At 43.0% G+C, this 142,789-nt stretch overlaps 6 protein-coding genes, 2 long non-coding RNA genes and 2 pseudogenes across 14 annotated transcripts in view; 6 read left to right on the top strand and 4 right to left on the bottom strand.

Annotated features, from left to right (window-relative positions):
- Window positions 1-887: 887 nt before the first annotated feature.
- On the bottom strand, window positions 888-11,719 carry ADAM11 (ADAM metallopeptidase domain 11). Its single transcript, XM_077164142.1, has 21 exons — window positions 11,650-11,719; window positions 11,173-11,239; window positions 11,041-11,104; window positions 10,644-10,718; window positions 10,478-10,549; window positions 10,156-10,322; window positions 9,528-9,612; window positions 9,316-9,406; window positions 9,131-9,182; window positions 8,508-8,607; window positions 8,354-8,425; window positions 8,142-8,234; window positions 7,718-7,798; window positions 7,198-7,248; window positions 7,022-7,085; window positions 6,701-6,800; window positions 6,407-6,526; window positions 6,133-6,301; window positions 5,931-6,045; window positions 5,753-5,843; window positions 888-5,351 (listed from the first exon to the last, which is right to left on the bottom strand). The coding sequence occupies exons 2-21, from the start codon at window positions 11,184-11,186 to the stop codon at window positions 5,303-5,305; spliced, it is 1,725 nt and encodes a 574-aa protein (XP_077020257.1). The 5' UTR covers window positions 11,187-11,239; window positions 11,650-11,719; the 3' UTR covers window positions 888-5,302.
- On the bottom strand, window positions 11,437-14,256 carry LOC143687297 (disintegrin and metalloproteinase domain-containing protein 11-like). Its single transcript, XM_077164143.1, has 5 exons — window positions 13,644-14,256; window positions 13,156-13,232; window positions 12,901-12,967; window positions 11,811-11,896; window positions 11,437-11,725 (listed from the first exon to the last, which is right to left on the bottom strand). Exons 1-5 carry the CDS (start codon window positions 13,743-13,745, stop codon window positions 11,557-11,559), a joined length of 501 nt encoding a protein of 166 aa, XP_077020258.1. The 5' UTR covers window positions 13,746-14,256; the 3' UTR covers window positions 11,437-11,556.
- LOC143687298 (uncharacterized) lies at window positions 13,691-16,691 on the top strand. The gene is made up of 3 exons (XR_013177487.1): window positions 13,691-14,297; window positions 15,769-15,990; window positions 16,505-16,691. It is a non-coding gene; the product is annotated as an uncharacterized LOC143687298 (long non-coding RNA).
- Window positions 16,692-28,591: 11,900 nt separating this feature from the next.
- DBF4B (DBF4B-CDC7 kinase regulatory subunit) lies at window positions 28,592-60,448 on the bottom strand. 7 transcript variants are annotated; one of them, XM_077164150.1, is made up of 14 exons: window positions 60,023-60,448; window positions 59,439-59,501; window positions 55,953-56,058; window positions 54,207-54,260; window positions 45,367-45,552; window positions 44,392-44,442; window positions 43,436-43,523; window positions 42,125-42,198; window positions 40,832-40,868; window positions 39,282-39,327; window positions 34,795-34,911; window positions 32,634-32,742; window positions 32,333-32,457; window positions 28,592-31,527 (listed from the first exon to the last, which is right to left on the bottom strand). In XM_077164150.1, the coding sequence occupies exons 6-14, from the start codon at window positions 44,434-44,436 to the stop codon at window positions 30,573-30,575; spliced, it is 1,596 nt and encodes a 531-aa protein (XP_077020265.1). In that variant the 5' UTR covers window positions 44,437-44,442; window positions 45,367-45,552; window positions 54,207-54,260; window positions 55,953-56,058; window positions 59,439-59,501; window positions 60,023-60,448; the 3' UTR covers window positions 28,592-30,572. The 7 variants fall into 7 exon arrangements, with proteins under 7 accessions (XP_077020265.1, XP_077020262.1, XP_077020263.1 ...); XM_077164147.1 differs by having other exon boundaries at window positions 54,106-54,260; window positions 60,023-60,447; XM_077164148.1 differs by lacking the exon at window positions 60,023-60,448 and adding an exon at window positions 59,875-60,000 and having other exon boundaries at window positions 54,106-54,260.
- On the top strand, window positions 52,376-53,164 carry LOC143685608 (serine/threonine-protein phosphatase 2A catalytic subunit beta isoform pseudogene; annotated as a pseudogene).
- Window positions 60,449-66,517: 6,069 nt separating the features above from the next.
- LOC143685854 (large ribosomal subunit protein uL11 pseudogene) lies at window positions 66,518-67,017 on the top strand (annotated as a pseudogene).
- Window positions 67,018-72,117: 5,100 nt separating this feature from the next.
- Window positions 72,118-83,351, top strand: CCDC43 (coiled-coil domain containing 43). The gene is made up of 5 exons (XM_077164152.1): window positions 72,118-72,496; window positions 77,720-77,807; window positions 78,954-79,089; window positions 80,355-80,413; window positions 81,707-83,351. The coding sequence occupies exons 1-5, from the start codon at window positions 72,293-72,295 to the stop codon at window positions 81,892-81,894; spliced, it is 675 nt and encodes a 224-aa protein (XP_077020267.1). The 5' UTR covers window positions 72,118-72,292; the 3' UTR covers window positions 81,895-83,351.
- Window positions 83,352-84,852: 1,501 nt separating this feature from the next.
- MEIOC (meiosis specific with coiled-coil domain) lies at window positions 84,853-98,609 on the bottom strand. The gene is made up of 8 exons (XM_077164151.1): window positions 98,494-98,609; window positions 97,750-97,884; window positions 94,875-95,026; window positions 92,756-92,860; window positions 89,743-91,612; window positions 89,089-89,223; window positions 86,824-87,004; window positions 84,853-86,409 (listed from the first exon to the last, which is right to left on the bottom strand). Exons 1-8 carry the CDS (start codon window positions 98,497-98,499, stop codon window positions 86,180-86,182), a joined length of 2,814 nt encoding a protein of 937 aa, XP_077020266.1. The 5' UTR covers window positions 98,500-98,609; the 3' UTR covers window positions 84,853-86,179.
- A 172-nt stretch (window positions 98,610-98,781) lies between these two features.
- On the top strand, window positions 98,782-108,801 carry LOC143685855 (uncharacterized). Its single transcript, XR_013176777.1, has 3 exons — window positions 98,782-98,924; window positions 101,149-101,229; window positions 108,414-108,801. It is a non-coding gene; the product is annotated as an uncharacterized LOC143685855 (long non-coding RNA).
- A 32,341-nt stretch (window positions 108,802-141,142) lies between these two features.
- LOC143685856 (RNA-binding motif protein, X chromosome-like) overlaps window positions 141,143-142,789 on the top strand; it is a 1,653-nt gene continuing 6 nt past the window's right edge. Inside the window, exon 1 of the mRNA XM_077163001.1 lies at window positions 141,143-142,789. This exon is cut by the window's right edge and continues 6 nt beyond it. Within this exon, the coding sequence (XP_077019116.1) occupies window positions 141,280-142,467 (1,188 nt within the window). The 5' untranslated portion in view covers window positions 141,143-141,279 and the 3' untranslated portion in view covers window positions 142,468-142,789.

A 142,789-nucleotide genomic window follows, 5' to 3' on the forward strand; every position in this document is an offset into this window, starting at 1 on the left:
CACTCAAAGGCCCTAAATTGCAGCACAGGTGTTACTGACAGCCTTTGCCCGCGAAGTCCGCTTTGCAGCCAGAGGCTTCCTCAGCAGCAAGCCTCAGGCCTGGGCTGCTTCTCTCTCCTGCTGGCCTTCTGAAAAGGTTGACAGAAATCTGATTGTACCTACAGCACACTCCCCAGGGCCACAGCCCCTTTCAGGGCGGGACAAATCCAGGTCACTCACTCTAGCAAGGACTCTACACAAACCCTCTGCTGGTCCAAATCTCTCCTGCTGCAGTTGAGTGTTCCCTCTCTTCCCTCCTTATTTCAAAGCTCCCTGGGTTTAAATATTGCTGCTTACTAGCATCAGCTTTTGTCTAGACCTGTGCTGTCCAATAACGGTAGTCCTTGGGCACTTACCATGTGGTGAGTCTAAACTAAGATGTGCATTAAATGAAAAACATACCTCTGATTTCAAAGCCTTCATGGGAGAAAAAAGTAACGTATTTCATTAATAATCACTTTGTATCAATTATGTGTTGAAATGAGAATATTTTGGATATATTGGATTAAAGAAACTATTATTGCTTTTCATTTTTTCAATGGGAGCTCCTAGAAAGTTTAAAAATACATTTGTGGGGGTGGGCACCAGTGGCTCAGTGGCAGAGTTCTCGCCTGCCATGCCTGAGACCCAGATTCGATTCCCGGAGCCTACCCATGCAAAAACAAACAAACAAATGGGTGCACGGGTGGGCCAGTGGTAGAATGCGTGCCTTCCATGTGGGAGGCCTGGGTCCAACTCCTGGACCATGCACCCTGTTCTAGTTTGCTAGCTGCTGGAATGCAACACACCAGAGACGGATTGGCTTTTAATAAAAGGGGATTTATTTTGTTAGTTCTTCAGAGGAAAGGCAGCTAACTTTCCACTGAGGCTCTTTCTTACGTGGAAGGCACAGGATGGTCTCTGCTGGTCTTCTCTCCAGGCCCCTGGGTTCCAACAACTTTCCTTGGGGTGACTTCTTTCTGCATCTCCAAAGGCCTGGGCTGAGCTGCAAGTGCTGAGATGAGGAATGCTGAGCTGCTTAGCAGTGCTACGTTGCAGTCTCTCAATTTAAGCACCAGCCAGTTAAGTCAAACGTCACTCATTGCAGCAGACACGCCTCCTAGCCCACCGCAGGTGTAATTAGCAACAGACAAGGTTCAGGAACCATTGGCTTGTGTCCACAGCAACAGAACTAGGTATGCTCATCTGGCCAAGTTGACAACTGAATTTAACTAACACACACCCAAAAGGAAAAAATATATACATTTATAGCCTGCATCCTTTTTCTATTGGACAGCACTGGTCTAGACCCTGGAATGAGCCATAATAAATGTATAATCTTTCCTTCAACTCAGCAAGTAGACTTTTAGTGCCTGCTAGGTGCAGAGTGGGCTAAACGCCACCCACCCTCTGCTTCCTATCCTATCACCTTCCACTGTGAGGATACCAAGGGGGCCCAATACATTAGCCTGAACAAATATAATTGGAAATCTGAATCTGCACCCTTGCCCTACCCAGAAATCCACCTGGCCAGCGAGCCCTGGTTTGAGGAGGGTGACTCAGAGACAGCCTGGGGTAATGACTTTTTTCCTAGGGTAGTGATCTTAAAAAAGGATTTTCTGCACTTGAAAAAATCTACATGGAGAAGGTGTTATTGATCAGGATGGAATAGCTGAGAGGCAGGAGCAGTGAGGAAAAGCAAAATGAGGGCAAACTGGACTTCGGTTCAAGACTGACTCCTGCGAGCTTCCTTGCCCTGGAAGCCGAGTGGGAAGGGGCCGGCCAGCTGCCACTGGGAAACTGGAATTAGATGTTACCGGTGTCCTGGAGAAACTGAGATGCCCCAACAGCACTGGGATCTGGGGTGTAAGTTGGGCATAGCCCTGCGACCTGCTTTCTACGCCAGGCTTCCTGAGGTACCCAGTGGTCTCTCCTTTGGGGATGCCTGCGGGCTCCCGGGAGTCCTGCTGTTCGGGGATGAAACCTGTGGCTCCCAGCTGCCCACTCTCCCCAGCCCCTGCCTGGTCTGCCATTTCCTGCCCCGATTATCTCCTCTCTACCTTCCATCCTCTCACTTTGCCACCCCTACCTCTTTCATCTGTTCTTTCCCCGGACCCCTGGAGCCAGAGGGACTCTCAAACTGTCTCTCCTCAGCCTCCTATGCTGTGAATAACTCCAGGCCCAAAGGGTTCAGAGGAAGCTGGAACCATAACGGATTCCGGACTCCGACTTGACCCTGGCCCTGCCGGGTCCCTTCCTGCCCCAGTCACAGCGGAGGGAGCAGAGGCAGGAAAGGGGCAAATCTCTGCTAGCCTCTGAGTATGTGGCCCTGGACCAGACAGGTGAGCATTTTTTCCAGCTTTCTGGAATCTCTTGGGCGTGAGGAGAGGCTTCTCGGGCTTCAACCAGGAAGGGGAAGTTAGGTCTCCCACCTCTTGTTAAAATGCCTTACCTTCTGCTTTGCCTCTTAAATTATTGTAGAAACATTCTGCTTTGCCTCTTGCCAGATGAGCACACATGCCCTCAGCCAGAGGGGGCACAACTGTCCGTGTTGGGAGAGCCGAGGAAGCGGAAGCGCAGCCCTCCACCCAGTCAGTGACTGTTTCTGCACCATGAATGGGAAACTGCACCCCTTCCTCCCAGCCTCCCCCACTCTGCATTAGATGCTCACTTCCCTCCTTCATGGAGCTGTCATCATGCTCCCTCTGGGCCAGAGAGAGGTCCCCATCATAGTACCATCATCCACAGAAAGACACAAGGGTGGTGTGAGCTCCATGGAAGCCCCAAGATGTGATCTTTAATTGACGCTCATGTCCCTGCCTCCCCCTGAGCCCCAGACATATTTACAGGACAGGATGCTGTATGGAGCCAGTTCCAGGCCCAGGGAGATGCAGCCTCCACTCCTCCCTGAGCACAGGAGGCGGCGGACAACTGGGAGCAGGGCAGGCTGGTCAGTCTCACAATCCCTGTGCTCCACCCCATCCCGCATGGGCACACAGAGGCATTCACACTTGTGCAGAGATGTGGATCCAAATGCTTGTGTCTGGATACATTGCCACCTGTGTGTACCTGCGCACCTCCAGGGAAAGGGGCTCCATAAGGAATTACAGTGATAGCACAAACCCCAGCCCTCCCCGTTCTGCCCCGACCCCAGCTTGTGGGGCTACTAGAGCAGGACCTGCCAAGGGACATCTCCCAAACCTCTCACTTGGGCAGTGCCAACTCTGTCTCAGTTCTGAGGATCCTACTAAGCCCGATGCCATCCAGCCACCCAGAGGGTGTGAGAGGGACCCAGTCCCCAGTGCGCCCCTGAGGGGTGGTGCAGATGAAGTACTTTCCCCCATGATTCCTCTTCAGACATGCCCCAGAAATAGGAGGAGTGAAGCAGGCTGTTCCCAGGCCCTGAGAGGGTGGGGGACAGTCAGAATCCCCTCTGAGTCTGGTTGGGGTATCCCCCAGGAAAGGGCTCCCATTTGTGGCTTTCATCCCTAAGGCAGCTCACCCCATCCTGCCCCTGAGGCTGGCTTTCAGCTGCCCAGGAGCCAGGGCTCCTCTGTCCCAGGCGGGCCTCGTGAGAATGGCCCCGGGCAGAGCTGGGTTTGTGAAGGACCAGGGATTCTGCCCAGCCTAGGCTTCGCCTCTCAGGGCCAGCCACAGCAGGCAGAAGACAGAACAGAAAATATCTGTCAACTTGCTACTCAGCCTAGAATGGGGGTAAGGAGCCAAAAGGGTCTCACAGGACCATGAGGACTTTTCTAGAAGCAGAGGCTCATCCATGAGACCTGCCCTTCCCCTCCTCCTGCACGTCACGTCATGGGCAGAGCCCCATCCCTCCAGGCACTGGGCCACCTCAGGCCTACCTTACCTGGGGGAGTCCTCCTGAGAAAAGGGCCCAGTCCAGGACATCTAGGCCACACCAGGGGGCAACCAAACCCTGAGTCAGTCCCGAAATCACCCTTCTTGAAAGGGAGAAGGTGCCATTTTGTTTCAGGGATTATTTTCTAAACCTCCAAAAATATGTGCTGTGGTAGGGACAGCAAGGCAGTCATTTTGGAATGGAGAGTCTTGGCTTTGTGGCCACGGTACCCAGAATCCAGGCCTTGGGCACAGAACAGGCAGCTCTGGTTTGAATCCAGCACTTGTACTTCTCTTCAAACTGGGGCACAGGGGGGACCAGTGATCTGCCCCTGCCTGCCTGGGGATGTCTGTGTTCAGTGAGAGGATTTCTGGAGTAATCTTCCATGGCAGGGCCTGAGGGATCGCCATGGCTCAGTTCCTCCAAGACCTCCAGCAAATGTCAAAACTTCCCCACAAGTGCCCTGACCCCAGCACCCCCAGGTTACATTTGTCATTTGATCCAGTAAAAAAAAAAAAAAAAAAAAAAGATGTCAACCCCCTTCCTCTAGGTCTCAGCCGCCTGGTCTTAAGGAGGGGCCACCTCAGGCCATGTCTGCTGGTGGCTCCTTGTCCCCTCCCAGGCATCCTTCCAAGCCCCTGACTTGAGCTGTGGCAGTCTGTGACAGAAGCTACACTCATACGGGGAGAGTTGGTGTGCAAAGCCAGTCGCATGAGGTGGGGTGGGGGACCATGAGGGAAATGCCCTCCAGGCCTGGGCCACCCTGGTGGTACGAAGGGCAGGGCCTTAGCCCCCCAAACCCCAGTGGGGCCAGGAGTTGAAGGGCTTGGGCTCGGAAGACATTTGCATGGTGCCTCCCTCCGTGGCTGGGTGGGGCCGCCTCGTGGTTCAGGGCCCAGATGGTGGGTGCCAGGCTTGGAGGGAGGGGGGTGGCACTTAGGCCCCTCCGGACCTGGAATGGGAGATGGGGCATCAGTGGGGGATATGAGGCAGGGCCCAGAAAGACACTCTGCCAGCTGGGCCCCAAGAAGTCTTGGGCCCTGGAAGAGGCAAATCACAAGCTGGCCAGGAAAGGGGGCTGGTGGGAGGTCAGACAGCGGAGGCATGGAAGACAAAACAGATGGACGCAGACGAAGGCCCCCTTCCCAGAAGCTGGGGGCTGTGGGTGGCACAGCCCCCAGGGCCCCCAGGCCAGAGGTGGGTTGGCCATACAAGGGTCAGTAGTAAATGGACCAAGGACTGAGAGGACGGGTGGGAAGAAAAAGGGGCCAAGGCAGGCTGGGGATTTCTTCCCAGAGCGGGCTTTTCCCACCCCTACAGTGGTGGGGCTGACTGCAGGGCTGGAGAATCTGCTTCCCAACAACAGAATGCAAGGTGACCAATGAGATGGAGAAGACAAGGACAGCGGGAAGGAAGACGTGGCCGGCGTCACACCGCCCCCTGCTGGGTCGGGTCGTACCTTCCTCGACGGATGTTTCTTTTGGAGCCAAGGAGAAAACAGGCAGAGAGAGAAAGGAAAAGGAGCCATTTATGACCTTCCCCTTCTCTCTGGGAGGGGCCTGCTGGCTCCCACAAGACCCCATGCCCCAGCAATGGACTGGGGGCCCTGGAGCCTGGTCGCTACTGAGAGGGCCTAGGAAAGATACCGAGGAGACCAAAAATGGGTCCTAGATTTGTGTCCCGCCTCTGCCACTACCTCACCATGTGACCCAGGGACAGTCTTATTTCCTCCCTGGGCCTCAGGTTCTTCCTTTGCACATTGAAGGGATTGGGCCAACTGAGAGAGAGGCCCTCTCTGCTCTGATAGTCTGGGGTTCTGATAAGGAACCCCAGAGAAAGCCAGAGGTTGTAGGGGTGAGGGGAGTGGGGAGCTCTTACTTAAATCCCCAGCCTGTGCCGCCCAAGACGATGGCTGCGACCAGGACTGCCCCAGCGATGGAGCCAATGATGATGTTCGTGCCGCTGGGGCCTGGGGAGGAGGGCAGAACTCAGCTGGCAGGAACAGGGAGGGAAAATGGGAAACACAGAGCCCTGGCCCAGCCAGCTCCAGCCTCACCCTTATATCTCTCTGTCTCCCCTGTGGGCGGGGGCGTGGGCAGGGGGTTGTGGATGCTGCAGTCTTTGCCCGTCCAATCTGGCTGACAGATGCACTTCCCTTCATTGCTGCAGACCTGAAGGCAGGTGGGTGGGTGGAGGTGAGCAGGGCCCTGTCTCCTCCTGTAAGCCTCCTCTGCCATCCCTGGCCTCCAAGCACCCACCCCATGGTGGGAGCAGATCCGGCGCTCCCCGCTACCAGGACAGGTGCTGAAGTTGAAGGCAGAGGCCGGCAAGCAGCGATGGTCCAGGCACAGCATGTTAGGCCCACAGGCTGTGCCGTCCTCCACGTAGCTCAAGTCCGAGCCATCAGCCAGCTGCACGTGGCCTCCCCTGGGGAGAGGACGCAGCCAGCATCAGCCTCTGCCCAACACTACCCCCCCGCCCCCCCCATCAGAGCTGGAACCTCCCTTCTCCAGCCATGGTTCCAACCAACACCTGCAGTCCAGCTCCTTGCCCTGGTGGTAGAACGTGACACTGCTGATGTCACCCCCTAGGTCCCCAAGTCGAGGAGACCCAGAGATGTTGATGCAGAGGAGGAAGCCACAGAGGACGTCCCTGTTGGGGCAGGGTAGAGACAGTGAGCCCCAAGTCTGACTTCAGATTCAACTGCCGACTCTAATCTGCCCTCACCCCCACCACCTGAGCTTACAGCCTCCTCTTAGGGAGACTCTCCTGCCCCATCTCTAGAATCCCCTCCGGAGGCCCAGAGATGGAGCCTTGGCTACTCACTGCTTATTGCACTGGACCCAGCCTGACCCCTTGCGCCCACAGTTCCCACGCTCCGTCCCCTCCACGTTCAGCTTCTCGTAGCAGAAGCGATCAGCAGCCGCTGAAGGAAGATGATGCCAGGTGTCACCCTACACACCCCTTGACTCACCCAGTGGCCTATACCTCCAACCCTCTGACTTGGCCCATGATCTGGCTGGGTCCCTGAGATTCTAGGGTAGCCACACATTTGGGGGGGCATGTTCAACCAAAACCTGTTCCCTCTCTAGCCTCTCAGTTCTGTATCCTCCAGAGTCCTCTATCCCACCCCAGCCAAAGACTCACCATGGCCCCAGAGGGCTTGGCACTGCCGGTCCCGGGTTTTGCAGCGACCTCCGTAGCAGCGGCCCTGAGGGGCCAACAGGAGACAACGGACATAAACATTAAGTGGTCAGAGTGGACAGAAGATGAGGCCATAGTGAGCCACAGGCTGGGCTCAAGAGTGGCCCACCCCATCATACCTGTTCATGATCACAGTAGTAGCCATCCAGCTTGTGCAGGTTAGGGGGGCACTGCAGAGAGAGGGCCGGACTGAGCAGTACAGCCCCAGGAGTGAGAGCTAACTTAGGCCTGCTCCAGGGAGGACAGAAGGGCTTCCCAATGCCTCCCAAGTGGGGGACTCTTGGTACAGAGCCCTTCCACGTCAAGGACAAGGATTTAGCCCTGAATTCAGACCACTCGGATTCGGAAGTCCAGCAGTTTCTCAGCGCCTCCCTCAAGTTTTCTGCACGAACCTCACAGGGCAGGGAGGACTACATGCCTGGCGCGGAATAAGGACTTCGATTTAGGGTAATTGTCCACTCCCATCGCCCGCATTCGCCAGGCACTGAGAACACAGCCAGACTATAAATACTGGTCTAATGATCGAAGGATCGAGTGAAGAACCCCTTTTTCAGCTGAGGAAACGAGTTGATCTGCCCCCGGCAGAGCCTAACGATGAGGATACCGACTGCCTCTCATTCGCAGGGTGGCGGGGCGCACCTGGCTTGAGTCCCCGGTGCAGGTCTCCGCGATGTCGCACTCGTTCACGGCCTCCCGACAGGACACACCCCGCGGCTCGTACTAAGGAAAGGAGGCGCTCCTGGGCTCTCGGAAAAGGCCGCGGCCACCGCCAGCCCTCCGGGCCCCGCCCCTGGCGGCTTCTTTCCCTCTGGCCAGCTCCTGGCCCCGCCCCCGCCCCTCGCAGCCCCGCCTTCAACGCGCCCAAGTGGCCGCACACCCCGCCCTCCTCCATCTTTATTGGCTCTTTCCTCGCCTTAGGTCCTGCCCCCAACATGCTCCTCCTCCCATGGCTCGTCCCTCTAAGCCCCGCCCCTCACCTGTTGCTCTCCAATCGTCTCTCCTTTGCCTCGAGCCCCGCCCCTCTCCCCGCCCCTTATCCGTCCCTGCGGCCCTTCGTCCTCACTTTGCAGCGGCGACAGCAGAGTCCGTCGCTGCACATGGCGTCGTGAGTCAGGGTGCATTTCTTGCAGCAGCTTCCGCCCGCGCGGCTGCACTCCTGAGAGACGCAGGGAGAAGGGCTGGGAGGTGGGCGAGTCCTAAACTTCCCTTTCGCACACTCTCTCGGGCCCACCCCCGCGCCCCGCCCCCGACCTGGCGCCAGGTCTAGTCGCTTACCTGCACCGAGCCGCAGTCGCACTCCTCCCCCGCCTCCACGAAGCCATTCCCGCACTCAGGGGGGTCCAGGAGCTGGGGAGGGAAAGGGTGTCGGGCACCTGGCTGGGACCTTTCCCAAGCCTGGCTCCCGCGTTTCCCGCCCTGGGGCTGGTACTTTGAGCGGCTTGTTGAAGAGGCAGCTTCCGCCGCCCTCCTGCAGAAACTGATTGTACTCGTCGATGCTGCAGCGCGAGAATTTGCGGGGCAGGTAGAACCTGGGAAGGGGTGAGGGGTCGGTGTCGCTGGGCCCCACCCGCCATCGTCCCCACCCCAGTCCGACCCCTCCCCTCGTCTCAAGATTGGGAACCGGGCGCGTCATGGCCCCGAGTCACCCTGGAGAACAGTCTGAGGATCTGTCCGGGACTGCACGAGAATCCTCCCGCCTGCCCTTCAAGAGGGAGCGGGTGGGGGGCGTCCCTCCATTCTCCTCCCTGCAAACCTTACGGACCCTGAGTCGGAGCTTGGGGGGGCCAAGCATGGAGGTGTCTCCAAACGAGCCTGTGGCGGCGCCCAGTGGCGACAGGGTGCACTACAGTCTAGCCAATTCTCGTGTCCCAGCAGGGGAATCGAAGTCTCTTGGGCGGTGTCAGCAGAAAATTAGGCTTCTTGGAATCCTAGTGGTCCCGAGAGCTGGGTCTCTTGAGAAAACCGGGTCCAGACTCCCACCCAGTGCTCATGGAAGTGGTCCCCTTCCCCAAGACCCTGCCCCCCCGCCCCCGTTTGTTCCCAAGGACTCACCCAGTGTCCTCCATGATGCAACCCAGCCAGATGTCCGGACACTTGCAGTCTCCTGAGGGGTGAGCGAGGTGAGACGTGAGGGTCGAGAACCTCTCCCCTCCCACGAATAGCCCCCTCCCTTCTCGACATGCGGGATGCTGGGCTGGGCTAGCTGGGGGCTGTGTGGGCCCTCCCACGGTGGGTACCTGCAGAGCTCCGGTGTTTGTTCCACATCATGCCCAGGTTCTGCCCCAGCGTCTGGGCCAGGGTCACCGCCATGGCCCCCACATTGCCATACTGGGGATGGGGAAGATGGAGTACAGAAGTGTCTACAGACCTCCACAGGCACAGGGCTCGTGCCCTTCGCAGCCCCTCTCCCTCCTACCCCCCACCCCAGCTGTGCCCCCACACTGCTCACCTCGTTCACACCCCCACCCCGGGCCAGCGAGCAGATCCCCCCCACGTAGGCAGCCCCGCTGCTGGTGCTCTGGAATGTCCTGCCCCTGGAAGGGAGGGGGTCGTCAGGAGAACCTCCTGCCCTCCCCAAGGTGGCTCCCCTAGACTGAGGAGGAGACTGGGGAAGCAGCCTGCATGGGAGTCCTTTCTTGGGGAGGTAAACATTGTTCTCCATGTCAGCTTGTGTGGCCCCGGCAAGCCCCTTTCCCTCTTTGGGTTCATTTCCCCATAAATTAAATTAGAGGTTCCCATTAGATAATCCCTAACATCCCTAAATGCAAAGACCATTATCAGTTTTTTGCCCCTACCAGGCCACTGCTTCTCTAAAAGATGCTGGGATGGTTTGAAAGTGGGGAAAAGGGAAGGAAAAGGAGGTGGTGGCAGAGAAGGCTAGCAGGAAAGACAGAGGCATCAGCGTGGCAGGTGGGGGACCTGTCCAGAGTGTGGCTTGTGGCTGGGAGGCAGGCAGCAGGTGTAAGGTGGACCCAGTCCCCAGACCCTCAGGAGAGCACCTGCCTTGGGAAATGACTGCCTGAGGAGGGGCCACCAGCAGAGGCTGGCAGGACATATCAGGATGGGGAGGAACTCACGAGAAGAGGTGGGTGGCATCGCTGAGCTCAGGCAGGCCCTCCCGCCGGTAGACCATGAGCCGGGCCAGGGTCTCTAGGAGGTCATCCTGCACCTGGATCTTGTCTCCATCTGCCCAAGTTTCCATGGCAACCAATACGATTCGGGTGTTGAGCTGCTCCTTGTATATCTAGGCCCAGAGGGGAGAGGGATGGGGCGGGGTCTGGATGGTGGGTGTGGGGTCAGGCCTCGAAAGGAGCCTGAATCTGTCCCTCTAGAAAGTGACCCCCCCCCAGCTCACCCCAAGGATTTGTGTATGGTAGGTGGGGGGTGGGTGCTGCTCACCACATCTGCCAGGTTCACCACAGACTTGGCAAAATTGCTGGTGAGGACCACCGACTGTCGCATCTGCTCAAACTGGGAAGGAGAAGAGTGGGAGGAGGAGGCCGGGTTCCTTCTGGGCCTCTTCCCCCACCAGCTGTCAGCCCTTTACCCCAGCCTGGGAACTTACCAGCTGGTGGTCGTTGATCACAATCAGCTCCACGTACTTGGTCTCACTGTGCACTGTAGGGTGGCCCCGGCGGACCTGGGGGTGGGCGGGCACTTGGAATCAGTCCCCTCCAGGCCTGGTCTCCTAGCCACACCATGGACAGACTCGGGCGGCTGAGCTCCAGGGGACGGTGCCAGCCCCCACTGGGGGAGGGTCCCAGCCTCAAGTTGCCCACATGGGAGCATGCATACACACCAACCTCAGAGAATGGTATTTCCCAGAGGTAGATATTTCCCTGGCCCGCAATCAGAATGGTCTAAGCCCTCCTCTTCCCCACCATGGCTGGGAGTATCCTCCAGCTCTGGGCCACAGCCTGAGGTCTCTGCAGCCTGAGGTCTGTGTGGGCCCCCGTACCTGCCTTTTCCTTCTCAGTCTCGGCCGGTTCAGGGGAGCAAGACGAACAGGGGCCACAAACAGGCAGCCTGTGATGAGGTGGCAGATGAGGGGGGCACAGCCAGCCCCCTCCCCAAACCCCATTTCCCTCCATTACCTGGCTCCCTGCATCCAAAGGGGGCTGGGAGAAGAGGGGTCCGGTAAATGAGGTGGGGAAGGGGTCCCTGCAATGAGGGAGGATTAGTTCTTGAGGGGCTGGCCAGGCAGTTCTGGACCCAGTAGGGAACACAGCTCCAGTCCTCCCCCCGCCGCCCCACCCTGGGGTGACCCAGAACTGGCCAGAGCTCCCATGTCGGATCTGATCTCCCAGCTGCTCAGATTCCGGGGTCAAGACCTGGGGGTGCCCTGAGAGACAGGGGCAAAGGACACTGGAGCCTGATGGGAGGTTACTTGGGGGGCAGAGGGGACACTGGAGCTGTGCAGGGGGTACATGGGAAGGGAACCAGAGCTGGGGTCATGGAAAAGGGCAGTGAGGCTGAGGTTACCAAGGGAGGAGGTGGGAGGAGACAATGGCCAGTGGGACAAGCACGGCAGGACCATCAAAAGAGACCACCATGGGCTGTGCAGGGCTTACCAGGGGGGCCTCCTGAGGCCCAGCCATCTCCTGGGGCTCCACAATGTAAGTGAAGTTCCCGTCCGAAAAGACCCCACTGTAGAGAGAGAGGTGCAGGTCCCCACCATCCCAAGGCCAGGGACTGGAGGCTTTTCCCTGCTGCCCACCCTCCCCATACTCACTGCAGCCCCTGGCAGGTGGAGAGGGCGGCAAAGGAGTGAGGGTTGCCCCGGAGCTTCCCCTGGTAGTAGCAGTAGTCGTCAGCCCCCTGGAGGAGCCACAGAAGAGTGATCAGAGCATGCCCCACTTCTGGCCTGAAGGCAGGATGGGTGGGGGGGTTGCAGAAATCTTTGCAGGGACCACTGAAGCTGCCATGTCGGCAGGTCGCCTGGGAACTTCTGGGGATCTGGAGCTCGGCTCCACTTTGGGTGTGTTCCCACTCCACTGTGTGACCTCAGGCAAGTGCCTGCCCCTCTCTGGGCCCCCTTCAGCTTGCCCATAAAATGAGAAGTCACACTAGATTTGTGGTTCTTAGCCATTTGTTGGGGGGAGCACAGACTCCTTTGAGAACAACTTGTAAAACACCTACTGTGTGCCAGTCACTGGCCTGACCTCCAAACACACACACAAGACTTCACACATGGTGTGTTCCTAGCCACCAGCGCCTCCTGTGGATCAGGCTAATAACTCAGCCTGTGGCCAAGGACGTGTGAGTGGCGGGTGTCCTCCCATCCAGGTCTGCGTGTCGGAGGGAACCAGCAGCACCTCTTCCCCACTCTGCGTCCTGCAGAATTACTTGTGCTCCAATTACAGAACTGGCTGGGGGCGGGGTGAGTGTATTTATAGACACTCATTCATCTCTGCTCAGGGCTGGGACCCTGGTGTTCCAGCAGCAGGGAATTCCTGTGGCCTTGGTGCTGGGCAAAAGGGGGCATTTCCCCCTCCCCTCTCCCAGATAAGTTGGAGGGGGCGTCCAGACAGAGGTGAGCATGAGGCAGTGAGAATCGTGGTAAGTCAGAGAAGGCAGGGAGGCTGTCTGGGAATCAGACCTCTGGAACTGGGTGAGGGGAGCCTGGCACCCCACATCATTTGACTTGCCCACCCCTACTGCTGATCCCTAAGGTGGTCAGAGAATGGGGGGTCCTGAGTGGCTGTGCCCATTCCAAGTGCACTACTGCCCCCATCTCTACTGGCCACCTGTCCCTATGCCTTTGGCCACACAAGGATGGCGCCTCTATTCTACCTCCCCTGTCCTCTTCCAAAGGCACTCACAGTGTTGTGCTGGGTTGTCCCCTCCCGGCTGAAATGGCGCTCCACATACTGCGAGGAGAGGAGGTGACTGGGACAGACAGGGTGAGCGGGGGGAAGGATGGTCACTGGTGAGCAAGGCCAGGATCCAGGTCCCCCACTGCCCCGGTCCAGCTCCCAGCCCGCCCTCTGGCAAACCCCCAACAATCAGCCAAGTCCAGGCCATGCTTTGCCCACCCGACCCGCATTCCTTCCCCCCAGGCTCAAGGCCACACTCACTGGTTCAGCTCCAAGTCCAGGGTGAAGTTCTCATTGAAGGCTGGGATGACGAAACTCACCTGGGCCAGATGGACAGGCTGGGGGGCAGTGGAAGGGGGGGGCAGAGGGGAATTCAACCTGGGGAGACTGAAGGTGGGAAGCGGGGAGGCAATGGCCAGCCCCAGCAGCTGAGGGGAGATGCTTTGCACAAGCTCATCATCCTCCAAGATCCTGTTCAACAGGGAACAGGGAACGCATGGGGGCAGGCCCCAGCCCACCCTCTGTGGGATAGGCCCCGTCCACCAGAGCAGGTGGGGTGGGGAGGGGCAGCTCGGCCTGCCCACAGCCTCAAGCCCGGTCCTGCTGCTATTCCTCAGGAGGAATCACGGGAAATGGAGAAGGGACCCAGTACCGGGACAAACAGGAGACATGGTGCAATGTGATCCCCAGGCCCTACCGAAGCAGACCCTTCCTTTCCAATCCCCCTACCCTGCCCCAGCCTCAGTTACACATAGGCGGCCTCCAGCCCTGCACACGGGGGTGGGTGGTTGGAACTGTCTGCTGCCCACCCCACCCCCACCACCGATGCTGGAGCGACAGGCAGGTCCCATTCTGCCAAGACGAAAGACCTTGGCTTCTCTACCCCCAAATCCACTGCCCTCTGGCTTGCGCAAAGCGGCGCATCTTTAATATTTCAACCCTGTGGTTAATTTTTAAACACGGAAGTTTCCCTGATACAGTTTTCAGAGGGGCCTATGCAGTGGGGCTGGGAGGCTCCTGGTTGTCATGGTGATGGACCAGGCCTGCAGCGCAAGATGGCGGCCGCCCGCGCCCGGGCGCAGCGCCTTGGGGAGCTGAGCCTGGAGCTAGCGTGCCTGGAGGGAATGTGAGAGGGGAAGGGGCAGGACAGTGAGGACGGAGGGGAGTTAGCCTTCTCAGGTCCTCAACCACAGCACCCCAGCAGCACCTGGCGGCTCCTGCGGGTCCCACTCCGAGCTGAGGTGTCTAGCCTCGGGCTATGGAAGATCTCCAAGCTCGGGGAAGGCCCGGGAGGATTCTGGGGCTGGGGTCGTCGTACCATCCCCATTCCTCTTAAGGCTGAAGTCCAGACACCCCAGTAAAGGCCACACCTTTGGACGTGGCCGCATCACTCCACCGTGCAGGTGTGGGGCTTTTGCTTGCTGCCTTCCTTTCGATGGGGTGGGAGCAGCTTGCAGGTTGGAGGGGAGTCTGGATGTTATGAAATCCCATTGTCGGCTGCTTGTGGCTTCCTTAGCATACCTAATCTTTTACTAAGCTTTTCTGAAGACTTCTTATCCGCCAGACTCTGCCCTAAGCACTTAACAAGGATTAACATATTTGATCCTTACAGCAACCTATGGGTTAGAAGCTGCTGTTATCCTCATCTGACAGATGGGGAAACTGAGGCACAGAGAGGCTAACTAACTAGCCCAGAGTCACGCACCTAAGAACCTAGGGAATCAGCTTCTAGGGCCTTCTCATCCCAAACGTGGGGTAAAACAGAGACAGGCCCAGTGTAGATAAGGGGCCCTGGGAGAAGGGGTGGGGTGGGCATAATGGGCCAGACCTCTGAGCCCCAAGGACACTGACTCGCTCATTCCCAGGCTGGCTGGGGCCCCAGGCTCCAACCTGAGTCCCCAGAGCATTGATCAGACTTGAAATAGAAAGTCAAGGATGGGGAGTCACTGCTTCCCTCCCCTCCCCTGGGTCCATCTCAGCTTTCACCCTCCACCTGGGCCTGGACTCTCTCCCCACTCCTGGGCTTGGACCATCTCTGCCCTCCTCCCTGCTCCTTCTGTCTGTCCCCCACTGACAAGCCCCTACCCGGCCGCCACTATGGCCGCCCAGAGGAGTGGCCTATCCAGGCCCCTTGCCCTGATTCCACCCTCCCAACCTGGGTAGCCTCAGGTTTTCCCACTGAAAATGGTAAGATGTACCCAGATGCGAGGCTATGGGGTTGGCAGCTCTAGTGGAGACTCATTCCAGGCCTAAAGGATGCTGGCAGCGTCTGGGCACATATAGAATCTAACCCACTCGAGGAAGTCAGAGCTAAGCCACCTGGCCTTCCCTCTCACTGTGGGGGAAGTCTGAACTGATGGGGGAGCAGCGCCGGACACCCCAGAGTCCTCTCTGCTCCCTAATCCCTGCAGCCTGCTGAGGTCTCATCCCCTTCCCCACCTGGTGAGGCGGGACCGTAAGGATGGGTTGCCCCCTTCCCCAGCAGGACCCAGGGCTCAAGCCAGATAGGACCCTGCAGGCAGGGCAAGGGCAGCTGCTGGGGCTGGGGGCTGGGCCTGCAGGAGGCAGACTCAGGGTGGGCACACTAGGAGGAAACCATCAAAAGGCGGTGGAAAAAAACAAAAAAGGAGGAGAAAAAAACAAAACCTGGGCATGTTGGCCTAGCCTGCTCTGATGGAGAGGGAAGTGATACATCAGAGAAACCCACCTCAGTCCCCAGGGCCACTGCACCCCACGAGCCTGGGACGTGGGTTCCTGCTGGCACCTGAGTCCCAAGATTTCAGGCCAATATCTTATTAAAGCCAAACTGCTCTCCTAGCCAGGCCCTACCTCCGGACCCTGACCTACACCTGACCTCTTCCCATTATCCCTCAGTCCTTCGGCAATCCTTCAGCCTTGAGGTCACACCCGGTCCTTCAGCTCGCCCTCACCTCTGCACTGTGCATGACCCCGTGGGCCGTGACCCTGCGCTTGCCTCCTGCTTCCCTGGCTGCCCTGGATCTCACGTGCTCCGGCTCATTTGATCTCAACCCACCCAGGCCTTCTGGTCCTCGTTTTGCAAATGCGAGGCTGAGGCTCAGGGGCGGACACTTGGAGGTGACTGGCCCAGGGTCACAGCTGGGCGGGGGAGGTGCAGGGCTTCCTGGCAGGGTTGTCCACCCCTCCACCCCAAGATTTTCTTGTTATCCATCCCCTGCCTCCCCCACAGGGGAAGAACAGTGCCTCCTCTCTGTACCCAGTGTTTCTGACATGATGTGGGGTACAGGGAGGATGCAAAAGTTCATTCCCCTGAAACCCCAGAATACCCTGAGCCGTGTAACAAATACAGATGCCCAGGCTCAGCCCAACCCTCCAGCACTGTATGAGGAAGGGCAAGACTGAATATGTTTAGGATTCCCAAATGCCCCCCAGAAAATCCTAACACTGGAGTTTGAGAAGCACCATGCACAATCTCCACTCACCCTGAATCACTCTACCCAGACCTCCCCCTCTCCCCCCACTCCTCCCCAGAGCTGCACCCAGCAACCCACCCAGGGCTCTGAACTCCTTGGGCATGTAAGCACAGTTCTTGACACAGATTTTGGTAATTGCTGTTTCAACTTTCATGCAGGTCCCCAGGCCCACGCCTGCTTCTCCCGACTCCCCGCTGGGCGCCACTCATTTGTGTTGAATGGAATGGCATCAGAAGGCCTATGTGAACGGCTTAAACTGTCTAAGCCTCAGTTTCCTCACTGGGAAAATAGAGTTGTTGTGTGGCTTAAATGAAAGCTCTTTTCAATGTGTTATCATAAAGGATAGTCATAATAACAAATGGTGTGTAAATGTGCCAGACAAACAGGACTTTGAGGGCCTAGATGAAAGACCCCACTGGGACATCACTTCTTGTGCCAGGTACTTTAGGCTCCAGCTCTGGATGAATTGGAGTGATTTACCTGTGATGCACCTCACCTGAGGACCTTTTTCTCTGGACTCCCCTCCTGCCTGCTATGCACAGAGATGCCACCGCCTGGACTGGGGCAGACGGGGGAGGGCCAGAGCAGCAGGGGCCCCACCTGGGCGTGTGCCCTGATGGGGGGAATCCACCCCCACTCCCCTCACCCACTAGCCAACTGCATCTGCCCAGCCTCTCCCAAGGATACACTGATGTCCCATTTATCAACAGGACAGTGGGATTTCCCAGACAATGAGAACAGTTGGGCGAATATCTGATGACGAGATTTGACCTAAATTTCCGAGGACAGTGTCACCTCTCTTCAGGGTCACCACTTGCTATGGGAACAGACTGGGCAGTCAGGTCCCTTGAAGTGGCTAGGAGTAGGGTTTGGGGAAGACCCCAACCCCTCAGAGAGTTTGACAGGTGACCCCCGCATGCCCTGGCTCCCTTTACAGAAACCCAGCCCATGTGCCAACATCTGGTTCCCAGCACCCTGCCCCAATGCTCAGGAGGGAGGGCAGGTCAACAGACGTTGAGCATCTGCTTTTGCCACATCCCAGGCTGGGCACCTGACACACACCATCTCCTGGGATCCTTGCAGCAGCGGCAGGTGCGCCAACTATTGTATCCCCAGCTTGTAGATGGGAAACGTGAAGTTCAGGAAGCTGCAGTGACTGGCCCGGTCAGGCAGTGGATTGAGCTGTCCCACCCCAAAGCCACATTTCAAAGCCTTTCAGTTAGAAATTTAGCATCCTGTATGAACTCTTCTCTTTTCCACCTCTGAACAGGGCTCTGTTCCCAGTGCCCCCTAAATCTTGGACCAGGGGCTCCCAGTCACCATTCCCCTCCCAGGAACCCTTCCTGCCCGACCCCAGGACAGACCAGTGACTTTGGCTGCACAGACCAGAGTATGGCATTGGCCCTAGTAGGGTTCCAGGGTCTCAGACACAGGCCTTGTGACTCCCTGTCCAAGGATCTCATCTCTCAACAGCTGGGAGCTGACCCTTGCCCAATTGTCCCCCACCCCTCTGCAGCAAGAACACACAAGGACTGCAGCACACCCTCAGCGGAGGGCTTCAAGGGCTCCAGTAAATGCAGGTGTGGGCTGTGCTCATAAGCTCAGCTCAGTGACGAGGGTGCCCCTGTCCCCTGCCCCCAGCCCTCCACCTCAGCCTGCTCAGATGAGTGTCTGTTTCCCCCGCCTGGGAGGCCCCTACCCAGTTCACTTCCCCATAGCTTGCCCCCTTCCTTAGTTCCCAAGGATCTGGATTTTCTCTAGGGGCAGGCATAACCCATACCACAGCTTTGGGTGACTTAGAGGAAGATGTCCCCTCAGAACACATGCAGCCTCATAAGCCCGTGGATTTCACTGACTTGCTCCTTGCCTAGGTGCCCTTATGCAGTTTACAACCAGTCCAACTACACTGCAGCCCTGCGTTGTTCGCCTCCTCAGCCCTCAGCAGCGGACTCCCTGTGGTCACTGGTTTCTGCATTTTAAGAAACTCTCCCACTCCTCTGGGCCTCAGGCCTGACCCACTTCCAAACTGGATAGAAGTCCCCTGTGCCCTCCTTTAATATGTCCCTGAGAGAGAGGCAGGGTAGTGCACTGAATAAGAGTGCTGCACTGGAGCTTGGCTCTGCTACTTAAGTGCTGTGTAAACTTGAGTGGATTACTTCACCTCTCTGTGCTTGTTTTCCCACCTGTGAAATGGGGATAATAATGGCCCCACCTCCTGAGGTTGTGGGATGAAGAGTAAACAAATCAATGTAAAGGAAGAACAGTAAATGGCCCAGTTAGAACCCAGTAAATGCTAGCAACTGTAATTTCTCTGGGTTCCAATTCCTTCTTAGCCATCTTCCCTCTCCCCTGACTAGAATACCCCACCCCCACCCCAGCCAGGGTCCTTGGTACACAAAATCTTTCCCCATCACCAGCTCCTGGCAGTGGGAGGGGCCGAGATTAATGTTATTATCATCTCAATTTTAGGAGTCAGGAAGGTAGGACTTGAAAGATGAAGTAACCAGCCTAAGGTCAGAGCAGGTCAGATCTGAGGCCCCACCCACCAGCAGGGTCCCCCAACTCATCCTATGACTCAACTCATCATATGGTCATCTTGCTGCTGACCCAACTCATGGCTGCACCTGAAGTCCCAACCTGGTGCAATAACTTGGGGCAAAACCCAAGCAGCGTCAGGTCAGAGGGCTTCCTGCCAGAACACTTGGACTCAATGCCGCACTGCCTCCACCATCAGACCTTAGAGTTCCCAGGCCAGGAGTGCTTTTAGCCATGGGGAGAAATGCCAGGTCAGAGGCAGAGGGTTGGGATACTTCCTTCCAGTCAGACAAACATCTTTTAGATATGTCTTTTTGTCTCCCTAGCCCTCTTCCATCCTCGTTTGCTCTGGGTGGGGGTGGGGGAGTGCCCCTTGTGCCAGAATCCTGGAAGCAGAGTGGTACAGTGGGAAGTGCCCTGGACTTGGGGAAAAGATTTTTTTCCCCAACTTCTACTGCTTAAGAGCTGATTGACTTTTGGCAAAATACTTAACCTCTCTGGGTCTGTTTGGTAACCTGCGAAATGGGGCAGACAAAAGTTATCTGCCTTATAGAGTTGTGAGGATGTGATATGCTTAAAAATTTAGCAGAGCACCTGGCCTAGAGAAGTCCATAGCCTTGGCAGCCTTTCTTCGTCACCACTGGAGCGGATCTCCCACCTCAGGGAAACTGAGGCACAGATAAGGCATGGACATGAGCAAGGCCCCTGGGAGGTAACAGAAGATGACGACACCCACCCACCCCTGCACTCTCAGATACTCCCTTAGGGGTATTCAGACTCAGTCACTCATTCACAAGAGCCACCCGCTGGCCCAGCAGAACAACACCCAAAGAATTGCCCTCCCTCCTGTGCACACCTTCCCATCCAATCCAACTGCACCCATTCTGATCTCCCCACCCAGAGTCTTGGGCACCACCAGAACCCAGACCCTCTCTCCCCCAGCACATCCACACATATACCTCTCTCTTCTCAGTAAGGACAAGGCCAAAGCAGAAATCTACCTACCTGTTGGGACACCCCACTTTTGACCCTACCCAACCCCCATGCTTTCCCTCATCTCTGGCATCTCCCTGTCCTCTAGAACAGAAGCCAGGAGTCCCAGTAGCCAGGCTGGGCCATCATTTTCCAGTCAGTGCAACCCCGGGGTGCACAGTGCACAGGTGGGAGCCACACCAGGGAAGAAAGCCAGACTAAGGGCCAGGCTACGGCCTGTCCATCCGCCTCCCAGGGAGCCTGGGTAGGCACTCAAGTCTCCTTCCACCCCCCACCCCCAGGCCCCTGCCTGCCAGCTCAGGACCATTAGCCCCTCCCCCTTCATCCCCACCCTCCCTGCTGTCCAGAGTGATGGTCCATCTATTATGCATGCTCCTTCCTGCCCCATTCCATTTTATGAGCATTCCCTACCCCCACCCCACCCCACATCCCCCTCCACTCCCCCCCCCAACTTAAGAGCTTTTAACCAAGTACATTAGGCAGGGCCAGATGCCAATCTGACAGATGTCCGTAATGTTAGCCTCCGTTTCCCTCCTTCCTCCCTCTGCCCATCCCAATTTACCTCCCACCATTCCCAGCTGCCCAAACTTTCCAGACCTCCACTGCACCCCTCTTCTGGGCTGCTCCTCTATACCTCGTATTTCTGCCAGACCTTTACCACCCAGCCCTCTGCCACCCCACTGGCCTGGCTAACTTTCAGTTTTGAGCTCCTAGAAGAGCCAAGGCATGCTGAATGAATATTCCATCTGGGTGATTATTATTCACATGATATTAATTAATTATTAATTGCAATTAATCTCCTTCATTCCTAACCTTCCTCTGGGAGGCGGGAGGGACACAGCAGCTGATAGGGACAGGGGGCTGGTAGAGATGGCATCTGTGGGTGAGCTCCACCCTCAGGGAGGGCAGGAAGGAGAACAGCAAGCCTACCTGAGAACAGTGGGAAACTGAGGCAGAAGCAAGCACTAAGCTATTCGAAGAAAGCCTCAGAGGTAGCTACAGTGAAAAACCAGGAGCTCTAATCATTGACTGGGCTCTTAACCGCTTTTCCTCTGTCCCCCACCCCCCACTTCCCCACCCTAGCCCCATCGTTGAGCAGAACCACTGGGTTCCTCGATGCTGAGAATAGGGGATCCCCACAATGGCAGAAGGGGAGCCTGGAGCCGACAGGCCCCAGACTCCCCTCTGCTGAGCTCCAGCACCCACCTAATAGCCCGCTATACAGTGAGGAAGCTGCAGGAGCTAGCTTCAGAGGGGGCACCCAAACCCCAGCTACCAGGTGGCCCCAGTTGCCCTTGGGCTCTCAGGCTTGCTTCTGCCCCTGCGCCCCATCACCCAGCCCTGCTCACCGGGCCCCCGGGGGGTTCCTGGCGGACCCTGGTGTCCAGCTGCTGCTTGCGGACTTCTCCCCCGGAACTCTCCCCTACCAGGCGGCAGGGCTCAGTGACCTCCGGGGCTTCCAGACCCCACACTTGGGGTGAGCTCCTCCAGCGCAAAGCTCCAGCAGGACCCCCAGCCCCAAGACCTGAGGAGGCAAGGCCACGGCTGCAGGTAGTTGCCCACCTTGGGGCAGAAGCATTGGGAATGGGGTAGACAGACTCATTCCCCACTCTGGTGAGGCCCTTGGAGCCCTAGGGGGTCCTGGGGTGGGGGTTCTGGCTGCCCTGATGAGGGAAGAGCTCAGCGGGGAGGGGACCAGGAGCTTCTCTTCTGTCCAACAGTCACGACTGCCCCCCCACCTCCCCCCCAAAAAAACACCAACCCGCAGAGACCTGCAGAGTCCACGAGCTGGCGGCAGGAGGATGGCCGTGGTGGGGCTGGCCAAATGGGGACAGGTGGGTGGACGCACTCGTCTTCCCCCAGCTCCCACCCCCCACCCGCCGTGCTCTGGACCGGCTGTCACCTGAAGCACTGCAGGAAAATGTGGTCGCAGCAGAAACGACCGCAAAAACCGGGGCGGGGGCAGGGAAGGGGTGCCCGGGAAGGGGCCGGGCAAGGCGGGGGTCACTCACCGGGCGGGGGGAGCAGCAGCAGCAGAGCCGCGAATGCCCAGCGCGGCAGCCGCCTCATGGTTCGCTCATAATCCTCCGGTCCGGGGGCTGCGGCTGCTAGCGGCGGCGGTGGAGGAGGGCGGGAGGAGGGAGGGGAGCCGGGAGGCGCCGGCTGCGGGGGCCCGGGGTGGGGGTGGGGGCGCCGAGCCCAGGCGCGAGTCGAGGTGCGGTGGGGGCTCCGGGGAGGGCACCGATGTTCAGCGCGCTCGGGCCGTAGCCATCCCGGCGGGGCGGACTCGCAGGGTTAAAAGCAGAGCCGCGAGCACGTGAGCCGAGGGCCCGCCCCCTGCGCCCCCCGCCCCCCACCCCCCGCGGGGCCCCCAGCCCGGAAGGCCCGGGCTGCCGCGAAGGGAGGACAAAAGAGGCGCCGCCCTAGGGCTGGCCTTCCCAGCGCCTCCTTGGCCTCGTTCGACAGGTGCAGGGCAGGGGTGCATCCCCGTCCGGGTCTCCCAGTCCCCTCCCCGGCTACTTCTTGACTGCGGATCCCTGAGGACCCGAAGATGTGTAGGGAGAGGGAAGCAAGGCACAGAGGTATCCCCGGGCTCGGATCCTTTGACTGCCCGTCCGAGGCCCAGCGTGGTCGAGGTGTGGAGGCGTGGTTGTCCGGCCCACTTCACCCCTGGGGCGTTGTGTTCCCGGAGGAAGCGCCCCGGCTGTTGGAGCTTGGGAATTTGGGCAAGCAGGGGCAGTACGCGCGCCCGAGGGGCAAGTGGGTCGTTCGGTGGATGCCCCACTCCATGCCTCGATCGGGGCCCCTAAAGATTTCTTGCGCCTTCGCGTCAGGGCGGGTCACTACGTGGTCCTCCCTAACCTCGGTTCAGACACTTCCCCATCCCTCAGGTTCTTTCCTCTGTGATTCAGAAATACCCCCGCCTCTAGGAAGGCTTCAGGGATTGCTGTCACCAGAGCAAGCAAGAGAGGCTAGCCTTCCCATGAGCTTCTGAGTCCCAAGTCCTTCTTCCCATTGCATATAATATAAACTACCCAGGTCGTTTACATGCTATTTGCAACCCACCTCTTCTGCTCCTCGCTTGTCAGTACAGATCTTTTAGAAGACACGTCTGGAGCCCTCCAGACCCTCCTCTCTAGACAGACTAGATTGCCCTGTCTGCAGAACACCTGACCCCCACACCACCTCTCCTGAAGCAATTTCCCAGAGTCCCTCAGGTCTTCTGCCCAGCCCTCCTTAGGGTACAGGGGCTACGCAGCCACCCCCTCCTTTTCTGAAATAAGTCCCCACCCCCAACACACACAACTTAGCTCCCCAGTCCTGGCCCTCCCCCAAGCCCAGCTGACCCAGCTGTGGCCTCCAGTCCAGCTTCTGAGCTTCTGGGCAAGATGGACCCCAATACCGGGGACTGGGGTCTCTAGAGCCAGAGACCCTGATAAGGGGTGTGAGTGTGGTGGGACATAGGCATCGCTGGTGCATCCTCACATCCACACTGGGGTCCTCAGATCACTAAGGAATGGGAGTAGAGACAGGGAACACCTTCCCGGGTTCTCTGCTAGGGATGGGGAGCTGCTTCTGGCTCGTGACAGGCACCCCCCCACCCCCAGCTCTATTTTAGGCCCAGGAGAGGTGAGAAGGCGATTTCCCGGGAGGAGCTGACATCAATGCTGGAAAGGAGGTGACTCCCCTCCCCCCTCCAACCACCTGCGACTCCAGACCCAGATGCTCAGCAGGACTAAGCCAATTGTTCTGTCATTCTAGAGCCATCTTGAAAACCTCCTCCAGGGTGTAGGGGTGAGGGGGGGTCCCGGAAATGAGAGCCTACTATGTGAAATTCTCTAAATTCACAATTACCCTGGAGGGAGAGACTGTTTTCCCCATTTTACAAATGGGAAAACAGGGTCCAAGAGGCTTCTGTGAGCCTCATTGAGTACAGTTGGTCAAAACGAGGTCACGTTCCAAGGCCCCACTCTTCTCTGGCCACCCCTACTCCATGCCCACCTACTTGGGACTTGGAGGGCACTGGTCCATCTGGCTCTCTGTCCCTCCCCCCATGTGGCATCTCAGACTTACCAGGGCAATACAGTCCTGTTTCACCTGCGCCATATTCCAGGCCCACATCAGTGAGCCCTGATCAGTCAAGGATAGGACTTGGGACAAATCCCACCTTTTGTGGGATTTGTCATTTCACAGAGGAGGGCCCTGGGCTGGGGGAGTTTGGATACCCCCTACCCTGTCACTTGTCCAAGACCACAAAGTCAACTTGTGGTTCAGGCTGAAGCACAATTCTACCATATCTGTGGCCCTGATTTCCTGGCCTTTCTGCTGGGGAGACCCTCATAGTCACCAGAGTGACTCCTCCCTGCTGGCATCCTGGACCAGCCCCAGTGGGGAATCAATCCTACGGCCCCTCAGGCTCTGAAAGCCCTTCATTCATGGTTCCTGAGCCCTTAGCAGTCCAGGCTGGGCAATCCTGATCTACCTCCACTATATTCTCTCTCAGTTCTGCTACAAACTGCAGCCCCCATATCCCCCCACCTTGCTTAGTTCCCCCCCTCCCCATTTTCCCTCCTTCCTAATGTCAGGGGCCAGCTGTCCTCAAACCATGTCTTCCCCATCAGCCTGGGAACCTAAAAAGAGCAGGGACTAAATCTTCCCCATTGGGCTTGATATAGCTTGAAAAGCTTCCCAGACTTGGCCCCTGAAAACAAGGGTTTTCTCCTGAGATTGGTGCTCCTGAGGGCAGGTCTTGTATCTCCCCTTCAAGCAGGTGGTACCCTCAAGGCAATTCCCACCCCAACCCCACAGCTATAGCCAGCAGCCACGGTTTCTGTTGTCTTGGGGTCACACCGGCAGAGCTTAGCCCTCCCTCAGAAACCCCTACCACCAGACCTGGGCAGCCTCAGACCTAGCCCTGGGGCCTCCTTCCTCCTGCAGCTCTTTCTGCCTACTAGCCAATTCTTTCCTCAGTTTTTCCGGCACCAGGGCCAAGACCCACTCCCAGCAACTGCAGGTGAGGGAGAAGTATCAGCTGCCGTAGAAAGTGTTTTCTGCTAGTGGAACCCATCCAGGCCCAGCCTGCAAGGTCTGCAACAGGGCTCAGTTAAGAGGACAGAGTAGGGACAACCAAATCAATAGGCTGACCCCTCGATCTTGGGGGTTGCCCCTATGAAACTTATTCCTATAAAGGATAGGCTAAGCCTGCTTATAATTACGCCTAAGAGTTACCCTCAGAGAACCTCTTGTTCCTCAGATATGGCCTCTCTCTTTAAGCCAACTGGCAGGTGAACTCACTGCCCTACCCCCTACATGGGACATGACTCCCAGGGGTGTAAATCTCCCGGGCAACATGGGACAGAATTCCTGGGATTTGCTGGGACCTGGCATCATGGGATTGAGGAAGCCTTGTTGACCAAAAGGGGGGAGACAGAAATGAGACAATGTTTCAGTGGCTGAGAGATTTCAAACAGAGCTGAGAGGTTATCCTGGAGGTTATTTTTTTTTTTTGAGATTATTCTTCTGGATTATATAGATATCCCTTTTTAGTTTATGGTGTATTAGAGGGTCTAGAGGAAGTACCTGAAACTAGTTGAGCTGTGTTTCATAGCCTCAACTCTTGAAGACGACTGTATAACGATATAACTTTTACAACGTGACTGTGAAAACCTTGTGTCTGAAGCTCCTGTTATCCTGGGTATGGACAGATGAGTAAAAAAGTATGGATAAAAAATAGATAATAGGGGGAATAAGGGATAAAATAAATTGAGTAGATTGAAGTACTAATGGTCAGTGTGAAGGAGGGGTAAGGGGTATGGGGTATATGAGTTTCTTTTTTCATATTTCTTTTTCTAGAGTGATAAAAATTTTCTAAAACTGATCACGGTGATGAATATACAACTATATGATGACATTGTGTGCCATTAATTGAATACCACGTATGGACTATATGTATGTGAACATTTCTCATTAAAAATATTTTTTAAAAAGAGGACAGTGCGGGACTTAAGAGCCCCAGGCAACCAGGCTGGGTTCCAATCCTGGCTCCCTCACTTATCAGATGTATGACCTTGAACAAGTCTAAGGCAACCTCTCTAAGCCTCGAATTCCTTATCTGAACCAGGGGTTAGAAAGTCCTCCCGCATCGTGTTGCTGCAAAGGATGTATGAGTGGATGAGGGTAAAATGCTTAGGAAGGGCTCGACTGTTCTGAGTAAGATGCAGAAGAGAAAGCCAGGGTCCAAGGGACTCCTTTATGGCTCAGGGGTTTCAGGACCCTTTGACCCAGCCACATAGAGAGACTATACTGCTGGTGACAAGGAGTTGAGGGCTGGGAAGCAGGAGAAATGACCATAGCACCAAGGCAGGAAGTGCACTCTGCTTCTTCCCAGGCCCCAGCAGGGTCCTTCCCTATCCTGCAGAACTGCTCTTTTCATCAGAATTCCCTCTGAGGGAAACCTCATGCTTCTCCCTCTCATTTGGCTCAAGCAACCCCCTCCCTCCATTCATCTGCGAAGTTGAGGTATAGCCCCAGAGAAGAGTTGGTAGTACCTAGGGTACCAGGACTTAGGCACATTTGTCCTTTGAGAGGCTCCTGGGGCATGATATAGGAATTAGTCACACTGCAGGGTCCCAAAATGCTATGGGGGGTGCAATACTCGCCCCCATACCCACTGTCTCCCATGCAGAGGCTTCTCTTGGAGCACTAGAGAGATGGCCTTCAGAATGGTTAAGGATGTCTCCTAGCACCCTTTAGTAGCTTCATCCAACATTTACACTGGAAGTGGCAGCTCAAGCCATCACAGGGTGGGAAATTAGTGAAAATAAGCTTTACAAGGTCTAGGAGGAAAACTTCATAGGTATGTGATAAGTTACTGTTTGCCTCTTCTGTGCCTTGCACCTCACAAGGTACAGTATCGATGTAATTCTTGAGACATCCTAGTGAGGTAGCAACTACTATTACTTCCGTTTTTCAGATTAAGGAAATTGAATTTCAGGAGTTTGCCAAAGGTCACAGAGCTTAGTGGCAGGCCTTGCATTTGAATCCAGGCCTGTGGGGCTCTGAAGCTCTAAAGCCTAAAGGCTTCCACAACAGGTTCACGGAGAATATGGAGCCTGTGCCTTGAAGAATGGGGCAACCTTGTGGCTGTTGATGAGGAACATTCCAGGGAAGGGAACACCAAGAGCAGACTTGGAGGCTGTGTTGCCTTTGGTGATTTATAGATCAGTGGATTAGTCTGGCTAGAACAGAGACAATGGGAAAAGATGGGTGAGTAAAGGGGAAGCACTTTTGGGAGGGAGAACAAACAGAACTTGAGACTGGCTGGATTTGGCTCAGAGAGTGGCTGAGAGAGGAGAGAGCTGGAGACTGCTGGAGAAGTGTAATTACAAAATGGGAAGGGGGAGCCAAAGACTCTCTTAGATATGTTGTCGCTATGGTGGTAGCAAAATGGGGAATGATAAAATAGATTTGCTGGAGGTCATGGTATTTTATTATTGGAAGGAAAAACATTTGAAATCATCTCATCCAAGCCCTTCATTTAAATTTGAGGAAACCAAGGCCCAGGGTAGCTAAGGGACTTGAATGAAATCACAATATGAGTTAGGGAATATGGCTAGATCTCTGCTTTTCCACCTAGCACAAGTTCCCTGCCCCACCTCCTCCTGGGAGGTCAGAATTCATAAGGGAGTCAGGGGTCAGGTCCAGTTTGGGTCACATCTGCAGAGAAGTGAAAGAAGAGACAGCAGAGGAGGTGAGGACAAAGGTCCCAGGCCTGAGTGTCAGCTCAGAAAAATCAGTTAGGGCTGGAGATTCTTCAGAGACTGGGAGCTGATGCAGGGCAGACATTTCAGGCCTATGCTGAGTGAATGAATGAGACAGTGAGTAGGTCGGAATAAAGGAAAGGAAAGGCCAGGAAGGAGGGAGGCAAACCAGGCTAACATGGGGATCAAGGAAGCCAAGCTTCAAGATGTATCAATTGCTTCAGCCAGAAGGGAAGTGGGAAAGAAGAGGAACCTGAATTTGGCAATTAGCAGGTTATCTGGTGACCTTGGAATGGACAATTTCAATGTAGTGCTGTTTCAGGTGGCAGCCGCCACAAGAGGTTCAGAAGGGGAAGGAGGTGAAGACATGAGGTGGTGGGTATAGACCACAGGAAGTAGCTGGAAGACAGGAGGGAACCTTCTTCAAGCTGTAGAATCAATGCAAGTGTTTTCCAGGATGGAGTAGCATTGAATTTTCAGACAGAGGGAAGGAGAGGAGAAGAATCAGAGAACAGAAAATTGATAAGGCTGGCAGAGGTGGATTGTGGAGGACAGGGACAGTGTGACTTGGGGAGAAAGAACACCACTTCCTTTGGAAGAGGCCAAAAAGCAAGATATTGAAGGGGGACTGACAGCAAGACAAGGCAATGGCTGTTGAATCTGCAAATTAGGTCATCTATTGAGAGGGAGGGAGATGGATGGAACAGGGACTTGAGGAATGGAAAGTTTGAACAGCCCCCATATCAAGGAGCCATTGTGAGAGCAAGCACCTCTCAGTACTAGGTCAGATCATAGGTATTCTGAATTCCCCTCTAACCCTCTAACCTACAGCCTGGAAGCCAGAATGGAGAACCGGCTGCAGAGTGATATAGCCTCTGGGTTTGGCCTGGCAGAGATGTCCAAGGTCACAGACATTGAGGTGGGCGGGGGGGGGGGGGGGGGGGACATGCAGCTGGACTTAAGTGGAGGGGTAACCAATGCCTGGGAAGGGGGAAGAGGCCCGCTGTGATGGTTTTGTAGTTGGAGAGGGAAAGGCCAAACAATGATGTGGGGGTCACCTGGGGGCTGGTGCTGTGGGGCGAAAGAAGCCTAGAGAAGTCTAGAGATTGCATTGCAGAGACAAGAAGTCCAGTTGGGCAGCTACTGAAGTTGCTAAGGATGATAGCAATGTGGGTAGAAGGGGAATGTGTGAAGGGGTGGGGGACAGAAAACGGATCAGCAGATGGTGATGAGGGCATCAGAAGCTTCTGCAAAAGGCTTCAAGTGAACAGCACACAAAGGTAGCTGGAACAAGAGAGGAGTGGGGCAATTTCTCCTTACCCAGAGGGGCAGCATCATGAGAAAGACAATGGGATATCATTACAGAAGGAAAGAGTCACACCCTCAGAGCCCATAGCAAGGCCATTATCTGGGCCCCCAGAGATGGGGAGGGGCCCCTGGAAGGAATACACTTTAGGACAAAGGATTTTTCTTGGGGCTGGGCAGCGAGCACGCCCTCTGCAGGCAATCACTGACTGGGCAGCAGAGCTAAGTGAGCGACCTGAGGAGACTGAGAACAAGAGGCTGGATGAGGACAGGCCCTTCCGAGCCCTCTCCAACTTGCAGGCGGCTCCCATCCTGTTAACTCTGGGTCATCGGAGGGCAGAAGAAGGACCACACCGACACTGCACTCCAGCCCTATCTCTCTGTTATTTGTTATGAACAAGTTTATTTACATTTCCTGAATCAAGATTAACTATGAAATTTAACAGAAATGACCTTAAAATGCCAAACATGACCTCTAAGAAGGGTTGTCCATACAGTTGCTCTATTTCCAAACTAACAATTCAGGTCCTCACCTGCAGGTAGGGGCCCTCACCCCCCTTTCTTCCACTGAAATGAGACATAGATAGCTCCAGGCTTCTGGTTGCTTCAACATTTAAAGAGACAAACACAGCGGCAGAGAAGGGTGAGAAGAACCACAGTACAGATTGTAATAAAAAAAAAGTGGCCAAAGAATCGATAGCAAACCCATTTCTGTCTCCAGATTAATGGCTTGGCGGAAAGAAATGGGGGGAGGTCCTTGGGGAGGGAGAGAGAATGGGAGAGGGAAGGAGATGCAGAAGTTGGCAGGTGAGACACTGACCCAGGAACAGCAGAAATCCGGGGTGGGCAGCCTGTGCTGAGGCAGAGAAGAGCTGAGATAAGTCCCCAGAGGAGGCTCTGGCTGCATTCTTGGCTCAGGGGAAAGGTCAGTGCTGGGACCCAACTAAGTGCATGGGGAAGAGAGGTCTGTAAGTGTTGCAGCCCGAGCCCCTCCTCTGCTTCATATGTTCCTGAGGATCTGTGTGTGTGCACGTGGGGGGTTGGGGGCGGGGACATAACGCAGGCATTTCAGAGAACAGGAAAGCACCACATGTTTGTGGGAAAAGAGGCTGAGGTGGAGGTGGAGGGTGGGAGGCAACAACTAACCCTTGGTTCTCCAAAGATGCAAGTGCCTGTGGAGGGCCAGGAAGCAAGGCCAGGGCTCCTCCTGCTCAGCTTCTTTGTGGCCCCTGCCTAGGCCAGCCTGGCCTCTACCTCCTGGCATGGGCAGCTGACTACAGGTCTGCAAGCCTCTCATTGATTGCTACGTGGCTGATAATACAACCAGAGGGAGGGGTTGGAGGAGGGCAGCCTCCAGCCCAGGCTCTCTTTGTCCTCTCCAAAGCCCTAGTGGGCAGGTAGACTGGCTCTGTGAGTGCCATAGAGCTTGGCCATGACAGCCATTTACCTGGCCCTCAAAGGCTAGGCCCCAGGCTTCTTTTGCTCTTCTGGGAGCTTCCTGGGGTTCTGCGACTCCTGAGTTCTGGTTGAGCCCTGGCTGGGGTTGCAGTAACAAGCAGAGGTATATATGTTTCTGTGACCCTTGATTCTGGAGCCTGTCTGGCCTGATAATGAGACGAGCACCCTAGGGAGCTCAGAGGGACAATTCTCTGCCAGTATTGGGCTGGGGCTGAGGTTGGCCCATATGGGAGACAGGGAGGCAGGGAACCTGAAGAGGTTGGGAAGCCCAGAACCATCGGGAGCAGCTGGCTCCCTCACTAGCTGGTAGAGGGTGGGGAGGAGAGGCAGACTGGCTCTCTACAGGACCTTCTGGGAGCTGCATGTAGGCAGCTGAGTGCAGGGGTGGGGATAGCATGCCTGGAGCCTCACGGCAGCTGGGGAACTGGTCAGCCTGCTGTGAGTCAGGGCAAGATCCCCATTCAGGATCCTCAGATCCTGGGGACCATCTTCCCCCAGGCCAGGAGGGCTGTGTGGCCCAGAATTCTGCTGACCTATGTGGTGACTGTGAGGGAAAGGGGTCTTGGAGGGGGAGACAGGTTAGTGGTTGGCACACGGGTAGGAGGGCAGCAAAGGGCCTGGGCTCATGGCCTTGAAGAGAGAAGAGGTGTCTGCCACCAGCTGTCCTGGTACTACAGGGGCTAGGAGCTTTTGGGTCAGATAATGGGGCCTGTGGCCAGGAACCCCCTGGCTTCTTCTCAGCATTGCCAGTAGGGGATATAACCCTCCTCTTATGGCCAACAAAAACCAGATCTGAGCCAGAGGAGAGGTCTGCAAAACCAGAGGTCGTTAGGAGGCACTGGCAAGCAGGGCTCCTGGACACTGGTGTCCCTACGGGGTCTCCCAAGGCATCAACTGACAACACCAACTCCTGAAAACTTGCTGCTGATCCAGGTACCTTGCTAGTCCCTGCAGGTTCCACTGGTGCCTTCGTACTGCCCAATGTCCCAACTTGTTCAGAGGCATCTGGGGCCTGGAGGTCCTCCTCTCTCCTCATCCCGGGAGATGCTGCCCTAGGTTGGGAGGGCTGGCTGGGGGGCGGAGTCTCAGGACCAAGAGGGTCATAATCAGAAGCTGGGAAGCTTGGCCTTCTGTGGGGACAGAAACACACTGTGAGCTGCCAGCTCAACTCTAGAGCAAGCAGAAAGCTGGGGTGAAGAGAAAATTGCTTAACCTGGGGTCCTGAGAAAGGCTTGATCTTTGGGGCTGACCCTGTAGCAGCAACCAGTGTTGGCTCTACCTCTCTTGGCTCTGCAGCCTGTAGTCAGGGCTGGCCAGAGGAACAGGTTAGAGACTGTTCCATTTAATGACTTCACAGAGGAGGTCATGCCCTTTGGTGGCTGAAGAAAGCCTGGCTGCTCAAGCTGAGCCCAGAGTTGGAGATTTTGGGTAAGAGGTGAAGCCACAGCCGGAGGAAAGACAGAATCTGCCCTCGCAGGAAGCAGGGGGAATCAGGACTCAGAAGCCCGTGGAATTCCCATTAAACTCCATATAATCCTCTTTTTGGGGATAACTTTTAGAACAAGAGAAAGACATGCTCTTCACCCACCTCCATCTTTCCAAACAGCCAGACAGGCACATGATCAGGGATATGTGCCTGGGAACTACAAAACCTGAACTGCTTACCCTTCCTGCCCACTTTGGGCTGGGTGTGGTCCTGATCAAGCCAAAGCTAAAAATGGATGTCTTCTTTTTTTTTTTTTTTTTTTGACCACTCCCAAAACAAACAGGACAAAGGATGGTGGTAAAGAATGGTAAGAAAAGAGTAAAATGCCATAGCCTGGTCCCTACTGTTGCAAACCTGAAGGTTCCTTCTCATCTAGAGACGGCCACAGGAGGAGAGTAAGAACATCTTTGTGTCCACCACTGGGGCAGGGCCAGCAGCATGGTGCTCACCTGGGTAGGCTAGCCTGGAAGGGGATGTCTGCGAAGCTGTGGCTGAGCTGGGCGATGATCCGATCAACTTCTGCATACGGGTGGGCTTCTACAGCAAAGCTCTGGTGCTGGGCACTCTGAATATGCTTCCCAGGGTGAGAGGAGGCACAGGGCATTAGATAAGGTTGATGTCCCAGCCCAGCCTCTGGCAAGGGGAGACATGCCCAGCCAGGATGGAGAGACCGAGCAGGAAAAGCTATGGTGGCTGGGGCCCTACCCTTGTTCTTGGTGGGCCAGGCTATTCTGAGGGGAAGGTGCTTACCACATGGAGCTCCTCAAAGGCCTCCTGGCAGCACTCACAGTAACCTTTCTTCCTCCTGGGGATAGTATGGGCAGCCGATTGCAGGCTTGGCTCCTGGTCCTTGGGTTCTCTGGAGAGGGTACAGGTTGACAAGATGTGGTCACTGCTGGGGCCCTCAGAGGTTGGCAGTGGAAGCCTCTATACCAGGGCCTAGAGCACTCTGACTGGGGAAGGGAAGGACCAAGAAGAGGTTGCAGAAGGGACAATTTGAGGAAGGCACCAACTCTCTGTGGGTACCCTGTCCTAGCTCTGTCTTTTCCTTGCCCACCTATCTCAAAGTACACATGAGGGCAGGGATAGTGCTGATGAAAATAAGAATTCCTAGCAGGAATTCCAACTCTGGGCTCATTTTCAAATCCATACCCTCTACGTTGTGGGTGCCCTTTCCTTTGGTATCATTCCAAGGAGCAGTCTTTGTATCTTCCCTCATGTTGACTCATACCTCACACAGCTGCCATCTTTCACTGAGGACTTTCGAATCTTTTTCTCAAACTTGACTTCTCATCTGAATTTCAGTTCCATTATTTCTAGTAGCCTGAAGGGCATTGCTATGTAGCCGTCCTAGCAAACCCACAAGTCCACAACCAGAAAGTGACCAATACCCTATTAAAAAAATGGTCAAAAGTTTTGAAGATTCATACACTGGAATTACCTCTATGAAGAGCAATTTGGCTGCATTTATCAAAATTATAAATGCAGGTCTCACTTGACCCAGCGTTTCTACCTTTAGGAATTTATTCCACAATTGCAAAATTACTCAGAACAAGGTTATTCACTGCAGGACTGTTTATAATAGCAAAAGATTGGAAATAATCTAAGTATCCACCAGTAACCATAGACTGGTAAATAAAATATGTTAAGTCCATATAATGGAATACCATACTGGCATAGAAAGAAATGAAGATATTTTTTAGGTACTAAAAGATACAGTAAGTGGAAAAAGCATGATGTACCACAGAAAATATTATGCTACTATCCTTTATGTAAAAAAGGGAACAAAGGATAGATAATCTATCTCGTGTACACAAAAGATCACTCTGGAAATAGACGCCAGAACTGGAGGCTAGTGAATAGGTGTTGCATAAAGACTTTTCACTTAGGCCCATTGTTTGTAACTCTTTTGAGTCATGTACTGTACTACTATACAAAATATATAATTATATAAAATATAATTAATAAAACAAAACAAAACATTTCACCCCATACAGATTATCCACCTCTCTCAACCCTGAAGTCCTACCTGGGCCAATCCCTTCCCTAGGTTCCTCCACATGCAAATATCAAAGCTTTGTTGCTTCATCAACTTCCTTTTGCAGCTTCTTGCCTCCTCTGCGATTCCAAGACCACCCCAGGCCCAGCACCTTCTATGAAAAGTAAGAAGGGGGCTGTGACTTCACCTCAGCTCATTCTTCCCCTTTGTCCAGTGCTGCATTTTTTCCTTCTTCCCATTTCACAACTTCCTGACCTGTGGCCTTCATCTGTTGGTGGAATTATTGGGCCCTCCTTGGCTCTAGGGACACTCAGGCTGAAAGCCTGCCCTGTGGACTTACTCTGCAGCCCAGAAGTTAGAAAAGGTCTGAGAGGGCACCTAGTCCATTACCTGAGCCACATTCCACCTTAAAGGTGAACATTCGAATTCTCAAACATCTCCAGAGTAGGTACAACAAGCCTGCAAGCCATCTTGGGCCATAAATATTGCATGTCCTCCCAACCCTTCACCACTTTATTCTTCCTAATGTTTTTTAGGACAACAAGTCTCAAACTCTAGTGTGCATCAGAATTACCCAGACGCTTATGAGGATGCAGAATGCTATTGTCAGGGATTCTGATTCCACAGGAGGTGTTGAGTTCAGACCCCAGAGGGCCTCTGATGATGGTGGTCTATGATCTGAATTTGAGATACTGCCCTTCTGGACACTTAAACCAGAATCTTCACTAGGAATGAAGAACACCAAATAAAATGGATGAATACTTCCAGTGTCTTCTCTGGGCTAAGTTCCCAGAATAGATTTTGCCTAAGGAGCAAATACACGTCCATTCCCAAATTTGACAGGCAAGCCCCTGAGGGAGAGGACTTTGGCTGGTCACCAGCTCTTGGTGCTCAGGAACCAGAAAAACCCACCTGATATGTTGTAAGCTGTCCAGGGGCGTCGGGGTCTCAAAGGGACTTGCATCTTTGGGTCCCAGAAAAGAAATTTCAGGAAAGGATTTAAACTGATGGTGGAAAGGACGAAACTTCCTGCAACACACAAAACTTCCACTCTGACTACAGTAGGGAAGGGGAAGGGAAGGAGACTAGCCCTACTCCCTAGAATTCCAATCCTGATAAAGTGGACTTGCACCTTCTCAACTTCTAAATTTTTAAAACAAAACTCTTATTAGCCTTATCAAGTTAAATTCATACTTATACTCTCCCTGTCTACTTTTCAAAGCCCTTTTTATACCCACTGTCTTATTTGAATCTTATAATCACCCACTGAGATGAGTGGAACAAGTGGTGTTATCCTTTTTACATAGAAAATAGAGGCCAAAAAGTTCCTGACTTGCTCAAGGTTCATGACTAGTAAGCAGCCAAGACCAGACAAGGAGTTCTATCTCCTGACTCCAGATCTAGTTCTTCCCACCTTCCTATTTTGTTTTTTTGATGCTAAAACAACTTTTGAGGACTCTACCTTGACAGAAGCTAAGTGGAAGAGCATTTTAAACCAGAGCAGTGATTTTCCTATTTTGTCAGGAGGAACATTTTTCTCTAAGCTGGAGCTTTGTATCTGAAGGGTGATGTTCTGAACAGAAACAAGGCATGACACAGTGGAGGTTTTGGTGGCTTGTCTCAACTTGCTAATAATCAAGAGATTTCCAGAGTCAGATCTGGTGATTTGTGTACACTGAGGCAACCCTGCTAACATAAGTGCTAGGCACACAGTGTCTGGGGGTGTGCGTGGGGGCAGGCCATGGGTTCCTGGGTGGCAGTGTAAGAGCATGCGGCCTCAGCAGTGAATTAGCAACTGAGTCTTCTTGGACCCTGAAGGAGAAGGAGGTACCCTTCACAGCACTGGCATCCTCTTTCTTCCTCCCAAATTTTATTTTGTTTGTGCTTACGAGGCTTAAAAGTTGAGGTTTGTTTTACAAATATAAGAATGTTTTTGCATGAGGGAGAACAGATGAATGCCAACATTACGAGGTGCTGAAAATGGGCTAGTTTACAGGAAAAAATACAACCAATGCAAACTAGGGTCTATAGTTAACAGTAACATTGTCACATGCTTCCATTGAATGTAACAAAGGCAATATGCCAAAACTAAATGCCAATAAGCTGCGGATATGGGGTTGAGGATGGGATTCTTTGTGGAAGAAAAGGAAATGTTCTCATATAAATTGTAGTGGCAAAAGCATGGCTATGCGATTATACCAGGAACCACTGATTTTTTTTACTTAGGTTGGATTGTATCATGTGCGAATAAAACTGTTTAAAAATGAACAGAGAGATACAAGTGTTAGAGAAAATGTGGAGAAAGAGATGTACCTATTCATTGTTGGTAGGGAAGCAAGAGTGGTGCAGTTCCCATGGAGGGCAGTGTGGTAGTTCCATAGGAAGCTAGGAAGCTAGGAGTGGGGTTGCCATATGATTCTGCAACCTCGTTGCTAGTTATATACTTGGAGCAACTGAGAGTAGGGACACAAATGGACATTTGCACACTGGTGTTTATGGCTGAAGTGTTTGAAATGTGCAATGGATGGAAGTGGCCCTAAGGGTACATCAACTAAGGAATGGAAGGAAGAATTCAGGTATATACATACAACTGACTACTGAGCGGCTGTAAGAAGGAATGAAGTCGTGTGGCATGCAACTAGCGAATGAATCTTGAGGACAGTATGTTGAATGAAATGTCAGAAACAAAGAGACAAATATTATCATGCCTTACTCATACGGACTAACTATAATATATAAACTCGGAGAATTGAAGTTGAGAACATGTGTTATCAGGCTGGGGCTTATTGGAGAGGTTCCTAGATTGTAAGCTCTTACAGCAGTCACATCTATTCAGGAGTTATAACTGTTATTTCTAAATTCTGAGACGCTGAGCTGTTTGTATATAACCTGGTCGTCCCCTGGAAATTCTGGTATTTGTGTGACACCTGAGACTCAGAGTTAGAGCTCTAAAGCTAAGAAAGTCAGCATTACCCCATACAGCAACTATTAAAAAAGTGATTAGACTTCAACTAGAGATAGAATGAACTGATCTGGATAGGGCTAAGGTAAATCAGAATATACAGTAAAGGATGGTAGGGTCTATACTTTAAATTTTCAACTTCTATGTGAGACCAAAGGAAGAGCTATTTGGTGCAAAATTTATATTTTTGGTAGTGCACTATCTAATTTAACTTGTATGGTCAGTTTATTCGAAAACCATAATTATAATTTCATGGTATCTTGAATAGGAAGTGAGATCTTGTTGCTTTGTACAGGTTAGCGTGATGCCTGATACATCCCAGAGTAATCTGGACAAGAGAAGAAAAAAAAACATTTTTGCAAAGTCTTTTTAGGGAACTGAGGGAAAAGGAGGAAATATTAAACTTCCCTACCTGGGGAATTCCTGATATTCTCACAAGCAGTGGGGACAACAAATTCAATAGGCTGAGCCCTTGATCTCGGGACTCACCCTTATGAAACTTATTCCTGCAAAGGAGAACCTAACCTTACTTACAACTGTGCCTGAGTCACCCCCAGAGAACCTCTTTTCTCAGATGTGGCCTCTCTCCCTAAACCAACTCAGCAAATGAACTCACTGCCTTTCCCCACTACATTGGGACATGACTCCCAAGGGTATAAATCTCCCTAGCAATATGGGCCATGACTCGGAAGAGGAGCTCACATCATGGGATTGAGAAAGCCTTCTTGACCAAAAGGGAGAAGAGAGAAATAAGACAAAATAAAGTTTCAGTGACTGAGAGATTTCAAATAGACTCGGAGGATATTCTTACGTATTATATAGATGCCCCTTTTTAGTTCATGGTATATTGGAGTGGCTAGAGGGAAGTATACTGAAACTATTGAACTGTATTCCAGTAGCCTTGATTCTTGAAGATGATTGTATAACTATAATAATTTTATAATATGACCGTGTGACTGTGAAAATCTTGTAGCAACTGAAGACCCCTTTATCTAGGGTATGGACAGATGGGTAAAAAAATAAGGACAAAATATAATTAAACAATGGGAGGGTAAGGAGTAAAAAAAAATTGGGTAGACTGCAATACTAGTGGTCAATGAGAGGGAGGGGTATGTGGTATGGGATGTATGGGTTTTTTTCTTTTTATTTCTTCTTCCGGCGTAATGCAAATGTTCTCAAAATGATCATGGTGATGAATACACAATTTGTGATGATAAAAAAAATTGAATGTGGTGATGAACTGTGATGATAAATTGATTGTATACTTTGGATGGATTGTATGTCATGCGACTATATCTCAAAATTGCATTAAAAAAAAAGTTGATGTTTATAAGGTTTGTGGGCTGTAAAGAGCACCTGCTTCAAAACAGCATATAAAAAGAATCACAGGAAGCCTTATCTCTGTTTGACTTTCCTTTCTTGCCTATGATGCCAACAGCAAACAAACAAGTGTTTTTCCCTCTGGTGACAATGACAGTGCCTGTGCCTGCCGCATTCAGTGCAGATACTGGGGCACTGAGGTGTTTTTCAGCCATAGTACATAAGTGACAGTGACCCATCTTTAACTGGTCATGAAGGGGCTTGGGCTGAAGGACGATGTGCCTGTCTGATTGGAACTGAACAACGGAGTGCCTCATCCTCACCCCTATGTTCTCTGCACTCACTTGTGGGTGACCAAAGCCAACTCTGTACTGACAGCAGGCACTGGGAAGGGAACCTTCTCCATCTGGAGAAGGGACAGGCATGCCAGGTTCCTGGAGCTTGGTCTTCAGCTGCCTGGCCTGAGGCTAAAGGACACAGAGAATTCTGGTCCCAGTAATCTCTGGTGGGTACACATGGATTTTTTTCTTTTAACTTTCTTTGACTTCAGTTTCCCCACTAGGAAGTGGATGAACTCTCATGCTATTTTTCAATCAGAGCATTTGTGAGATAACATGCAACAAAAAAGAGCTTTGTACAGCAAAAGAGAAACTGCCTCAAGTTAAAATGGTCTGTCAAGGGAATCCCTGAGACCACCCAAAGCACCCTCATTTCAGCCACAATGAAGTCTCTGTCTGTATAAGCACTGTGCTGGGAGCAGTAATGATTCACTATTAAGTGTCAACACATACCCTGGGAGACATGAGGAGCAATAATGAGCCTGGAGGGGACATCAAGAGCTCATCAGAGTAGAGTATTAAGAGGAGATAATTCACACCCAGGATTATTAACCTCTGACTCATCTCCAAGAGGACTGTCAACTGTGTCATGCCACTACCTCAGAGGCTCCTCCTAGTGTAAGACATCTACCTGAGAACAGGAGAAAGTGGTTTCTGGGGAAGAGGAAGGTACAGGGTGGAGGGGGTCCATGTCCCCATGTCAACTCAGGACCCCTGAACACTTCTCTTTTTCCTTAGGGGAGCTGGCAGGAGTGAGGGGAGAGAGAAATTCCAGTTACCTGCTCTCATCTTCAATTTTGAGGAATGGTGCTTTCAGTCTGGCCACTGGAGGGGAAGAATTCACATGTTAGCTACATATCTGCTCAGAACAGGGTCCATGCTACACACACAGGAAATGCTAAGAGAGGGGAGCTCTGCCAAAGCCTAAGAGCCTCTCAAGTGCTGGAAAATATGCCACCCCAAGCTTGCCTTTCCAATTTACAGAAGTGAGGCACCCACTCCCAGCTCCTCTGGCCCCTACCCCTAGGGACAGAAAGGAGTTCTGTGTGTAGGATGCCTGAGACCCTATGTGGGCCCTCCTTCAACAGAATATAGGACCCTCCTGTGTGTGGGATCTGGAGGTTGTCAACTGGTCAAGGACACCATCATCATTAGAAATCTGGCCGGGCGGGAGAAACCCAACCCTGTTGGTTTCTACTAAAAAAGCAGGGTTGGGGTGATGAATTCCACAAAGCCCCAGGTCCTTCCTAGACCTTTGCTCTCCAGGAAGAATTCTCAATGAGAAGTCTGGTGTTTTGTAGGGAAGCAGAGAGAAAGAGTATTAAAGAGGTGCAAAGATCACAGTAGCATGACGGGAAAAAAATTTCAAAGGTAAAATCTGATTCCTGAACAGAATAGGACAAAGTGGTGCTGGGAAGACAAATTTGGAGCCAATTAATCAAAAGATTCACCCCCTACTACCTAGTTATTTGTATAAATTTCAAAACCTTTGTAGGAATTAAGAACCACTTCTCCCTTCCCACGCTGACAAGGGGTCCTGTTAAAAGGGTCAGTCAAGGCAGGTTGGAAGCCAGGACAGACTTAGCAGCTACCAAATGCCCAAAGGACTGGTACCTTATGGTTCCAGGCCCCCCTGTAGCCTGCCACTAGTTCCTAATAAAAAGACAGCTTTTTATCATTGAGCAGGAGCAGCTTCTATTAATTACTTTTTTTGGGTGATTTCTTGTCTTTCTAATTAACTGAGACAGTGATTAAAATCAATTCTTCCACAGACTTCCTAGCATTTCAAGCATGAGAAAGGTGCCAAGTGACTTTTCTTAGCTCCTGCTTATGCTCAAGTAAATGCCACTTAAAGAGCATCTTTAGGAGAAACATCCAGGGGGAGCAACTTTCCTGATGTCCAAGAGAGCTGATGAGATGGAGCCCACCAATCTGCCTGTTTTGTCAGTTTCAGGGAGTTTGGCATTTATGAAAACGGTAGGCAGCTGTCAAACTGCCCACCTCAAACTGTTACTGAATCAGAAGGAAAGGAATGCTTAACTTCAATTGATGCCCAGGAACAGCCAGAGGACACAGGAACCAAAGTGACTGTATGGGGTCTTGGCTCTAAAGGAGAAGTCCTGGCCCAGCTGCTCCAGACCTGCTCTTGCATGCACCTGTCCTGCCCCAGAAATCTGAGGCTCAAGCCCTAGAAACACGAGGGGGCAATACAACCTGGCCTTGCTTCCTGCCGCAGAAAAGTGAGCAGATGCTACCACAGAGGGAGTCGTGGGGAAGTGTTTAGGAAGGGAGGGATTGTAATTAGATGAGAAAAAGCTACCACACTGACCTTTCCGCGTTCTTGACTCTGTTGCTGGACATGTTCCCTAAATGGAAAAAGAAAATAGGTTAAGGGTGTGAGGGAGCCATGGGGGTCAAGGAACCAGGCTTGGTAAGGTCAAGTATCTTCAAGTCTGCCCTACTTTGCTTCCTGCTATTGGGAGAACTGCAGAACCAGATTGTACTGCCCTAAGCTAAAGCAGATCTGAGCACAATGGACCTCTCTACCTCTCCAGGGATGTAATGAATGGTGAGCATTCTGGACCAACTTGGCCTTCTGCATGTGACTCTCAAGGACAGCTGACTGTTGGTAGAGGGGATGCTGTATGCTGCAAACAGTAAGAGCTTAGGAATCCCACAGGCTTGGTGGGAACTAGAGCTCTGCCACCTGCAATATGAGGAGTGTCTACCCATCTCATTGGATGTGGTAAGAATTAAATTTAAATATGTAAGAGACCTGACACAGCATAGGTGCTCCCTAAATACCATCTCATTTTCTAGGCACTTTTGGCCAATCAGGTCAGCTTACAGGCCAGGGATGAAGACAATGGCCATTTTCTGTCTTGTGCCCTCACCCTGTTGGTCAAAACCAATGTTTAAACCAAGGACAAACAAGGGTAATGTTTGTTAAAAACTAAATTTAAAAAAAAATTTTTTTAATCAATTAAATGTTGGGGGGACAAGAGATCCAATGGATTCATGCTTGTTTGTACCACTGGGCCCAAGGAGGTTCCAGGTTCTCTCCTGGAGGCCAGACCCTAGGCAGATCTATAGGCTCAAATCTTCCTCAGATTTGGGCCTGGATGAAGACATAGTGGCTTTAAATCAGCTTGGCACTTCTTGATATGGTACATAAAATTCTAACCCCAACAAAGAAAGGAAAAGCCAAACAAGAATTTGGAAGACGGTCACTATTTCAAACTATAACACTCCCTGGCCTGGCCCATGTAATTTACAGGCTTATTCCCAGGTCCCGAGCAGTCCCCAGAACAGAAGCCTGGTCCAGAGTTCACCGGTTTTCACAAGTTTTATCCAGGTCAGGACTAGCCGCAGGCAGTCAATGGCCCAGACCTCAGTGGGGTGAATGTACCATGGGAGGTTCCAAGTAGCACAGGAAGAAATAAGAGAGGACAACGTAAACCTGTAAGCACTAGGGATGAGATAACTGCAAGGTTGCCCTCTTTTTGCTTTTTTGTGATGGTCAGAAAGAGGTAGCTTGGGTGGGTCGTGAAATTTAACAAGGTTTTCACAGCTTCACTGCTTGGAAAGCATCATTTCCCTTCAGTTTAGCAGGAAAACCTACCTCTGGCTTCTTTGGCTCTTGTTTCTTCATGATTAAAGCACCAAGAGACAGTTGCTGTACATGCATCATCATTTCTGTGAGGAAGACAGAGGGCTGCGGCCAAAGACTTCCATTCTCATTTACCCAGCACAGCCCCTTCCCCTTCCCCAGACTGAAGGACTACACTTCTCACCCAGACCAGCCCTTTGGATCCTACCATCTCTGCCTGCCACCTTCTGGCTACACATCAATTCTGCACCTCTTGAGAACAGAGGAAAGGGCTGGGTATTCTATCCTGGAAAAAGCTCCTAAGCTGGCTTCATGCTCTTTTGTAACATTGAACACTATTCATATTTTAGCAGGAAGTGCTCTGTGGCTCACAAAGGGTTTTATGTCTAATGAAGAGCTGCTTCTGTGGTGGAGAACAAGATATATGAGTTATTCAGATGTATCCTTTGGTGGAAGACTCAGTCAGCACTAAGCAAACTGGAGCTTCTCCAACATAGGAAGGCAGGAAATTAGATCAAGTCAGATATGTCTGATTTTTCAGCAAGATGGACTCCCCCACACCCCAGAGCAGGAATTTCTACTGTCCAGCTGTACCAGGTCCCCCAGCAGATCTCAGTAGTAACGGGTGGGGCAGTATACTGGTCAGCACCTAGGGCTGACCCACTTAGACCAGCACCCAGAACAGATCAGAGAATACTCCAGTAGAAAAGAGCTGGGTATGCAACAGGTCACTGCCAGCTCCTTCAGAACCGCTATTCCATAATGGTTATAAATAGATTTACTACAACTCACAAACAGATTATTGTACTGTGAGGCTACACTACAAAAAAGAAAGAACATGCAATTTAGAGTCAGGCTAAGCGGGGTTGGAATGTAGGCTACTCCATTCACTCCCAGTGGGACCTCAGACAATTCACTTAAACTCTCTGAGGCTCAATTTCCTCATCTGTGCAGTGGGAATAAGACTGCTGTGACAATTATACAAGGTCATTCCTAGCACAGAGCAAATACCTCATAAATGGTCATGTATGTTAGGATTATTTCCTTATTTGTAAAATGGGATCATACCAGCTGAGGAAAGTTGTTGCATGGATTAAATGAAACAGCATGTACCAGGTACTGCACAACGCCAGGGCCATAGCCCACACTCTGCTGTTGTTAGTACTTTTCCCTACACCCTCCCACCTTTGTGGACCAACACGTTCACTGAATATTTCTGGCTTCCAGCTACCAGAAGCTAACACAACTATGATCCCTATGAAAGCTGACATTCTCAAAGTTACCAATTCTGCCCCCTACAGGAGCCCAGGGCAGAAACTGTACCATCCACATGCAGAATCCTCACTCCCCAGGAGCGGGCATTGCTCAGGAGGCTGCTGCTTCCCCCACTGCCTCCTCTGTTGCTGTTGCCCTGAAATGATGAAGCAGAGTCAGGCAGGAGCACAAGACTCCCCAAGGCCTGAGAGCCATGGGGACAAGTCATCCTGCCTTCTGTAAGTCCTGGGTCATCCACATGTGAGAGTGAGGAAGGAGGTTAGGGGAGGCAGGCAAAGGACAGAACACAGTGCCTGGAGAGTCTATCCCAAGCCCCAGCAAGACACCCTATCCTCCACAGTGCTGGGCTAGCCACCCATATATTCGGCTCTGGCTACCTTGCGACCAAGAACACATGCTTATAGGAGAACTGTTTGTTGGGAGGGCCTCTGTGTGGAAAGTTCTCAGCTCACAGTAAGCATATGATAAATACCAGGGACAGTCGCCATCACTGGGTAAGAAACTATGCTGGCGAGATCTTTCCCACCCTACTGCCCGGCCTGGCAATACTCTCATCCAGCCCATGCTCTCATCTTGATGTCACTTTAACAGTCTCTCTCATTAGATCAGTTTAACTTTCCCTTCTGCCACTTAACTTCTGGGTTCTCCAAAGGGGATAAACAGCTACTTGTAAAGAGGTACTAAGTCTAGCTGATGTGCAGAGCAGACATGACCCTCAGCGTACCTCTGAGGTTCTCTTGGTAGGCTCTGAAGTTGGAAAGATCAAGGAATCAAATCCTGGCTCTACCATCTACTCCCTGGGTAACTCTAGACAAGTTTCCTAACTTCTCCGAGTCTCAACTTCCTCATTGGTAAGAAAGGAAAGATATAATACTACACATCTCACCGGATGTGTCATCCTTGTTAACACTTTGGAAGAACCTTGGAGGAAAGGCTAAATCCCCAACCTGTGTTGAATACAGGAGAGTAAAGCGTCCACCTCCATCCTGTCTCCCCCTGCTCACCTGGTTTCTGATGGCCTTCTGCAGCAGTTCCTTTCCTCTACTCATAGGCACCTGTCAGGAAGAAGAGAGGATTGAAGAAGTATGCTGCATAAATAAAGAGATGTTTATGAATGTGAGGCAAGGATGTCTTGAGGTCATTCCCTCGGAAAGCCAGAAACAGTGACAGATGAGGAGTGGCAGAATTGAGAGACTAAAGAACCTTTAGGAGGTAAAGGTACAGCAACCAAGTTCAGGTCACCCATAGGTGAGCCTGCTGGTAGATAGGGCATTTCAAATTCATCCAAGGTCAAACTGATATGAAACCCTGTGATGACATTGTGAGCCATGGATTGTATACTTTGGACTATATGGTGCATGACGGTATCTCAATGAAAAAAAATTGGTATGAACGTTCTAAGCCCCTCTTTAAGAGGTTTGCTCTCTGACAGATGACACCAAGAGAATGTTTCACTTTAGAAAAACTTTTCTTTGCTCCATGGAAGTCCTTATCCACAATTCCTCATCACAATGCCAACAGTAGATGTTTGTGGACATTTTAATATTAGCCTAAGTCGAGCAAAAATAAGAATAAAAGCCTAGGGAAAAAAGTCTATTGCATATTGCACTCTAAGTCAGACAAGGCATGTGTATAGCCAAACTATTGATCTTTCATACATGAGAGCTAGGGATAAGGGAACTGCTGCCTCCCAAAGGTCCTTCTGCCCAAGATGAGGCCAAGTCCAACTAATTTACAGAGGACTCTATTGTTTCTCAACCTCTGACTCTAGAGTCCAATAAAAAATGAACATCTATCATAGAAGAGAAAACACAGAAGGGATTGCTGAGGTATTTAGATCAGAATTGTGACAAAATATCCTCAGTCCCTGAATTCAAATGAGAGATTAAATTAAATCAGATGAAATTAGAGCCCTAGGTTCATTAAGGCCTACTTCCTTTTTTCTAGAATGCAACTTTCCTACTCCATGAGGTTCTTACCAAGTCTGCAGGTTTCTGTGAAGTTCTGGTACAGCTGCATTTTGGATCAGCCAGGGATGGTGTGTCCACTCTGACCTCGCTGGGTGTGGGGCAGCCTCTGTGGCCTGTCCCAGGGATCTCTGCCTTCGCATCTCTGCGGCTGGACACGATGTAACTCACTTCTTTGCTCAGAAAACCCTCAATTACCTGAAACCAGATCATAGATGTGGCTGAAAATCAAAAGGCAGATGTAGAACTGCTGATATCAAGTGGATGGGGAAGGAAATACCGGCTGCTGGGAGCCCCAGAATCACTGTCTTTAAATAAACCAAGTGTAGTTCTGTATCAAGCCCCCAAGAAGACATTACCCCGAAATGTAATAGGGAAAATACAGGCTTTTCTCTCCAGAGTTACTGCTCCTGATCTAACAGTAGGAGGCCACAGGGTTAGAACTGTCTGGCCAGTTTGAATTTGCATGCAGCAAGAGCACACTGAAGGGGCCAGACAGGACCAAGGTAGTCTGGTTAAGCCAGGATTTTTCCGTGTCAGATCCACTGGGCCATCTGGATACTATATCTGTAATCGTAACCACACTACAAAAAGGAACCTAAAAATAATGAAACAAAAGAGAAATTTTGGCTACCACAGCACTCAGCTGTGTATGTATCTGCTCAGTCTAGCAGACTATAAGTCCCTCAAGGTTACCAAGAGGCTCTTGCTCATCTTTGTATCTCAAGAACACCCAGCACAGTGCCTTAAACACACTGACACTTAACTTGTGTTTGCAGAAAGAAGAAAAGATGGAAACAGGAGTGATATGGCAAATTCTTTTTTTTTTTTAACTTTTTTTATTAATTAAAAAAATTAACAAAACATTAAGATATTCCATTTTATATATACAATCAGTAATTCTTAATATCATCACATACTTGCATATTCATCATTTCTTAGAACATTTGCATCGATTTAGAAAAAGAAATAAAAAGACAACAGAAAAAGAAATAAAACGATAACAGAGAAAAAAAAAGATTATACATACCATACCCCTTACCCCTCGCTTTCACTTACCACTGGCATTTCAAACTAAATTTATTTTAACATTTGTTCCCCCTATTATTTATTTTTATTCCATGTGTTCTACTCTTCTGTTGATATAGTAGCTAAAAGGAGCATCAGACACAAGGTTTTCACATTCACAGAGTCTCATTGTAAAAGCTCTATCATTGTTCAATCATCATCAAGAAACATGGCTACTAGAACACAGCTCTACATTTTCAGGCAGTTCCCTCCAGCCTCTCTGCTACATTTTGAACAAGGTGATATCTACTTAACGCGTAAGAATAACCTCCAGGATAACATCTCAACTCTGTTTGGAATCTCTCAGCCATTGACACAGTCTCATTTCACTCTTCCCCGTTTTGGTTGAGAAGGTTCTCTCAATCACTTGATGTTAATTCTCAGCTCATTCCAGGGTTTTTCTCAACCCCTTGATGCTGAGTCTCAGCTCATTCCAGGATCTCTGTCCCATGTTGCAAGGTCCACACCCCTGGGAGTCATGTCCCACGCAGAGAGGGGGAGGGTGGTGAGACTGCTCGTCATGTTGGCTGGAGAGAGAGGCCACATCTGAGCAACAAAAGAGGCTCTCTTGGGGGTGACTCTTAGGCCTAAATTTTAAGTAGACCTGACCTATCCTTTGTGGGGTTAAGTTTCATATGAACAAACCCCAAGACGGGGTCAGCCTATAGCTTTGGTTGTCCACACTGCTTGTGAGAATATCAAGAATTCAACTTGGGGAAGTTGAATTTCTCCCCACTCTCACCATTCCCCGAAGGAGGCTTGCAAATACCTTTCCAGTCACTGATCAAATCACTCTGGGATTCATCGGGGCATCACTCTGGACAAACCAACAAAATCTCATGTCCTACCTGAGATTCCAAGTACTTATGACATTCAATCAAACTATTTACATGACTTATATTAGGAAATGCTCTAGTCAAAATATAAATTTTGTAACAAATAAACATTTTTTGCTTTAGTCTCACACATAATGTGACATTTTAAAGTATTAATTATCATCTATTTTCAGCACCCTGCAATAATGACATTCCCTTGTTCTTCCTCATGCAAAAACATTTTTAAAATTTGTACACTGTACATTTCACTATTATTATACACTGTAGGCATTCCTAGATTATACCATCTCGATCTTTACCATCTATCTTTCTTTCTGATTTCATTTATGTCCCCAGCCCTCCTCCCTCTATCATTCTCACATGAAGCTTCATTCAGTGTTTTAACATAATTACATTATAGTTAGGTAGTATTGTGCTGTTCATTTCTGAGTTTTTATATTCAGTCCTGTTGCACAATCTGTATCCCTTCAGCTCCAATTACCCAATATCTTACCCTATTTCTATGTCCTGATGGTCTCTGTTACCAACAAAATACTCCAAGTTTATTCACTAATGTCAGTTCATATCAGTGAGACCATACAGTATTTGTCCTTTTGTTTCTGGCTAATCTCACTCAGCATAATGTCCTTAAGGTCCATCCATGTTGTTACATACTTCATAACTTTATTCTGTCTTACAGCTGCATAATATTCCATCTTATGTAAATGTCACAGTTTGTTTAGTCAACTGTCTATTGATGGACATTTTGGCTGTTTCCATCTCTTGGTAATTGTTAATAATGCTGCTATAAACATGGGCATGTAAATGTCCATTTGTGTCCTTGGCCTCGTGTCCTTTGAATAGAGACAGCATATAGATGGGTCCTGTTTTTTAATCCATTCTGCCAGACTATGTCTTTTGATTGGAGAGTTTAATCCATTAACATTCAGAGTTATTACTGCATGGATAGTACTTTCTTCTACTATTTTGCCTTCTGGATTTTATATGTCATATCTAATCTTCCTTCTTTTTACCTTTACTCATAGTCTTCCTTTCTACACTCTTCTCCACACCTCTCTCTTCTGTCTTCGTATCTGTCTCTAGTGTTCCCTTTAGTATTTCTTGCAGAGCTGGTCTCTTGGTCACAAATTCTCTCAGTGATTTTTTGTCTGAAAATGTTTTAATTTCTCCCTCATTTTTGAAGGACAATTTTGCTGGATATAGAATTCTTGGTTGGTAGTTTTTCTTTTAATAATTTAAATATATCATCCCACTGTCTTCGCGCCTCCATGGTTTCTGCTGAGAGATCTGCGCATAGTCTTATTGGGCTTCCCTTGTATGTGATGGATTGCTTTTCTCTTGCTGCTTTCAAGATTCTCTCTTTCTCTTTGACCTCTGACATTCTGATTATTAAATGTCTTGGAGTATGTCTATTTGGATCTATTCTCTTTGGGGTACGCTGCACTTCTTGGATCTGTAATTTTAAGTCTTTCATAAGAGTTGGGAAATTTTCAGTGATAATTTCCTCCATTAGTTTTTCTCCTCCTTTTCCCTTCTCTTCTCCTTCTGGGACACCCACAACACGTATATTCGTGCGCTTCATATTGTCTTTCAATTCCCTGAGTCCCTGCTCATATTTTTCCTTTTTTTTTTCCCTATAGTTTCTGTTTCTTGTCGGATTTCAGATGTTCTGTCCTCCAGTTTAGAAATCCTATGTTCTGTCTCTCGAAATCTACCATTGTAGGTTTCCATTGTTTTTTTCATCTCTTCTAGTGTGTCTTTCATTCCCATAAGTTCTGTGATTTGTTTTTTCAGACTTTCAGTTTCTTCTTTTTGTTCTTTCCTTGCCTTCTTTATATCCTCCCTCAATTCATTGATTTGGTTTTTGATGAGGTTTTCCATGTCTGTTCATACATTCTGAATTAATTGTTTCAGCTCCTGTATGCCATTAGAATTGTTGGTTTTTTCCTTTGACTGGGACATAACTTCAATTTTCCTAGTGTGATTTGTTATTTTTTGCTGGCATCTAGGCATTTAATTACCTTAATTAGTTTATTCTGGAGATTGCTTTCACTTCTTTTATCTAGGGTTTTCTTGCTGGATGAATTTGTTGTCTATCTGTTCTTTGACATTCCGTTCAGCTTTATCTGGACCTTTAGCTTAAGTTTTGTTTAACAGAGGAGAATTTTTCAGTTCTTGTTTTCATGTTTCTTGCCCTGCTTGTGTGGTGCCTCCCCCGCCCCACACTTAGGAGGGTCTACTTAGATATTCTAGACCCCCGCCAGATTTTCCCAGACCAAACTGGCCTCCTATCAGGAGGAAAGAGTCACCTGCATTGGTTTTCCCTGAGGGTGAGACCCAGCAGGTTGAAAGGCTTTCCTGTGAAGTCTCTGGACTCTGTTTTTCTTATCTTGCCCAGTATGTGGCGTTTGTCTGACTGCAGGTCCCATCAGCATAAGATGATGCGGTACCTTTAACTTTGGCAGACTCTCCCTGCTGGGGGCCTGGTAGAGACAGAGGAGAGGTTGTAGGCTGGTTTTAATGGCTTCAAATTACCAAGCCCTGGTGTCTGAATTCCTTGATGGAGGGATTCCACCTGGGTGGGGCTTCACCCCTTCCCTGGGGAAGGCACAGGCTCCAGATAAGCCCCCCAAAGAGCTCACTTCTGCCTATGCCTGGGGCAGTTGCAGCCTAAAAAGTCCTGTGATATGGCAAATTCTTAATGACCTATTCTCTAGAAAAATATACCTGTTCTGTAGCATTTGCCAATTTCTGAGGGACAAATACTCCCACTATGGCTTGATTTAAAGCTACCAACATGTTACGAAATATGGAGTTGAGAAGAGGTGCTTACAATTGGTTCTCACAGGCCAGTACCAGCCAGCTCCAGCACAACACTGGTAATACAGATGGATGATGTCTCAGAAGTGTGACTGGATGAGAAACCTGGCACTTAGATTAAAAAAAAAATCTTCGATGTTATAGCTTCAAGGCGTACATCTAGCTGCTGCTTTTTTTTTTTTTTTTTGCATAGGCAGGCACAGGGAAACAAACCCAGGTCTTCATCATGGCAGGCGAGAACTGTGCCTGCTGAGCCACCGTGGCCCTCCGTATCTTCTTTAACAAGACAAAAACAAATGCTGAAGGTGGGAACAGGGCAATTATTACCCTATATAAATGTGGTAGATTATTTAATGGTCACAAACTCTTCCCATTTCATTACATACATTTCTTTGCAATATGACTTTGCTGCTCCTCCCATCAAGAATTAGAGCCTATTTTTCCATTCCCTTTGAATCTGATTCATTTTGATCAAGAGAATGTGGTCAAAGAAATATGCATGAGTTCAGGAGCCTAGGCTACAAGAGGCCTTGCAGCTTCCCCTTCACCTTGTAGGAAGGCTGTCCTGAGACTGCTACAATAGTTACCTAGTCTAGTTTACTAGAGGATGAGAGGCCACACAGCAGGAAATCAAGGTAGTCCAGCCAACCCCCAGCCAAATGCACCTGCATGAGTGAGCCCTGTTAAAATCAGTGCCCAACCAGCTCATAAGATACTAGGGAGTAATAAATTGTTGTTTTAAGCCTAAGTTCTGAAGTTGGCTTTTGATACAGCAAAGACTAAAAGTTCAAAATGTAATTATGATATATCCCAGAGTAATTTGGGCAGAGAATAAAAAACTTTTTGCAAAGTCCCTTTGGGGGACTGGAGAGAAAGGAAGAAACATTAAACTTCCACATCTGGGGAACTCCTGATATGCATACAAGCAGTGGGAACAACCAATTCAATAGGCTGAGCTCTTGATCTTGGGGTTTGCCCCTATGAAACTTATTTCTGCACAGGAGAAGTTAAGCCGACTTATAATTATGCCTAAGAGTCACCCCAGAGAACCTCTTTCGTTGCTTAGATGTGGCCTTTATCTCTCACTAAGCAACTCGGTAGGTGAACTCACTGCCCTCCCCCCTATGCAGAACATGACTCCCAGGGATATAAATCTCCCTGGCAACACAGGCTAGGACTCCTGGGGATGAGCCAGGACCAAGTGTCATGGGATTGAGAAAAGCTTCTTGACCAAAAGGGGGAAGAGAGAAATGAGACAAAATGAAGTTTCAGTGGTTGAGAGATTTCAAACAGACTTGAGAGGTTATCCTGGAAGCTTTTCTTATGCATTACATAGATATTGCTTTTTAGTTTGTGGTGCATTGGAGTGGCTAGAGGGAAGTACCTGAAACTGTTGAACTATATTCCAGTAGCCTTGATTCTTGAAGACAATTCTATAACTATATAACTTTTATAATGTGACCATGTGATTTCTTTCCCTGGAGTGATGCAAATGTTTTAAAAATGATCATCATGACGAATACATCACTATGTGATGATACTATGAGTCACTGATTGTATACTTTCAATCAATTGTATGTGTGTGAAGATTTCTCAACAAATATATATATATATTTAAATATAATTATGGGCTAGTTTGGATGCATAATCCTCATAATCCCTGCCTCTGAGTTTCTGCCTCCTTGAGTTTCTGTTAGATTGACAGTACACCAAACATATTCATGGAAAGTTTCCCTAAATACCAGTCTCTTCTGGGCCAAGTGCTATTATCCTACGTTCTAAACATCAGAGATATTTATGTTGACCCCTTACCAAAAGTACCATATAGTATTTGCTTTAAAAATAGTTTCATGGATTGAAATACAGCAAATGTTTTTACCCAAGGTGTTTGTTTACCACATGGTACTTCTAAGAGCTAAAATTTAGATATAATCCAAATGTCCACAGGGTTAACAGTTAAGTAAATCATTACCTCACTCAAAAAATATTATGTTTCCATTACACGAGGGGCAATAATAAGAAGAAGGTGCTAATGCTTTAAGGTTATGTTCAAAAAAGAGGTAAACAAAAGTGTACTCTATGTATATCATAGCTATACAGAGAATATGCATTAAAAAATATATAGGGGGCTTGAGCAGGACACATGGGCCAGGGCTGCCCTTCCCTGGCTCCTTCCTCTCTCCTTTCCCACTAGGAACTGCTGGCTGTGGCAGCAGTTCCACATCTTAGGAGGGAACACGGAGTGAGTGGGTGTAGGGAAGGGGGAGGGAAGCAGTGGGGAAGGGGATCAGGAAACCATGGATGATAAGGCATTCACCAAGGAGTGTATCAAACAGTTGAATGTAAACAGCTTAATGAAACCCAAGTGCAGACTCTGTGCAAAAAAGACTAAGAGGTCTATTGTCCTGTTACTGTCTGGAGCTGTTCATGATCAATTCCAAGACCTTATAGAACTCTTAAGAATTGGTGGGAAATCACTAGATACCAACTATCTATTCACAGGTGACTATGTTGACAGAGGTAGAGACCGTGACTCTTCTTGTGGCATTAGAGGTGTTATCTAGAATGTATTACAATATTGAAAGGAAACTACCAACAAATTACCCAAGTATATGGCTTTTATGATGAATGTGTATGAAAATATAAAAATCCTAATGTTTGGAAATATTTTACACATCTATTTGATTGCCTTCTATCTACAGCTTAATAGATGGACAAATATTCTCTCTCCACAGTGACCCCTCTCCATCCACAGACACACTGGATCATATAGGAGCCTGGATCATTTACAGGAAATTCCATATGAGGGCCCAATGTGTGATCTATTATATTCAGATCCAGATGATTGTGGTGAGTGGGGTATTTCTCCACATGGAGCTGGCTACACATCTGGACAAGACCTTTCTCAAACATTTAACCATGCCAATGGCCTCACAGTGGTTTCATGTGCTTACCATGTATGAGGCATACAACTGGTGTCACGACTGGAATGTGGTTACCATTTCAGAACACTCAACTATTGTTATCGTTGTAGGAACCAGGCCGCTATAATGGAATTAGATACTACTTCAAAAAAGCAACAGTAATCTATGCGTTTCTGTAACTGATTGGGATCTAACTTGGCATTAAACCACAACATGGATCAAAATGTGCCATACTAATAATGTACATTTAGCACAATTTCAGAATGAAATTCAGTCCTATACCATATTCTAGATCAGTCAATCTAACAGTCTGCCTGCTGTATTTGTAGTAAATATTTTTCCTTGGGCTGTTCAAACTAACAAGGTAACTAATTCTTTTCTCTCCTTCAGCACATATTTGAAAATTTTAGTTATAGTGCTTAATTGGCATGGATTAATAGAATCAAAGTTTTATTTTTAGGTTATTTATAGGGAAAATACACATAAGCAAACTTCTACTTAATCCATTACCACCATGTTTAATTAACTTAACTGAAGGAAAGATTATTCTTGGAAATATGTTATCATAACATTTAAAGAGATTTCCCTTCATTGAAACTAAATTATCATGTTATGTTGACCTGCATAGTTCTGTATATTTGTCATGACAGGGCTTGCATCCTATTTGGTGTACTGAGCAAATAACTTTCCATTTTAAACAACAACAACAAAACCATAGGATAGAGACAGAAAGTCCATTAGTGGTCACTCAGGGTTGGGGGAAATTGAGCGAAATAGGGAGTAACTACTAATGGGATATGGAGTTTCTTTGCAAGGTAATGAAAATATTCTAAATTTGTGGTGATGGTTGAACAAGTCCGTGGATATGCTAAAAACCACTGAATTGTAAACCTTAAATGGGTGATTTGTAAGATATGTGAATTACATCTCAATAAAGCTGTTACAGAAAAAGAAAATTTAAAAATTTAACTTTAAAATATGTTTTATACTTAAAATAGTGATATCGTAGAAAATACCTGGAAATCATAGATATAATCTCTCTCCAACTCCTGTCCTACAACCCAAGAAGGCACATGATATTACTGGAGAAGCAGATTACATACCCCACCCAGTTGCTGGATGGCCCCTGTCAATAACTGGAGATTCTTGCCAGCAGGGAGATCCAAGTAAAAGGACTTTCCAGAAAAAGGTTGCCTCCCAGTACCTGGTAAGCTCTTCCGGCATTTCCTCAGCCAACTAGAAACTCCTAGCTGAATCCCTAAAAATCAATAACAAAGAGAGGAAAAGTCAGAAGCCTGAGGTAGGAGAGAGTCCTGCAAGTCATCAATAGCCTCATTGACAGCCTCTGTGTGTTAGACCCCCTGCCAGGCCCAGGCACACAAAGACGACTGCAAGACGAGCCGCCCTAACCTCACAGAGTTCAGTAGTAGAGAAAGATTTTGTTGGTGGGAACGTATAATAGTGTAGCCACTTTGGAAACAGTTTGGCAGTTCCTCAAAATGCTAACCATACAGTTAACTTATGACCCAGTAGTTCTACTCCTAGGTTATATACCCAAGAGAACTGAAAACATATGTCCAGAGAAAAACTTGTACAACAATGTTCATAGCAGCACTATTCATAATAGCCCCAAAGCGGAAACAACCCAAATGTAAAAAAAATAAAATTTGGTATTCCGTTGTATGGAGTTCCATTTGGCAATAAAAAGGAATGAGGTACTGATACATGCTATAACATGTATGAACCTCAAAAACATGCTGAGTGAAAGCAGCCTGACACAAAAGACCACATATTACATAACTCCATTTACATGAGATGTTCAGAAAAGGCAAATACATTGAGAGAGACAGAAATTTGATAAGTGGTGGCCAGGGTTGTGGTAGGAAAGAGGAATGATTAGAAATGTGCCTGAGGATTTTTTGGGAGTGATGAAAATGTCCAGTAATTGCAGTGATCATTACAAAACTCTGTAAATTAATTACAAATCACTGAAGCATATACCTAAAACAAATAAATTTTATGAATATAATCATGCCTCAATAAAGTTGAAGAAAAATCCTTGTTGAATGTACCTTTAAGAACTATGTGATTTGTTGTGAACAAATTTACAAAAGGAAAAAACTAAACAAATATGGAATTCTAGTCAATGATATGCATGCTGAATTATTTAGAGGAACGTGTACTAATGTCTACAAATTACTTAAAATGCATCAAAAAGTAAGATGGCTAGAGGGATAAAAGATAGATAGATGATAAATATATCAAAATGTCAACGGTAAAATCTAGGAGGTGTATATATGAGTATTCATGTAAAATTCTTTTGACTTCATTGCAGTTTTGAAAATTTTCAGAATAAAACATTAAAAATACATTTATTAAGTAAATTCTTGAGAAACTGAAGAGATAAAAAATGTTCAAGAGAAAACAAGAAATACTACAGATATGCAAAAAAGTTCTAATATACAGATAGGAGTCCCCAAAGACAAAAACCATAACAAGAAAACAGAACACTAAAACCTATAATTTAAGAAAACTTTCCCAAAATAAAAATCATCACTGAAGCTATGTATTGAAAAAGCATATCATGTACTTTAAAAAACAGACCCAGAATAGCCAACATCAAGATATAGTCTAGTAAAATTGCTGGATTTGTAAATAAGGGGCTTGGACTAGATATTTCTTGAAAATCTTCTAAAAATATATGAACAAATAAAATAAAAACCTTCTAAAATTCTTTGAGTCCAAGAATTCCTGCATTTTGCTTCTCTCCTACCCAATCAACCTTTCAGTTTGACCTCCTCAGATTGCACTGATGAGAAACTATTTTTCTTTCTCCGAGTTCCATATTACACAGTTTATCCATTAATAGTTTCAGCTTCATACTCTTTATTTATTCTTTCTGGCTTTCCAAATAGATTGGGAACTATTTAGGGAAAGAATTTTGACTTACGCAACATCATCATTTCCATAATTCTTAACCCAGAGCCTGCCCCTTCCTCTTCAGCTGGTATTTCATCTTCAAGCACATACTTTCTTGTTCATAAACCTCACTCTTTCTGAAAGCAGTAGTTATGAGACAGAAAGTCACTGGAACGTCAGCTTGATATCTCACAGAAAAGATATACTGTGGTTCCTGTCTCTGCCTCATACTAGCTGTGTAAACCTGGGGAAGTCACAATCTCACTAAGCATCTCTGAATCTATTTCCCCACTTGCGAAACAGTAGTAATACCACCACAGGCCAATTTATGAGGAGTAAATAAGATATTGTAAACTGTAAGGTGATGGTATTGGGCAGATATTTTCAAAATAACAACCGATGCATCACAAGCACCAGCCACTCAGAACAGAGACTTGCCACAAACAGTTGGTGCAGCCATACCAAAACATTCCCACAGATTATCAGACCTTTTAGGCTATACAATTGCAATTACATTTTGTAATTGTAATTCTTTTGGAACCCTCCCCAAAGCCAATGTCTCCAGAAGTCTTCCCAGAATTAGCCCTTTGGATTTTCAGTCCAAACAAGATAAAAACATGCATGCCCTACTGACTTCCTCCCTTGATCCTAAACCTAGGGAAGCCACTGAATAAGAAGGAATTAGATGGATCCCAGAACCAAAGACACTAGGGGTTGGAAATGAACACCTAGCATAGAATGCAAGAGGGCCAGGACTTGGAAAACATTTTTTAGTTGTGCTGAGTGGGTGACTACCTGCTCTGTGGCTATGCCAAATAAACTGGAGGAAGTAGAGTAATATCAGGGTAGTGCTGGAGCCTAGCTTGAGGGCAAGTAAGCATATGTGCATGTGAAACAGTTAAGAGGTCAAGGGGAGAGTGGGCTGGCTGGCACCTGAGTATGCTTCTCTCCTTATCCACTCCCACATGATGGGTTAGGTAATTACAACTCAAGGAAGACAACTATTGAAAAAGAACAATACCAAATATGTGTATACTGAAGGGGCACAGAATGTTGCTGCCAGTGGAAAGTGGACCAGCACACACTGGAACCAGGGGCTCTCCACCTTGGGGTGCTTTTCATCTTCTATTCAACTCCCAATCTCTGAACTCAATGGCAGGGCATGAGACAGAGCCTAGGAATTTGTATCTTATTTCCAGGTGCACAAACCAAGCAGAGTGGTAAACAGTCCTAAGGAATATTAGCTTATAAGAAAGCATGAGACAACTGAAGAAAGCAAATACTATAAAAGGAAGATGCTTTCTCTCATACAAGTTGTCTAAATATCCTAAGTAGTGGACCAAACAGAAAAAAGATATTAAGTAAAATAAATATCATTAAAAAGGGAGGGGCAGGAATAGTTGTTAAAAGAAAAGAATTAGAGATATTGGACATGAAAAATTCAATACATAAAATATAAAAATTTTTTAAACCCTCAAGTAATAAAAAGACAAATGGGAAAAGGATCTGAATAGACAGTTCTCCAAAGAAGAAATACAAATGGCCAACAATAAGCATATGAAAAAATGTTCAATATCATTAGCCATCAGGAAAATGCAAATCAAAGCCACAATGAGATACCATTTCACACCTACTAGGATGGCTATAATAAAAAGATAATGACAAAAAAATAAAAAAAAGATAATGACAAGGTTTGGTGAGGATGGAGAGAAAAACTGGAATTCTCAACCACTGCTAACGGAAACATAAAATGGTACAGCCACTTTGAAAACAGTCTGATAATTCCTCAAAAGGTTAAACATAGAGTTATCATATGACCTAGTAATTCTACTCCTAGGTATTATCCAAGAGAAATGAAAACTTGTATGCAAATGTTCATAGCAGCAATATTCATAATAGGCAAAAATTTGAAACAATTCAAATGTCCACCAACAGATGAATAGATAAATGAAATATGGTGTTGGGAAATGAGTCCTATCCCCCACAAAAGGCATGTTTAGGTCCCAAGACCTTGGGGTCCTGTGGTTGTGAACCCATTTGTAAATAGGACCTTTGAAGGTGTGATCAAACTGAATGAGAACGGGCCCTTTATCCAAAATGACTGAAGTCCTTATAAGTAAAAAATTGGACACAGAGAAAGAAGCCATGGGGAACAGCCAGAAACTTGAAGTCAACAGACCTGAAAGAGAAAGGAGAAGATGCTGCCATGTACATTGCACATGATGGAAACACCAAGGAACTACAAAGACTGCCAGCTAACCAGAAGATACCAATCCCAGGAGGAAACAAGCTTTCTAGCCTCTGAAATTCCTGTTGTTAAGCCAGACAACCCCACTGTACGGTATTTGTTTTAGCAGTGGCAAAACATAAGGGGTACTAAAAAGAAATGAGGTACTGATAAATGCTGCAACGTGGATGAACCATGAAAACATTATGCGAAGTGAAAGAAATCAGTTACAAAAGATGAAATATTGCATGATTTCATTTATATAAAACGTCCAGAATAGGCAAATCCACAGAGACAGAAAGCAAATTAGTGGTTACTAGGGGCTGAGGGGCAAGGAAAGGTGAACAGGAACAACTGTTAATAGGTATGGAGTTCTTTTTCAGGGTAATGATCGTGTTCTAAAATTGAATGCAGTGATAGATGCAAAAGAGTACTTTCTTTTGGGGGGAGGAAGATATAAACCTTGGTCTTTTAAAATATGTAAACATAAAACTAATAAAAATGGAAATTAAAGCCTTCCAAAATCCAGTCATGCTAATAGTGAATTTTAAGAAGAAATATAAAGTGAATAACGTCATAATCTCTTTTTCTAAAAAAAAAAAATAGGGAACAAGAATCAGATTAGTATTAATTCTCAACAGCATCTACTTTATGCAAGAAGATAAAGTAACTTTTCAATATGTTGAAGGAATAACGCATTCATTCAACAATTTCAATGCAAGGGTGAAATAAAGATATTCTCATGCATAAAAGTCTCAAAAAGTTTATCATACAAGACTCCTTTTGAAAATAGTCTTGGAGAAAGTTCTCCAGCAAAAAGAGACATGGATCCAGAAGAAAACAACTAGTCACGGAAAAGGATGAGTAAATAACTTAGTAAAGTGCATTACTGTCTAAAAGGCAGCAACAATTAAATGGCCTTTCTGTAACATCTAGAACCAAAACTAGATGATAATAAAAGAAAGAGGGGGGCACAGAAGGAAGTGATTAAGTGCTATAATACAGGTGTTTACACTTACCAATAAACTAAAATTTACAGTGAAGATAACCATGAATATGGGTTTCAACATCTCTATTCTGACTCTTCACCTGCTGATCTTGAACATAACATCGGGCTGAAATCTCGTTTGACCTTTACCATAAATTCCTAAATGACCCATGACATCCCGCTCCCCAAACCATCAAGTAATTATAAAACACCAATAAGGCTAAAATTCTTCCCAAGCGATCCTAGGTCCAGATTAGCAACTTTGACCTCGCGTCCTTGGCTTTGACCTGTTTGTTACCTACCTAGGTCCGGAGCCCGGAGCCTAGTCTCAGCCATGAAACTCTCCAGATCGACGTAAACGTCCCCTGAGAAAGGAGGGAAAAGCAGCAACTCAACCACCTTCGGTCTTCCACCCCCTTCACCTGTGCCTCGCAGACCCGGCACAATTCCCAAGATCCCCAACTCGGCTCCCAGAAACAGCAAGACTCAACTCCATTCTGACCCACACTTCCATCTCAACTCCCGCGCTTCTTTCCAGGCTCTGGTCCCTCAGTCCCTCCGCCCCCTTTCAGTCAGACTCCGTTCCCTGAAATCCTTTGACTCCTTTGGCCGTCCCTGGTGCATCTCCTCAATTCCCGTGCCTCCTTGCAGGATCTTGTCGCCTCGGTCCCTCCGCCCCCCTTTAGACCTCTATCCCTCAACACCCATGACCCGCTGAATCATTTCAACTCTTCTGACCCCTTCCCGGGCCTTAGTCCTCCACAGCTTCTGCACTTTTCCGCTGCTCAATTCGCATGCCCACTTTCCGACCCCGTACTCTCTCTTCAACTCTTACGACCCTTTCCGCCTTCCTTTTTACCCCAATCTCCCTTTCCGGCATCCGTACCTTTCCCGGCTCCCTCCTCAAATTCTCGGTTCCTTCTCGGCCTCCGTACTCCTTCCTCAAGGCCGCGGTATTACAATCGCTGGCTCCAAGAACTCTTCAGACTTCCGAGCAGCAGCGGCTGCTCTGCAACTACGGCATCATTCTCCAAGTGCCCTGACCGCGGCTTGGGTTTAAATTTCCTGCCGGCTCCGCCCCTGAGGCAATGAAAAATCCGCGAGATCTGTCCTACAGTGGCTCCGGGTGGACAATTTTAACTCAGAACCACTGCTTTCTCCACCTCCGCCCTGGACTTCCCCTCGCGTCCTCTAAATGGCGGGTCGTGGCTCCGCTTTTCATTGGTTGGAGACACTTTGCACTGTAGTGGTTGGCAAGTGTGGGGCGTGATGAGGGAAACTGGTGGTAATATCTTCGTGATTCTTTACCCTGACTTGATTTGAAATTCCTAGAAGTTCGAATAATAGCAAATTAAGCTTAACACTTAAAAAGCAAATACAGTCTACATAAAAATTTCACGTACACGTCATTTCATCGTCACGTTTGCCCCTCCCTTTTCTCACTCACCTACCGAGCAAGAAACTTATTAAAAGAGGGACTTCAGGGGTGGGCCGCGGTGGCTCAGCGGGCAAAGTGCTTGCCTGCTATGCCGGAGGACCTCGGTTCGATTCCCGGCCCCAGCCCATGTAACAAAAAACGGAGAAACAAAATACAAGAAAATGTTTGGAAATGTTTCCCTTTCTTCCTTCCTTCCTTCCTTCCTTCTCTCTGTCTTTCCTTTAAAAAAAAAAAAAAAAAAAAAAAGAGGGACTTCATTCCTCACCTTCCATCTTTTCTTCAACCCACTCTAATTAGACTTTGATCTCCCCCTCCCGCCCCCCACTAAAACTGTTCTTTTCCAGGTCAGCGGAGATTTCCACTTTGCCAAATTCTATGGTCACTGCTATCCTTACTGTATCCGATCTCTAGACATGTCCGTCTTAACTCCAGACATATATTCAAGTACCTACTAGATATTTCCATTTGGATGTCTAATAGGTATCTCAGATTTGAAGCCAAACACTTGTTCTTCTCCAAACCTTGGGGAGTAAAAAGAAAACCACCTTTTCTTCTCCCATTCCCTATCTCTGTAAAAGTCACCATCATCCACCCAGTTGTTCAAACCAAAAACCTAGGAGTTACCTTTCAATACTTTCCTTTACTCCCTCCCCTACTCCAAAAACAAGTCCTACCAATTCTGCCTCCAAAGTACATCTTGAATTAGACAACTGCTATGCCCTAGTTCAAACCAATATCATTTTTTGCCCAAAGTACTGCATTTGATTGCTAATGCTACTTCTACTCTTGACTATCTTCCTATCTTTCTCTAATATAATCCATTCTCCATAAAGCAGCCAGGGTGATATTTTCAATATATTACTGTTCTAGTTTGCTAGCTGCTGGGATGCAATATACCATAAACAGAACGGCTTTTAAAAAGGGGAATTTAATAAATTGCTACTTCACAGTTTTAAGCCAAGAAGATGTCCCAATTAAAACAAGTCTATAGAAATGTCCAATCTAAGGCATCCAGGAAAAGATACCTTGATTCAAGAAGGCCGATGAAGTTCAGGGTTTCTCTCTCAAGTGAGAAGGCACATGGCAAACACAGTCAGGGCTTCTCTCTCAGCTGGAAGGGCACATGGCAAACACAGTGTCATCTGCTAGTTTTCTCTCCTGGCTTCCAGTTTCATGAAGCTCCCCGGGAGGCATTTTCCTTCTTCACCTCCAAAGGTCACTGGCTCATGAACTCTCTGCTTCGTGGTATTGCAGCATTCTCTGCTCTCTCTGAATTTCCCATTGTCCAAAATGTTTCCTCTTTTATAGGATTTCAGTAAACTAATCAAGACCCACCCAAATGAGTGGAGACATGTCGTCACCTAATCCAGTTTAACAACCACTCTTGACTAAATAACATCATCCAGGGAGATGATCTGATTACAGTTTCAAACATACAGTATTGAATAGGAATTATTTTACTTTTATGAAATGGGATTTTGATTAAACATGGCTTTTCTAGGGAACATACATCCTTTCAAACCAGCACAATTGCTTTTCATATGTACCTGGTGTCCCTTCCAGTAAGACCTTTCTCTGCAGGAAGATTATACATCCCAGTCCTGATAAACTCAGGCCTGGCAATATGACTTGCTTTAGCTAATGAAAAAAGAAATGATAGTCACTTTGGAGCAGAAGCACCATGTTTTGTTGTCCTTCCATCACGGTGACCACTTCATTAACTTGAGTTCCATAGTGAAGATGGCACAGAACAGAACCATAAGTAACCAATAATTAATGTGTAGCAAGACATAAACCTTTGTTGTTGAAAGCCACTGAAATTTTGGGGTCATTTCTTACCATTTCATAACCTAGTTCAAAGTTCTTAAAGTGTGGTCCAAGGACTTCTGCAGTTCCCCAAGACCCTTTCAGAAGGTTCAACAAAAAACTATATCTTAATTTTATTTTAATGGAATTTTATTGAGATATAGTCACATAGCATAGAAACCATCTGAAGTATATAATCACTAAAATTTCACAGTATCATCACATGGTAGTACATATAGTCCCATGATCAAATTTAGAATATTTTCATTAGTCTAGAACATAAAATAAAAAGAAAACCCTAATCCTCCTACACTACTTATCCTTCCATATTATTGACCCATAGTGTTGGTGTGGCACATTTGTTACTGTTGATGGAAGAATATTAAAATATTACTGTTAACTATAGTCCATAGTTTGCAATAGGTACATTTTCCCCATACACCCTCTGTTATTGACTCCTTGTAATAGCGTCTACATCTGTTCTAGCTCATGAAGGAACTTTTTTATATTTGTTCAGTTAATCATGGACACTATCTACCAAAAGATTCACTGTCTTATACATTCTCATGTTGTGTTTTTTGCCTACATGTATATTTTTAAAGTAGTTTTATTGATAAATCTTCACACACATACATTCCGTACATGGTATACAATCAGTGGCTCACAATATCATCACATAGTTGTGTATTCATCACCATGATAATTTTTGGGGAACATTTGCATCACTCCAGAAAAGGAAATAAAAAGAAAAAAGAAAAAACTTACATACCATACCACTTAACCCTTCCTCTCACTGATCACTAGTATTTCCATTTACCCGATTTATTTAACTCTTTGTCCCCCTATTATCTATTTATTCTTTATGCATATTTTTTTACTCATCTGTTCATACCCTGGATAAAAAGAGCAACAGAAATGGGGTTTTCACAATCCCACAGTCACACTGTAAAAGTTAAACTTTATACAGTAGTCTTCAAGAACCAAGACTACTGGAACACAGCTCAACAGTTTCAGGTACTTCCCTCCAGCCACTCCAATACACCAAGAACTAAAAAGGGATAGCTATAATGCAGAAGAATAACCTCCAGGATAACCCCAATTCTATTTGAAATCTCTCAGCCCCTTAAACTTAATTTTGTTTCATTTTTCTCTTCCCCCTTTTGGTCAAGAAGGCTTTGTCAATTCCTTGAGCTGGTCCCGGCTCATCCTGGAATTTCTGTCCCATGTTGCCAGGGCGATTTTCACCCCTGGGAGTCATGTCCCACATCGTGGGGAGGGCAGTGAGTTCACCTGATGAGTTGGTTTAGAGAGAGAAGCAACAACTGAGCATCAAAAGAGATTCTCTGGGGTGACCCTTAGGCATAATTTTAAGTAGGCTTATATTATCCTTTGCAGGAATAAGTTTCTTAGGGGCAAACCCCAAGGTCGAGGGCTCAGTATTGATTTGGTTGTCCCCACTGCTTGGAAGAATATCAGCAATTCTCCAAATGGGGAAATTTAATATTTCCCCCTTTCTCCCCAGTTCCCCTATGAGACCTTGCAATTACTTCTTTATTCACTGTTTAAATTACTCTGGGATATGTTGGGCATCACACTAACCTGGACAAACCAACAGGATCTCACACCCTATTCAAGATTCCATGTACTAATGGTGTTCTCCTTAACTGACCATACAAGTTAAATTAGGAAACGCACTACCCAAAATATAAATTTTGCACCAAATAAACATCTCTCCCTTTGGTCACAAAGAAGGTGAAATTTAAAAATATGGACCATATTATCCTTTACCCTGTATTCTGATTTTCCTTAGTTCTATCCCGATTAGCTTCCTTCATATCTGTACTCGAAGTCTGATCATGTTCCCATGTTTTAACCTCAGCATGGTTAAAATTTTCCTTCTGGTGACATACATGAATCTAAACTTCCCCTTTCCACATACACATACATTTACACACCATTCAGCACTGTTAATTATTCTTACAATAATGTGCTACTATCACCTCTGTCCATTTCCAAACGTTTAAGTTTACCCTAGTGAAACATTCTGCACACATTAAACAACAGTTTTCCATTCTTTAGCCTCATTCTATATCCTGGCAATTTATATTCTATATTTTATGTCTCTGAGTTTACAAATTATAATTAGTTCATATCAGTGAGATAAAGAGATATTTGCCCATTTGTGTCTGACTTACCTCACTTAACATAATGTTCTCAAGTTTCATTTGTGTCATCACATGCTTCAGGATTTCATTCCTTCTTACTACTGAATAATATTACATCTTATGTATATACCAAAATTTTCTTTATCCTTTCATCTGTTGATAGACAACTGGTTTGTTTAATCTTTTAGCAATCGTGATTAATGCCACTATGAACATCGGTGTGCAAATGTCTCTTCACGTCCCTGCTTTCAAATCTTCCACATATATCCTGAGTAGCAGGATTGCCAGGTCATAAGGGAAGTTCCTGAAGAACTGCCAAACCATCCTCCACAGTGGCTATACCATTTTACATTCCCACCAGCAGTAAATAAGTGTTCCAATTTCTCCACATCTTCTCCAATACCTGTAGTTGCCTGTTTGTTTGATAGCGGCCATTCTAGTAGGTATGAAATGATCTCACTGTGGTTTTGATTTGCATTCCCTAATAGTGAAGATGAGCATCTTTTCATGTGCTCTTAGCCCTCTGTATTTCCTCTTTGTGTATCTTTCCTGAGATATTCTTTGTACATGTGAAGACACATGTGGATATATTTTCCCTAACTCCCTCTTTTTTGTGAAAAAATAACACATATACAAAAAAAGCAATAAATTTCAAAGAACACTACAACAGTTAGTTATAGAATAGATTTCAGAGATTAGTATGGGTTACAATTCCACCATTTTAGATTTTTCCTACTAGCTACTTCAAGACAATGGAGAATAAAAGAAATAACAGTATGATTCAGAAGTCATATTCATTTGTTAAATCCTATCTTCTCTGTTTTTTAACTCCACCTTCTCATTTGATCTTTCTCCCAATCTTTAGGGGTATTTGGGCTATGTTTATTCTAAATTTTTCATGTTGGAAAGGGCTGTTGATAATATGAGATGGTGGGGTGGAACTAGTTGATGTTCTAGAGAGGCTGGCTTTGGGTTTCAAGATTTATGTGGCCTGGGAACCCATCTGGAGGTTGAAGGTTTCTAGAAAGTAATCACAGTACATGGAACCTTTGTTGAATCTCAGATAAAGCCCTAGATGTTCTTTAGGGCTGGCAGGAATGGTTTTGGTTGAGGATTGGCAAACCACGGTAAGTAGCAATGTCTAACTGAAGATTGTGTAAGAGTAGCCTCCAGAGTAGCCTCTCAACTCTCTTTGAACTCTCTCAGCCACCGATACCTTACTTGTTACAATTCTTTTTCCCCTTTTGGTCAGGAAGGCATTGTGGATCCTATGGTGCCAGGGCCAGGCTCATCCCTGAGAGTCACATCCCACGTTGCCAGGGAGAATTTCACCCCTGGATGTCATGTCCCACGTCAGGGGGTCCCTCTTCTTTTTAAACACAGAGGGTAGCAAACATTATATGCTGGTTTGAGCCTCATTTTTTTCTTTAATATTTCTTGGATTTTGTTACATGTCTGTACCTAAAGAGCTTGCTCATTCATATTTATGGCAGCCCAATTTTATGTGACTACAGTGTGTTTTTTTTGAGCCAGTCTCCTATAGATGGGTTGTAGATTATTTCTGTCCTTTTACTACAATAAGCATAACTGCATTGAGTATTTTTATAAATATGTCATTCTGTAAACATCTCTGCATTAGAATAAATTCCAAGCAGCAGAATTGCTGGGTCTTTTCAAATTGCCTTCCAGCAGGTTTGTACTAACTTACTTCCTGCGCCAACATTTTCCAGAACCTGTTATCCATTCACTGTTCAGCACTGTGTGTTATCAGACTTTTCCATCTGAGAAGCACGCAATGATATGATATATCCTTGCCATTTTTGATTTGCATATTTTTAAAATTATAAATGAAGCTGAGCATTTTTATAGTTTAAGAATTTTGGGCCTCCAGCTGAGAGGAGGCCAAGGATAATTTTCTTCAGTTGTCATGAATCCATGTTCACAACATGGATTTTGTGAACAAAATCAGACCATGAAGTCCAAGTTCAACCCCAACTAGATAAAAGTCATGTGCCTGAGGTGAGCCAGTGGGGAAGTTGATGCCACATCTGACCAGGACCCCAAGATTGGCCCCCTGGGTCTGTCTCCAAGAAAGGTTGGTGATAACATTGCCAAGGCAAACTGGTGTCTGGAAAGGTCTAAGGATTATGGTGAAAATGACATTCAGAACAGATGGGCCCAGATTTGAAGTGGTACCTTCTGCCTCTGACCCGATCATCAAGGCCCTCAAGAAACCACCCAGAGACAGAAAGAAGCAGAAAAACAGTAAGCATCATGGAAATATCACTGTTGATGAGATTGTAAACACTGCCTGAAAGCTGCAGCCCCAATTTTTAGCCAGAGAACTCTCTGAAACCAATAAAGAGATTCTGGGGATTGCCCAGCCTGTGGGATGCACTGTTCATGGCTGCCACCCTCATAACATCATAGATAAAACGCAACAGTTGGGCAGTTGTATGCCCTGCTAGTTAAGAAATACAGAGGAAATATTTTAATAAAGGATCATTTGACAATCAATTTTTAAAAGGCATTTTTTCTGTAAACTTTCTATTTAACATGTCATTTATCCATTTGTATGCATTCATTTATTTTAAAATGTGATAAATGTAATGCATACTATAAAAAGCACTTTAAGTGAACCCTTCTTTGACATTAAATACAAATACTGTATTTGTATTAATTTGACAATACTGTGTAACTTTCACCACATTATCTATTTCCAGACTATTTTCATCATCCTAAACAGAAACTCATACTCATTTAGCAGTAATTCCCCATTCATCCCTCTGACCACCGCTGGTAACCACTATTCAGCTCTCTGTCTGTATGAATTTGCTTATTCCAAGTATTTCATATTAGAGAAATCATAAAACATTTGTCCTTTTGTATCTGGCTTATTTCACTCAACATGATATTCTTCAAGCCAGCACTTCACATCTTCTTATGGCTGAATAGTATCCCATCATATGGATATACCACATTTCATTTATCTCTCCAACTGTTGATGGACACTTGGGTTGCTTCCACCTTTTGGCAACTGTGATTAATGCTGCAATGACCCATTGATATATAAATATTGGTTTGAGTCCCTTCTTTTAATTTTTTTGGGTATATATCTAGGAGTGGAATTGCTGGGTCACATGGTTAATTCTATGTTTAACTTTCTGAGGAACTGCCAAACTGTTTTCCACAGTGTCTACACTGTTTTACATTCCCACTATCGAGGTACAAGGGTTTTTATTTCTCCACATTCTTTCCAACATATATTATTTTCAGTTTTTTAAAAATAATGGCCATTCTAGTGGGTGTAAAGTGGTATCTCGTAGTTTTAATTTGCATTTCTCTAATGGCTAATGATGTTGAGCATCTTTTCATATGCTTATTGGCCATTTGAATATCATCTTTGGAGAAATGTCTACTCAAATCCATGGCCTCCCCCCCTTTTTTTTCTTTGTATGCTGTATGGTGGGGGTTACATTTCATTCTATTTTCCATTACAGTATCCCCTTATTGCAGAACTATTTGTTGAATTTTTGTTTGTTTGGTTGGTTTTTCGTTTGTTTGTTAGCTTGTTTGTTTGTTTTTGGAAAGTGCATTGGCCAGGAACAGAACCCGGTCTCCCGAATGGCAGGCAGGAGTTCTACCATTGAACTACCCTTGCACGCCCCGTGGCCCATTTCTAAATTGGATTGTTTGTCTTTTTGTTGTTGAGGTGTAGAAGTTCTTTTTATGTTCTGGATATTAAAGCCTGTAAGTTGTCTTTTCACTTTCTTTATTTTTTAAAACAGCATGTTTATGAATCAAGACAATGACAGGGTAAATGTTTAACATATTTAACTAATAAGACAACCAACATTCTGCTTTAACTTTAATTTGCATTTATTTTATGACGAATTTTTTCCTGAGCCATAAATTTTTGTTTCTTCAGTTTTTTCTAGGATATCTTTTTCTTCTGTGCAAACTGCTCTTCCAGGTTACAATTTGTTCTTTTTCAGTTAAGGATCATCTCAGTGTGGCAAGGGGAGCTTATGTATGGGTTAATCTGACCACGAGCTCTATAAGTCCTGCGGTGCATTTTAGGGACTTTGCTCACCTCGATGGGCTCAATGACCAGAGAATCTGCATCTAAACCTCTAAATTCAGCATTACTCTCTGCATTTTTAAGCATGTGCAAGAAAAATTCAGTCCTCTTTTTGGGCCACTGATCTTGCATCCAGCCTCACTGTTTGGCCTGGGCTTACCTACCAGCACCACCACTGTAACGACAGAATGGCACACGTTGCATCTATAAAGTGACATCTTTCAGATACTTGGTAGCTTTTCGAATATGCTTATCCTTGATGGCCTGAGTAGTTTCTCAGGTCCTCTTAGAGTGAACACAAAGATTTGAACCTCTTGATTTGCAGGATTTTGTAGGGTTTTCTGGGTCAAGTGAATAGCGAACCATTTTTAGAGATAACCTCAGGCTGCTTACAGGAAGAAGAAGCTCTTTTCACTTTCTTGGTACTATCTCTCGCAGAGTTTTTATTTTTGATAACATCCCACTTATCTACTTTTTTTTCTTTTGTTGCTCATGCTTTTGGTGTTGAATCTGAAAAATCCATTGCCTATTACAAGGTCCTGAAGATATTCTCCTATGTTTTCTTCTATGTATTTTATAGTATTAGTTCTAATATTTAGGTCATTAATCCATTTTTAATTAATTTTTGTGTATGGTGAGAAGTAGGGGTCTCCATTCATTCTTCTGCAGGTGAATTTCCAGTTGTCCCAGTATCCTTTGGACAGGCCATCATTTCCTATTTCTTTGTCTTATACTCTTTAATTGAACACTGTACCTTTTAATATTTAAAAATGTTTACTCTGGTATTTATTCCCCAAGATGTCTTTTTTCCTGATTTTATAACCAGCTGTTGAGAAGATAAAGAAATTCTTGAGCTTCAGTCCTTTTATCAGGAAGGCCTGCTCAAGATGAATGCAGTGTGCAGGGTCCTCCCTATCTTTTATGGGCCTGTGTCTTGTCTAGTGCTTGTTACTTGTTTTGGAGTTCCCCTGTTGACAGGAGTTTGAATGCCCGCTCTGTTTCCCAGGAGACAGACCTCCCTGACCCAGGTGTTTACAGCAGGCAAGCCTCTGCTCCATCCTGTCCCCCTCTATACTCTTCTTACACTTCTTTTGTTATCTCAAGCTGCTTTTGCCTGGAGAGCAAATTATGGGGGGGGTGGGGGTGGGGAGCATGCTAGAAAGGAGTTTCCCAAGTCAGTCTTTCCCAGCTGAAACAGGGCAGGACCATAAAGGGGGCCAGACCAGCACCAAAGTTCCCCAGGGAGGGGTTTGGGAAGGATGACAGGAGCTTCTTCTGTGGCTCCCCAAAGCTGAGCTTTCTCGACCTGTCCAGAAAATGCAACCCTTCAATTAACTGTCCCCTGCAGCCCTGAGGAAGTATAGTGCCTTTAAGTCTCTACCACTGTGCCCTTTGTCCAGAATTGGTTATAAAAATGGCCACCCTCAGAGTCGGGTCCCCAGTGAACCAGAGTCTCTAATCATGACCCTAATCTTAGAGAAGAGGATTTTTATCTCTGTTATCAGTGAGCTAGTCAGGGCTGGACTCCAGTGCAACCGGTTGCAAAAGTGTGGTACGGAAAGGAAGCTGCTAACTAAGCATGGAGAGAGCAATTTACTGATCTTTAGCATAATTTACCAGCCTCTTCCTCCTGCTCTTCCCTGGATGCTGTACAGTGTCCTACTGGCCTCTAAAGTTTCAAAATAATTGTTTCAGACAGTTCCTGCCTGTTGTTTTCATGGAAGGACTGAACCTGGAGCTCCCTATTCTGTCATCTTCCCACAATTCTCTCTCTCTGTACTATTTTTGCAACTTTCTGTGTCTGTGATTATTTCAAAAAAAATGTAAAATAGAAAAAAATTTGTGTGACTTTTCTAGTTGTGGGGGCTCTTCACTGACCTCAAGCTATGATCTTTGACCCATGGTGACTCCCAAGTGTCTGTGAAATTTTCCCACCTACAAGATGACCAGTGGGTTAAGACAAACATGAGTTAGGAGAATTTGAAAAACAGAGGGGAGTTTTGGGGGGCCACTTTGGGCCTTTGGGTCCATTAGTGCCACATTTTAACTCAGTGAGAACACCAAGGCCATAGGACTAATATTCACACTACCCTGCATTTCTACTAAATTTTATAGTTTTCCATGTGCATTCATTTAGATTATCCCAATAATAATAAGGGTAGAAAATTCTCTCCAGGCCTTTTGCAAGGTATACAAGCCCTCCCAATTTTGTAGCCATCTCCTGAATCTCTTCTATTTGAATCCTGTTGCTCAAGGCATATATGAATCTGTGGGAGCTCCCAATAAGTTTTTGCACACACAGTTCCCAACATTTGGGACTTCCCCCTTTTTCCTTTCACTTCCTTTGGCTAAAGAACTCATTCATTCTTCTAGAAAATTCAAGCATTATCTCTACTGGGAAGCCTTCCTAGATTCCTTCAACCTCTACCTGCCACCAACCTCCACATCTTCCAACCCTGCTCCAACCTGACAGTTAGCCTAATCTTCTCCGCATCCAATGCAACCTGCATTAGACAAAGCTCCAGTAATACATTTACCGCATCATATTGTCATTATTTCTTTAAACATGTCTGTTCCTACTGGACTGAAATTTTGTGACGTTCACCTTTAAATTTTTAGGGCCTGACACCAATGCCATACTATTCGGTGAATGGAAGAAGCCAAACCAGGGACCTGCCAGACTCCAGAGACCATCTTACTTTAGCAAATCCAACCCAGGTTCTTGGGTAATTAATTCCAGCCCAGAGCCACGTGTTTTGTAGTGAGGTGAAGCTCTGGTGTCTTAGCCAGATGAGCTCCTTCCTCTGGTAAGACCCTGTCTCAGGTGTGTGGCTCTGTTTCCTTATCTCTAAAACGTCAGACAATAAAAGCATCCCCTCACAAGGTCATTAAGAGGATTATAAGAGACTGCATGAAAAGCTGCAAAAGGTAAAAAAAAGACTCCTCAAAAAGATTTCTCTGTAAATGTTGAACAAATGAGGTGCCTGTTCATTCACTGAGTGCTTATTATATGTCAGGTATAGACCTAAGTAGGACATAGGTGCAGAAAAGCAACATACTATACTTGAGTGTTCTTAATCTAGACTTCAGGGAATCAGGGAAGGTTCTCTGGAGGGAGAATTTCGATGGGGGAAGGGGGCTTACAAAGGCGAAAGCAGCAGTTGATGGCTATGGTGGATACTCCGGGCAAAATCAGCAGGTTCCGACTTGAAAGCTAGACAAGTTTTACCGCTGTTCTCGAAATCACAGCTGTGTGGGATTAGATGGTTTAGTATACCACGATTGGGCGAGGAAGGGCAGCTCGGTGAGGTAGTCGGAGGAACTCAATCGAAGTTGAGTTCTGGTTCCGTTGGGTTATTAGTAGTGTGACCTTGGTAAAGTTATTGAACCTCTCTGAACTTCTCCAAATGTAAAAAGACTCTGCTAGGAATATTTGGCTGCCAGACTTCCTGTGAGATCACGTGACTGAGCGTCCGCGTAGACAGGCTTTATTTAGAAGATACTGAACGCCCAGTCAGTCACTACCGTTCGGCTGGACCTGCTGGAGCGCTTCGCCCCGCGCCCCAGGGCGTGGGTCCCACTCGCGGCCAGCACCGTGGGCCCGCCGCGCGGCCTGTCAGGCACTGCGGGTGGCGCCTCGGGGACTGGCAGGACCCCGACCCCAAGATGGCGGCGCCCAGCGGAGTGCCCGCGGCAGCCTCGGGTGAAGGCGATGGCGGGGGCAGCGGCTTTGCATCGTGGTTGGACGGACGGTTGGAGGCGCTAGGAGTGGATCGAGCCGTGTACGGCGCCTACATCCTGGGTGTCCTGCAGGAGGAGGAGGAAGAAGAAAAGCTGGACGCTCTGCAGGGTATTCTTTCTGCTTTCCTGGTGAGAAGCCCGGACATGTTCCTTCAGCCTCAGGCGGTACCCTGAGGGGTCTTGTTGAAATTTCTCATTCCTTTCCCCAACCTGGGGTCCCCGAGGGTTAGTGATCTCACCAGCTAGATAATAGTCTTCCTCTGAGTTCTGGGCCGCGGTGAAAGAAGGTTGCTCCGCACCCAAGGTTTTGGGAAACCTGACAACTGCCCCTTTGAGGATGTAGGTACATAGAAAGGAATGGCTTTCCCTCACTTCTGGGGATTAGGCCCTTTCGGGATGCCTCTGGGTGAGCTGGTGAGTGTTCTTCAGAGGCGTTGAAATGTCTAAGTGGGAGTTTTATCATAAACGCCTAACGGCCAGTTTCATTCACATCCGTTGACAGTGTTCTGATATGAGAGAATGAAGTGTTTTGGGGGCTTGAAGGTATAAGTACAGAAAAGGTAAGCTGTTGGTAGAGGTCTTTTTCATGCCTAGGCCTAACTGAAGCAAATGTTGCACTTGATCATTTACACAGTATCCAGAAATACAGTAATTATAGGTGTGGGGGGTGAGAGGAGCTTTAAAGAAGGGGATAAACTTGGTACTTAGACTTTAGAGGCAGATTAAGAATTTAGACGTGCATTTTTAACTGTGTTTTACTAGTAAGTCACCAAGATGTCTACTTTCCCAACTTGATCCTTTCTGCTGTCTTAATCTCTACTTCCCCTGTGGCTTTACAACAATTTGTTTTCTTTTAAATACAAGAAGGTTAAAGATAAATTTTAGTTACATCATCACTAATTGATGTAGAAGTCAAAGTTGGCTCTGCATTCCTGGTTTAGAGGAGATCCTGGAGGGTATTGTGCGAGTCACCAGAACATCAAAGGCTTTATCTTCTGGTATTTATCACATTAAACAGATTTGGAAAATGGGTTCATTTTTTTATCCTCATGACCAATTTTCAGGGACTATTAAAGAGGTTCAAAAGTTATTGGGAACATATGTAAGTATAGATATACATACATTATATACTTTTCTTTAAAAAAAAAAAAAGATGGAAAAGAAAGGGTTAGAAGGCAGAGAACTTTTTTCCAAATCCAAAAATAGTTTGCTGACATTTCCATTGTGCAGATTTTGTGACAGGAGGTGGAGGTGGGGGGTGGGAGGGTGCTTGGATAGATCATGCACACTTAGTGGAAGCACACTTTGTTGATTGTGTACACGATTGAAATACGATACTGTTAAATAGCTGTTCAGGTCCTCCTGACAACTGCCCCTTTGAGTCCTAGAGCCTGTATTAGGGAGTTTGGGCTATAAACGAGAAAGCTTTAACACAGCTTGTGATGCAGCTTTGAAGTTCAGTGGAAATAGAACACCGAAGAGTAAATTCTTTTCTTGGATGCTGACATTGCAGATTGTAGGGGGAAAACGTAGGAAGCAAGCAATTTATTTATTTATTTTTCTTCTTATTATTTTTTAAATTAATTAAAAAAATTTTTTTAAATACCAAAAAACACCAAACGCAAGCATTCTAACTTTTGATCATTCCGTTCTACATATATAATCAGTAATTCACAATATCATCACATAGTTGCATATTCATCATCACGATCATTTCTTGGAACATTTGCATCTATTCAGAAAAAGAAATAAAAAGAAAACAAAAAAATTCATACATACCATACCTCCCACCCCCCACCTCACCGATCACCATCATTTCAATCTAAATTTATTTTAACATTTGTTCCCCCTATTATTCATCTTTATACCATATGTTTTACTCATCTGTTGATAAGGTAGATAAAAGGAGCATCAGACACAAGGTTTTGACAATCACACAGTCACACTGTGAAAGCTATATCATTATACAGTCATCTTCAAGAAACATGGCTACTGGAACACAGCTTCACATTTTCAGGCAGTTCCCTCCAGCATCTCTACATCTTTACTAACAAGGTGATATCTATTTAATGCATGAGAATAATGTCCAGGATAACCTCTCAACTCTGTTTGGAATCTCTCAGCCATTGACACTTTATTTTGTCTCATTTCACTCTTCCCCCTTTTGGTCAAGAAGGTTTTCTCAATTCCCTGATGCTGAGTCTTAGTTCATTCTAGGGGTTTTCTCAATCCCTTGATGCTGAGTCTCAGCTCATTCCAGGATTTCTGTCTCACATTGCCAGGAAGGTCCACACCCCTGGGAGTCATGTCCCACGCAGACAGGGAGAGGGTGATGAGTTTGCTTGTTGTGTTGGCTAGAGAGAGAGGCCACATCTGAGTAACAAAAGAGATTCTCTTGGGGGTGAGTCTTAGGCCTAATTTTAACTAGGTTTGACCTATCCTTTGTGGGGTTAAGTTTCATATGAACAAATCCCAAGATTGGGGGCTCAACCTATAGCTTTGGTTGTCCACATGGAAGCAAGCAATTTAAATTGGTTTTTATTTCTAGCTGGGAAGTTTCTAAAGAATCCATGAAGAAGAAGTTGAAATAACTTAGGTAACCCGTTGTACCAGCTCTTTGACCAGTTCTTTTGGTGTCATTATTTGTAGCTGTATTCTCTTGATAAAGGCAGCATCAGTTTAGTTTAGACTCTTCTAGTCTCTTTGTAGAGGACAAAAAACATTCCAGAAACATATTTGTTTCTTTAAATCTGCCTCATTTGTGTAAACTGCAGAAGACAAAATTTTTAAGAGTGTCTTCTCCTCCTCCCCTCACTTGCTTCCTAAACTATATTTCATTTTCTCATAGTTTTCCCAGTCCCTTCTACAAGAAACTAACTCTGGAAAGAATTGGCCAGGAATTACATGGTGAGGCAGGGGTCTTGTCTACTAAACAACTGAGGAGCATCAAGGACAAATAAATATGGCTATATTAGACAAGTAATTCAAAGTGCTACTTTCTGTCATTCAGTCTGGCTGCATACAGTGACAGACATCCCTGACTGAATACCAGATCCCTTTCTAGGAAAAACAAAATGCCTAGCCAGATCCATCACCAAATTGAGCTAGGATTCAATATTAGGAATTAAAAAGGTTGTCAGCAACAATTTGTGATAAGATTCAAGGACCATGTTACAGTTAGGAGCAAATAACTATAAACAAATAAAAGCTTTCTGTCTTTCTCTTTATTCTTTCCAGTGACACTTCTATTAATTGAATGATTTATCAAATTTTTATTGACTGCTTATTCTATGCCAGACACTGCCTTACGTGCTTGAGGTAAATCCGTGAACAAAACAGACCAGCATCGCTGCCCTCATGAGGTTATGTTCTAGCATGGAAAAACAGACAAGAAACAAACAAAGAAATCAATAAATTAAATGTTACATTAGAAAGCAATGGTGCTATGAAAAAATGGGCATTGTAGAGACCAGGAATGGAGTGGAGGGATGGGTCAAGTAGGGTGGTCAGGTGTGTTAGGGTTCTCCAAAGAAATGGAACTGATACATATATGTGTATTTATATTAAGAGATTTATTATAGAAATTGGCTCACTCAACTGTGGCAGTTGGCATCTGAATTCCATAGGGCACAGACTAGAAACCCCAATGAAGGTGAAGTTGAATTCCCCAGGGAAGCTGGATGGCTGAAATAAAGGCAGAAATTCTCTCTGACTTCTGACATCCTCAGATCTGGCTTTTAAGACCTCCAGCTGATTAGAAGAGGAGATTCTCCTCATTGCTGAGGGTAATCTCCTTTGTTGGGTGGTAGATGCAGTCAACTGACTGTAGCTGCAGATCCATCTACAAAATACCTTCATGCTAACTAATCAAGCCAGTGCTTACATGACCGAACAATTGGATACCATAATCTAGCCAAGGTCACAAATGAAATTAACCTATCACATCAGGATCTTATGTTTTATGGCAGCTGCTTTATACCACCTTGCTAAATTGTAAGCATCATGAGGTCAAGCTCATGTCTCATTCTCTTTAACATTCATCGTAGTCCCTTGAACATAGCAGGCACCTTCTGGATGAAAAAATGAATAAATGATGAAGGTACTAGTTTGGCCGAGGTGAGAAAATTGAAGCTATAAATTACCTTCTCCTCCAAGAGCTCCCTTGCTCTTTTGCCTCTCCTCTCCTTTTTCTGTCCATTTTTCTTTTTCTCTTTATTTGCTTTTTTTTTTTTTTTTTTCTGGGAGCTGTGTGAACTACAGCAACTCTGGACCAAAGAAGTTCCACATGTTTGGCACATATGTTAAAAGGATGCAGGGTAGAGGACAGAATCCTCTGTTGGGCACAAACAAGGATATCTACAATAAGCCTGGATTCTGACTGTCCTCAGTTCCCTTTGGAGAGATGATCCAATATAGGTTAAGAACATGAGCCCAACCCAGGCTGCTTGGTTTCAAATCTTGTTTAATTCACTTATTGTGTAACCTTAGGCAGGTCACTTAACCTTTGTGCCTTGGTTTCCTGATCTGTAAATTGAGAATTAAATAGTACTTACTTTGTGGGATTGATTTAATCAATGTTTACTCAGTGTTTACTCAATATCCTCATACAAAGAATTTAGAACAGTGCCTGGCCCTAAGGAGTGGAATGTGTATGTGAAGGCAGCCTTAATGAAGATAGGGGAAAATGCCCATATTTGTTCAATGTCTGTTTTTTGCCAAGTAGGGTAAATGCTTCATATTCATTCTCATGTGATCTTCACTAAAATACTGGGAAACTGCAAGGCTCATAAACTTAAAAAATTTGCTCATAGATCTGGGATTTGAATTTAAGTATGCCTGACACTGAAGCTAACATCCTTTTTGTTACACCACACTGAGGAGGGAGCTTGATTGGGGTACGGAATAGGTATGCTTATGTAAAATGGACAGGAGATGGTTGAACAGAAAATCATGTAGTCATTTATCTCCTTTTATGTGTCAGCAAGCTCACTGATATGACCCACCATGAAAACTGCTGAACCTTGGAGAATGTTCTGAGTTGAGCATATTAGCCAAGGAAGGTTTGACAGAGGAGTTTTAACTCAGGCAATAGGTTTGTGCTCCAAAAGAATGGGAGGACTGCCCTGAGTTGCTAGGGACTCCTTTCTCCTGGAGCATGTCAGGATGGATTGGGTGTGGGTTACTACAGGATTACAACTGTCTATAACTTCAAAAGAAAAAGGTACTCTATTCTATTTCTCTTAAACCCTGCCCATAATTTCTTCCCAGCTCCAGCAGGGAGAGCTGTACTCTGCACAGGCTGTTTTCAAATTGATATTGTTTTTGAGGGTATTTATCTACTTTTCCAACTAGGAAGAAGATTCCCTCCTCAGTATTTGCAGGGAGATTGTGGAACGATGGTCAGAAACTCAGAATGTTGTCACCAAAGTGAAAAAAGAAGGTAGAGTTGGAGTTTTTATGTCTAACTTCCAGTGCCTTTCCTCACAGCCTTTGCTGTCCTGCTATTAGTTTTAATTTTCCCCTTTGCATACTCGTTTTCCCTAAGATAATTGAAGCTGGCAAACACCCAGCAGCTCACTTTTAACTTTTTGCTGAATACTGGTTTCCTTTTTCTCTTATATTTTTCCTTTTCAAACTGATCAGAGTTATCTTCATTGTGGTTTTTTACTTTTTTTCATTCTCTTTTCCCTGCCCCTTGTAGGTTTTCATTGCAGATATAGGGTCAAATATTTTTTTTCCACCTCCCATTTTTTTCATATTCACATTTCATAATACAAATTATGGTTGGGTTTTTGCCTTACTCAGCTAAACTCTTCACCCTTTAGAAGAGAAGTGGGCTAATATACCCACTGTATTAGGATGACAAACTAGCTGTAGAAAACTCAAATCATAAAAACTAAACCTGAATAAAATCTATTCTAAACTGTCTACACTGTTGGTTCTCAGTCTTGGCTGTACATTAGAATCACTTGATGTACTTAAAATACTAATACTTGGACTAGACCATGGACCAAATATGTAAACAACTTTGGGGTTGAGGCATAGATTTTTTTTTAACTACCCCAAATGATTCTAATGTGGACCCAATTTAAGAACTACTATTCTACACCGTTACCTCCTTTTATGGAGACTGGAGAACTTAATAGTTTACTTTATTTAAAAATATGTCAATAATCTAAGAATATCACCTGGTATAATTATAAACCAGGATGAGTTGTTTCTAGATTCCTTCTTATGTTTCTGGGATGACAGGGGAGAAATTTGCACGTTTGGAATTTAATTTTCTATGGTTCTAATGCAGTGTTTTCAACCTTTTTTTGTTTCAAGCAGCAGAATTTCAATATATAAAATAAATAAAAGCAGGGCTGCTCCGACTGAAGACAGGTACAAAGCCTAAAGCCTGGTCTGTGTGGCCTCTCCTTGCCTTTCTCAATGGCACCTAAGGCCCCTTTGAACCTCAGGGCTCTAAGCAGTCAGTAAAAGCCAGTGGCTTTAGGACAAGCACTGTTGGGGTAGACTGATGGTCCAGTGAGCCTGTTTTCTCTCCCATACAACATTGTTGTCCCTCCCTTCCATCATCTCCCAGATGAAGTACAAGCCATTGCCACCCTAATTGAGAAGCAGGCACAGATCGTGGTGAAGCCCAGGATGGTATCAGAAGAGGAGAAGCAAAGAAAAGCTGCCCTCCTGGCCCAGTATGCTAATGTGACAGATGAAGAAGAATATCCTTTCTGGAGTCTCAGCACCATTCCCTGAGGCTCAAGCCACAAGTGCTTGCTGGCTCACAGTGAGCTTGGGAAGTTGCCTTTCCGTCTACAATGGCAGTGATCAATGGCCGTTTGTGGGTATGCGGAATGATGTTGGAATAGTTGATGCTGGATTATGTTTTTCAATATATAATCAGTATGTTCCTGAAAAATTTAGTGTAAGACATTTTACTAATAGACCTCTTAAATTGGGTTTCCAGAAAATAAGATAGTTGTAATTCCTTACATTTCTATAATACCTTTCTGTATAGTACAGATTCACATGAATGATCCATTTTTTTTCCATCTTCATATTCTTTCCTCATAGTTAAGAAAACTAATGCACAAAAAAGACATGAATGGGCAATCAGAGATATTTTGAGAATTAGTGGCAAAACCAGGACTAGAACCTGATATATTTGGATGAAAGATTTCCTAAATTTGGGGCAGTTTCTTTTGAATTTTTTTTTTTTATGTCCAGTGACTACATAATTAAAAGTGAGGCTGAACCTTCAAGCAATGTCATCATAAATCTGGAATTTGAGAAGCTTATGCAGAAAGAAAAGGTTGGATTTGGTGCCCTGTGAACTTGAAATTTTTTTCAAGAAATGTTTAGCTTGTTTAACCTTCTTGGAGTATGTTGCACCTTATGCTGTGGACAGCATACCAGAAATGTCAAGTATCTTAATCACTAATTTAGGAAAGAATTCTTTATTTCTTTTGAGCCAGTTTCTCATCTAGTTTTTCCTGATGACTTTTCTTGCCAAGGTTATGGGTCCAGTTACAAAATCTCATTGCTTGGGCTAGAAAGTAACCTTTAAAGCAGTGATCCTTCTGAGGCATTTGTTAAAACAAAGATTTCCCACAACTTGAGTTTCTGATTCTGTAGGTTCAGAGTGGAGCCCTAGAATGTGTCTTTAACAAGTTCCCAGGTGGTTCTGAGAATCATCTTATGAAAATCATTGTTATAGAGGTCATCTCGCCAACCTCCAGCTTCCAGGTTAAGTGACAGTCCACCCAGATCAGCCCAAGTTTCTTTTCGGCCTCCAAGAGATAAGGTTCTTATAGAAGCTTTGAGACTTTTAAAAATGAATCTCATGTGTTTACCACCATATCCCTGGTAATGTCTTCTGGCCATTCAGTGTGCCTTTCCTACCTAGCAGTCTATTGAATGTTTTCTATTGTGGAGTTGAGATGTGCCAATCCTTCTTTTCTGTCTGACTTTCCTTAACATCACTCACTGAAGCAGATGAGAAGGATGATTCAAGTGCTATCACAACGAACATTGGTTCCGACAAATGTATCCTTTTTATCCTTCCCCACGTGTTTTTACATATAGTCTTGAGGATCAATTTTTATTTTGCCATGCTGTCATTGCTGAAGGTTGCGTTTACCTCCAGAAACTCACGTCATGCCAACATTGGGAGTTCAGTTCTTAGGACATCCTAGATAGTCAATTTAGCAAGAACTTTCTCCAAAGAAAACATGTACTGTGAAAGGATTATCTTGGAGGAAGGATTTCTAAAGGAAAATAAGAATCTATACTCCCTGTGAATGGTACTAGATTGCCCAGCACTGTAGAAACAAAATAATATCAAAATCTTGGTTTTTGTCTTCAGAGACCTTTAATTTCTTTGAAAGGGAATACAAAAAACTGAACCCTTTTTTACAAGCTAGAAATATGTACATATTGAAACATATGCTGAGGAAGTTGCCTACAACAGAATCACTTTGAGAAGCTTGCTAGGGAAGGTGGATTTAGAGATCCATCTTCTTAAAGGTGAGGAATGTGGCAGGTTATCAGAAAAGGGGGAGGTTATTTTGGGGAGACTTATTTTAAAGTGTAACTAAAGCAGAAAAAAGTGACCTTTTAAGAGTGGACAGGAGCTTGACTGGCATAAACAGGTTATGTTTTTAAAGTCATAAGGAATGAGGGATAAAGTTTTTGGCTTGGTGTCTTCTAATGCTTTAAACTTATTATTCCATATATCTTGTATTATAAATTCAGAGCTTGTAGATAATAGAACATAGTCTTCACTTAAGCTTTAGTGGTCTAGAATAAAAAGCAAATTGGCAAATGTATTGTTTAGTAAGGTTAAACAACTTTAACTCTTTTGGAACTTAAAACTTTTTGACATACTTCCAAACTCACAGGACAGTTATAAAAATAGTACAAACCTCAAACATAAAACTCCATCATAACCACTATCCTATCATGCACATCATGCCAAGGTACATAAACATTTTGCTAGTTACCTTACTCTTATCACTAAAACCAACCTAGATACTATAACAATACTCTGCCATTTAATGATTTAAGTACTTATCCTAGAACTAAATTTTATTTCGATAAAATTCTTTAAAATTCAGATTTAGGTAGGTGAATATTTTTTTTTTTTTATTCTGAAGGACTTAATTTTTTTTAATAGTAGCTTTAGATTCTCCACTGACCAAAGATAAATTTAAGATTTTTTTTTTTTAAAGACTAGGACTAGGTAGAGTACATTCAGGACTTAGCATGTCGAGAGGACTGTCAGAGTAAGGGGAGAGCAGTGGTTGTGATTTGAATCCTAATCCCTTAACTCACCTGTAGCTCTGTTCCGAAACACCAATGTGGAAGATGTCCTCAATGCTCGAAAACTGGAACGAGACTCGCTTCGGGATGAGTCCCAAAGGAAGAAGGAGCAGGACAGGCTGCAAAGGGAGAGGGACAAACTAGCCAAGCAAGAGCGCAAGGAAAAGGAAAAGAAAAGGACACAGAAAGGGGAACGAAAGCGATAACCTTGGCCTACTCTCTCTCTTCTCCCATGAACTTGTTCAAAGGGAGAACTGGTTGTGCACATGTGTTATTTAAACTGGTTGTGCACATGTGTTATTTAAGAGAAAAGAAAAACATTACAAAATGCTTTTCCAAGGCATTTCCGCTTTTGTTTACATGGTCAAAGGAAAATCACAAGTGTTTCTAATTACAAAACGTGCCATGTCTCTGTGGTGTGGGTAATCAGATTATTGTAGTTGATGTCTGTACCAAAGATTGGAATGGGGCAACCTTTATTTTTTAATCTTGAAATCCTGTGCTCCTTTTGGCCACTTTAAAAAAATCTTCCCTCAACTTGGATAAACAGCAGAAGGATGCAGAAAGCTAACAGTTAAGGATTTCATTCTGAAAGAGCAGAAACATCAGCATTCCCTGAGATGAAATGTAGGAGTGCAAATTGCTTCAGAGGAAGTATTCAGCCATTTACATAGTATTGTTTCATGGCTGAAATAGAAAGCTAATGAAAAGTTCTGTCTGGATCCAGATTTTAGTCTATGTGGCAACAAACTAGAAAAATGGGAAGAAATTATTTGGGGGGTATTCTCAATTTGAGAATGTTTTTAAAAAGCTTTCAGCCTATTAGAGGAAACAAAGTATCTTTTTAAATACATATTTTTCTTCTAAGCTGTGACTTTAAGAAGGATGTGTCAATATTGGATGCAAGGATATTTGTCATTTGCTAGATTTATCTTTTCAAATCATGGATCCTCATTAGTGGTGATAGAAATTTTAATCCTCACTTGCCCGAAAACATATGAGTATAAAATTAATTCCTGGTTTAGAGAAACTGGAACAATCCCCTTATTTAAGTAAAAAACACTGGAAATCTGCTGTCACTAAGATATTTAATAATGTACATAATAGGTGCTCAACAAATTTATTGAGTGAGTGAATGGAAAAACTGCTTGGGAGAGTCAAAAGTGAACAGGGAGCTCTCCATTTCCACTTTTGTCACAAGCCACATTCAAATGTAAGATTCTTCAAGCAGCAGACTGTCAAGAAGCTTGAGGACTGCAATTTCACTGACAAAATAGAGAGCAGGTATTTTATACCAGGGGTCTGCAAACTACTTGCCCTCAGGTCAAATTTGGCCTGGCCTGTTTTTGTATGGTGCAAGCTAACATTGGTTTTTACATTTTTAAAGTATTGTTTAAAAAAAAAAAAAAGAATATGTTTCAGAGACTTTACATGGCCCTTAAAGCCTAAAATATTTACTATCTGGCCCTTTATAGAAAAAGTTTGTCAACATGTTTTATACCATTAACTATGAGATTAATAAAACTTTTTACCTTTGCATAGAAGGTAAAAAAGATGCATGGTTATGGAAAAGGAGATGTATCTTACCTCTTCATGCACTCCTATAGCTGTGGCATTGCAAAAATTAAAAAAAAAACAAAAAAAATAAACTTATTAAAACCGCCATCTTTTGATTTATTCTGATTCCTTACAGCTACCCATGTAAATGAACTGTGTGAATAGTCACTTAGAAATTTGTTAATTTTTTATGTTTTGTTTTGATTTGCTCTAGAATTTGCTCTAATAGTGCAGCCTCTTCCTGCAGTACATAAACTCTCAGCCTCCATCTTCCTATCTGTGAAGTAGGGGGTTAAGAGATCACAAAGGTTACCTTGCTTTTTGGAAAGTCAGGAAATTGACTTCGAAATCCACTGAAGAACTATTGGTTTCTTAGTCCTTTATGTGGTGGTAGCAGTAGGCTGTGGCTACAAATACGGTATGAAAGAGGCTGTTTTAATTTAGTAACCCTAATTCTGAAATTTCAGTTCACTGATTTTGGTCTCTGAAGGAGTCAGGCTGTATTCACAGACCCCTGGAAGAGTACTTGTTTGAATCTATTATAGCAGTGTTAATTTTTCTGGAACTCTATTATGTATGTTATAGTTAAGTGTAAGCTCAAACAGATATTTATATGTGTTATCAAATATATTGTTATCAATTTACTAGGGTTTGAGGATGGATATCCATTAAATGAAGGTGTTAAATCCTTTACATCTTAAATGTTCAGTATTGCAAAGGGCAAGTTGTAAAGAACCATATATTCTATGGTGAGATTGACATTTTGGGGAAATTTGGAATTTTCAGTCATAACATTAATTCCCAACTCTACAACTTTATAATAAATTATTCAGGTGGAAGGGACACTGATGTCATTCAAGGTAACTCAATTTTGAACCACTTTTATATAATTTTTTTCCATTTTAAAAAGTATGCCAAATTTTTTTAGATTAGAAAATGGGAGCATAAGTTTTATTAGTTTCACCACAAATCTTGTGTGATGTTAGATAATTTTATATTCTCATAGGCTGTGATTTAGAAGTGCAATGTGTAAGAACCATTCATTAGAGGGTATGCCATAGAAAGGGCCAAGCAACTAATTTAAGAATTAAAAATGATCTATAAGTGACTTGATTTAAAAATTAACAGAATTTCAAAGAATTTTTTTTAAGTGATGGTTTTTGTTAATAGACTGGTGTTTCATTTCTGACCACTGTCATGTAAAGGCTTCCCCAGAAATTTTGTTATCCCTGGATTGCAAGGATAAAGGCAAAGAAAACTTTACATCTTTGAAGGTGGGCAGGTTAGATTCAAAGATATGGTCCCAATCTACCAGCATTATTACATATGTGTTAATAATGAAATTCACAGCTTAGTATCAGTTCTTACCAGTTAAATGAAGTTTGACTGGTTGTCTGACATGACTCTTTAGAAACCAATATCGGGTATGTACAAAAAATGATATCAAATATTTTCAACAAATTTATTTTTTCCTGACAGACTAAATTCAGTACAATATTTGTTTTCATAACATCCAACATATCTTATGTCAAACTTAACCACTTTCTATGCAGTGACTGTGGTGGGGTGATCCATTTTATTTGGCTACCTTCAATGTAATTCATTCGGGTAGTTCTAAGGCATATCAGTGATCAAAATGTTTTTCCCTACAGTTACTCCTGCATTCTCAATCAGTTTCTTCTGCACATCATCTAAAGAAAATTTATGTGGTGTGATTACACTCTTTTTTTTTAATACCAGGATTTCTAAAACTAGGAAAATCACCAACATTTAAAACATCAGTGTTTCTAGTCAAGGATAGTTCAATTAAATTTCATCAGTACATTATATTATAGTTTAACTCATGCTAGAATTGTTAAAACCCAAGATCTTCTGAGTCACATAATACCAACATTTCATATTAATGAATAAATTATTCGGGTTCCATACGAAGATATTAAGTGATGAGAAACAGAAAAAGCCAAGCTTTTAAGAGCTCTTAAAAAAAATACAGAAGCAAACTAATGAACACAACTACAAAAAATACACACTAACCAATTGCAAACTAAACTAGTTAAAGATTAACTTAAAAAAAATGCATTTTAGAACTTCGTGATACCCTCATAAAAGGCAGCAAACTAAGGGTATTAAAACAATAGTCATTATTTTAGTTACTGTGCATCAAGTCTAAAAGATCCAGAAAAGGAAATATTTTGTTTTGATTCTATTTAAATACTTTAAAATTGGAAATATTTAACAATTGATAGTATAATTAAATTTTAAAGAATATACACTAATGATTTGAACAGGTTTTATATTCAGTAACTTGCATGGTTTCTACACTGGCACTTTTATCACTAATTTAGGAGAATCAGATGCATTTCCCTCCATATATTCGGCACCAAGATTTCAAATTTATAAATATGGTAGTATTTTAAATATTAAATTTTTGCATGAATATTGGGTTTATCCTTGTTTTCCTCTGTTTCCTAGGTATTATCCAGTTTTATAAGGAAAACACTTTTATATCACAATCAAAACTTGTCTTGGTTACTAGACTGTAGCCAAATTTGGGTTACAGCACTTAGATTCATTATTTGGAATTATACTTACTAAGTCAGACCTAAATGAAACATATCTCCAAGAAGAATTTTACACTTGCATTTACCTGCACTGCAGAATGGGTCCATGCAATACTTAGCTGTTAGGAAATATTTAATTTACTTAAACAAACTTGTTATCTCTGACTACTCAGAACTCAGTTCACTTTAAACTATATTGGATTCATTCCAAATAAAAGATTTTTAAATAGAAGTTAGACTTCATTAAGGTATTAACTTTAAATCTGAAAGAAAATTAATGTACTGAAATTTTCAAGTTTGGCAAGTTCATTAAAATTTTTTAGCATGTCTTGATACATTACTTATCAGCTTTTATTCTTCTTTCTGCATTTCCTTAATGTTTGTTTACTTCACCTCTCTGGTTCATTGGATTGCTACTATTTATGCTTTCATGAACTTTATCTTCACAGTTTACTATATCTTGTAAAGCCTTTTCCACATCTGCTTGGCCAGCTGTGCTGGCTGTTTTTGGCAAGGTCATCTGCAGTGCACACCACAGGGTAGTGCGTGCTTTCCGAGTAGCCACACACATCTCTTTAATTGCTGAAGCAAGAGCAAAAACATCTGTAAAAGAAACATTCAGGCTCAGTTCATATTAGATAGCATTTAAGAATCCCTTAATACTTATACAGCCCACTGCTATGGCTGCTAAATGATCAAACACTATTATTTTTATTAAAAGGATGGCTGTTGATTGAACTAAAGTAAAAAAATGTAAAGTTTGATACTTTATTTCTGACTTGTATGACAATGGCAATGCTTTGAGTAGAACACAGTATCTGTCTTAAACAGAGTTATTATAATTAAATAATAAAATAGATCAGAATACTTTTGGAGTAAATAATGTAGAGATTATTTACCAATTTATTCAAGTGTAAATTTCAGGATTCCAATCTCTTAATCTCAGTTGGAATTTGACTTTTTAACACTCAAATTACTGCATCGCCGTATCAAAAGAGTATGCACTAATATGTGTACCTCTGTCATCTTGGCATCTAGGAACTCCTTGCCTTTGCCGATTTGATGCATTTACAATTTCATCCTTTCTACGTGACTGTACAATGTGAATGGACTCCAAGTGTCTATCAAGAGCAGTAGAGATATTGGCATGAAGGGGAGAACTTCGAAGACGTTCCATTTTGCCTAGTAGAGTTACAACCTGAGGGAAATATTTTAAATTTTAAGGCATGTTATCACATTGCCCCGCCATTAAGACAATCTTCAATGAAGCAGGATAGAAATGAGAGCAATAATATTCATTCAGTAAATATTTGAATGCTTACTGTGTCCTGGACACCATGATGGAGGAAACAAAAATGGAAAGTCAGTCTTTTATATCTACTTGTATAACATTTATTCTGAAAGCTTTCAGGTAGTTCATTACTGAGAATAAGCAACAATGAAAATGTTAAACATTCAAGCATTTCCATGTTATTAATAGAAATATAAGATTCAATATTTGTTTTTATAAAAGAAAACAGCCTGCAAATACAGCAGTATTAGGAGATACCGTGATCTAAGGGAAAAATTTTTGAGCCAAAAGGAAGAAGCCCTAGCTTGATTTACTCTGTCCACAGCAAGTCCTTAATCTTTTTTGGGCCTCCATTTTCCTTTTGGAATTGAAAAATATTCATATAGTAGTACTAAGTAATGGAAGATTTAAGGAATCCATAATCCAGAAAATATTGATTTATATTTATATGGAAATAATACAAAAATAAATCCCATAACTGTCAAAATTGCTAAAGAAAATTAGGAAGTCTCTCAACCCTCTGGTTAAGCTTTTAAAAAAAGGGGGCACTGGATTTATTAGATCAGTAATGAGAGTATTTCATAGTTGTACCTGCCTGAATTGTTTCAAATTCCAAACTTGTAAGTTGTATGAAAATAACTTTTCAAAAAAAAACCACATACAAAAAGCTCCAGTGAACTACTAATTATATATTTTACAAAAAGATGATCATTGAAGAATTCTATAAAACGAGCAAACTAGAAAAATTTATACCCTTTATGTATCATTGAAATAACATTGCTAGATATAGACAAAATTAAATTTTTATAACCTTTTAAATTAATACAAGACAAAATCATAGCTGGAAAATTTATTTTTTAAAGTCCACAGTTTGTGAAAGTTTGATTTATTGCTTAGAAATATATTTCCAAGATAAAAGAAATTTTCACTTGCAATGTTGTTAAAGTGAAGGAAGAAAAAGACCAGTTTTTATTACCATAATATCTGGCTGTAACCATATCAGTTTTTGAATATACCATGCATAAATTCCACTGTACAAATCTGATAAAAGAATTTCAAATGACTAAGGCTGAAAGCTTGATAAAACTGAACTTGTTCCACTGAAGTAGTTTATATTTTAAAGATAGCATGGTACAAATAAGAAACTGATGTTCAATAAGATGGACTATTGATGTTGCTTTTTTAAGTCCTAAAATAGCTTTCACTCAATCATAGAAATAATCTGTTTTGTTACATGCTTTTCCTCAGGCATCTTTAACAAATTTTGTTTGGAAAACAGTGTAAGTTCTTAAAAGAAGAAGATCAAAAAAAGAAAAAGTCATACCCCTACTCTATTAAAGCTGCTTAGAAAATTCTGAAATTACAGAGGAGATAATAGTAATAATTATTTTTAAATTACAAAATGGCTTAACATTAGGATTCTTTATAAGACTGGATTTGAAGTGATTTACTACTTTTCCATAACAAAGCTATTATATACAATTATGCATACCTACATACTCCAGTTTATCAGTTTTTAATATATTGCTGGATAAACTTAATGGTTACTGATGATTCAAGAGTACAGAGTTAAGAAGATAAATATGATAATTCCAGGTTATTTACCATTTCATATATTGCAAGCACAGCTCGCTCCTCAAGCTAGAAAACAAATCTCTGCAACTAAGAAATGAGACTTTCCCTATAAATAATAATTTAAATTGGTGTTGCTTTTAAAAAATGTTCTCATTGAAGATTAGCTCCACTGTCAATTTGGATTTGAAAGAGGAATCATTTAAATTATTAAAACTACTATTTAAATGATCAAGTGGGGCTATTTTCCCTTTCCAAATATTAGTCATAGTCTTGGGAGCAAACATGGAACATGATTTATTTCAAAGAGTTACATATAAATGTGATTTTAAAAATTTTTAGACCTCTAACTTCCTGAAATGTTTTAAATTTTTATCAAGCAAATTAAATTTCCACCAATGGATATTTTTACAGCTTACTCTGGCTTGTTCTCGAAGTTCATCCACAATTAAGCGATCCACTCTAGATGGGTTGGAGGTCAGCCTTGGAATCGGAGTATTGTTAGTACTTGATACTTTTTTCCCTGGGTAATTCTTGGCAAGGGCCAACTCAGTCTGTAAAAAATTATATAATTTGTAGATTCTGAACTTTTAAAATATGATTCAATGGTAGATAATACTTCTCTCAGAGGCATAAGAAATAAATTGAAAAACACCCTTTTAAATAAAAATTGTTTTGGTATCAATAAGGCAATGAATATAAGCCAACACTATTTTTCTGTCATATATAAGGCATATAAATATACCTGAATAGTCCAACAATTTAATATTTTAAAATTCAAAGAAATAAACCTTTAACTCATTAAGAAAAAACCTACTTATAGGCAAAATAAAGTTTTTTTTTTTAATTAGACCATAAATAACAATTTTTTTAAAGCCTCAAGCTTTTTTAGTCTTTTAGTTACCTAGTTAACACTTATAGTCATGGACTTAATGAATACAGTACATTAGAGAAGAATTCCTCTTAGAAATAAGGCAAATACTCTTAAACTACTAAGGTAAACATAATGAAGAAAGGCAGATGGCACATATTAAGTTACTCTTAAATGGATTAAATAGATAGCATTCAGTTACCTTTTTCCTCTCCTTTTCTAATGCTCTCCACTGTTCATAGCACTCTTCTAGACGAACATGAAGTTCACTGGCTGGTCCACTACGTGTTTTAATTGGTCTTTGAAATCCAAAAGTTGGCACGAAACCAGAAAAGGAATTATCACCATACATCATATCATTAAAATAAGGGTATAAATGGCTTAAGTCATCATAAGAAAACAAATCATAGGAATCCAAGAGTGGAACAACAGAATGGCCAAATGGGTGGGTGGATCTTAAGGGAAACCCATTTGAACTAAGTTGTTGAAAACTCTGATTATGCCTTAAATCTCCCATCATGTAATTATTAGAAAAGCATGACACCTGTGTGCGATTCACACGGCTATTAATATTGTTGTCTCCACTTCCCTGTCTGTGGCTATTAAAATGACCCTGTGATTCCAATAGATCTTGATATGTATTTTGAGATAAGCCATCTAAATGCTTTGGACCTTCTTCAGGATCATAGTGTCCACTTTGGGGCTTAGCTTGGAAATTATGTTTGTTCACATTTTCAATGATCCCATACTGCTGAGCTGAATAGTTGTCACAAAATCCATTTGGCTGCTTTAACTTTTTATCAGTTACCGATTCAAAGAGATTTTCTTCTCCAGTCTTTGTTAGTCCTTCCATGTGACTGACAGATTGAATTCTTTCTGCACCATTGTAACTGAAATCAAAACTAGAAAATGCTGAAGGGTTTTCTTGGCAATATTTCTGAAATAAATTGCTATTTGGGGTTATATTTGTGGATGATAGTTGGGGGAAATCTGAAGAATGGTTAGAGCCCTTTGAAGCTGCACTTAAATGACTATTTAATTTCATCAAGTTACTTTGATTTCGATAAGGAATAGGAGTGTTATTTTTTGTTTGTATATTCATCCATGTTGGCCTGTTTAAGTTAATACCTCCTGAAGATGTTGCTGAGTTGGATAACAAATTCACTGTTTTAAAATACTCAGAATTTGGGGGATCAGGTTTAGCAAACTGTTGCTTTTCTGTGACATTAGCAAAATCATTAGCTGGACAAGCTGTGTGAGGTTTTAGTCCATACTCTGACTTTAAGCCAAAATCAGCAGTGAATGCTGCTTCCTTTGCAAACTGCTTTTCTGTAAGATGTGCGGTAGTTTTTTGAAATGTGAAATTCTGCTGGTCAGATATTGCCTCCTCCATTTTTTTCTGATTTGCTGGTTTAACCTGAAATAATTTTGTGTAGGTGTCTGCTTCTACTGTTGGTGTTTCAGGTGTGCCATTGGCTAATTTTTTACTGTCTTGGACACTAAAATTTGAACATTTATTAAGCTTAGCCTTATTAGGATGAGTATATTCTGGGTATCTACAGTAGTCTGCATTTTCATTGTATCTATTAAATTGGGAAAGGAACATCTCTGCCCTTTTTTGTTGTAATGGTACTTCAAGATTTTTAGCACATATTTTCTCTCTTCCATAAGGATAAGTATCAACTCCTGATTCTTTCATGATGTCAGACAGACCAGTTTGAGGTGTAAAATAGTTTTTGATAAATGGATATTCTTGGAATGTTGCCTTAGCTGTTTCATTTGTCTGAAGATTGTAACAGTTAGAATGATCACTTCGTGAGGGGTACATCCATTGTTCTTCAAGGTCTAAACCAGTAAATCCATGATAAAGTTCATCTATTTTTTGTTGTGGTGTGAGATTACTATTATGCAGGTATTGCTTTTCCACTGTTGACACAGATTCACCACTATAAAAAACTTGCTGAGAGATGGCTGTATCTATTGGCCTTTTGGTTTCTGTTAAGAGGTCATGGTGATCTGCATATCTGCTTGTGTTCATTGGCCAAACTGACTTTAAATTGGAGGAGCAGGTCCTAGAACAAGTAAATATGTTATAATTACAACAAGTTTTAAAGATTTTATTTTCTCAGTGGAGAAGTTAGGAAAGGTTTTCAGAACATTTATCTTGTCCCACCTCAACATTCCTAATCCCTTCCAACCTTGTCTCATAAGCTACCATTACTTTCAAGTAATTCTCTATTCCTTAAAGTGCACTATATGCTACATAGGCATTTTAATCTTAATATGCCTTCACTGTACTTTCCCAAGAGGCATTAACTAGGGCCTAAGGTTGGTAATTACATAGACTTAGATGAATTGTTTATAGATAGCAGAGAAAAAAATAAGTTTTTCCTTTGGTTAGGTTATTATACAATACAAAAGTCTGGACCGATTACAGTTTTGTTTTAAACCAAAAAGATGTGTTCTGTGTAAATTATTTTTTAAATTGAAGTATTTTAAATAATTACATGTTGCTGCATATTTCCCTATTTATGAAAAAGGACACTTGGATAGTGTGGTCTCTACACCCAAAAATAAAACAATTTAAAGCATTAAAAAAAATTTTACCACATAAATAAAATCTATATGTATTTCTGCACAGAAGTTATGATAGTTTTATTCTTTGGGAATGTATGTATAAAAGCTCTTTGGAATTTACACTCTTTATGAGTCTTCATGAGCCAAACTTTAGCTCATGAACTCAAAACAAATAGCTCTGGATTTATGCAAAAATCATTTTCCAAACGAAAGTACATAATTGCCAATAAAACCTTAGACTGAAACTTTCAATTGTATGGCAAGTACTTCAGCAAAATCAAGTTCCCTAAAAACAAATGTATGAATTAACATCCCTGCTGCCAGCTGGTCCTTTATTAAGTAAAAGTTAATAAACAATAGAGACAAAACACAAATTGGGGGTTGTCTGAGGTGGGGGAGAGGGTGGAATGGGGAGTAACTGCTTAATGGGTACAGGGTTTCCTTTTGGAGTGGTCAAAATGTTTTGAAAGTAGATAGAGGTGATGGTTGCACAACATTGCGAATGTACTAAATACCATTGTATTGTTCACTTTAAAATGGTTAATTTTATGTTAGGTGAACTTCACTTCAGTTTTTTAAAAAGTTAATAAACAGAGCAATCTAGTATATTTAAAATTTTACTCATGTAATATACTAACCCCTCAGCAAAATATGTCTGTGACTTATCTTGTTCTTCCAAAATGTTAGATACAAGTCCATATAAGTCTGTTTCACTGCCATAGTCATTTCTTTCCATTTGAATCCTAAAAAGAAATGAATACCACCTGTAAGTTACTTTATTCATATTAAAATACTATATATTGATTTATATTTCCAGACTAATTCTACCATTATTCCTATAAAATATTTGGATTGAATCTACATCATTATTTCAAATACAGGGAACATGAACTCAAGAATATTTTCCAGTTTAGCATGGTATCTATCCTACACATATATTTCTCCTTCATTTCAAATCATATGTCTGGTTCACAATGTATGTCTACCTCTTATTTCTCCACGAGTGCTATTCATTTGAAGTGTCTAAGATGTAAATCTCTGACTTATAATATAGACAGGCTTGGTACCATGGCTGCTCCTGAAAGCATGTCTGATTCTATTATACATCATTTCATCAACACCTGTTCTTCATTTGTGATCTGAAAACCATATAAACCTATTATGTGTTACACTTTACAATAAATATTAAGCAAAAATGTGGAATGTTATTTACATGATCATTTGTATATCATGGCAATATTACCACTATCCCTTAAATGTAACAGATTTGGGGAGCTGTCTGTAAATTCTTGTCAAAGTCGTGACTGGAATTCCATGAACCTGAAATCCTACCTAATGGCTAATACTGTCTAATAATATAAAACATGGAAATCACAAGAAGATGAAAATTGATTGGTACTTTTACCTCCTTTGGGTTTTTTTGGTGATTTCTACCCAGAAATAATATGTTGTTTTAAATTGTAACTTCTTGCTTTTTCATATTTGACTTTCCAACATTTCAGTGTTAGGACATTTTAGAAAGAACAATACCTTATTATTTCTCTAACACTCAAAACATTTCATTGATCTTCATAACATAGGAAAGGCAGGCATTAGTAAACATTCAGTATCTGCTGAATGAATGGTCATTTGACATATGAAGAAACTTGTATTTTGCAAGAATATATGATTTGCCAGACTTTACTATATATTTGCTGAACAAATTGTCTGCATACAAGTCTAATGCTTTTTCCAAGACATCGCATTATGTCACAAAGATTCAACACGAAATATTTTTTAATGATTAGTATATATCTAGAAAAAATTCAACATAATATATACCAAAAACTGTTGGCAGGTGATATAAGGTGAGGAGGGGCAGGAGAAGGAGGAAAGGTTAAGGTATACTTTCATTTTCTTTGACATAGACTTCTGTAATGTTTGAATTTTTCAATGAGCATGTATCAATTAAAAATAGTTTTGTTTTTTAGAACTATTTTATATCATATTATTACACTTTCTAATAAAATCATTACCATAGAGAATTTATCTAGACTTTTAAAAATGTAACATTTTAAAATTAAGATTCAACAAATAACTCTGTTTCCAGAGTTAAAGGCACATCAGCCTATTATCAGCAGCTTCCTTATATATGATTAAAATAAAGGTAGATGTCATCTCCCTGATGCAAAGAGAAGATGCTTTTTCTTTGCAGCAGGCTCCCATAATATCCTATACTTCCTCTTTTGTAATCCTTACTATACTTGCAGTGCCTGGCATATCATACCATGAAAGTAAGATCTATGAAGGCAGGGTGTTTGCCATGTTAATTGTAGTATCTCCATTAGGAGAGCATCTAGCATAAAGCAAGCCCCTATTATTTTTGGAACTGAATAGAAAAATAATTAAAAGTATCCTATGTTTTATAAAACCCTGTTTATTGTATTTGTGCAAAGGAAAAAATTACTGAAAACTTAGAATTGTGTGAAAATAGATCTAAATATTGTAACTCATTTATATGTTATCTTTAGAAAGAGGAATTTCTTAAAGAGTTATTCCTTAAGGGCTTTCTCTAAATGATAAAAAAAAATAATAAACTAAAAATTATACACAAATAATTATACACAGTTTAGGCATTCTTAAAAGTTTGGTATGCAAAATTATGATGTCACAACATTAAAACACTGATACAGAGAACAGAATTAATGCTCCTTGGTTCTGTATAATGAAACTTTAAAAAAAACCATTTAACTTGAGAAGTCTAATTTATACATTTACCTGTTCTTTACATTGATCTGAGAATTAGGTTGTTTAATATCATCTCCATAAGTAGACCATGGTGCATAGAAAAGTGAAGAATCTACAGAACTTGAATATTCTGTTGAAGAAAGTGGAGTATAGGTCTGCCTTAGGTCTACATTGTCTTCACTCTGTAATTTTGTAAGAAATGTTTGCAGATCAGACACATCAAAACTTCATTCATGACAGAATATTAGCAAAATAATTTTTTAAATGAGAGGAAATAACACAGAAGAAGAGATGGAGACTTACATTCAAATCTCAATTTAGCTTCTTGAGTGCACTTATACCAGGGGTTGGTAAACTTTTTTTGTAAAGGGCCCATATACTAAATATTTTAGGCTTTGCAGACCATTATCATCTCTGTGGAAACTCCTCAACTTTGCTCTTCTGACATCAAAGCAAGTAAACAAATGGGTGTATCTGTGTTCCAATTAAACTTTATTTACAAAAAACAAATTTGGGGCAGATTTGGCCCCTTGCCCGTATTGTTGTCTGCTGACCCCTGTTATGAAATGCCTATAATTATTGCATTTTTAATTTTTTGAACATATGAACATTAAAAAAACACTGGCAATATTTTTAATAAACCATAAACAAAACTCAGAATTATTACCCACAACCTGCAGTAAAAACAAAATATATATAGCATTTTGCAATCTTCAAAGAAATTCCACCATACATTACTGCATTCAGTCAATCTGGTGACACAGATATAATCTCTATTTAAAAAAAAAAGGAAACAGGCTACTAGTTACTGAGTCAATAAGTGACAAATCTAAAACCAAAACTCAGGCCCTTTTTATTCCTATTTTTGAGCCTTTTTTATACCTAGTTTCTATTTCCATGAGATACTGTGAAAACAAGGTGATATATTAAGTTTTATAATGACTTTAAAATTTTTGAAGGTATTTTTATAATTAGAAAAAAATACTTAAATTTATTTTTCTTTTCTTTCTTTTGGTGAATGTTTCTATATTGAATTTTGAGTCAACAAGATAAAAAGTTTGGATTTTAAGATTTTAATAAATTATTAAAAATCCTGCTTCCAAAGGGACTGAGGTACAGTGAAAATAATTAAAAATACTTTAAAAAGTAAAATGAGTTAAACAAAAAAATGAAATTAATTTAGAAGTTGTTTATTCTAGAAAATGCTTCTTTAAAAAAGTCTGAAATTATAGTCACAAATTTTAACTCTCCAAATTAGGAACTATAAACATCCAAATAGAAACACAATGGAAAGAGTATTTTCTTATATAGTTATTAATAAAGAAGTGATATAATCCTGGATAAACCTATTTTCTAATTGCTTTTATTCTTTTAATAAAAATGTACATAGAAAAGATCAAAATATTATATGTTTAAATAAAAATATTTCTAAGTTTTTTGATCTTCATAGAAGCCATAGTTGAAAAGTAACATTTTAAATATACAATAAAATCAGAAAATTAAGAAATACCTTATGATTACCCATCTTCAAGAATCTTAAGATATTTTAACAACCATTTGTTTAAATTCTGGTTATGAAAAAATTTAAAACATACACACTCTAACTTTCTTGTTTATAGCTTATATTATGAACAAACATTATTTTTGAAGTTGGGGAAACGGCACAGAAGTGATTTTGCTGAGAGTGTCACTAAAAACTACCTTTTCAGAATTTCTGTTAGCAGCAACTTTTAAAAAGGCTTCTTTAGAATCTCATTGTATTCCTTTAGTTCCTAGTTTTTAGCCCCCCAAAATTCTCTCTTAGGTGTAAAGAATTAAAAATGACACAAATAATCCTTCATCTTTTTTAAATAGTTGCTTAAACCATGGGGGTATTTTCAGTTTGTTTAATATCAAATGAGAATACAGTATTTGAAACTAAATATATTTTGGGAGCATTTTCCAACTACATTTTACATTTAAAAATACAATTTGAGTGTTAGTAAAGTTGCCCTTTCAAAAGACTGATTTAAACTCAGTATTCTAGGTGAAACAAGCAACCAGTTCGGTGGCTACCAACATAATTATCCTTGAAATATCTGGACCTTTTCAGTTAATGCAGTTATGTAAATTAAATATACAAACACTTGGAGTGGGCATAGCAATTAATACGGATAACTGTGAAATGTGTCATTTTATGTACTTTGAACAATCAACTGAAATTAAATCCAAGTAAGTTTTCTTGGGAGTAAAAAGACTTGGGTTCCAACTGGGCTCTGCCACTTAGGCCGCAATCAAGTATTGTGTGACTGTTTCTCAATCTGTACAGAGGGCATAATGCTATACCCAAAATGTTACAATTCGAGGTTGTAGAATGGATTAAATAAAATTATTTTAGGACATTGTTGTAATTCGAAGCTTAATAATACCAACATTGATCCTCTGGTTAAATAATTTCCAATGAAAATCATTTGAATTACCCAATGCCTAATTTTATATGATCAATAAAACTCAGTGTTTTCTGTGAGGTAAAAGGTAGCATGTATCTAAGACTTTGTTAAAGCTAGAAAATAAAGGAGTAAAGAAAAATTTTACCTTTAAATGATCAAAAGTACGTTCATACTGATTTGCACAAGTGCCTTAAGGAAAAAGTATTTTATATTCTTAATAAAGAAATACGGATTTTCTTACATGTCTAGCATCATGTTGTGCTGAGGACAAGGTAGAAACTAGAATCAATGAAATCTTATTATTTTAATTGTTTTCAAAGCAAAGCATGTATTCTGCAAACTCTGTATTTAAAATGTTATCACCGGCTTTCTGGTCCTAACCGTGGAGCAATTTAAACACCTATGTGAATCGGCCTGGGTAGATGAATTTGATTTTGTATAAATCCTCTAACAAAGGGCTGAGTTTATTAATGGACCTGCGATTTGTAGCAATCATAGAAGGAAGTGGAGCCAGTCAACATCACGCTGTTGAACACATCTGTTAACATACTGCTGGTGTCGGCACTAAGGTTCCAGCAGCGATTCGCACCTCCACGGAACGCTACTTTAGGCTGCACAAAAGAGGAAGAGAGACATCACGTAGTGTAAAACCATGACCCAAACTGCCAGATGACCGATCCAACTCAACTGTTGAAGTAACTCAACTGCGACTCCTCTCAGGGCACTGATTAGGAGCCCCGTGTTTGGGTCCCGGGATTCTCTTCCTTCCTTCCCGCCACCTGCGAGTGGGCCCCGAGGCGCTGACCTCGCCTGCCCCGACAGGCCCACTCCACCCGCCATCACCTCAGCGCCCCCACCGCCCGAAGTAGAGGCGGCGGTGGCTGCAGGGGCTTCGCGGTGACCCCTGCACGGCCTGGCCCGGCTCATCAGTTCGCCCCGGTTCCCCCGCCCGGGTCCGAGGTGTCGCCGCGCCCCTCGCCTGTCCCAGTGGTGCGGCCTGGGCGCCCCGTCAGGGCTCCTCACCGACGACCAACCCCTTCCCTCCTCACAGAACCGCTCCTGGGGACGCGCCCACTCCTCAGTTTCTCCTCACCGTCATCCTCCAAGCCTGGCCGACACCGAACCCTGACCGTCCCCACCGGTTACCTCAAGTCCCTTCCTCAGGCCTGGGGGTTTGGTGAGAAGGGTGAGGGGGTGGACAGGGTGTCTTGGCCTCTCACCTCCATGGGGGCCCCCCAGCCCCTCCTGGACTAGGTACAGCTCGTGGGGTACAGGGGTGAGGGGGGGGTGTCGAGGCCCGGCTCCCTCAGCCCGCACCCCGCCGCTGTTGCTGCCGCCGTCGCTGCCCCGGGCGCTGCCTGGAGCCAGTCTGTAGGTGGGGGGGGGGGGCCCGGAGGGGGGAGGGAGGGGTGGGGGAGAGGCCGTTACAATGCCTACCCCGGAGCTCGCGACCTGGCACGCGACAGGCACAGGCCCGCCCCGCCCCACTCTCTCCGGAGAGGCCTGCCCCCGGCTTTGCACCCTCTCATTGGGCCGCTGCCCAGCCAATGGGCAACCGCCTCCAGGGCCTGTTGCCCCCTAGAAACAGTGCCAAGAATGGGCGGTTGGTCGACCTCGCTAACTCGCAGCTTCTGAGTTTTTCCCGCTCAAAGTAAGGTTGCTCAGGATTGGCCCGAGCTGGCCGACACTAGCCCGGTGATTGGCTAGTAGGCCACAGCAGGGGAGGGGCGTGGAAGGAGGGAAGGAGCGCGCGCCCACCTAGTGGGAGAGGTGATCGAAGTGGTCGGAAGATTTGAGAAGTAGCTCAGCAACTGACTGAGAATCCTAAATCCATCCGGGCTGCACCCTGTGCCAACATTTCATTTTTGACCCTGGTTTCCCCTCCCCCAATCCCAGAATCCTTTGCAGCCGCCAAGAGAATAATAGAACAAGTGCCTGTGTACCCAGGGTGAGGAACCCCTTATGGAGTTGGCCGTTGTGGGGAGAGCTTCTTCCGAGGGAGAGGCGCCCTCACTCCTAGGCCTAAAGTTTCAGTGGGGTTAAAACATTTTTGTGTCAATGCTATTCTTTATTTTATTCATTTATTTTTAATGTTACTCGAATAAATTTCACTCTGACTCTTATTTACTGGAAGCTCCGTTCCCAGTACTGGAGAAGCCATTTACATGGGCAGTCGGATATGGAGGTGTGATAGTCTCAGAAAAATGCAAGTTTCTGTCCCCAGCGCTAAGAAAGAATTCTGTGCACATTTAAATATTGAAGATGATCTAAGTAAATACACCAAGCACCTTTAGGGTGTTTATATATACATATATATGTATATATATATATTTTTAAAGTTTGTTAATTAAAAAAGAGACAAAACAAAACATACATAATCAGTAATTCACAATATCATCACTTAGTTGCATATTCATCATTTCTTAGAACATTTGCATTAATTCAGGAAAAAAAAGACAATAGAAAAAAAAATAAAATGAACACAAGAAAGAAAAAAAAATTATACGTACCATACCCCTTACCCCTTGCTTTCATTGATTGTATATATTTTTTAATTGTCAAAATAACATATATATGAAAATCAAATTTCAAAGCACATGGCAACAATTAGTTATAGAACAGATCTCAGAGTTTGGTATGGGTTATAGTGCCACAATTTTAGATTTTTCCTTCTAGCTGCTCCAAGACACTGAAGACTAATAGAAATATCAATATAATGATTCAGCAGTCTTACTCCTTTGTTAAATCCTATATTCTCTGTTCTAACTCCACCTTCTCCTTTGATCTTTCTCCCAAACTTCAGGGGTATTTGGGCTTTGTCTATTCTAAAGTTTTCATGTTGGAAAGGGCTGTCAATAATGTGGGACAAGGGGGTGAAACTAACCGATATTCTTGGACAGGCTGGCCTCTCTGGGTTTCAGGACTTATCTGGCCTAGGGACCCATCTGGAGGTTGTAGGTTTCTGGAAAGAAAATATAGTGCATGGCACCTTTGTAGAATCTCAGATAAAGCCCTAGGTGTTCTTTAGGGTTGGCAGGAAAGGTTTTGGCAAACCATGATAAATAGCAATATCTAGCTGAAGTTTGCATAAGAGTAGCCTCTAAAGTAACCTCTCAACTCTCTTGAACTCTCTCAGCCATTGAACCTTATTTGTTACAATACTTTTCCTCTTCTGGTCAGGAAGGCATTGTCGATCCCATGGTGCCAGGGCTAGGAGTCATATCCCACATTGCCAGGGAGAATTTCACACCCTGATGTCATGTTCAATGTAGAGGGAAGAGTAATAATTTCACTTGCAGAGCTGGGCGTAGAGAGAGAGAGAAGCCATATCTGAGTAACAAAAGAGGACCTCTGGAAGTAACTCTTAGGCATAACTTTTGGTAGGCATAGCTTCTCTGCTACATAAATAAGCTTCACAAGACTGAGCCTCAAGATCAAGGGCTTGGCCTTTTGGCTTGGAAGTTCCTACTGTTTGAGATGTTATCAGGGTTTTCCCTGGTGGTAAAGTTTGATAGTTTCATATTTTTTCTCCATCCCCCAAGGACTTTGCCAATACTTTAAAATTATTTGTTCAACATACTTAGGGATGCATCCACGCATTACATTAAGCTATACAGAATTACAAGCCTTCATTCCCGTTCTGGGCTCCCTGTGTTTGTTTGGGCTGTTCAAGTTATCCGGACATATTGAGTTAGATTATGTGTGACAGAAAATTTAGGTCTTGGACAAAATAAACCTCTCTTCCTTTGGTCTCATAGAGTAGGATTGTTTTAAAATATAGGCAATGTTCTCCTTACCCTATATTCTGATTTATCTTAGTTCCAACCTGATTGGCTTTGTTCTTATCACTATCTGAAACCTATTCTCTTTTTCAGTTTCTTTAACAGAGGTTCTATGTGGCAATGCTGACCTTCAGAACTTCAGAGCTTCTACCCTGAGTCTTAGATGACACACAGGTACCCAAAGTTCCTGGGAAATACCAGGTTATACATATGTTTTAGTTTTCTAAAGCTGCTGGAATACCAGAAATGGAATGGCTTTTAAAAGAATTTATTAAATTGCCAGTTTACAGTTCTAAGGCCATAGAAATGTCCAAACTAAGGCATCCAGAGAAAGATATCTTAACTCCAAGGAAAGGGCTGATGAACTTCAGGGTTTCTCTCTCAGCTGGGAAGGCAAATGGTGATGTTTGCTAGCATTCTCATTTTATAAGGATTCCTTGGAGGCATTGTGCAGCTGCATCTCCAAAGGTCTCTGGCTGTGTGGGCTCTGTTCACTCTGAAGCTTTTTCCAAAATGGTTCCCTCTTAAAGGGGTCCATTAAGTGACCCCACCTTGAATGAGTTGAGACACATCTCCATGGAAACCATTTAAAAATCCCCTCCCCCCAATATTGAATATGGATTAAATAACACGGCTTTTCTAGGGTACACAATAGCTTCAAACCAGCACAACATATATAGCACAGCCTCTCAAAGTCTAGAAATAACAATTACAGCTCTGGACTAAATGTGACTTCCATAAGAGCTTACAATCTGGTCCCAATTTTCTTATAAGCATTTTCTAAATGAGACTGTACAATATTTGCTCTTTTGTTTCTGGCTTATTTTGAATCACATAATATCCCGCAGGGTTCATTCACAGTGTTGCATGTCTCACAACTTAATTCCTTCCTATAGCAGCACAATATTCAATCATCTTTATACGCCCCAGTTGGCCATTGTACTTCTCAGTCAGTGTATCCTTCAGCCACCTCCAAACATTGGGCATCATGTATAATGTTCAAAGTCAACAGTCCATGTCTCACATTATCCTCACTTAGTGGTATAATCATCAACGCTCTCAATTTTAGGCAATTTTCATTGCTCACAAGAGAAAAATAACCAATAAACACCCTCACTGTGCTGTTTTGAAAATATTATGTACTCCAGAAAAACCATGTTTTAATCCTGATTCACTTTTGTGAGGGCAGCTGTTTCTTTTAATCCTGATTCAGTACTGTAGGTTGGAAACTTTCGATTAGATTATCTCCATGGAGATGTGACACACTCAATTGCGGGCGTGATCTTTTGATTAGATAGAGATGTGACTCCACCCATTCCAGGTGTATCTTTTTTTTTTTTTTTTTTTTTTAAAGGAAAGACAGAGAGAAGGAAGGAAGGATAGAAGGAAGGAAGGAAGGAAGAAAGGGAAACATCTTTAAACATTTTCTTGTTTTATTGTATTTTGTTTTTTTTGTTTTTGTTACATGGGCTGGGGCCGGGAATCGAACCGAGGTCCTCCGGCATAGCAGGCAAGCACTTTGCCCGCTGAGCCACCGCGGCCCGCCTCCAGGTGTATCTTGATTAGTTTACTGGAATCCTTTGAAATAGGAAACATTCTGGAGAGAGAAAAATAATAGACACCTCAGAGCCGACAGAGAGAGCAGATGTAGACCCTTAGAGAACAGTTGCTTCAGAGAACAGGGATACAGATATTTGGAGATGCTTGGAGCCCAGAAGACATCACTATGAGGCAAGCCAGGACCTGTAAAGAGCCAAGAGAAACCAAGAGATGAAAGCCATCCCTGGAGAAGTAAAGTGAGGAACCCTCACGGGAAACAGAGGCTGAAAGCAACACAGCCAAGGAGCAAAGAACTAGCAAATGCCAGCCTCATGACTACCCAGCTGACAGAGGTGTTCCTGACCCCTCAGGCTTTTTTGAATGAAGATAACCTCGTGTCGGTGCCTTAATTTGGACACTTTCAATTTCTTAGAACTGTAAACTTGTAGCTTACTAAATTCCCCTTTATAAAAGCCATTCCATTTCTGGTATATCGCATTCCAGCAGCTTGCAAACTAATACACTCAATAAATAGAAAATCAAACCTCCCTTTAACTCTTGCCCCCCCCCCCCATTATATACCCCTGGTATTACTGTGGTACTGTTGATGTCTTCCTATTAAACATAGCCCATAACATGCAATAGTAGTTTTCTTCTTATACCCCGATATTATAAACTCTTTGTACAAATTCATGTCTTTGAAGTAGTTCATGCAAGAACTTATTTATATTTGTAGTGTTAATCAGTGGGACACATGGCTCTATACAACCTCCTTTCAATCATGTTCATTTCAATATGGCAATATTACTTATAGACCCACTAATGAACTGCCTTCACTTCTATCCATTCCCTTACATTTAAATTTAACCTCATTAGCTAACGGTTCACCCATCTCTAGCTTCCGGGTATTAGTATTTAACATGAAACTTGAGCAACTACAGATAAAGACCTTAAGTGGAAGATGTTCTCTTAACTTAGACATAAATGGCTATAGGGTAGGGGAATCTACCTATAGTTTTGTTGACACATATTGTCCCAATAGTTACTTCAGATCTCTACTCAGCTGTGACTTAAGAAAGCTGACCAGGCAATGTGTCTGTACCCACCTCAATTACATTTTTCTACCTCACTGTTCATGTTGCTGAGGTGGAACTCATTTTCTGTTTGCTTTGAGAGTGTACTGTCTTGTTTTGGAAATGAAAATTGTTAAGGAAATTTAGTGCTTTGTTGAACTCAAGTGAATACATTAAATAGGCAAGGGAACATTTTGGTTATGGAGCCGAACAACTATTTGACATGGGGTACTTCCTTTCAGTTCTCACATTTCTTTTTTAAAAGATCCTATTTTGAATGTATGACATGTGGGGATGGTTTCCAAGTCTTGGCCAAGGACATTTACAAATCTTAACCTAAAGTGAAAAGGAGTTAGAAGTACTGAAATAATTGTTTTGCATCTTCTCTGCCTTGATTTGAATTTAAGTTTTGGAAGAGACGGTGGCCATCTGTCTCTATTTATTAAATGTTTCCATGTAGACACAACAATGAAAGACATTTTTATATAATCAGATTAATCACCTTTTAGTGTCCCCTTTGATCCCATTCAAAATGATGGTACCCTTAAGTAAAAAACTCATTTTTTTCACTTGCTATTTTGGGGATATTTAAATGAATCTGAATTTACAATTGGATTTTTTTTCATCTTTAAGGGATCTAAAATCATTCTTCTATATACTGGGAACAATTTAAACCTATTCTGTCTTGAAAAATTAGTGCAGAATGCAGTTTTTCTCTTCCAAAACATATGTAAAGTTTAACTCTTCTTTGTAACTCGGGAAGACAATGTACGATGTGGTACTCTTTAGATACATTAATGGAGCTCATTTTATGCTTGTACAGGTACTTAAACCTTTTATTTAGTAAGCAAAAATAAATTATCGGTTTCTTTAAAAGGTCAGTCTGCCCTATGGAAATATTTTGAGTGACAAAATGAATCGGATTTCATTATTCTCTCTCTTTGAATTCAAATAAAGCATTTCTTATTCAAAATTCATGTGTATGTAGGGGAACAACCTAAATGCCAGAGAGGTCTCTGAACTAATCTTTCTTGGAAGGCAATCGTATAATTCTAAGTCAGTATGTAATTAAATAAATCACTGTGGGATTGCTATGTATGCTCTCCAATGTATTAAATAAATTGTTTCTCCAGTTTTTTAATGGCCGAGTGGTCCTATAACTTAAATGGCCTGCAAACCTGATGCAGTTCAAACCATACAATTCTTTAAAGAAGTCTGTCTTGAAAGACTAAGTTCATTTAGTCAAACCGTCTGAAATTAACTGGAACAGAATGCCAGATATGGTTTCTAAACCTTAATAGTTGGCTGAAAGCCTTACCAAATTCTCCTTATAAGAGCTCTTTGAAACTACGACTCCCTTTTTGGATACTCAAATTAGTGTTTTTCTGGCTCTGGCATAATTTTTGTAGCTTCTGCCTTTGTAAGAAGTAGTCTTGTGTTCTGCTTTCCCCCTTCTGACTGGAATAGGTACTAGCCCACTGTTTATTAATCTGTGCTACAGAAAAATTGTAGATTTCTATTTAGCTCTGAAAGATTCTTGCATTTGTCTTTGCTGAGTAAGTTTTTCTGCTTGGAATGGGGGGAAGATATTTGAGTATCTTCATCAAAGATAATACTGATGTGTGTTTCCTAATGCAAACTCTTTTCTCCTATCCCATCTTCAAAGGCTAAAATTAATGTTCTTTCTCATCTTTTTATATTTTGATCTCTTTCTAAGTTTAACATTTTTGACTGAGGATTATAATGGGAGCACATTTTATATTTAAACTGATGACTTAGACATTCAACCAGGGTTTTCATTGTAAAATGAAAAAGTTCTGAATATCCTTGTTTCATTGCCCTCCAAAACTGGCTCATTTCTCAGTGTACGTTTGCCACCAAATGTTAGGAAAAGTTCATAAAGAGTAACCTGGGGAAAAGATACCTTGCAAAGATATTGTTTGCAAATTTCTTTTTAGTGGCTTTAGGGGATAGGGAATGATGAAAATATTGGTCAAGCAAGTCCTGAATTTGAGGAATCCCTAGACAATGAGGTTTTTCAAACTCCAATGGAATAGGAAACAGCTTCTCTTTGAAAAAAAATTAAGACTCAAAGTTTTGATTTATGCCACAGAGTTTGAGAACCTATGAGAAAACTCGTTTTTTTTTAACTTTTTTTATTGTATAGTATAACATATATACAAAGCAAAGAAATAAAAAAGCAATAGTTTTCAAAGCACTCTTCAAAAAGTGGTTACAGGATAGATCCCAGAATTTGTCATGAGCTACCATACTCCTCTCATTATTTTTCCTACTAGCTGCTCCTGAGCATAGGAGACTAGCAGGCTTAAATACTTTTTTAGCATCACAATCGACTTTTTTTTTTCCTTCTTTTTTTGTTAACAATAACATATATACAAAAAGCTATAAATTTCCAAGTACAGCACCACAATTAGTTGTAGAACATTTCAGACTTTGACATGGGTTATAATTTCACAATTTTAGGTTTTTACTTCTAACTGCTCTAAAATACTGGAAACTAAAAGAGATATCAATTTAATGATTGAGCATTCATATTCATTTCTTAAGTCCTATCTTCTATATATAATTCCACCATCACCTTTGATCTTTCCATCCCTCTCACTGGGGTTGTTTGGGCTGTGGCAATTCTAAATTTTTGATATTGGAAGGGTCATCACTAATATGGGATAGGGAAATGGAAAAGCTTACTATCTAGGCCCCTGTTTTCTTATAAGCATTTTCTAAAGGTGACCATACATACCATTGTTGTTTTTTATTTCTGGCTTATTTTGTCTCACCAAATATCCCACACGTTTATTCACATTGTTGCATGCCTCACGACAATGTTCAGAAGACTCATTTTTAAAGATTCATTAAAGCCCTTTGGAACTTCCTTCCAAAGACTTATCAAATTAAAAGATGTGTTTTCTAAATTGGATGATTATGTACCCTTAGAGTGGAAAAAAGACTGGCTTTTTAGAATCTTCCTGAAAACAAACACCCCACCTAATTGTTGCAATCTTTAAGCAACCCAAATTTCTACATTATTTGCCTCACTTTCTACTTGAGCAGTTTGGGATACTGTGAGAGGACATACTTATAGATCAAATCTGAAAGTTAAGGTGTCTTGTAAATCATTGTATTGAATAATACGACTTGGACACCTTGATCAGTATTTGTTAGAGCCTAGACATAGTTGTTTTGTTGCAAAAGGTTTTTTTTTTTGTTTTGTTTTTTGCAATTGAAAGAAAAATCTGCTCAGTTTCTGAACTGACCAATAGCTAGGCAGGACTTTCCAGCGGTGTTCCCCCTCCAGGGGCATCTACAAAATTAAAACCTGCTTCTTTGACTCTGCTTTGGAGGGAGAAGTTTGGGGGAATTTCCACAGTTATAAATCTTTCCCTCTGCTTGGAGATCTTTACCTGTAATCTTATAGTCCCGCTGCTTATGTGGCTTTAGTGTAGCCCTCATTTCTTACCTCTTGCATTTGCATATTCTCAGCTCCAAGATGCATTTCTACTTTTTCTTACTACTCCAGCTTCTAGACAAGCGGTTCTCACTAGTTTGAGAAGTGTGGTCCGCAGATCAACAGCATCAACATATTTGGGAGCTTATTAGAAATGCATATTCTCAGACCCCATCCAGAACCTACTTGATGAGAGACTCGGGTTGGGGCCTAACGATCTGTGCTCTAGCAGGTCTCCATGTGGTTCTCATAGAAACTAAAGTTTGAAAATACTAAAACACTGTTCTAGACCAGCACTGTCCAATATGGTATCCACTAGCTATATGTGACTATTGAGCACTTGGAATATGGCTAGAATGAATTGTGATGTGCTGTAAGTGTGAAATGCACTCAGATTTCAAAGATTTAGGGCCTCTGTCCCTGTTCTCTAGACATGCACGGTCCAAAACAGTAACCACGTGGCTATTGGATTCATGAATAGTTCAAACTGAGGTATGCTGTAAGTGTAAAATACACACTGAATTTCAAAGACCTAGTTTGAAAAAAAAAGAACGTAAAATATCTCAATGATCTTTATATTGATTATGCATTGAAATGGTAATATTTTAGCCATAGTGGGTTAAATGAAATATAATATTAAAATTAATTTCACTTGTTTCTTTTTATTTTTTACATCTGGTTACTAGAAAATTTTAAATTACCTATAAGGCTCTCATTATATTTCTATTAGATGACATTGTTTTACATGAAGGGACTGCAAATTATGGCCTGTGGGCCAAATCTGGTCTGTTTTTGCATGGTTAATGAGCTAAGAATGCTTTTAAATTTTTAAATGGTTAAAAAGATTATTTTAATGCTATTTCATGATGTGTGAAAATAATATGAAATTAAACTCTCATTGTCCATAAATAAAAGTTTTATGGGAACACAGGGCATGCTTATTTATTTAAGTATTGTCTATTGCTGCTTTTGTGCTACAATGGCAAAGTTAAGTAGATGCACCAGGACCCACAAGTCTAAAATATTTACCGTATGACCCTTTATAGAAAAACGTTTACTGACAACCCTGTTCTACACTGTCAGTTTTCACAAAATCCCTGGGAGGGGGACAGTGATTTTAACTTGCCCCTACTCTTGGCCTAGCCATGGTTTATCTTTTAGACCCAACTCCTTAGCCCCCTATTGCCCAAAGGCAGGGGTTATTTGAGGGTTATGAGATCTGACCTATGCATTATTTAAACTAAAAAAGAGATAGGCCCAAAATGTTCTTGCCTTTCTAGAACTGGACAAGGAACCCATGCATCCCGCAGAAAGAACCAGAAAGATGTTCAACAGCTTCTTTCTCCAAAGGGATATCCTCCTCAGGGGAAAAGAGAACCCAGGATTGACACGTCAGATTGAGAGGTGAGCCTGTGATTTAGGGCTGGCCTGTTTCTTTCACAGTTTTGCAACACTTCTTGGATGAAAACTGTGTCTCTCTGGGCACAGCTTATGCCTTCCCTCAGCCAGTTTAGTTGGTTCCCACAACACCTTGTCCTGCTGGATATATTGTGGAAATTGCTATGATGATTTTTTTCACTCCAGTGGAAATTGTAACCCATGACAAACTCTGAAATATGTTCTACAACTAATTGTAGTGCTGTGCTTGGAAATTTATGGCTTTTTTGTATGTATGTTATTTTTCACAAAATAAGGGAAAAAGTCGACTGTGATGATAAAAAAAATACTTAAGCTCTCTAGCCTCCTATATTCTGGAGCAGCTAGAAGGAAAAATATAAGAGGATCATATGGTAGCCTATGACAAACTCTGGGATCTGTCATGTAACTACTTGTTGAATAATGCTTTGAAAACTATGCTTTTTTATTTCTTTGCTTTGTAAATATGCTATACTATGCATTAAAAAGTTTTAAAAATGGAATACAAGAAACAAATTATTAGAAGCATAGAACTAAAGAATTTTAGATGTGAAAGAGTCCTTAAGGGGGTGTCCCTGGCAATGTGGTACAGAAATCCTAGAATGAGCTGGGACTCAGCATCAAGGGATTGAGAAAACCTTCTCGACCAAAAGGGGTAAGAGAGAAATGAGACAAAATAAAGTGTCAGTGGCTGAGAGATTTCAGAGTCGAGAGGTTATCCTGGAGGTTATTCGTACGCATTATATTGGTATCCCCTTTTTAGTTTAAGGTGTATTAGACAGGATAGAGGGAAGTGCCTGAAATGGTAGAGCTCTGTTCCAGTAGCCATGTTTCTTGAAGATGATTGTATAATGATATAGCTTTTGCAATGTGACTGTGTGATTGTGAAAACCTTGTGTCTGATGCACCTTTTATCTATGGTATGGACAGATGAGCAGAAAATATGGATTAAAAATAAATAAATAATAGGGGAAACAAATGTAAAACAAATTGAGTAGATTGAAATACTAATGATCAATGAAAGGGAGTGGTAAGGGATAGAGAAAAAAATAGGGGGAGCAAAGATTAAAATATATTGGGTAGATGGAAATACTAATGGTCAATGAAAGGGAGGGGTAAGAGATATGATATGTATGAGTTTTTTCTTTTTTCTTTTTATTTCTAGTTCTGGAGTAATGCAAATGTTCTAAAAAATGACCATGGTGATGAATATACTACTATGTGATGATGTTGTGAGCTACTATGTGATGATATTGTGAGCCATTGATTGTACACCATGTATGGAATGTTTGCATGTTAAGAATGTTCATGGTTATATGCTGTTGTGGTTGGTCAATTTAAAAAAATAAAAGAAATAAAATTTTTAAAAAAAGGAAGAGTCCTGAAGGGTAATTTGGACCACCATCAAATGTTCAGATGAAAACCTATTGCTTAACATGATCCTGAAACCCGTTGCTCAGTATATACCTGGAGGAACTGAGTGTGGGGACATGAGTGGACATTTGCACACCAATGTTTATGGCAGTGTTCTTGATTCAAATGGATGGAGGTGGCCTAATGGTACAATTACTGAGGAATGGAAGGGGGGATCAATGATGTATACATACAATGGACTACTGAGCAGCCACAAGAAAGAATGAAGTTGTGAGTCATACAACTAGGTGTATGAAACTTAAGGACTGTATGTTGAATGAAATGTCAGTAACAAAAATGCAAATATTATTATGCCTCAATCATATGGACTAACTATAATGCAAATTTTGGTGAACTGAAGTTGAGAACATGGGTTATCAGGTTAGGCCTATTGTAAAGGTTCCTAGTTTGTAGGCTCCTATTCATCACATATTCAGGAGTTGTAACTTATTTCTAAATTCTGAAATACTGAGCTGTTTGTATATAAGCTGGTCGTTCCCAGAAACTTTGGGTATTTGTGTGATACCTAAGACGCAGAGTTAGAGCTCTGAAGCTATGAAGGTCAGCAGTTCCCCATACAGGAACTGTTTTAAAAGTTGAAAAAGGGATCAGACTTAGAGTAGAGATATGAAGGAAGCTGATCTGGATAGGACTAAGGTAGATCAGAATACAGGGTAAAGGATGATATTGTCCATATTTTAAAACTTCAACTTCTGTGTGAGACCAAAGGGAGGGATGTTTATTTGGTGCAAAAGTTATATTTTGGGTATGGCATTACCTAATTTAACTTGTATGGTCAATTTAGTTGAACACCATAAGTACATGGACTCTTGAATAGGGTGTAAGATTTTGTTGGTTTGTCTAGGTTTCTGTGATGTCCCAATATATCCCAGAGTAATTTGGGCAGTGAATAAAGAAGCATTTGCAAAGTCCCCTTGGGGGACTGGGGAGAAAGGAGGAAATATTCAACTTCCCCATATGGAGAATTTCTGATATTCTTGCAAGCCCTCGATCTTGGGGTTTGCCCTATGAAACTTATTCCTGCAAAGGATAGGCTAATCCTTCTTAAAATTATGCTTGAGAGTCACCCCCAGAGAATCTCTTTCGTTGCTCAGATGTGGCCTTTCTCTCTAAGCCAACTCGGCAGGTGAATTCATTGCCCTCCCCGCTGCATGGGACATAACTACTGGCAATGTGGGACAGGAAGTCCGGGGTGAGCCTGGACCTGGCATCATGTGATTGAGAAAGTCTTCTCGACTGAAAAGGGGAAGAGAGAAATGAGATGAAATAAAGTGTCAGTGACTAAGAGGTTTCAAACAGAGTTGAGAGGTTATCTTGGAGGTTTTTCTTATGCATTATATAGATATTCCTTTTTCGTTTATGGTGTATTGGAGTGGCTGGAAGGAAGTACCTCAAACTGTGTTCCAGTAGCCTTGATTCTTGAAGATGATTGCATAAAGATATAGCTTTTATAATCTGACCCTGTGATTGTGAAAACCTTATGTCTGATGCTCCTTTTATCCAGGGTATGGACAGATAAGTAGAAAAATATGGATAATAAATAATAGGGGGGATAAGGGGTAAAATAAAAAAGAAAAAGAAAAGAAAACCTGAGGCTGAGAGATGTCCAAATGACAAAGCTAGGTGGTTCCAGAAATGACTCTAGAACTCAGGTGTCCTGTAAAGGGGGAACATTTACAAGGTTATAGTTACTTTGTCTGAAATCTGTCTGTAATATGGCCTCATAATCATCTCATAATTATCTATTCATGCAATCATCATCATAATTGTCTATCATTGGGATTTTAATTTTCTGGTACTCAGCACAGATAGTACTACTGTCTTTTGGAAATACTCAGTATAAGAGGGGCATTAATTAAACATTAATACTGTTTTTTTAAGAGATTAAAATTTAAGATGGTAAAACCAACATTTTTAAGTTTATATGGCACCAAATACTTTATGTGTAAACTTTTTCATTTTTTACTTAGATGTATCATTTAGGTCACACTCCCTGACTAATAGTTAGGAATTTACCCATAAACTTAGAAACAACTGTCTTGGGCTTTCCCCAGTTTCTCTGGTAGGAAGGAAGGGAATATAACATACACTAATGCTATTTTTCACTGTCCTTTGTCCTTTCTCTCTTTATATATATACATATGTATATGTATACCTAGGGCTTTATAAGTAACACGTTCAAGGACTCTTTAGGACAATAAAAAGTAGCTCATTGACATACAAATGCTGAAGATTTTTGGAGTAAGACACCAGTGGCATGAGGGTATAATCCATACTCATCAAACACATTTTGGAAATTATGTTCTGTGTTAATCATCTTGTTTTTATTTGTTACAATAATACTTTTTGTGACACAAGCAACAATGATCAGCTTTAGCCATCAAGTGAATACTTTTATTTATGCCAGTGGTTTTCATACTTTATCCTGCATCAAAATTACCCAGAGGGCTTGTTAAAAGCAGATTGGCTCAATTCCAGAATCTCAGATTCAACAGATCTGGAATAAGGCCCCTGTATTAGTTAGGGTTCTCTAGAGAAACAGGATCAACAGGAAATATTTGTAAATATAAAATTCATAAAAGTGTCTCATGTAACCATGGGAACGTAGAGTTCAAAATCTGTAGGGTGGGCTGTGAAGCTGACGACTACGATGGAAGGTCTGGACAAACTCCATAGGAGAGGCTTGCCAGCCGAAGCAGGAATAGAACCTGTCTCTTCTGAATCCTCCTCAGAAGGCTTCTAGTGATTAGATTAAGCATCACTCATTAAAGAAGGCACTCCCCTTGGCTGATTACAAATGGAACCAGCTGTGGATGCAGCAAACATGATCATGATTTAATTCTATGAAATGTCCTTATAGCAAAAGACAGGCCAGCACTTGTCCAACCAGACAAACAGGTATCACCACCTGGCTAAATTGACACATGAACCTGACCATGACAGTCCCATAATTTGCATTTCGAACAAGTTCTGGTGTGGGTATGATTCCTCTGTCCTAGGGAACTATACTTCGAAAACTACTGCTCTAGGCCATTCAGCCAAGAAACTGCAGGCAAATCCTACTGATGGTAATAAGTTTGATTGCTGTTATTATTTTGCTATCTGTAAGCCAGACCAAGAATAGTTCACCATTCTATAGTCACAGTAAACACTAATTCAACTCTCTGAGTTGATCAGGGATCCCAGTTTAAGAGATTATCTGATCTAGCCCTTGCCCTTGTACAGAAAAAGTATTATTCTCCTCTTCCTCAAAGACTTAGAAAGGTGAATTGTCTTGTCCATGATCACACAATCGACAGCAGCATTGGGGCCAGAACCTTGGCCTCCTACCTCCCAGTGAGAAGGAATTTTTCAGTTACAAAGAAATGATATTGTCTGATACTGCTTCCCTCTTTCTTTCAAGACAACTTTCCCTGAAAATGCCTACATGATGTCAAATGATGTATATTCTTCTGAGGTTACTTGCCTGAGAGGATTAGAACTTTTCATGTGAGAAGATGAGAGAGGGTGGACATAGCAATGCAAATCTGTCTACACTTTTAGAAAACACATTTATTTTCCACAAAGTGTTATCTTCATATTCACAGGGCAACCTATTATGTGAGTTTACCTCTTCTAGTCTATGTGTGAAAAGGTAGGGAATATCCTGATGGAATTTGCTCATCTAGTAGAAGAGGCAATAAGATCTTGATTCTGCAGCGTTCAATTCCAATCACGCAATGTATTAGTTTGGAAGCTGCCGGAATGCGATATACCAGAACTGGATTTTTTTTTTTTTTTTTAACATGGGCAGGCACCAGGAAACAAACCCGGGTCTCTGGCATGGGAGGCAAGAACTCTGCCGCTGAGCCACCGTGGCCCTGGAATGTTTTTAAAAGGGGAATTTAATAGTTAATAATTTATGAGTTTGCAGTCCTAAGGAAGTGGAAGTGTCCAAGTTAAGGCACCAACAAAAGGTTACCCTCACACAAGAAAGGCCAATGGGTCTAGAACACCTCTGTCAGCTGGGTAATCACGTGGCTGGCATCTGTTGGTCCCTTGTTCATGCGCTCTGGTGTTTTCAGCCTCTGTTCCTGTGGGGGTTCCTCATTTTGCTTCTCCAGGGCTGGCTTTCATCTCTTGACTTTCCTTGGCTCTCTCCAGGTTTTGGCTTGCTTAACATCTCATGGTGACATCTGCTGGGGTCCAAGCATCACCAAACATCTGTGTCTATGTTCTCCAAGTGTTGGCATCTGTGTCAGCTCTGCTCTGAAGTTTCTGTCAGCTCTGTTGTTTCTGGCTGTCTTCCGATGTTTCCTCTTTTAGAGGATTCCAGTAAACTAATCAAGATCCAAATGAAATGGTGGAGTCACATCTCCATCTAATCAAATGGTCACACCCACAACTGGGTGTGTCACATGGAGATAATCTAATCAAGCTTCCAACCTACAGCATTGAATCAGGATTAAAAGAAATGGCTACTCCCACAAGATTGGATCAGAATTAAAACATGACTGTTCTGGGACACATAATGCTTTCAAACTGGCCCATACAGCAGGATTCCTGGCTGATAATAAAACAAGAAACTCCAGACCTCTTAGCCTCCTGTGTGTCACAAAAATTTATTCTACTATCTTTTACATCTTAAAGACAGACAAGCCTATCATCATATAGCCTTTCATTTAAGAGGGATGGATCATGGGCTATTCTGTCCTCACAGCTGTCAAGGTAACTAATGTCAGCTAGAAACCTAACTAACTCATAATCTCTGAGTTGTGAAATAAACTTGTTAAGCAGAGCCCTCTGCAATTCCCCCCTCCTGAAAAGAGATTGTTTTGGTTTGCTAAAGCTGCCAGAATACAATATACCATAAATGGGTGACTTTTACAAGGAAAAAGGGATATATTAGTGGTTCTACAGCCATGAAAATATCCAAATTAAGGCATCAAGAGGAAGATCCCTTCTCTGAAGAAAGGCTGCTGGCATCCGGGGTTCCTCTGTCACATAGTAAGGCACATAGCTAGCATCTGCTGTTCCTTTGCTCCCGGGATTCATTGCTTTCAGTTCCTGGCCTGCTCTCTGTGCTCCTGTGGCTCCTTCCTTAGCATCTCTGGGGTGTTTCTCTCTAAATTCTCTCTTGGTTTTTCTACCTTTTCCTCTCATAAAGGCTCCAGTAAAGGATTAAGACCCACCTTGAATTGGGTGGGCCACATCTCAATTGAAACAACCTGATCAAAAGCTCCCACTTCCAATAGATCTGCACCCACAAGAATGGATTAAAAGAACATGACCTTTTCTGGGGTACATAATAGCTCCAAACTGTTGATGACATAGCTTTGAGATTGGATGGAATTGGATAGAACAGGAAAAGATGGTAGACTTAGACTTCATATGCTGAGACAGTGTGAGTAAGAGTGGAGTCCTCCACCTTTTGGTGAGGGGAAGGATGTTGCTACAGATTGTGCTTAAGGCATTATGGACCAATCAATCATGAGAGCCTTATATTAATGCTCAAGAAAGCCGCTTGAGATAGAATCTAAACCAGGGTGTAAACTCTGAAATAACAACCAAGAGTTATTTGCTTTACATTTTTCTTACAAATTACTTTTCCCCCCATTGAAGTCATTTAATTTTATACAAAACAACTGTTTGATTTAGAAAGCTTAATTGGGTTTACTGAAAGAAAAGGAAAAAAATGTTCTCTTGAGCTGAAAAATCAAAATTAAGTAATTGGTGTTACGTAGGGTAGGCCAAGATATCAGTATCAAAAATCTTGATATTTTAGACATACCTAATTAACTTTATTTTTGTCAGCTGAGTAAATTCCTCCAATTGTGGAGCTGTTTTGGTGCTGTATAAACAAAACCTCCAAATAAATAGGTAGGTGAATGGGATTCACCCATGTGTTATGGGGTTTTATCTAGTCATCTGTGTGATTATTACACTGTTTTACTTTAGGAGAAAGGAGGACTCTATCTGATTAGTCCTGGTGGGAAGCTGTATTTTGTACTAGTTGCAGCTCCAAAATGATCTTCTAAGGGTCTCAAGGACTTTGTGGTGGTGTGATTTGAGGGTAACCCCATGGGTTATTATGCTCAAACTATGCCTGAAGAGTTAACTATTTCTTTTCTCCAGTATTCCCAGCCTCAACGCCACCACCTGATTTTGATTATTTATTTTTGTTGTTTGGGTCTTCATTTTGGCTTTAGGAAAATGTCACACATTTTTGGGAGGGTGCATGGGCCATGACTTTGATGTATTCTTTGACCAGTGCACTATTAGAAAGCATTTTTAGGAATTTCCCATGCTGGGGGAAGTTAATGAAAAACTCAATTTAAAAATTCTCCTACCTTAGTTTCCATTTCTTTCTTACATATGGTTTTTCCAGTTTACAAAAATAATACTGCTTTTTTAGAGAGAATAAACAATATAAAATGGGTTTTTAAGGGAAAAAAATCCCTAGAAATCCCACTATGCTGTCAAATAATAGCCCTCCATCTTTCTCTCTCTCTCCATATATATGGATTTACACAAACACACACATACACGAGCATGATGGAAAGTACTTATCATGCTGATTTTCCTCCCACCATCATAAATAGAAACACTGGAGCATGATCTAACATAGTAGTGGTAAAAATCTCCGTGATGTGGTGCTCAAAGACTACTTTTCGTTTTTTAGTTTCTGTCCCGACAATTGTGAAATTACAATTCACAATTTATGTAGATGATTTTATGTGCTACACCTTTGGTGTGTGTGTTTTGTTACATTTGAAATGGTAATAAAATCCTACCTCTATCCTTAGGGCTCCTGATTATTATATTGTTTCTTTGGGAAATGTAAAAGAGAAGGAGGAGACATCATATGTGCCCTATTTTCACCTAACAGTGTTTTATAGAGATCTTTCTAAGTCTGTATGTGTGTGTATGTTTTTATATGTATGTGCATGTATATATATATAAGTATAAATATACACATATTCTTTTTAGATGACTTTGATGTATTCCCTTATAATTTATAATTAATCCTCAAATTTAATTGTTTTATTTGATTATAAAACTAATACAGGTAATTCTGGGTTGGGGTCAACAAAGTCTAGTAGCCATAGCTAACCACATTGTGCTCTACAATGGCTCCAAGATGCCCATCCTGGGGCTGGGCCCTGGAAGGCCTCTCCAGGCAAAGTGACAGAGGCTGTGAAGGTAGCCACTGGTGTTGGGTACTGCCACATCGACTGCACCTATGCGTAACAGGATGAGAATGAGGTGGGGGTGACCATTCAGGAGAAACTCAAGGACAGGTGGTGAAGTGTGAAGACCTCTTCACTGTCAGCAAGCTTTGGTGAACATACCACAAGTAAAGCCTGGAGAAAGGAGCCTGCCAGAAGACACCTAGTGACCTCAAGCTGGACTAACTGGGCTCAGTGGCAGAGTTCTTGGCTGCCATACTTGAGACCCGGTTCAATTCCCAGTTCCTGCCCAGGGGGAAAATAATAATTATATATATATATATAACTGCAGGCTTATATTTGAGTGCCACCTGTACCCAATTCTAGATAAATTATTCCAGTATTGCCAGTCCAAAGGCACCCTGGTGACTGCTTATAACAGGCCCTGGCCAAGCCTGAGGACACTTCCTTAATGGAAGATCCCAGGTTCAAAGCAATGGCAACCAAGCATAAAAAAAAAAACCACAGCCTAGCTGCTGATCTGGTTCCCCATGCAGAAGAATATGGTGGTGATCCCCAAGTCTGTGATACCTGAACACATTGCTGAGAACTTTCAGATATTTGAATTTGAACTGAATAGTGTGGATATAATTACCTTACCCAGGTACAACAGGAATGGAGGGTCTTTGGTGAGCACATCCTCCCACAGGATTACCCCTTCACTATTGAGTTTTGAAGCTGTGGATGCTGGCTCTTCCCCAAGTGACCTGCTCTCCTGTTTTTCTTGCCTCTTTTTTTCTTGCAAGTATTGTGTGACCCGAGTTCCTCAGCAGTGCATTAGCAGTCTGATGCTAACCCAGCTGCATGGTGGGTTATGAAGCGCAGTGGGTTACAAGTCTCTTCCAGTTTTCTTTGCTCTTATTGCCCAGGTACGAAATTCAAGTTGGATACTCCTTTCTGACAAAGGAGAAAAAAATCTATAATGTCAAAAAGTGCCACTAACAGTTGGGTTTGGATTGCTTAGAATTATATTCCTTTCAGCCAGACATCTTGCCTTAAATAAAAAATGCTTTTGTGACAAAAAAAAAAAGTAACATATGCTTGCTGTAAAACATGTTTGTGTAGAACATTTTAAGACAGTATAGAAACTGTACAAAGCAAAATGTAAACATCTTCCTCCCCACATCTCCTTCGCCGCCTTTGCAGAAGTATCTCCTGTTCAAATTTTTGTATGTATTCCTCTAGACTTTTTTCTCTGTGATACAAACAAAAGTAAATGACATATACTTTTTCATTTTTTTTTTTTACAAAAATGGGATTATCTATAGTGTAATATGATTCTGCAACTTACTTTTTTCAACCAACAATATATCCTGGTACATTTTTCAAGGTACACAATCAGTTTTCTAAAATGACTGCATAGTATTCCAATAGAACCAATTCTCCATTGATTGACGTTTAGGTTTAAGTTTTTTCCCCCTAATTTTGAACTATTATTTTTGTTCACTTGTCCTATTAACTCTTTTTTTTTTTAATACCAAAAAACACCGAGCAAATGCAAACATTCCTATTTTGATCACTCCGTTCTATATATATAATCAGTAGTTCACAATATCATCACATAGTTGCATATTCATCATCATGATCATTTCTTAAAACATTTGCATCTACTCAGAAAAAGAAATAAAAGAAAAACAGAAAAAAATTTAAACATATCATACCCCTTGCCCCTCCCTTTCATTGATCACTAGCATTTCAAACTAAATTTATTTTAACATTTGTTCCCCCTATTATTTATTTTTATCCCATATGTTCTACTCGTCTGTTGACAAGGTAGATAATAGGAGCATCAGACACAAGGTTTTCACAATCACACAGTCACATTCTGAAAGCTATATCATTATACAATCATCTTCAAGAAACATGGCTACTGGAACAGAGCTCTACATTTTCAGACATTTCCCTCCAGCCTCTCCATTACATCTTGAAAAACAGGGTGATATCTACTTAATGCGTAAGAATAACCTCCAGGATAACCTCTCGACTCTGTTTGGAATTTCTCAGTCATTGACACTTTGTCTCATTTCACTCTTCCCCCTTTTGGTCGAGAAGGTTCTCTCAATCCCTTGATGCTGAGTCTCAGCTCATTCTAGGATTTCTGTCCCATGTTGCCAGGAAGGTCCACACCCCTGGGAGTCATGTCCCACGTAGACAGGGGGAGGTTGGTGAATTTGCCTGTTGTGTTGGCTAGAGAGAGAGGCCACATCTGAGCAACAAAAGAGGTTCTCTTGAGGGTGACTCTTGGGCCTAATTTTAAGTAGGCTTGACCTATCCTTTGTGGGGTTAAGTTACATATGAACAAACCCCGAGACTGAGGGCTCCGCCTATAGCTTTGGTTTTCCACACTGCTTGTGAGAATATCAAGAATTCAACTTGAGGAAGTTGAATTTTCTCCCATTCTCACCATTCCCTGAAGGGGACTTTGCAAATACTTTTTTTTTTTTGCAAATACTTTTTTATTCACTGTTCTAATCACTCTGGGCTTTATTGGGGCATCTCTCTGGACAAACCAACAAAATCTCATGTCCTACCAAAGGTTCCATGTACTTATGGTGTTCAGTTAATCTGTCTACATAAGTTACATTAGGAAATGCACTAGTCAAAATATAAATTTTGTACCAAATAAACATTTTTTGCTTTAGTCTCACATATAAGTTGAAATTTTAAAATATTAATTACCATCTATTTTCAGCCCCCTGCAGTAATGACATTCCTTTATTCATCCTCATACAAAAAGCTTTTTTAAAATTTGTACATTTAGTCACTATCATGATACACTCTAGGCATTCCTGGATTATACCATCTCAATCTTTATCATCTATCTTTCTTTCTGATTTCATTTGTGCCCCCAGCCCTCCTCCCTCTATCATTCTCACATTCAGCTTCATTCAGTGTTTTAACATAATTGTATTATAATTAGGTAGTATTGTGCTGTCCATTTCTGAGTTTTTACATTCAGTCCTGTTACACAATCTGTATCCCTTCAGCTCCAATTACCCAATATCTTACCCGATTTCTATCTCCTGATGGTCTCTGTTACCAAGGAAATATTCCAAGTTTATTCACTAATGTCAGTTCATATCAGTGAGACCATACAGTATTTGTCCTTTTGTTTCTGGCTAATCTCACTCAGCATAATGTCCTTAAGGTCCATCCATGTTGTTACATACTTCATAACTTTATTCTGTCTTACAGCTGCATTATATTCCATCATATTGTATACCACAGTTTGTTTTGCCACTCGTCTGTTGATGGATATTTGGGCTGTTTCCATCTCTTTGCAATTATAAATAATGCTGCTATAAACATTGGTGTGCAAATGTCCGTTTGTGTCCTTGCCCTCATGTCCTCTGAGTAGATACCTAGCAATGGTATTGCCGGGTCGTATGGCAATTATATATTCAGCTTTTTGAGGAACTGCCAAACTGCCTTCCACAGCGGTTGTACCATTTGACATTCCCACCAACAGTGGATAAGTGCGCCTCTTTCTCCACATCCTCTCCAGCACTTGTCATTTTCTGTTTTATTGATAATGGTCATTCTGGTGGGTGAGAGAAGATATCTTATTGTGGTTTTGATTTGCATTTCCCTAATAGCCAGGGAAGTTGAGCATCTCTTCATGTGACGTTTGGCCATTTGTATTTCCTCTTCTGAGAAGTGTCTGTTCAAGTCTTTGGCCCATTTTGTAACTGAGTTGGCTGTCTTTTTTGTTGTTGAGTTGAACAATCTCTTTTTAAATTCTGGATACTAGACCTTTATCTGATATGTCATTTCCAAATATTGTCTCCCATTGTGTAGGCTGTCTTTTTACTTTTTTTTAAAATTTTTTTTTATTAATCAAAAAAAGAGAAAAGAAATTAACACAACATTTAGAAATCATTCCATTCTACACATGCACTCAGTAATTCTTAGTATCATCACATAGATGTATGATCATCATTTCTTAGTACATTTGCATCGATTTAGGAAAAGAACTAGCAAAACAGCAGAAAAAGATATAGAATGTTAATATAGAGAAGAGAATTAAAATAATAGTACTAATAAAAAAAATATATATATATAAAGGAAAAAGAAAAAAACAAAAACAAAAAATACAAACATACAAACAAACAAACAAAAAACTATATTTCAGGTGCAGCTTCATTCAGTGTTCCAACATAGTTACATCACACTTAGGTATTATTGTGCTGTCCATTTTTGAGTTTTTGTATCTAGTCTTGTTGCACAGTCTGTATCCCTTCAGCTCCAATTACCCATTATCTTACCCTGTTTCTAACTCCTGCTGGTCTCTGTTACCAATGATATATTCCAAGCTGATTCTCGAATGTCAGTTCACATCAGTGGGACCATACAGTATTTGTCCTTTAGTTTTTGGCTAGACTCACTCAGCATAATGTTCTCTAGGTCCATCCATGTTATTACATGCTTCATAAGTTTAGTCTGTCTTAAAGCTGCATAATATTCCATTGTAGGTATATGCCACAGTTTGTTTAGCCACTCATCTGTTGATGGACATTTTGGCTGTTTCCATCTCTTTGCAATTGTAGATAATGCTGCTATAAACACTGGTGTGCAAATGTCCGTCTGTGTCTTTGCCCTTAAGTCCTTTGAGTAGATACCTAGCAGTGGTATTGCTGGGTCGTAATCCATTCTGCCAGTCTATGTCTTTTGATTGGGAAATTCAGTCCATTAACTTTTAGTGTTATTACTGTTTGGATAATATTTTCCTCTACCATTTTGGCTTTTGTATTATATATATCATATCTGATTTTCCTTCTTTCTACACTTTACTCCATACCTCTCTCTTCTGTCTTTTCGTATCTGACTCTAGTGCTCCCTTTAGTGTTTCTTGCAGAGCTGGTCTCTTGGTCACAAATTCTCTCAGTGAATTTTTGTCTATAAATGTTTTAATTTCTCCTTCATTTTTGAAGGACAATTTTGCTGGATATAGAAGTCTTGGTAGGCAGTTTTTCTCTTTTAGAAATTTAAATATATCATCCCACTGTCTTCTAGCTTCCATGGTTTCTGCTCAGAAATCTACACATAGTCTTATTGGGTTTCCCTTGTATGTGACAGATTGTTTTCCTCTTGCTGCTTTCAAGATCCTGTCTTTCTCTTTGACCTCTGACATTCTAACTAGTAAGTGTCTTGGAGAATGCCTATTTGGGTCTATTCTCTTTGGGGTGCGCTGCACTTCTTGGATCTGCAAATTTAGGTCTTTCATAAGAGTTGGGAAATTTTCAGTGATAATTTCTTCCATTAGTTTTTCTCCTCCTTTTCCCTTCTCTTCTCCTTCTGGGACACCCACAACATGTATATTTGTGCGCTTCATATTGTCATTCAGTTCCCTGATCCCCTGCTCAAGTTTTTCCATTCTTTTCCCTATAGTTTCTGTTTCTTTTTGGAATTCAGATGTTCCATCCTCCAGTTCACTAATCCTATCTTCTGTCTCTTTAGATCTACCATTGTAGGTATCCATTGTTTTTTCCATTTTTTCTTCTTTGTCTTTCACTCCCATAAGTTCTGTGATTTGTTTTTTCAGATTTTCTATTTCTTCTTTTTGTTCAGCCCATGTCTTCTTCATGTCCTCCCTCAATTTATTGATTTGGTTTTTGAAGAGTTTTTCCATTTCTGTTTGTATATTCAGCATTAGTTGTCTCAGCTCCTGTATCTCATTTGTTCCTTTGACTGGGCCATATCTTCAATTTTCCTGGTGTGATTCATTATTTTTTGCTGGCGTCTGGGCATTTAATCAGATTTCCCTGAGTGTGGGACCCAGCAGATTGAAAGACTTTCCTGTGAAGTCTCTGGGCTCTGTTTTTCTTATCTTGCCCAGTATGTGGTGCTTATCTGTCTGCGGGTCCCACCAGCAAAAGATGTTGTGGGACCTTTAACTTTGGAAGACTCTCGCTGCTGGGTGTGTGGTGGAGACAGAGGAAAGGTTGTAGGTTGGTTTTAATGGCTTCAAATTGTGAAGTCCTGGGATCTGAGTTCCTTGAGAGAGGGATTCCACCTGAGTTGTGTTTCACCCCTCCTGCGGGGAAGATTCAGGTGGTAGAGAGCCCTGAAAGCAGCCTGTTTCTGTGTTCGGGGCAGTTGTAACCTATGTAATCTCAGCGCTGAGCACAGAGGCAATGAAGCCTCCATAGAAACCGCCGCGGAAGGCTCTGTTTCGCCCCCTTTCCTCTTTTTCAGTTAGCCCAATCGGCGACTTCCGCCTTGATCAGTTTCACCTGAGCTGAGGGCCATTTTTAGTAGTCAGAAGTTGTTCCTTAATGCCACTATTGGTGTTAGCTTGGGCTCAGTCTCTACTACTGTTGGAGACTCTTTCCTTTCCCTCCAGGAAGTCGCCTGTTGGGGAGGGGCGCCAGCCGCCGCGGCTTGGGGAACCGCTGTTCGGATGCTCCCAGCCTGCCCGGGAAGCCACGTGTGTGGAAGTGGCTGCAGTCACCGGCCACCGCGGCTTGGGGGACCGCTTTTCCGAGGCTTCCAGTTGGCCTGGGAAGCCACGTGTGGGGGAGGGGCACCGGCCGCTGCAGCTTGGGGAACCGCCGATCCAAATCTCCCAGCTGGCCCGGGAAGCCACGTGTGTGGAAGGGGCTCTGGTCGCCGGCCACTGCAGCTTGGGGGACCGCTTTTCCGAGGCTCCCAGCCGGCCCGGGAAGCCACGCGTGGGGAGGGGCGCCGGCCACCGTGGCTTGGGGAACCTGATCCAGAGCTCCCAGCCAGCCCGGGAAGGAGGGAGGGAGCTCTGGCCGCCAGCCACCGTGGCCCGGGGAAGCGCACGCCTCTTGGGGACCTCACCGCAGCGGAGACTCTTAGCCGGTACAGCCGTTCCAGAATGGGGTACGCTGTGTGTTTGGTCACTGTTGTGGCTCCGGGAGCTGTTCTGTACTGTTTCTAGTTCTTTAGTAGTTGTTCTGGAGGAGGAACTAAGACCCGCATGCCTTACTAAGCCGCCATCTTCTCCGGAAGTCCTGGATATAGAATTCTTGGTTGACAGTTTTTTTCTTTTAATAATTTAAATATACTATCCCACTGTCTTCTCGCCTCCATGGTTTCTGCTGAGAAATCTACACATAGTCTTATTGGGCTTCCCTTGTATGTGATGGCTTGCTTTTCTCTTGCTGCTTTCAAGATCCTCTCTTTCTCTTTGACCTCTGACATTCTGATTGTTAAATGTCTTGGAGTATGTCTATTTGGATCTATTCTCTTTGGGGTACGCTGCACTTCTTGGATCTGTAATTTTAAGTCTTTCATAAGAGTTGGGAAATTTTCAGTGATAATTCCTTCCATTAGTTTTTCTCCTCCTTTACCCTTCTCTTCTCCTTCTGAGACACCCACAACATGTATATTCATGCGCTTTATATTGTCTTTTAATTCCCTGAGTCCCTGCTCATATTTTTCCATTTTTTCCCCTATACTTTCTGTTTCTTGTCGGATTTCAGATGTTCTGTCCTCCAGTTCAGAAATCCTATGTTCTGTCTCTCGAAATCTATCATTGTAGGTTTCCATTGTTTTTTTCATCTCTTCTAGTGTGTCTTTCATTCCCATAAGTTCTGTGATTTGTTTTTTCAGACTTTCAGTTTCTTCTTTTTGTTCTTTCCTTGCCTTCTTTATATCCTCCCTCAATTCATTGATTTGGGTTTTGATGAGGTTTTCCATGTCTGTTCGTACATTCTGAATTAGTTGTTTCAGCTCCTGTATGTCATTTGAATTGTTGGTTTGTTCCTTTGACTGGGCCATATCTTCAATTTTCCTAGTGTGATTTGTTATTTTTGCTGGCGTCTAGGCATTTAATTACCTTAATTATTTTATTCTGGAGATTGCTTTCACTTTTATCTAGGGTTTTCTTGCTGGATGAATTTGTTGTCTATCTGTTCTTTGACATTCCATTCAGCTTTATCTGGACCTTTAGCTTAAGTTTTGTTTAACAGAGGAGAATTTTTCAGTTCTTGTTTTCTTGTTTCTGGCCCTGCTTATATGGTACCTTTTCACCCCCACCCTGAGGAGGGTCTACTTAGATATTGTAGACCCCAGCCAGATTTTCCCAGACCAAACTGGCCTCCTATCAGGAGAGAGTCACCTGCATTGGTTTTCCCTGAGGGTGAGACCCAGCAGGTTGAAAGACTTTCCTGTGAAGACTCTGGACTCTGTTTTTTTTTATCCTGCCCAGTATGTGGCGCTTGTCTGACTGCAGGTCCCACCAGCATAAGATGACGCGATACCTTTAACTTTGGCAAACTCTCCCTGCTGGGGGCCTGGTGGAGACAGAGGAGAGGTTGTAGGCTGGTTTTAATGGCTTCAAATTACCAAGCCCTGGTGTCTGAATTCCTTGATGGAGGGATTCCACCTGGGTGGGGCTTCACCCCTCCCCTGGGGAAGGCACAAGCTCCAGATAAGCCCCCAAAAGAGATCACTTCTGCCTATGCCTGGGGCAGTTGCGGCCTGAAAAGTCCTGCCGCCATATCCAGAGGCAGTCAAGCCTTTGTAGATACACAGCCACAAAAACCTCTGTTTCGCTCTTTGTCCGCTGGCCCGCCGCGCGGCGCCCGCGCCCCGCAGTAGCAGCCGACCCGCCTGCCCTCCTCTCCCCTCTTTGTCTGCCGGCCCACCGCGCGGCGCCCGCGCCCCGCAGCAGCAGCCGACCCACCCGCCCTCCTCTCCCCTCTTCCGCCTTCACTGACTCCTCCGCCACCGGCCTCGACAGCCTTGCCACCCTCACCTTTCCTCCTCCAGAACAGCTACTGGGGGAGTGGAGACAATACAGAGCAGCTCCCGGAGCCACGACGGAGATCAAAGGGACGGCGTACCCCATCCTGGAACGGCTGACTGTCTGGGAGAACCAGCTTCAGTGAGATCACTGAGGGGTGTGGGCTTTCCTGGGTGGGACGGCAAGAGGCCGGAGTCCCTCCCTTCCTCCTTCCCAGGCCAGCTGGCAGAATTGGACAGGCGGTCCCCTTAGGCCGCGGCAGCTGGCGCCCCCACCACACGAGGCCCCCCGGACCAACTGAGAGAGTTGGGTTGGAAATCCCCAGACTGCGGAGAACAGTGACCGGGGGGTCCCTTCCAAACACGTGACTCCCCGGTCCTGCTGGGAACAGTGCACTCTCCCGGGCTGTGACAGCTGGCGCCCTCCCGCCACGCTTGGCGCCCTGGGCCGACTAGGTAATTCGGCCGGGTGCTCTCCCGTGCTGCGGCGGCCGGCGACCCTCCCCGTGTTCGGAACCCCGGGCTGGCTGGCACTCTTCCAAGACGCTTCGGCTGCTGAACCTCCCCTACGGCGAGAATTTTCCAGAGCTAAAGGACCCACAGCAACTTTCACTGGTGGATCCCGTAGACAAACGTGTGCCATGAGCGCCACCTACTGGGCAGGATAAGAAAAACAGAACCCAGAGATTTCACAGAAAAATCTTTCAACCTGTGGGTTCCAACACCCAGGGAAATCTGACTAAATGCCCAGATGCCAGCAGAAGATAACGGATCACGCTGAGAAAATTGAAAATATGGCCCAGTCAAAGGAACAAACTAATAGTTCAAATGAGATACAGGAGCTGAAACAACTAATGCTGAATATACGAACAGAAATGGAAAACCTCTTCAAAAACGAAATCGATAAATTGAGGGAGGACATGAAGAAGACATGCGCTGATCAAAAATAAGAAATAGAAAAACTGAAAAACAAATCACAGAGCTTATGGAAGTGAAGGATAAAGTAGAAAAGATGGAAAAAACAATGGATACCTACAATGACAGATTTAAAGAGACAGAAGATAGATTTAGTGATTTGGAGGATGGAACATCTGAATTCCAAAAAGAAACAGAAACTATCCGGAAAAGAATGGAAAAATTTGAACAGGGTATCAGGGAACTCAAGGACAATGTGAACCGCACAAATATACGTGTTGTGGGTGTCCCAGAAGGAGAAGAGAAGGGAAAAGGAGGAGAAAAACTAATGGAAGAAATTATCACTGAAAATTTCCCAACTCTTATGAAAGACCTAAAATTACAGATCCAAGAAGTGCAGCGCACCCCAAAGAGATTAGACCCAAATAGGCGTTCCCCAAGACACTTACTAGTTAGAATGTCAGAGGTCAAAGAGAAAGAGAGGATCTTGAAAGCAGCGAGAGAGAAGCAATCCATCACATACAAGGGAAACCCAATAAGACTATGTGTAGATTTCTGAGCAGAAACCATGGAAGCTAGAAGACAGTGGGATGATATATTTAAGTTACTAAAAGTGAAAAACTGCCAACCAAGACTCCTATATCCAGCAAAATTCTCCTTCAAAAATGAGGGAGAAATTAAAACATTCTCAGACAAAAATTCACTGAGAGAATTTGTGACCAAGAGACCAGCTCTGCAAGAAATACTAAAGGGAGCACTAGAGTCGGATACAAAAAGACAGAAGAGAGAGGCATGGAGAAGAGTGTAGAAAGAAGGAAAGTCAGATATGATACATATAATACAAAAGGCAAAATGGTAGAGGAAAATATTATCCAAACAGTAATAACACTAAATGTTAATGGACTGAATTCCCCAATCAAAAGACATAGACTGGCAGAATGGATTAAAAAACAGGATCCTTCTATATGCTGTCTACAGGAAACACATCTTAGACCCAAAGGTAAATATAGGTTGAAAGTGAAAGGTTGGGAAAAGATATTTTATGCAAATAACAACCAGAAAAGAGCAGGAGTGGCTATACTAATATCCAACAAATTAGACTTCAAATGTAAAACAGTTAAAAGAGACAAAGAAGGATACTATGTACTAATAAAAGGAACAATTAAACAAGAAGACATAACAATCATAAATATTTACGCACCAAACCAGAATGCCCCAAAATATGTGAGGAATACACTGCAAACACTGAAAAGGGAAATAGACACATATACCATAATAGTTGGAGACTTCAATTCGCCACTCTCATCAATGGACAGAACATCTAGACAGAGGATCAATAAAGAAATAGAGAATCTGAATATTACTATAAATGAGCTTGACTTAACAGACATTTATAGGACATTACATCCCACAACAGCAGGATACACCTTTTTTTCAAGTGCTCATGGATCATTCTCAAAGATAGACCATATGCTGGGTCACAAAGCAAGTCTTAACAAATTTAAAAAGATTGAAATCATACACAACACTTTCTCGGATCATAAAGGAATGAAGTTGGAAATCAATAATAGGCAGAGTGCCAGAAAATTCACAAATACATGGAGGCTCAACAACACACTCTTAAACAACAAGTGGGTCAAAGAAGAAATTGCAAGAGAAATTTGTAAATACCTAGAGGTGAATGAAAATGAAGACACAACATATCAAAACTTATGGGACGCAGCCAAGGCAGTGCTAAGAGGGAAATTTATTGCCCTAAATGCCTTTATCAGAAAAGAAGAAAAGGTAAAAATGCAGGAATTAACTGTCCATTTGGAAGAACTGGAGAAAGAACAGCAAACTAATCCCAAAGCAAGCAAAAGGAAAGAAATACCAAAGATTAGAGCAGAAATAAATGAAATTGAGAACATGAAAACAATAGAGAAAATCAATAAGACCAGAAGTTGGTTCTATGAGAAAATCAATAAGATTGATGGGCCCTTAGCAAGATTGACAAAAAGAAGAAGAGAGAGGATGCAAATAAATAAGATCAGAAATGGAAGAGGAGACATAACTAGTGACCTCACAGAAATAAAGGAGGTAATAACAGGATACTATGAACAACTTTACACTAATAAATACAACAATTTAGATGAAATGGACGGGTTCCTGGAAAGACATGAACAACCAACTTTGACTCAAGAAGAAATAGATGACCTCAACAAACCAATCACAAGTAAAGAGATTGAATTAGTCATTCAAAAGCTCCCTAAAAAGAAAAGTCCAGGACCAGACGGCTTCACATGTGAATTCTATCAAACATTCCAGAAAGAATTAGTACCAACTCTCCTCAAACTCTTCAACATAATCGAGTGGAGGGAAAACTACCTAATTCATTCTATGAAGCCAACATCACCCTCATATCAAAACCAGGCAAAGATATTACAAAAAAAGAAAACTACAGACCAATCTCTCTAATGAATACAGATGCAAAAATCCTCAATAAAATTCTAGCAAATCGTATCCAACAACACATTACATCATGACCAAGTAGGATTCATCCCAGGTATGCAAGGATGGTTCAGCATAAGAAAATCAATTAATGTAATACACCACATCAACAAATCAAAGCAGAAAAATCACATGATCATCTCAATTGATGCAGAGAAGGCATTTGACAAGATTCAACATCCTTTCCTGTTGAAAACACTTCAAAAGATAGGAATACAAGGGAACTTCCTTAAAATGATAGAGGGAATATATGAAAACCCACAGCTAATATCATCCTCAATGGGGAAAAATTGAAAACTTTCCCCCTAAGATCAGGAACAAGACAAGGATGTCCACTATCACCACTATTATTCAACATTGTGTTGGAAGTTCTAGCCAGAGCAATTAGACAAGAAAAAGAAATACAAGGCATCAAAATTGTAAAGGAAGAAGTAAATCTATCACTGTTTGCAGATGATATGATACTATACGTAGAAAACCCAGAAAAATCCACAACAAAATTACTAGAGCTAATAAATGAGTACAGCAAAGTAGCAGGCTACAAGATCAACATTCAAAAATCTGTAGCTTTTCTATACACTAGTAATGAACAAGCTGAGGGGGAAATCAAGAAACAAATCCCATTTACAATTGCAACTAAAAGAATAAAATACCTAGGAATAAATTTAACCAAAGAGACAAAAAACCTATATAAAGAAAACTACAAAAAACTGCTAAAAGAAATCACAGAAGACCTAAATAGATGGAAGGGCATACCGTGTTCATGGATTGGAAGACTAAATAAAATTAAGATGTCAATCCTACCTAAACTGATCTACAGATTCAATGAAATACCAATCAAAATCCCAACAACTTATTTTTCAGAATTAGAAAAACCAATAAGCAAATTTATCTGGAAGGGCAGTTTGCCCCGAATTGCTAAAAACATCTTGAAGAAAAAAAACGAAGCTGGAGGTCTAGTGATGCCGGACTTTAAGGCACATTATGAAGCCACAGTGGTCAAAACAGCATGGTATTGGCATAAAGATAGATATATCGACCAATGGAATCGAATAGAGTGCTCAGATATAGACCCTCTCATCTATGGACATTTGATCTTTGATAAGGCAGTCAAGCCAACTCACCTGGGACAGAACAGTCTCTTCAATAAATGGTGCCTAGAGAACTGGATATCCATATGTAAAAGAATGAAAGAAGACCTGTATCTCACACCTTTTACAAAAGTTAACTCAAAATGGATCAAAGATCTAAACATTAGGTCTAAGACCATAAAACAGTTAGAGGAAAATGTAGGGAGATATCTTATGAATCTTACAACTGGAGGCGGTTTTATGGACCTTAAACCTAAAGCAAGAGCACTGAAGAAAGAAATAAATAAATGGGAGCTCCTCAAAATTAAACACTTTTGTGCATCGAAGAACTTCATCAAGAAAGTAGAAAGACAGCCTACACAATGGGAGATAATATTTGGAAATGACATATCAGATAAAGGTCTAGTATCCAGAATTTATAAAGAGATTGTTCATCTCAACAACAAAAAGACAGCCAACCCAATTACAAAATGGGAAAAAGACTTGAACAGACACCTACCAGAAGAGGAAATATGGATGGCCAAGAGGCACATGAAGAGATGCTCAATGTCCCTGCCATTAGAGAAATGCAAATCAAAACCACAATGAGATATCATCTCACACCCACCAGAATGGCCATTATCAACAAAACAGAAAATGACAAGTGCTGGAGAGGATGCGGAGAAAGAGGCACACTTATCCACTGTTGGTGGGAATGTCAAAGGGTGCAACCACTGTGGAAGGCAGTTTGGCGGTTCCTCAAAAAGCTGAATATAGAATTGCCATACGACCCAGCAATACCATTGCTAGGTATCTACTCAAAGGACTTAAGGGCAAAGACACAAACGGACATTTGCACACCAATGTTTATAGCAGCGTTATTTACAATTGCAAAGAGATGGAAACAGCCAAAATGTCCATCAACAGAAGAATGGCTAAATAAACTGTGGTATATACATACGATGGAATATTATGCAGCTTTAAGACAAGATAAACTTATGAAGCATGTAATAACATGGATGGACCTAGAGAATATTATGCTGAGTGAGTCCAGCCAAAAACTAAAGGACAAATACTGTATGGTCCCACTGATGTGAACGGACATTCGAGAATAAACTTGGAATATGTCATTGGTAACAGAGCCCAGCAGGAGTTAGAAACAGGGTAAGATAATGGGTAATTGGAGCGGAAGGGATACAGACTGCAACAGGACTAGATACAAAAACTCAAAAATGGACAGCACAATAATACCTAATTGTAAAGTAATCATGTTAAAACACTGAATGAAGCTGCATCTGAGCTATAGGGTTTTTGTTTGTTTGTTTTTTACTATTATTACTACTTTTATTTCTTTTCTCTATATTAACATTTTGTATCTTTTTCTGTTGTGTTGCTAGTTCCTCTAAACCGATGCAAATGTACTAAGAAACGATGATCATGCATCTATGTGATGATGTTAAGAATTACTGAGTGCATATGTAGAATGGTATGATTTCTAAATGTTGTGTTAATTTCTTTTTTTTCTTTCCGTTAATAAAAAAAAAGTGGAAAAAAAATCAAAACAAACAAACAAAAAAACCTCTGTTTCCTTCTTTTTTTTTGCCCCCTTTATCTGTCAGTCCTGCCCCCTTGGCTCCAGCGCAAAAATGAGCAACCTCCGCATTGATCAGGTTCACCTAAGCTGGGGGCCTATTTTTAGTAGTCAGAATTTGTTAATTAGTTCCACAATTGGGGTTTGATTGTACCCAGTCCCTGCTGCTGGTAAAGTCCTTTCCTTTCCCCTCTGGGAAGCGGCCTGTGGGGGAGGGGCATTGGCTGCTGCGGCTTTGGGAACTCACGGTGCTGGGGGGTACTCGCAGCCGGTCCATCTGGTCCAGACTGGGGTACGCTGTGTGTCCGGTCACTGTCGTGGCTCCGGGAGGTATTCTGTACTGTTTCTGGTTATTTAGTAGTTGTTCTGGAGGACGAACTAAAATGTGCACGTTGTTAAGCCACCATCTTGACCCAGAACCCCAAGTTGAATTCTTGATATTCTCACAAGCAGTGCGGATAACCAAAGCTATAGGTTGAGCCCCCAATCTTTGTTCATACGAAACTTAACCCCACAAAGGATAGGTCAAGCCTACTTAAAATTAGGCCCAAGAGTCACCCCAAAAGAACCTCTTTTGTTGTTCAGATGTGGCCTCTCTCTCCAGCCAACACAACAAGCAAACTCACCACCCTCCCCCTGTCTATGTGGGACATGACTCCCAGGGCTTTGGACCTTTCTAGCAACATGGGACAGATATCCTAGAATGAGCTGAGACTCAGCCTCAAGGGATTGAGAAAAACTTCTCGACCAAAGGGGGGAAGAGTGAAATGAGACAAAATGAAGTGTCAGTGGCTGAGAGATTCCAAACAGAGTCGAGAGGTTATCCTGGAGGTTATCCTTATGCATTAAATAGATATCACCTTGTTAGTCAAGATGTAATGAAGAGGCTGGAGGGAACTGCCTGAAAATGTAGAGCTGTGTTCCAGTAGCCACGTTTCTTGAAGATGATTGTATAATAATATAGCTTTCACAATGTGACCGTGTGATTGTGAAAACCTTGTGTCTGATGCTCCTTTTACCTACCTTATCAGCAAACGAGTAAAACATATGGAATAAAAATAAATAATGGTGGAACAAATGTTAAAATAAACTTAGATTGAAATGCTAGTGATCAATGAAAGGGAGGGGTAAGGGGTATGGTATGTATGAATTTTTTTCTGTTTTCTTTTTATTTCTTTTTCTGAATAGATGCAAATGTTCCAAGAAATGATTATTATGATGAATATGCAACTATGTGATGATATTGTGAATTACTGATTATATATGTAGAATGGAATGATCAAAAGTTAAGAATGTTTGCATTTGTTTGGTATTATATTTTTTTAAAAATAAATTTTTAAAAAAATGTTCAAATCTGTTAAGATTGCTCTCCAGGAGGGTTATATTATTTTATACCTTTATCGGAAGTGCAGCAAGGACCCATTGTCCAGGTATTATCATTTTTTTCCTTTATCACTTGGTAAGCAATAAACAAAATCCTGTTATTGGTTTTATTTGTATTTCTTTGATTAATAATGAGGTTAAACATTCATATGTTTGTTGACCATGTAGAGTTTTTTTAATGAATTATCCATTCTTATACTCATTTTCAATAGAAATGATTGATTTTTCCTTACTAACTTGTAAAAACTCTTCATATATTGGAGAAATTAATTATCTGCCATAAAGGTTGCAAATATTTTCCCAAATTGTAATTTGTCTTTCAATCTTGTTTATAGTAATTTTTGCTGTACAGAACATATAGAAGTTTTCATTTGTATTTCATTTTTTGTGTATGGTCAAATTTATCCTTTTTGGTTTCAGGGCTTTATGTCAAGCTTAGAGAAATATCTCATCACCCCAGAATTATACAAAAATGCTTCTGTATTTCCTTCTCAAACTCTCCTGGTTTCATTCTGCTACATTTAATTACTTAGTCCATCTGGAACTCATTTCAGTATAAGCAGTGAGATATGAATCTGTCTCTATCTTTTCGCCAAATAGCCAATTGATCCAACAGAATGTATGAAACAATCCATCATATTTAGCATACACTAAATTACCATACACACTTATGTCTAGTTCTGGACTCCATTTTGTTCCTTTCATCTATTGTTTATTCCTGTGCCAATAACACTTTGTTTTATTTCTGTGACTATGAAATATTTTCTAATATCTGGCAGGGTTACCTTTAAAAATATTACTTTCTCTTTCCACAAATTTTTTAATTGAGAGGAAATTCGCATAACATAACATTAACCATACCGAAAGTGAACCCTTCAGTGGCATTTAGAATATTCACAGTGTTGTGCAACCACTACCTATTCCTAGTTCGAAAACATTTTGATTACCCCAAAAGGAAATCCTACACCCATTACACAGTTACTCTCCAATCCCACACTCACACAATTTTTAAAAATCTTTAACATAGATTTCATTTTTTTTGACAGGCAAAATATTATATTTCGCTTTATTGGTCATAATCAATTAGTTTTTCACTTTCCAGGGTTCAGCCTCGTTTTGTATCTCAAATAGATAGAAACTTCATGTTTTATTTTTTAACTTTTTAAATTGTATAATATAACATATATACAAAACAAAGAAAGAAAAAAGCAACAGTTTTCAAAGCACTCTTCAACAAGTATTTACAGGACAGATCCCAGAGTATGTCATGGACTACCATACCATCAGCTCAGATTTTTCCCTTCTAGCTGTTCCAGAACATTGGAGGCTAGAAGGAATAAATATTTTTTTGTAATCACTGACTTTTTTTCTTTTCTGTGAAAAATAACATATATACAAGAAAGCCATAAATGTCAAAGCACAGAGCAATAATTAGTTGTAGAACAGATCTCAGAATTTGGTTACAATTCCACAATTTTTGGTTTTTACTTCTAGCTGCTCTAAAATACTAGAGAAGGAAAAGAGATATCAATTTAATGATTCAGCATTCATATTCATTTGTTAAATCCTAGCTTCTCTGTATAACTCCACCATCGCCTTTGATCTTTCCATCCCTCTCTTTAGGGGTGTTTGAGCTATGGCCGTTCTAACTTTTTCATGTTGGAGGGAGGGCTGTCAATAATATGGGGTAGAGATATGGAACTAGGTTACGTTCGGAGAGGCTGGGCCCTCTAGATTTCAGGACTTATCTGGTCCAGGGACCCATCTGGAGGTTGTAGGTTTCTGGAAAGTTACACTAGTGCATAGAACTTTGTAGAATTTTATATATTGCCCTAGGTGTTCCTTAGGATTGGCTGGAATGGTTTTGGTTGGGGTTTGGCAAGTTATGATAGGTAGCAATGTCTAAATGTAACTTACATAAGAGTAACCTCCAGGGTAGCCTCTCGACTCTATTTGAACTCTCTCAGCCAAGGATGATATCTTACTTGTTATCCTTCTTTTCTGCCTTATGGTCAGGATGGCATTGTTGATCCCATGGTACCAGGACCAGACTCATCGTTGGCAGTCATCTCCCACACGTCCAGGGAGACTTTCACCCCTGGATGTCATGTCCTACATAGGGTAGATTTAATTTTTAAATTGAAAATATATATACCTGGTGGTACAAACTGGTTCACAAAAAAACAAAGAGTATACAATGAAAAGCAACTCCTTCCTCCCATCCCCCTTAAGGCACTTCCTGCCCTCTGTCCTAGCGTCCTACCCTGCTATAACAAAGGTCCACAACCTGGGTGGCCTAAAACAACCAATCCATGGTGTCACAGTTCTGGAAGTCCAAAATCAAGGTGTGGGAAGGGCCATACTCCCTCTAAAGTCTGTAAAGATTGTTCCTTGCTTCTCTCTTAGACACACAAATTTTTAATAAAAAAAAAATTGTACTTTTATTAGAAAATGCGTGGCTTCAGGTCCACTGTCTATTAAGGAAGCTTAAAATATAAGTCCTAGTTAAAAATCATATTTATACAGAAGCATTTCCTGATTAAAGAAATTAACATGCTTCTGAATCCCCCAGCAGTCCAGAACTCAAACTGGGTTCTGTTGATCTGCTGCTAAGTTATTTTGTGATTTTTCTTACACATCTGCAACTTGTGTTTTGTCTCAACAACCTGGTACACCTACTACTTTTCTTTGCCTAACCGCACTCCTAACAGCATCTGGCGCTGGCTTTACACCTATCATGTTCTCATTAAATTATTGTTAACTGATCATTATCAAAACTTCCACATTGGAGAATGTTTTAAATGGGAATTAAGAGGAAATTCAACATTATACTTATGGATAATATGCCTATTAAATATCATGTCACACACATTGTCTCATTTAATTTTTTTGGTGGGGGGAGGTGCATGGTCCAGGAATCAAATCCCGGTCTCCTGTATGGCAGGTGAGCATTCTATCACTGAACAACTGTGTACCCATTTAATCTTTAAAATAATTTTCTGGAGTAGGGATTACTGTTGATATGCACAGTTTTGAACTCAGGTTTGCCTGACTACACAGCACTTTCTACCATATTATATTGTCAGCAAATATTCTCTCCATCAAGAGTTACCAAACATAGTATCTCAGATTTGTGTTACTTTCATTATTACAGTCAGGTTTGCTTAGAGGGAATGTATAAACCCTCCTGCTGAGATATATGGAATAATCAGGAAGTACCAAAGATTAGGAATCATTTCTCCTCTAACACATGACCTTACTTCATGTCCTGGCCAAGCTATCAAGGATGAAGTTCATTCCTTGCTTTATTATTTTCCTCTCAGTTCTGGATGGTGCCTTGTGCTGGTTGGCTGAAGTGCTATAACTGCCACCTTAACTATAGCTGTAGCTGGTATATAGAGTTGAAGCCAGGCATGGCCTCCACTGTAAGAACGGGTGACATCATTTTCTTGAAGGGGAGAATTATCTGGGAGCTCTGTCTCTTCTCAATTAGCCCACACTTGTCATCTCCCTATTTTCTGTCTTCTAGATAATGTGTGATGCACAGGGACATCAGAGAGCACTATTTAGATAAATGAAATGTAAATGAATAAGAAACACATGGACTGGCTTTCTCTCAAAAGAGCATTTTAAATAGAAATAAAAATATATGGGACACAACTCTGTAAGGAAAATCATTACCTTACCCTCTACATGGGACATGACATTCGGGGATGAAAATCTCCTTGACAATGTGGAGAGCGACTCCTGGGATGAGTCTGGCCTTGGCACTCTGAGATCAACAATACCTTCCAGACCAAGAAGGGGAAAAGAAGAATGATAAAATAAAGCATCAGTGGCTAAGAGAGATGAAATAGAGTCGAGAAGTTATTCTGGAGGCTACTCTTATGCAAGTTTCAGTTAGATAGTGCTGATTGACACGGCTTGCTAAACCTCAGGAGTGATGTCAACTCTTAAAAACACCTAGGACTCAAACTGAGACTCTATGAAAGTTTCATGCACTAAATTTGCTTTCCTGGAACCCATAATTTCTAGAGGGTTCCTAGGCCAGTTAAATCCAGAAACCCAGAGGGACTAGCTTTTCCAAGATTATCAATGAATTACATCCCCCTATCCTTTAGTGTCGACACCCCTTTTCAACATGAAAAAGAACAGTCATTGCCTAAAGATCGCTATAGATTGGGGAAAGGGTCAAAAGAGGAGGAGGAATTATAACAGAGAAAATAGGATTTAACAGAGTATGGCAGCTGAATCGTTATATTGGTATTTCTTCTGGCCCCCAGTGTTTTGGAGCAGCCGGGAGGAAGGATTTGAAATGGTGGAATGGTGGCTCATGGCAGACACTGAAATCTGTTCTGTGCCTGCTTGTTGAAGTATGCTTTGAAAATTATTTCTTTTTGTTCTTTCTTTTGTATGTATGTTGCATTTCACAATGGAAGACATTTAATATAGATATATATATATATGACAAAGCCCAGAGGGGCTTTTCAATATGAAAGCAGCATTGCAATGTTTCAGCCAATACTTATCAGTTGGGCACACCAAGCCCAGCCTCCCCATCAACAGCTGCAGAAAGGCCATCTCTGGGAAAGTGTGGTCCCAGATCAGTGTTCTCAGAGGACAGTGGCCCTGGATGTGGAATTGGAAGGCATGGGATCATGATGCAACTCTGCCACTTAGCAACTCTTGTGACTTTTGTGACTGGACAAGACACTTGCCCCTTGCAAATTTTCCCATCTGTTAAAAAAGCGGGGTGGGGGGGCAAGGCGGCGGCTTAGCAATGTGCGTGTTTTAGTTCGTCCTCCAGAACAACTACTAAATAACCAGAAACAGTACAGAACAGCTCCTGGAGCCACGTCAGTGACCGGACACATAGTGTACCCCAGTCTAGATCAGCTGGACCGGCTGCGAGGCCCCCAGAACCGTGAATTCCCCAAGATGTGGCAGCCGGGGCCCCTCCTCCACAGGCTGCTTCCCAGAGGGGAAAGGAAAGAGACTTCACCAGCAGCAGGGGCTGAGCCCAACCAAAGGCCAATTGTGGAATTAATTAACAAATTCTGACTACTAAAAATAGGCCCCAGGCTCAGGTGAAATGGTCAAAGCTGAGGTCGCTCATTTTTGCCCCTGCACCAAGGGGGCAGGGCTGACGGGAAAAAAAAAAAAAAGGAAACAGAGGTTTTTGTGGCTGTGTTTCTACAGAGGCTTGACTGCCTTTAGATATAGCAGCAGGACTTCTCAGGCTGCAACGGCCCCAGGCATAGGCAGAAGTGAGCACTTTTGGGGGCTTGTCTGGAGCCTGTGCCTTCCCCAGGAGAGGGGTGAAGCCCAACTCAGGTGGAATCCCTCCCTTAAGGAATTCAGACATAAGGTCTTGGTAATTTGAAGCCATTAAAACCAGCCTACAACCTCTCCTCTGTCTCCACCATGCCCCCAGCAGGGAGAGTCTGCCAAAGTTAATGGTACCGCATCATTTTATGCTGGTGGGACCTGCAGGCAGATAAGCACCACATACTGGGCAGGATAAGAAAAACAGAGTCCAGAGACTTCACAGGAAAGTCTTTCAACCTACTGGGTCTCACCCTCAGGGAAAACTGATGCAGGTGACTCTTTCCTCCTGACAGGAGGCCAGTTTGGTCTGGGAAAATCCAACTAGGGTCGATAATACCTAAGTAGACCCTCCTAAGGATCGGGGTAAAAAGGCACCATACAAGCAGGGCAAGAAACAAGAAAACAATAACTGAAAAATTCTCCTCTGTTAAACAAAGCCTGAGCTAGAGGTCCAGAAAAAGCTGAACTGAAGGTCAAAGAACAGATAGAAACAAATTCATCCAGCAAGAAAACCCTAGGTAAAAGAAGTGAAAACGATTGCCGGAATAAGCTAATTAAGGTAATTAAATGTCTAGATGCCAGCAAAAAATAACAAGTCACACTAGGAAAATTGAAGATATGGCCCAGGCAAAGGTACAAACCAACAATTCAAATGAGATACAGGAGCTGAAACAATTAATTCAGAATATACGAACAGACATGGAAAATCTCATCAAAAATCAAATCAATAAATTGAGGGAGGATATAAAGAAGGCAAGGAATGAACAAAACGAAGAAATCAAAGGTCTGAAAAAACAAATCACAGAACTTATGGGAATAAAAGGCACAGTAGAAGAGATGAAAAAAACAATGGAAACCTACAATGGTAGGTTTCAAGAGGCAGAAAATAGGATTAGTGAACTGGAGGATGGAACATCTGAAATCCGACAAGATAAAGAAAATATAGGGAAAAAATTGAAAAATATGAGCAGGGACTCAGGGAACTGCATATGAATATACATGTTGTGCGTGTCCCAGAAGGAGAAGAGAAGGGAAAAGGAGGAGAAAAACTAATGGAAGGAATTATCACTGAAAATTTCCCAACTCTTAAGAAAGACTTAAAATTACAGATCCAAGAAGTGCAGCGTACCCCAAAGAGAATAGATCCAAATAGACGTACTCCAAGACATTTACTAATCAAAATGTCAGAGGTCAAAGAGAAAGAGAGAATCTTGAAAGCAGCAAGAGAAAAGCAATCCATCAAATACAAGGGAAGCCCAATAAGACTATGTGTACTTTTCTCAGCAGAAACCATGGAGGCGAGAAGATAGTGGGATGATATATTTCAATTATTAAAAGAGAAAAACTGCCAACCAAGAATTCTATATCCAACAAAATTGTCCTTCAAAAATGAGGGAGAAATTAAAACATTGTCAGACAAAAAATCATGGAGAGAATTTGTGACCAAGAGACCAGCTCTGCAAGAAATACTACAGGGAGCACCAGAGACAGATACAAAAAGACAGAAGAGAGAGGTCTGGAGAAGAATGTAGAAAGGAAGAATATGAGTAAAGGTAAAAAGAAGGAAAATTAGATGTGACATATAAAATCCAAAAGGCAAAATGGTAGAGGAAAGTACTACCCATACAGCAATAACACTAAAGGTTAATGGATTAAACTCCCCAATCAAAAGACATAGGCTGGCAGAATGGATTAAAAAACAGGACCCATCTATATGCTGTCTACAGGAAACACATCTTAGACCCAAAGATAAACATAGGTTGAAAGTGAAAGGTGGGAAAAGATATTTCATGCAAAGAACAATCAGAAAAGAGCAGAAGTAGCTATACCAATATCCAACAGATTAGACTTCAAATGTAAAACAGTTAAAAGAGACAAAGAAGGATACTATGTATTAATAAAAGGAACAATTCAGCATGAAGACATAACAATCATAAATATTTATGCACCAAGCCAGAATGCTCCAAAATACATGTGGCCAACACTGAAAAGAGAAATAGACACATCTACTATAATAGTTGGGACTTCAGTTCACCACCCTCATCAATGGACAGAACATCTACACAGAGGATCAATGAAGAAACAGAGAATTTGAATAATACAATAAATGAGCTAGACTTAACAGACATTTTTAGAACATTACACCCCACAACAGAAGGATACACCTTTTTCTCAAGTGCTTATGGATCATTCTCAAAGATAGACCATATGCTGGGTCACAAAGCAAGTCTCAATTAATTTAAAAAGATTGAAATCATACAAAACACTTTCTCAGATCATAAAGGAATGAAGTTGGAAGTCAATAATAGGCAGAGTGCCAGAAAACTCACAAATATGTGGAGGCTCAGCAACACACTCTTAAACAACCAGTGGGTCAAGGAAGAAATTACAAGAGAAATCTGTAAATATCTCAAGGCAAATGAAAATGGAAACACAACATATCAAAACTTATGGGAAGCGCTTGTTGCGCGGTAGAGCTAGTGGCTTCCCCTTCCTCTCCTCCAACTCGACCCGGCAGCCCTTACGCGTGCTGAGCTTCTAGAAAGCATCTGTCAGCAAGCTCGTGGGAGCTTGAAATCATCCTCACCTCGCTCCGACTATGGGGGGAAAAATGGTTGAAGCAGATCATCCAGGAAAGCTCTTCATTGGTGGGCTCAATACAGAAACAAATGAGAAAGCCCTTGAAGCTGTGTTTGGCAAATATGGACGAATAGTGGAAGTACTCTTGATGAAAGACCGTGAAACCAACAAATCGAGAGGTTTTGCTTTTGTCACCTTTGAAAGCCCAGCAGATGCCAAGGATGCAGCCAGAGACATGAATGGAAAGTCTTTAGATGGAAAAGCCATCAAAGTGGAACAAGCCACTAAACCATCATTTGAAAGTGGTAGACGTGGGCCACCTCCACCTCCAAGAAGCAGAGGCCCTCCCAGAGGTCTTAGAGGCGGAAGAGGAGGAAGTGGAGGAACAAGGGGACCTCCCTCACGTGGAGGACACATGGATGATGGTGGCTATTCCATGAATTTTAACATGAGTTCTTCCAGGGGACCACTTCCAGTAAAAAGAGGACCGCCACCACGAAGTGGGGGTCCTCCTCCTAAAAGATCTGCCCCCTCAGGACCAGTTCGCAGCAGCAGTGGAATGGGAGGAAGAGCTCCTGTATCACGTGGAAGAGATAGTTATGGAGGCCCACCACGAAGGGAACCTCTGCCCTCTCGTAGAAATGTTTATTTGTCCCCAAGAGATGATGGGTATTCTACTAAAGACAGCTATTCAAGCAGGGATTACCCAAGTTCTCGTGATACAAGAGATTATGCACTACCACCAAGAGATTATACATATCGTGATTATGGTCATTCCAGTTCACGTGATGACTATCCATCAAGAGGCTATAGTGATAGAGATGGCTATGGTCGTGATCGAGACTATTCAGATCATCCGAGTGGAGGATCCTACAGAGATTCATATGAGAGTTATGGTAACTCACCTAGTGCTCCACCTACACGAGGGCCCCCGCCATCTTATGGTGGAAGCAGTCACTATGATGATTACAGCAGCTCACGTGACGGATATGGTGGAAGTCGAGACAGTTACTCAAGCAGCCGAAGTGATCTCTACTCAAGTGGTCTTGATCGTGTTGGCAGACAAGAAAGAGGGCTTCCCCCTTCTATGGAAAGGGGGTACCTTCCTCCACGTGATTCCTACAGCAGTTCAAGCCGCGGAGCACCAAGAGGTGGTGGCCGTGGAGGAAGTCGATCTGATAGAGGGGGAGGCAGAAGCAGATACTAAAAACAAATACAACTTTGGACCAAAATCCCTGTTCAAATAAACAAACAAAAAGTGGAAACTGTTATAACTACCCACGGACTACTAAGGAAAAATTGTGTTACCTTTTTTAAATTTCCTGTTAAGTTCCCCTCCATAATTTTTATGTTCTTGTGAGGAAAAAGTAAAACATGTTTATTTGATTTATGACATTGCTTTCAACAAGCAAATGTTAAATGTGTAAGACTTGACTTGTGTATTAGTGTTGTAACTTTCCAAGTAAAAGTGTCCCTAAAGGCCACTTTCTGATTTTTCCCAGTAAATGCGGCAAGCACACCTAAAAGCT

Source organism: Tamandua tetradactyla, chromosome 6, assembly GCF_023851605.1.
Source record: "Tamandua tetradactyla isolate mTamTet1 chromosome 6, mTamTet1.pri, whole genome shotgun sequence".
Lineage (NCBI taxonomy): Eukaryota > Metazoa > Chordata > Mammalia > Pilosa > Myrmecophagidae > Tamandua > Tamandua tetradactyla.

Coding starts and splice junctions, on each gene's coding strand:
- ADAM11 (XM_077164142.1), bottom strand. Junction 8,608..9,130: donor TGCATCATGGAGGACACTGG/GTGAGTCCTTGG, acceptor ACCCCTTCCCAG/GTTCTACCTGCCCCGCAAAT. Junction 5,844..5,930: donor GGAGACAGAGAGATATAAGG/GTGAGGCTGGAG, acceptor CCTCCTCCCCAG/GCCCCAGCGGCACGAACATC.
- LOC143687297 (XM_077164143.1), bottom strand. CDS start 13,745: ATGGGACCTGCCTGTCGCTCCAGCATCGGTGGTGGGGGTGGGGTGGGC. Junction 13,233..13,643: donor GGGCTGGAGGCCGCCTATGT/GTAACTGAGGCT, acceptor ACTGCCCCCCAG/CCTGTCCATCTGGCCCAGGT. Junction 11,726..11,810: donor TCCACCTGCCAGGGGCTGCA/GTGAGTATGGGG, acceptor CTCTCTCTACAG/TGGGGTCTTTTCGGACGGGA.
- DBF4B (XM_077164145.1), bottom strand. CDS start 59,472: ATGGCTGAGACTAGGCTCCGGGCTCCGGACCTAG. Junction 42,199..43,435: donor GAGGATTCTGCATGTGGATG/GTACAGTTTCTG, acceptor TCTTCCTCACAG/AAATGATGATGCATGTACAG. Junction 34,912..39,281: donor AAAATTGAAGATGAGAGCAG/GTAACTGGAATT, acceptor TGTGTGTTGCAG/GAAGTTTCGTCCTTTCCACC.
- CCDC43 (XM_077164152.1), top strand. CDS start 72,293: ATGGCGGCGCCCAGCGGAGTGCCCGCGGCAGCCTCGGGTGAAGGCGAT. Junction 72,497..77,719: donor GTATTCTTTCTGCTTTCCTG/GTGAGAAGCCCG, acceptor TTTTCCAACTAG/GAAGAAGATTCCCTCCTCAG. Junction 79,090..80,354: donor AATGTGACAGATGAAGAAGA/ATATCCTTTCTG, acceptor AACATCACTCAC/TGAAGCAGATGAGAAGGATG.
- MEIOC (XM_077164151.1), bottom strand. Junction 89,224..89,742: donor TAGAAAAGGAGAGGAAAAAG/GTAACTGAATGC, acceptor AATTTTTTACAG/ACTGAGTTGGCCCTTGCCAA. Junction 86,410..86,823: donor TAGATGCCAAGATGACAGAG/GTACACATATTA, acceptor TTTCTTTTACAG/ATGTTTTTGCTCTTGCTTCA.